The sequence below is a fragment of the Coptis chinensis genome, chromosome 4 (genome assembly GCF_015680905.1).
Source record: "Coptis chinensis isolate HL-2020 chromosome 4, ASM1568090v1, whole genome shotgun sequence".
NCBI classification, from domain to species: Eukaryota; Viridiplantae; Streptophyta; class Magnoliopsida; order Ranunculales; family Ranunculaceae; genus Coptis; species Coptis chinensis.
Window position 1 is genome coordinate 52,446,238 of NC_141459.1, and position 119,011 is coordinate 52,565,248.

Consider the following 119,011-nt stretch of genomic DNA (forward strand, 5'->3'; position numbering starts at 1 on the left):
TTGGTTGTTATAATTATTATAATTTCCCTGACTTTGTCCCTGTCATTGCCTAGGTGGAGCTTGATTATAGTTGTTTGCTTGCCTAACATTTTGGTTATTAAACCCTGGAGGTGAAACTTGTTGATTGTTTCGCCAACTAAAGTTGGGATGTTGTCTCCATGGGGCATTAGGAATAGGATAGCTATTAATGGAGCAAACATTGTCTTGCTCTAATTAATTGTTGTTGTTCATAGGCGAGAGGACAATAGGATTCAGGGTGCCCGGGACTCAAAACGAGACATTACATGGGTTGGAGTTAACATTTCATGACGGGAATAGGCTTTTGTTGCAATGAAATAGCCTCAACCTTTTTAGTTAGAGATTCGATTAAATTTTTAAGTTCTAGATCGGGTTTCATCTCAAACATACCTGCCTTAAGCTGTTGAAGAAGAACTAACAGCGGGGAATATCATCACTACCCCCAATTGTTATTACGTTTAGTTTGATCTTCTAAAAAATTTGTAAGCCTCCGAGGCTCCTTTACTTAGGAAACTACCCCCATTCATTATGTCAAGGACTTCTTTATGGTGATGTTGAAGTCCTTTGAAAAGGCACGAACTAACGTGTCTTTTGCTAGGTTATGGTGTGGACACTCAATAAGCGATCGGTGAAACGATTCCAAGCCTCGAGAAAATGATTCATGAGGATTTTGTCGGAAAAATGAATCTTGGAAAGCATCTCATCCGTCTTTAGGGGTGGGTAAAATGTTCCATAAACAGGTGAACAAGTTTAGCCCACGAGTCCACGAGTTAGGCTTGGGCGTTAACCAAGACGCCTTGCTTTATCGGCTAAGGTGAAGGGAAATACCCTCGGTTTAATCTGTTCGTACCAACCGTAGGGATGATAGAATGTTGTAAGGACTTGTTCAATCCTACGCATGTGTTGATAAGGTTTTCATGGTCTAAACCATGGAAAGCGGGTAACAAATTAAATATGTTTGGGGAATTCAAAAATCCCCACCGGTCCGCTAGAACGATGCAAGATTTAGGGCTATCGCTCAAGGCTTTGTAAAAGTCGGAGAGAGGAGTCTCTCTTTCTTCAGCCATTATGTCCGGTGTGGTTGGTGGAATAGCAGCTTGAGGTGCAGTGATTGGTATACTCGATAGATTTGTTTGTGGACGCTGACGGTTAATTATGTTCGGTGTTTTTCTCCGACCAGACCTTAATCTCATGCAAGTCTAAGTCTAAACACGACAACACTCCAAACAATCTTGATATTTTAGTATAAACCTCTAATGGAGATGCGAGGTACGGAAGAAAGGAATACCTGATAGCGTCCTTGCTTCGCTTATGAATAGCGTCTTGTTTACGCGTGTTCAGTGTAAATAACAAGTTAAAACACTGAAAAACTTAAAAAATCGAAGTTCGAAACAAACCTGTAGAAATCCGGAAAATTTAGCTTAGGGCGCGGTCGCGCTCCAAGTAACTTGAAATTCCAGTGTTTTAGGGCGGGTCGCGCTCAAGATGGGGGCGGGTCGCGCTCAAGGTTCCAGTCTTTTGGGCATAGGTGCGCTCGGTTAGGGCGCGGTCGCGCTCTGTGTATATTTTTGTGGAACTTTTCAACGCTGAAACGGACAACCACAGTATGAATCAAACAAGGGTGGGTGGGTTTAATGGGACTTAAAAATGACTAATTATACTATGAAAACAATGCTAAAGTGAAACTAAGATAGCAGCGGCGCCATTTGATAATTATAAAAATTGAATAGTTTACCTACGAAATGAACGATGAAACTCAAAACGTAAGTAAACTAAAACTTTTCTTACGTGTCTATATTTATCAAAGTTTCTACTCTCAATTCTATCGAAATAGAGTGGAGTAACAAATTCGTTCCACTCCTAGTTCTCTAGCATGGAATGTTTTCTAATCTAATTAATCGGTCTTAAGTCTAATGAGAGCTTTACGAAGGGTGTTATACTACGATACAATATGAAATTGATTATGTTGAATTTAACTACGAATGCTATGGAAATATGATTGTTTTTTAATCTAGATAAAGGATTAGAGGGGACTTGAATCCACCTCGAATCCAACTTAATAACCTAGCATAGATTCTTGTATCTCGATTCTTACGTTTTTACGGCAAGAAATTCGAGTTCTAATCCCTAGTGTTCTTGGCATTTCTACCAAATACTAACTAGCATGTGAGGTCGTCCACCCATTCTCATGGCGAATCACGACCTTCTAGAGTGGAATAGATTCTACAACGCTTCTACACTATACCACTAAGTTTTCATCAAAGCTTCATCAACCCCTCTAATGGTGGTTTTAACCTTGAGTCATCAAACCATCATTTCCCATTGAATTATAATTACACATCATATTAAAATTCTAACTTAACTAAATTAACTAACAATGTTTCAATCTACTTAAACTACGAATTGATAATCGACAAGAATTAAAACTAGGTCTATAAATCAAAATAACAAAATTCGAAATTGACAAAATAACTATTTTATTTATCTAATCAATCAAGAACAATGATTCAAAGACTTAATCTAAAACAAGAATTGAAAATGGAACTTAAACTTAATTACTCTACCTAAAAAACTAGATCTAGAATTCTATATAGTTTTAGGTCTAACTAGCTACCATTAACAAAGAGTTAAGCTTTGGTTTTTATACTTTCAGATCCAAAAATCGTGCATGGGCTTGGAGCCATGTTTTGGGCCAGAGAATCAGGCCCAAAACCCAATTCTTTCAATCCAAAAAGGCCTCTTCAGCTGCAGTTGGCTTCAACAGACTTTTCGTCTACTTTTGCTCCTCTGATTGGATCAAGGCTTAGACCATTGGAAAGCTCTTTCCGAGTTGGTCGTTTTGACATAAGGTAGGCCCCATTCCGAGGTCTGAGTCCAAAGATAAGGCCTTCGGAAGTTCTGCTGACTTGTGTGCTGTTTCTGCCCGCGTCAACTTTTCAGCTTTTGACCGGGCTTTAGAAAGGCTTTGTCTTCTTGAATCTTGGCATTTAATCACGGAACTCCTTAGTAACTGACCTTTGCTCCTTTATCTCGCTAAAGTGGCACATTTCTGCACATAATGGACTTTGAAACCTGAAATGCATAAAAACACATAATCAGTGTTAACTCTTAATTATTACTCACATAATTGGTCTAAAAGTATGACTGTTACAGGGTTAAAACTACAGTTTTGGGCTCTTATCAGTAATCAACACTCTAAGTCCATTTGACTCTAGTTAATCTAGGCTATTAATCTAAATAATCTAGGTTATTAATCTAAAACTAGTTAATTAGATTAGTATAATATTAGTTTTGTTTTAAGTTTGGGCCTTTAAAGGCAAAGTTGTATAAATTGTCAAAAATCCAACTTGTGGGCTTTTTAAGTAGGCCTTTATTGTAACTTAAAGCAAGGTAAACCTCAAAAGGTTGGGCCTGATTCTCAGATCACGCGCCAACCGACGTCGCCTTCTCCTCAAGCAGCGTGTAAGCAAAACTTCAGAGGTAAATTTTAACCCTCCTCGAAGCCCAAGTAAGAGGATACTTGTGTGTTCAAGCATGCTTACGTGACTGTTTGAATTTTACTTTCCGCACTACAATTTACATTCGTGCATAAGGCTGAGCCCGAGCCACATAACAACCATTGGGAAGTCATTACCCAATGTAAGTAAATTGGACGTTGCTTGATTCTTAAATTCCATAGACCAAAAAAATTAATTAAAAATGCTTACGTGACTGTTTGAATTTTACTTTCCGCACTACAATTTACATTCGTGCATAAGGCTGAGCCCGAGCCACATAACAACCATTGGGAAGTCATTACCCAATGTAAGTAAATTGGACGTTGCTTGATTCTTAAATTCCATAGACCAAAAAAATTAATTAAAATCAATCAACTAGAGCCCAAAGTAGTCACGCTCCTCTAGAAAAGGACAACAATATAGCCACGAGGATTTAGAGTAATCAGTTACCAGATTCTGATGGACAAACTACCTTCCTCACTCTCCTCCCCCAGATTTATCATGAGTGAGATTCTTGGTAGCACACCACCTGGTGAAGTGACTGCCTACTATTCTGAGACGTGTAGTAGAGCCATCCTAGTCTCATGCCCAATTATTTCTCTAAACATGGCATAGTAAATTATAAACCCAAGCAAATATTTTCAAAAAAAAAAATGAATTTCTACTGTTTGTGCATCATCATTGATTGAGTATTCATGTCTTATCAATATGCATCGCAACCGTCATGGAATTACAATGCAAACCCAAAACCTTGTTCTTTTTACGGTAGTCCTTACCACTGGTTATCCCATTGTCCATCATATACCGAATTCTAGTCTACTACAGAAAATCCTTACGATTATGAACTTCAATTTTCAAACTTCCCTAGTACCCCATACACTCAAGAGTTTTCTAATCGTGCCGACAATTCATGGAGTTCCACCATAAATAGTCAACCACCATTCATATATCCACCTGGTCAGTCAGAGTACGGTTTTACCCAAAACCCATTACCATTCACATCACCATCCATATCAAATTCATATTCCACTACACCATCCATCACATACCAACTCTACCAGGAAAGGGCCAAGCAAGCAATACTAGCTCAGCAAATAGCAACTACCTTACGTTTTCTCCAATCCAATTCAATTGATGCCACATCTGAGACTAATATTCTTCCCACCAGTCCAAAACCTAACCACCAAGAGAAACAAGGTGTTACTATAACAAAGCCTATTGCTAAAACCCATCCTGATATTAATGACCAATTAAAATCCCATCACCATCCACCTGACTATCGTGTGAATTCAAGATCTTATGACGATGACTATTTCCCTGAAATCACAATTTCTCTCACATGCCTTAATGCATCATTACCCATAAATGAGAAAACTCCGGCAGAAGAAACTCAAGAGCCTGTGTTGGAAATTAACTCGACAAACTTGGACAATGACATTAAGGAAATTTATGAATATCTAGGTAGAGAAGACAAAGAAAATGAAGTGCTTGGAAAAGAGGGAGTAAAATCTATGGTGGAAAGTGGATTTCTATTTAGTTCGGTCGTTAAAGACTTATCGATGGAACAAATTTGTGACATCCTTACTATTTCGAATATGAACTACAATCTTATGGAAACGCCAAACCTAGATGAAGAATTCTCTGAGTCCTCGAGATCATGTGAAGAACCACCACCCAACCATCACCATCCCAATTTAACACCTCTTGAAATTCAACCTATATTCATCAAAAATCCACCAATTTCTGAGGACTGCACCACGAAACCATTTCAAAGAAACCTCAAATTTGCACTTAAGCCAATTGTCTTTGAGATCATTCATAATTTTCTAAATCTTCCCAATAAATAAATTTTGCTCAATATACAGACACAAGAGTCCATCATTTCAGTGGTTGAGAAACCTGGTATGTCCTATTCCCCATCATTTAAGCCTCATGAAGGACGTCTACCACCAACCTTTCACCCTTTTGGATAATTCAACTATGATGGGTTATTGCATAAGTTCCATGATGGGTTACACAAACATTCTCATATCATTCTGCATATTGCATTCCACATGCATCATCTCATTCTGTTTTTAGGTGTATGCTTTAATATATTTTTCTATAAATATCCCTAACTATTTAGATTATTAATATATAGTTAACAACATATCATCCATCTTATGCATTGTCTTGGGGAATCTGACTTAAAAGGACCCCACATATAGTCTTGAATATCTGACTATAAAAGATTCATGTTATGTTTTCTCGATGCATTCCATGGGAATGCATCCTTAAGGTAACCAGACCACTCCACTTGGAGTGTGTGGTTGTAAGTGTCAAAGCCTTAGTCTACGTATATCTCACATATTCTTTGTAAAACACTTTTTACTCGTCGTTTGAGTAAGTGTGAACCTGTGGAGCAAGTATACAATTATTCGTTTCTTTATTTTACATTTCTTTGTCAAAATAGTTATTTTTCTCCATTCTCTTTATAAAAATTTATCGATACATCAATTGTCATGTGATTTTTCAAAACGGGCAATGGATTCCACATAGACCAACCCTTAGAAGTATGCAATCTCCATTCTTCTAAGGGCGGTTTGAGGATCAGTTATGTGTTACTAAGGGTCGCCCATATCACCATGCACTTTCTCTCTCAGCTGAAACCACATAGATACCAATTGTCCCTTGCTCAACAACATATCATCACTTCAACCACCAAATACATTCAGACAAGGACAAGGTACCTACAACAATCAGAACAGAGCATTGGTTCCATCCCATTTTAACCAGAACTACCAAAATCCACCAAAGTGACCTAGTTCCATCATCCTTTAGTGTCTAATCAGCTAAACCCTTCCATTATGTCTTGCGCAGTAAAACCCCCAACACATATAACCGAAGCCACAGTCTGACTGGATTGGGTTCAATAAAGAGCCGACACAAAGTTGCCTGAGATCACCAGTTATGGTTTGTTTTTAAAAACTAACATTAAGAATTACGGCTTTTGAGTACGAGTATCTTAAAAATATCTCTCCATAGTTTTCAAAACTAGAGGATATAAAAATTAAGATTACACGACTTGGAGTAACCAAAATGATACTGGATCAACGTATAATTTTATCTTCTTGTCAAAACCTCTATATGATTATAGATATCTTTAGATTGGGAAAAACATTTACTATTCAAAAAAAATATGGAGAGATGTTTTTAAGATAGTGCAATAATAATCATGCATGCATGTTAGATTTTCTGCATTTCATGTTTTCAAAAATACAAAAACCCAAAAAGATTTCATAGTAGAATAAATATCCCTAGTATAATAAACCATGTATTTTTCGTTCTATATCGAACAACCCATGCCCCAAACTTATTTGGGGGTGGCATTTTTGCTCATGTTTCTATGATAATCTCTTTCCTTATCTCTTCATACTTTAAGGACAAAGCATAGTTCTATTTGGGGGTGGTATAGTAATATTTTGCAAAAACTATGCAGTTTCTATATAGTACATATAATGGTATATTCCTTCCTTTCTAAAAAAAATTTGAAAAAGACTAAAAATATTTTTTTTGTTTAGTCAACAGACAGTCAACGAGTTTAACTAACAGAACTTGGACTAAAGTCTAATTTCCAACTATAAATGAACTAAAGCCTAATATCGCTACTACAAATAGGACCAAAACCTAAATACCCCTTTTTGTTTTGAACAAGTCTTTCAATTCTCTTCACTTTTCTGCATTCATTCTATTTCTCATACTCATCAAATAGGTGGGTTTATTTTATTTTGGGGTTTAATAGATGGGTAAGGAAATTTTAGTGAAAAATGAAAATGGCTAATGAAAGATTTAATGGGGCGACTAACTGTAAAATTTGTATAGATATGTATTTATGGCTATATCGACCCAAAGAAGGCATAAATTCTCTTCTAGAATTCGGATGGTGATCAAGTAAGTAGATGTGTGATTTTTCTACTCGAAATAACTACTCTTTTATGTCATTACTCATAAATCATTCATGTCGAGGCTTTTAGGCTAGATTCTCACTAAATTTGGAATTTAAGTAGTCTAACTGTGTGTCCCAGAAACTTACTATTAAGTATTGTCAATGATACTCATTGCATGAATGTTTATGAAAAGATGTAAAAACTATTACCTACTTATTAACATAAATTTCTAAAAACAAATTTTCATCCTAGTGCTAAGGTGAGATTCTTAGACAATTTTCATCATAGAAAAGGAAACAAGACTTTGTCACTAAATACGTTGAAAAAAAAAAAGAACAAAAAAAAAACTATAAACAACCTAAATATGCTAAATTTTTGCAAAATGGTTCTAACCACCCCCAAATAGAAAGACACTTTGTCCTCAAAGTGTAAGAGAGATAGAAAGAAGATACCTGAGATTCTGAGAAGCTTGATCAAAAATTCAGTTAACAGACTGTAACAAAAAGTTATTCTAACACAATATACAAGTTCCAAAAAGAAATTTAAAAATATAGCACTAATCAAAGAAATCTAACAAATATACACATATACAATCAAATATCACACAACATGAAAGGGAGAGCACGCCAAATACATACATACATATATATACAACCCAAAATGAAAATTAGGGCGCATCCAATCTAGGATCATCAAGTGTGAAATGCCACTCTTTAGCATCACGCCAGTTGATAATGGAGATGGCTTGTCATAGTTCACTCAGTTATGTAGCTCCAGAATCGTCCAAATGGCACATTATTTTATTGTCGTAAGGGTAGCAAGGGTCGTTCTTTAGGTACCTTGAAAAACGTCCACGCCAGACCCGAAACCTTAAAGAGCGAATGATCTTATTGGCCGGACACATGATATTTACTTTAACCCAGTCGGTAAAACTGGCTAAAAAATGTGGGAAGAGAGCCCTCATTAATCGGGAGGCAGTGACGGGTAAAAGTAAATAACTGTGTCAAAGATCCTGAGTTCGTTTCATATTCACAACTAGACAGTGCGTGATGTCGAAGAATATATGTCTTTGAGCGAGTGCATGAAAAACTTTGTAGGTAGAATCATTGGCAGTAGAAAAATGCGTATCTCCCATGATGTTCAGAAAGATAAACAATATTGCATTCCTCACATTCATCGTCATCCTTGCTAAGGGAATGCTTTGGTCAGGCTAGCAGCCAGGTTCATCACCTTCCTCCTTTTGTTTGAGACCATCACCATATGTGCGAAAAATGGGGCATGAGAAGGAGTTGTAACTGTTCTAGGAGATGTAGGGCAGAGTGGTTCTAGGCCCGTGATAAGGGAGGTCCAGATCCATAGCAATTATCGGCTTAGGAAATACATGATGTGTATTGCCTACTCGGACTGTTAATCCGTTAACGAATAAACCATGTGCACTATTGAAGGCAGTTGTGTCTTCCATATGAGCATAAAAATATGCAGCCAAACTTGGAGAATAAGTTTGCTCGGGTTGAAGAACGAGGAAAGACCAACCGTTGTCAGCAATATAGTCATGGAAATGAAGTCCATAAGAGGGAGAATCCAACATAGCTTGGAAAGATTGTTCAGGAATAATTCGTGGAGTGGTCATGCCGAGAAAGGAGATCTCAAAGATAAGAGAAGGAGTTTGATGAACAAATATGAAACAAAAACTGAGTGGAAATATGAAGATTGTTGTTGTTGTAGGATGAGTGAAGAAAGGGATGGAAGGTGAGGGGCTAAGAGGTGTAACTTATAGCAATTAAGCCTGACAGACTATTAATCATTGTCATTAAAAGTCAAAAAGGTAGTTATGTTGGCTTAAACACCGAACAGTCTACTCCTAAAAATACGTAATTATGTTCTCCATTTAAGATGAAAGATGTACTATCCTTGATGCACTTAGTGGCTTGAATAGGAAATGCCATAAATGTGGAATTCATGAAATTCATTAATGAGGGATGAAAGAAGATGGATGATAGGTTGGACCCAAACAAAATTGTAAATAAAGGGTGTAAAATAGTCGAAAAGAACATGACATTATTATCAAACTAATATAATTTATAACAAAAAAACACACAAAACTAAACTATCACTCAAAATCACTCCAAAGAACACACAAATGCAAAATAGTTGGTCTAAGAAAGAAAATCAAGCAAACAATCGAGAAGTGAAAATTTCTATTAACAAGCAGAATGAGAAGAGGGAGGGCCGTGTTGATGATGAGGAAAAGGAGTAGGTGGAAGCAAACTAGTCACAAGATGGTGAAGTTTTTTTTTTTTTAGGAATAAGCTAGGGTTAGGCAGACCCCCACCTGTATTAATTAAGAAAACCTAGCATACATAGTTCCATTAGCATCCTATTCTACTAACAGACATAGTTGCCTACAAAGGATAAAAAGTTAATAGGGCCTAACCCCAAACCAACCAAATAATCAGCTGGTTTATTTGATTCCTTATATACATGATTGAAGGAACAAAAGGCAAAAAGTATGCTAAGTTGCTAGATATGAGTCACTAGGTTCATACAATACCAAGGGGGGGCAGCAATATTTGTTATAACCTGTACCACAAACATAGAATCTGTATCCACTTCCACCATCTGAATGTCCATATTCGCGCATGCACTCAAGCCAATCTATATTGCCTTCAACTCTTGGAAGAGCACCGATTGTTTACCACCTGACCCAGTGAACGCTAGCAAAACCTTCCCATTACCATCTCTTATCACCCCCCCCCCCCCATAACCTATATCTGAACCTTTCAAACTTCCAGTAGTGTTCAATTTTGCTCTTGTTGTAGGTGGACGATTCCAATTGCACCATTTTGTTACTCGAGGTTTGAAAGAAACTTGGATACCCAATGCAAGGCACAAAGACCGTGACTCAACAGTATCAATCAAGGATGGTACCTGAACTTGGATATAAGACTTCAGTTGCCTTATGACTCTAGCAAGGATGACTGCAACTGGCTGAAATCTATTTGAAAATCTTTGTGCATTCCTTTCCTTCCAAATGGCATTCACCGCAGTGCATATGTACACCTTATAAATCTCCCCAATATTTTTCCTTCCTTTACAGATTCACAAAAATGGAGGACCATTCCCTATTTGAGCTTCTTGTATCTGTTACAATCCCCAACAAGCTTTTAATACCCGTTATGATGGCTATAGAGAAAGGGCATTGAAAGAACAAATGGTTGGAATACTCTTAGCTTTGGCTACATAGACAACAAGACGAGTGATTAAGAATCTTTTTATAGACCAGTCTATCCTAGGTTGACAAACTACTGGAAAACAATTGCTAACAAGTGAACGAATGTCGTGGAATAACCAATTTTCCCCACACAAATTGCTACCATCTCACCCTTAATCCTTGTCTACGCAGTGCCACGTAAGCACTGTGATGTGGTTTCCATATCACTCTGTCAGATGGGAGGCGACCATTAATAGTAGTATTGAGGATGTATTCTTTTAGTTCTACACACTCCAGGTTATGGATCACATAACTCCATGTTTCATCTGATAGGGTTATATACTAAAAGCATTACTTTTGTATTAACTCTAATTCTTTATATTTTGAATGAGAATCATATGGGCAAATGTTATACATATTATATATGTTATTAGTTATATGCATGTGTCTAATACTTTATGTTGTAGATGATATGGTGTGTGGTGACACACAGAAGATCATATCATCAGTACCTTATAAAGTATAAGTAAACGTTCACAACCTAAATGGATTTGGACAAACCATTGGTACGGTTGTAGTATAATCTGGTATTAGTCTATCTTGACTATAGGATTACACCAGTACACTTTGTGTGTATTGAACAGGACCAAGTGAGGTTGTTTCTCTTTATACTGACTATATAAGAAAACAAACACCTCTGTTATTATGGATGCTTGTCCTCTTAATCCGGATATAATAACGGGCACTTACATGCATTGTATATTGCTTTAAATCATCAATGAGTGAGATTCATTTGTGAATCAACAAACTCGATAGATTGGGTAATGACATTGTATGTAAGGTGTGTTGTTGATTATAGAAGGAATCTGTGACCCACAGGAAGTCGGGCTAATAATGTCTTCTTGAGGAGCTCATAAGGATTGTCATGTAAACCCTGGAAGTGGATTTAGTCCGACATGACAATGAGGTTGAGTGGTACTACTCAAGGACATAAGAAGTTGATTAATGTAGTTGTCAATAACTTGACTTAATCAATGGGCATTCGATATCTTAAACATGGGAAGATCAACAAGCATATAATATGGAGCCCATAAATGTAACATGTAATTTGGGATTAGGGCAGTAGTGCAACAATGGCCTTTAGTGGAATAAGTCATTTGTTGACAGACTTAGACCGTGTGTTCTGGGCGAACATGGGAAACCCAAGCCCGTCAGGAGGCCCAACCCTAATTTTTCCTCATGGTCCCTGTTGTAGCCTATAAATAGAAACCCTTCTCTCCTGGCTGAATTCACTATTCATTTGATTGGAAAAAGAGAGGCAAGGAAAGAGAGAAAGAAAGGGTTGGTAGATCGTTGCCCACACAACATCCATTCTAAGGATAGAAATACAACAGAAGATCAAGAGGTTGCTAATTTCATAGGGCTTGGATTCTCATAGTTATCTTAGCCGATCTAAAAGGTATGATTTCTATCCAAAACCATGAGAACCCCTTATTCTGCTGCGCGTGGGTTTTCGCGGTTCATAGATAATTTGTTGCAACCATAACGGTTCCTACACCATCTTGTATGAGTTGGTTCACAGTTTCATCCAGGGGAAAGGGGAGCTCAATAACCGCCTGTGATTAGAGAAGAAAAGGATTGTGCTGACACCACAAATCATGCCATATGAGAGTATTTTCACCATTGGCAATAGAGTACAAGATGTGCTCTTTTGCATCAATTCTGCTTTTGAGTATGCTCCTCCAAGACCATGCACAGTCAGAAGGAATATTCATAGTCCAGAAAAAAAAATTCTTGATGTGATTCTTCCATATCCAGTCATCCCAAACACTCTCTTCCTTTCCAGCAACCTTGAAAACAAGTCCACAATAAGCACTTTTATTCCAAACCTTCATATTCATAATACCCAACCCTCTTTCCTCTTTTGATTTGCAAATGGTATGTATACTTGCTTGATGGAGGCATCTTTTCGAATCAGTACCACTCCAGAGAAAATTAGCACAAATCTTTTCAACTTGTTCCAACATACTTATAGGTAGAATATAGGTTCTGGACCAGTAAATATGGAATTGGCTACGCATAAAAGAAATCAACTATAATCTACCTGCATGAGACAAGAACCTAGCTTTCCAATCAACAATACGACTAGAGACTCTCTCAATGAGGGGTTAACATTCTCTAATGCCTAAGCAAGCAGAGCACAGAGGTAGACCCAGATAACGAACAGGGCCTCACTAGATCAATGTTCAAGATATTTGCCAAATCCAATCTAGCCTGTGGACTCAAAGAACCAGTCATGATGGTTATCTTATGAGAATTAATATGAAGCCCAGTAGCATCCCCAAACTCCTTGAGACAATCTTTGAGAGCATAAATTGATTGTGCTTCCCCTTTGCAAAAAATAAGTACATCATCTGCAAAAGCAAGGTGAGTAACTTGTGTTTTCTTGCATTTTGAGTGGTACTTCATCTGTTTAGAACTGATTTTTTTTCTTTGATTATACAACATAAGATCTCCATCACCATGACAAAGATGTACGGGGAGATGGGATCTCCCTATCTAAGTCCTCGATCCCCAGAGAAATAACCCTCGGGTACACCATTCACGAAAACTGAGTATGAAGGTGAAGAGATGCACATATATATATCCATGATATGAATTTAGGTGGGAGCTGAAATCTTTTTAGCATGAATGAGACAGTGTCCTAACTTACCGTATCATAGGCCTTACAAATGTCAAGCTTGACAGAGCATCTAGGAGCCCCTCTCTTTCGATCATAGCCTCTGAAGAGTTCATGTGAGAGTAGAATATTATCCTGGATAGATCGACCAGGGATAAATGTCGACTGATTGGAGAAGATGAGGGAATCTATAAAGATTTTTAATCTGTTGGTGAGCACTTTAGAGACACACTTGTAAATAGTGTTACAAAGTGCAATAGGTCTGAAATCCTCCACTTTAGATGGGTTGCTCACTTTGGGAATGAGACAGAGAAAGGTGGCATTAACTCATCAGGGAATCTTGTTAGTTATGAAGACATTCTGGATAGCTCTTGTAAAGTCTGGGCCCACCATATTCCAACAATGCTTAAAGAAAAATGGATTAAAACCATAAGGACCTGGCACTTTGTTATCCGACATTTTAAGAAGGGCTTGTTCGATTTCCATACCAGTTAGCTTTCCTTCAAGTTAGTGTTGCAGAGAAGGAGGGACAACATCTTTAACTTGAAGTTGCATAAAGAAGTTCTCCTCACTGACAGCTACGGCAGCAAAACCTAACAGTGCTTTATAGTACTCAACCATGAGGCCAGCCACTTCATGTTAACCAAAGACAGTACCGTGGTCAGAGGAGAGAGACCAGATCCCATGCCTAGCCCTCTTTTCTTTAAGAGAATTAAAAAAAAGTAAGTGGTAGCTCTATCCCTATCTTTCATCCAGAGACAATCACTTTTTTGCAACAGATCGATATCTTCCGCTAAGGCAAGGTCTTTGTACTTCTTCAAGGCCACTCTTTCCTATTCACCAATCATCTCATCATTTGGGTTATGTTGTAGAAGCATTTGAATATCCTAGAGCTCCTGCTCGGCATTGATTACTCTTTCATGCAGATTAGAAAAGTGCAGCTTTGCCCAAGGCCTGACTCTTTCCTTACGTAGTTTGAGCTTCTGAATCAACACATACATAGGATTGGAATAGATGGTAGTGTTCCAGACATCCTCTAGCATAACAAGGAATTCTTCTTGGATGGCCCAAAAATTGCATAACCTGAATAGCTTTGCAGAACTGTTGTAGTCTATCAACTTTAGTAACATGGGAGAGTGATCCGAGACTCCTTGCCACAAAAATTCAGCATTAGGATATGGAAAACTTGAATGCCATAAATTGTTAACAAGGCATCTATCAATTTTAGACATAATATTAGCACTACCAATGGATTTGTTTGACCATGTAAAAAAGGACCCATTGTAATGGAGATCAAAGAGACATGCCCCTTGTAAACACAAGTTAAAGTTCAGAGCTTCCCTAGGGTGCATAGGCTCTCCTCCAACTCTTTTGTCTGCAAACAAAATGTTGTTGAAATCCCCTGCTATACACCATAGGCCAGTGATAGAGTTATAAATGAGCCTGATATCTTGCCATAACTGTAGCCTCTCAGAACTAGAGTTACTTGCATACATCACTGTCAAAAAAAAAACTCTTGTTCTCTGGGTGGTAGAGCACCTTGCAATGAATAAAATGTGTTGATTCTCCAACCTACCCAAGGACTTACTATTGAAGCTCACCCTGGTTCTCAAAAATCTCGGTTTGATTCTCCCAAATGAGGGCATGATTTTCCAAGAACTGGGAGTGGGTTTGCATGAACTCTGCTTGCTCCTCGTCTTGCACCGTCTGACGTACTTGTAGTTCTAGTAAAGTTCCATTGATTACATTTTGACATGCATGTAATGCCTTTAATCTTTGGTGAAGAAAATGAATGCCCTCCATAGGATTAACTATGTTGGCTAGGGCATCCTAGCGAAGAAATTCACAGACGAAGGAGATTGGTTGGCCTGTTCATTGTCCTGGTTCATTGCAATAGTTAGAGTCCAAAAACCGTCCAAGCAATTGGAGTGATTTGTTATATTGCTAGCCATTTTAAGAGGGAACTCAGGATTTACAGGTTGAAAATCCCAACGCAACATGATTTGCCTCACTATGGTAGGTGTTGAAGTAGAAATAGGGGGGTTTGAGGTTCACTATAGAATGTTGAAGATGGATGAATGGGAGTTTGATGAAGGGGAAAAGGTAGTTGCTTCTTTAAAGTTCATAACATGATTTGTCTGTAAAAAGGAAATGACTTGTATTGAAATAATGACTTGAATGAAATTAATGAAATGAAACTTGGTTTTGAATGAAAAGCATTGAGTAGAGATTGCAAAAAACATAAAGAACTTGAATGAAAACTTGTATTGAAGAACTTGAATTGAAAACTTTATAAAGAACAGAAGAGAAATAAAGCAAATAAAAACTTGAAAGTAAAGGACTTGAATTAAAAAAAACTACACTACTCCTACATGACCATATATTAAGTCTAGGTGCTCTCTCTCCTCTCACTTTTTTGGTTTATATATTACACCTTTTCTAAGTTACAGATTTGCCCTCCTCCCTTAGATTTAAGCCACCTCATGAGTTTGTTTTATGCTTTCTCTAGATGCAAGACACCTCATGAGTTGCTTTTTACTTTTGGTTTTGGTTTTCTTCTTGAGCAAGCTTTGGTTATGCAAGACTTTTTTTGAGTCGAGGCCATAAGCTTCAGTCTTTTGGGTTTGGGTTCTTGACCGCTGACTGTTGTTTTTGACTTTGACTTTTCAACATTTTCTCCTATAAGCTAGAGTTTTCATAACAAGCGTTAATAGAACTCCTTTTGGCGCTAAAATGGTTCTTTTACAATAAGTGGTCTGAAAGGGCATGTAACCGGCAAATGGCAACAAAAGCTATGAGTTGTATGTTTATAAAGCATAAGAATAACATATTTGAAGCATTGTAAAGGTAATAAAATGCACATTTGGGGTCTGATCAGTAGGCAAAGGGGCTAACTTTCTCCTAGCACGTGTAATCGAATTCCAGATATACTAGATTATGCAAAAATCTTCCATTTTAGTCTGTATCACCTAGAGTAGGTGTAGAAGGGGTTTGGTCTCTTCAGATGTTTTGGAAGTGCCAGCTATATTATGTGCCAACCAGTGGATTGTAGCGAGTTGGTTTCGCTGTAAGGAACGACGTTGATGAACAATATGGAATTTGTGGTGGAATTCGCCATAAAGAACAGTTACAAGCATCAGTTGCCTGACGGTGTCGTATGGTGTTACATGAAGATGCACCTTAGGATTTGTCATGGGAAATTGAACGACCTTGGAGATAATTTCCCGAGTCAATTCCCACTGGCGTCCATTCGCACGAAAGAAGAATTTACCGTTATAGAAATCGCTATGTTCGTAGAATATCAAAACCAATTCTCTCAAGTATGTGGCCTCCGAATGATGTAAAAGAAGTAACCAGCCTCTACGGGTGATTTCAGTGTCAAAAAAGGGATGAAAGAGGCCTTCATTAAAATTTTGTTAAAAAAAAATATCATGCTTTCGGGCCACTAAATTGGTTGTTATTTAAGCTTGGTTTGATCCTGAAAAAATTTATAAGCCTCCGAGGCTCCTTTACTTAAGAAACTACCCCCATTCATTATGTCAAGGACTTCTTTATGGTGATTTTGAAGTCCTTTGAAAAGGCACGAACTAACGTGTCTTTTGCTAAGTTATGGTGTGGACACTCTATAAGAAAATCGGTGAAGCGATTCCAAGCCTTTGACCAAAATGATTCATGAGGATTTTGTCGAAAGAAATGAATCTTGGAAAGCATCTCATCCGTCTTTTAGGGGTGGGTAAAATGTTCCATAAAGTTTTGAACAAGTTTAGCCCACGAGTCCTAAAAATTGGGCTTTGGAGCAGTTAACCAAAGACGCCTTATCGGCTAAGGTGAAAGGGAATAGATTTTAATTTAATTTGTTTCGAACCAATTTTTGGGATGGTGGAATGTTGTTAGGACTTGTTCAATATTGACGCGTCTTTGGTAAGGTTTTTCATGGTCTAAACCATGAAACACGGGTAACAAATTAAAATATTTGGAGGGATTCTGAAATCCCCGGTGGGTCTGCTAGAACGATGCAAGATTTGGGGCTATCGCTCAAGCTTTTGTAGAAGTCTAGATGTTTAGTTATGAGAGGATTTTCTATTTTCTTCCCTAATTATATCGGTGGTGTGTGTGATATAGTAGCTAGAGGTGTAGTTTGTGGTATACTAGATAGACTTGTTTGTTGATGTTGTTGTATTTACGTTAGGTGTTTATGACCATTGGAAGCCGGACCTTAATCTCATGCAAGGCTAAGAAAGCTTAACTAAACATGCAACACTCCAAACAATTTCGATGTACTAGTATAAACCTCTAACGAGGGAGATGCGAGGTGTGGAAGAAAGGAATACCTGATTGGGTCCTTGATTCGCTTTATGAATAGCAAAGATTGTCAATTTGTTTGAACTGTATATAAGAGAATAAAACACTGAAAAACTTGACAACTCGAAGTTGAAGCAAACCGTGGAAATGGCATGAAATTTTAAAGCTTCGTTCGCTGGCGCTCTTTGGGGAAGGGCGATATCTATGTAAATTGAAAGTCCATAACTTAGCGCTGGTGGCTCTCTTTGAAGGGCGCTTCGGTGTATTGATCAAATTCAGTAACAAGGGAAGCGGCGTCTTAACATGATCTCTTTCTTTTTCAATCAAGATGATCCTATGCAACTTTATTTTTTCTCGAATTTTTCCAAAACTGAAATGGCAACCGGGGGTATGAATCAAACAAGGGTGGGTGGGTGAAATGGGACTTAAAAATTACTAATTCTATTATGAAAACAATGCTAAAGTGCAACTAAGATGGCAGCGGCGCCATTTGATAACTCTAAAATGACGTAGTCTACCTACGAAATGAAAATTGAATTCAATCCGTAAGTAAACTAAAACTAGTCTTTTACGTGCTTGAGTTATCAAAGATTTCTACTCTCAATCCTATGAGATATAGTGGAGTAGATAAGTTCGTTCCACTCCTAGTGCTCTAGCATGGATGTTTTCTAATCTAACTAGTCGTTTTTAAGTCTATGAGAGTTTTACAAAGGGAATTATACTACGATGCAACTACCCACAAGATGCAACTAGTCGATTATCTAAATAATTATGGGAAGGCTACGTTGATTCTATGATAAGGAGTTAGAGGGGGATTGATTCCACCTTAACTCAACTTAATCCACTAACGACGAATCGTAAGAATCCAGAATGAAACCGCAGCGAGAACAATTGGTTATTCCTAATCCCTAATTATACATGGCATTTCTACCAATCATAACTAGCATGTGAACAATTAAACCCATTCTCATGGTGAACTAATCATTTCTAGAGTGGAATAGAAAATACGACGACTCTACGATAATCGGACTCAAGCTTTCATCAAGGCTTCACAACCCCTCTAATGGAGGTTTAGCCTTGAATCATTCATAATCATTTCCATTTAGATTAAAACTAAACATAATATAAAGCATTGAAATTTACTTAATTTAACAATAATGAAATCTAATTTAATGACTAAATTGAAATAAGGACATGAATTGAAATTAGATCTAGAATTGGATTTGACAAAAATCGAAATTGATAAGAAATACTACTTTATTGATCTAATTAATTTGAAGAACAAGATCCAAAGGTTTAATCTAATAAGGGATTTGAAACTAATTAAAGAAAACAATTAAATCTAGATCTAGAAGCTATTTTAATGGCTACTTTCTATTCTAAGCTATCTACCCTAATTCTCTACTATTTAATCTACCATTAACAAAGAATTAAGCTTTTGTTTTATACATTCAGATCCAAAAATCGTGCATGGGCTTGGAGCCATGTTTTGTTTTGGAGAATCGGGCCCAAAACCCAATTCTTCGATCCAAAAGGCCTCTTCAGCTGCAGTTGGCTTCCACAGAATTTTCGTCCACTTCTGCTCCTCTGATTGGGTCAAGGCTTGGACCATTGCAAAGCTCTTTCCGAGTCGGTCGTTTTGACATAAGGTAGGCCTCAATCCGAGGTCTGAGTCCAAAGATATGGCATTCGGAAGTTCTGCTGACTTTTGCTCCTTTATCTCGCTAAAGTGGCACATTTCTGCACATAATGGACTTTGAAGCCTGAAATGCATAAAAAACACTTAATCAGTATTAACTCTTACTTATTATTCACATAATTGGTCTAACAGTATGATTATTAAGGGGTTAAAACTACAGTTTTGGGCTCTTATCATTGGCCTAGGTGGAATCCGTTGCTCGTGTTCCTAGTAGGTAACATATAATGTCCTACACGAAATCCTTTTGTGCACAATGATAGCTCAAGATGAATGTAAAAGACACAAGTATATACATGGTAAGTCTTTCAGAGTCAGATTCTCGAGACTAGTCCCATCCTGTGGGAGTAACGACGTGGTGGAGTTGATCTCGCTCTACTAGTGTCATACAAGTGTACACCATGTAAGCAGAAACTTCCTTAAGTGGTTGAAGACCGGGGCAGGTAGGTGTTTGACAACGCATACACTACCCTATACAGCGCACATGTTGTTATGAGCAAAAGAACTACGATCTTGACCTATCCGAGATGGGTGAGACTTACAGCAAATGATGAGTTGAACATCGGTGGGAAGAGAGTAGAAAAGAGTATAGAATGAAAGAGGTGAAAATTTTGGCACCCATCGCGTGCCAGAATTATCATTTGCTTGATTATTAGAAGATATTTATACTCAATTCTTAAATAGAGTTGTTGTGGACTAAGGCTTCGGTGCTTGCAACCACACACTCCAAGATAAGATTGAGAGAAGAAAAGAAAGGAGGGCTCGGGTACCAAAATGGTGCACTCCCTTTAAATTAGAATAGAATGAAGTACACCGAAAGAAAAAGATGAGTCGTTTAAAGTTAGATTCTCGAGACTTTAATCAAATCGTGTGGGTCCTCATAAATTAATAAACAACTTATCATATATCAACAACCAAAAAAATTGTGGGTCTGCCCAACTAACACGTTTTCACCCCCAAAAAGATTCAGACACCAAGATTCATTGCCTCGAGGTTTAGTAGACCGAGAACCTAAATGAGTGAGCACTTTTGTTTTTCTTAAACAGAAAGGTATTTTAGTAGATGACGATGAGAAAAACATTACTTGGAACAAACACTTGGGATGTAGATGTTTTAGTAGAAATGAGAAAGTGGGTTTAGCACTAAACTCTTTGAATGAGTGGGGCTCATCTAATGTTTCACATTTGAAAATGAAGGTGTCCGGTGGTTTTTTCTTGGTTATTACTTCTTTGCCAAACATGTTGAAAAACTCTTAAAGAACAGGTGAGGCGAGAAGGTCAAATGCAAATGTAAAGTTCTGTTGAAAGGGTGGAGGATCAAAAATCGTAGTGATAGAAGGTGGGTGGGTTTCTACAGGTGGTAATTCGTCACATGCTCTCACTTTTATGTTTATCAAATGGCATCGCTGCCATCTTAATTGATTCAAGACGTGAATTCCACTAGTGAATTCAAGAGGACAGCCCATTTTCGCCCACCCACCCTGCTATTTTCTCTCATCTATTTTTAGTTTACGTAAAATTCCCTACCGAATTCATGACTAGACTTTTCTTTACTAGAACAAGTTATGGCATACAAGGTCCTAAAAGAGTTCCAGTGGGTACTGTGAACTGTCTGGAGAAGTTTGGCGTACTACATTTTAAGATGGAGGGCGCACGCCCCCTAGTTGTGCTATATTATAGGGCACACTCCCCCTAAACCAATACTCTGTCTTTCAACTTTTTAAGTCAGTAATCAGTTGGACTTTAGAGTACTACCCAGTACTCATGTGAGCCCAAACATGTTTCTAGAAAGCCCAGCATACAAACCCCACAAGTAGTTGGATTTCAGCCCACCCTAATCTAGATATCCAATACACGAAGCCCATAGGAAGCCAAGCCCAAAGTAATTTTCAAAGTCAAGTCCATTCGAGGAAGCCCAAATCTAGATTCACTGTACGACCTAAGGTCCAACCCATTAGAACCCATTCAAAGCCCACTAGAAAGAACCTGTTTTACCAGTCCATAGTTAAGGGGTGCACGCCCCCTATTTACACTATACCAAAAGGCGCACGCCCTCTGTTTGGTTCTGATTGCTTTGCTTTTTTACAAGTAACACACCTGTCAATTCCAAGATCCGGAAATGCGAAGGTATGGTGCTCCTGTCTTCTACAGGACATTGTCTTTCGTGCTTGAAGGCGCTAGTAAGTATAGCAAGGAGGCATACAAATTCTCCTACTTCCACTCCTCGTTTCTTCTGTTAGAGGAGTTCATTTCTAGTAATAATCAGGCTTGTTTGCATGCGATTATGATCTGGTAAGAAGAAACCTTCTAGCGTAATTTATCATAAATGTAGACACACTAGCCTATCTAGTATACCATAAACAAACCCTGTAGTAATGGATGAAGAAGTGGAGAAACCCCTTTCTGACTTTTATAAATCCCTGAATGATGGGCCCAACTCGTGCATTGTTCTTGTGGACCCAACAGGGGATTTTTGAATTCCCCTGAACATATTTAACTTGTTACCAGTTTTCTATAGTTTAAACCATGAGAAACTTTATCAACACTTGTGTAGGATAGAACAAGTTCTCAATACTTTTCATTATCCTACCGTAGGTTCGAAACAAATTAAGCTTAAGGTGTTTCCTTTCACCCTGGACGACAAAGCAACATCGTGGTTAACAGCCCAAATGCCAAACTCCATGGACACATGGGCAAAACTTGTTCAATTGTTCATGGAACAGTTCTACCCACCACTGAAGACAGATGAAATGCTTCAAAAGATTCATTTCTTCCGCCATAACCCTCATGAATCCTTTTCAGACGCTTAGAATCGTTTCACTAATCTTCTCATTGAATGTATGTATCACAACCTTGCAAAAGACACGCTTGTTCGTGCTTTCTTCAGGGGTCTTTCACACCATCATAACGAGGTTCTTGATATCATGAATGGGGGTAGTTCCCTCAGTAAAGGTGCATTGGAAGCCTACAAATTCTTAGAAGATCAATCTAAGAGAAACAACAATCGGGGGATAACAACTCCTCCCGCTCCACTCTTTCTTCAACAACAGTTAAGGCGGCAGCCAGTATGTTTGAGGTTAAAAATGGTCCTGAGCTTAGAACTCTGATTAAATCCCTCACTAAAAAAGTAGATGCCCTCTCTGTTCAAAAGAAACCAACTCCGGTCATGAACATAAGTATTGCCCCATGTAATTTCTATTTTAGCCTTAAGCATACTGATCCTTATTGCCTTCTTGTCTATGAACAGCCACCAACACCATAACCAGAAGCTATCAACGCCTTCAACAACCCTAACATGCAATAAAACAAAACACTAATTGGAACAACAATTCACCACAACAACCACTTCATGGTTTTCAAAATAGGCAAAACAACTTTAATCAATGACAAGGAAACTTAAGTGACTAGAACAGAGGTTTAGTACCTGTGACCCAGAACTATCAAAATCAAAACATGAGCACTCAACAAGCCTTAGTTCCAGTCACTCCTCTTATTCTCGCTCAACCATCCACACCATCATCAACAAACTTACTAGTACACATGATACAACAATAGCAAAATCTAGTCATCCAAAAATAGTCTAATGTGATGCAATCCTTGTGCCAAAAGGTACTTGACATGTCTCTTAACCAAAATAATAGCAAAACAGGCGTGTTTCCAGGTCAAGCAGTGCCTAATCCTAAGTCAACAAACACGGCTTTCGAAGTGAATAATATTCAATATAATGGTAATATAAACCAAGAAAAACTACAAGCAGTCACTACCTTTCATTCGTGTAAAATAGTTGATAACAAAGTGACTATGCTTGAAGATCACCAGCAAATGGAAGCTGAGAATGAAACCATACCAAATACTATCATAGGAAATGAATCCCCTACAACTCTTGAAGTTCTAGTCCAACCACAACCAAAAGGGTCAACCTTACAAGACACCGTAATAGAAACTGAATATCATACACCTGTAAAGATACCAGTTAAACCATAACCTAAAAGGAAAGTGGCAAAAGATAAAGACAAGGTTAATACTAATGTTAACCAATATGCTAAGTATAAAGATAAACCACCGTATCCCCAGAGACTAGTTGTGCCTAAAAAGGACAAGAATTTTGATGAGATTATGGAAGTTTTTAAGAATTTAACTATCTACCTACTTTTTCTCAATGCTATAAAACTTCTACCTAGACACGCTAAGTTTATGAAAGAGTTATGCACCACTAAAAGGAAAACAAACATGCCCAAAGAAGCCTTCTTAACTAAACAGTTTCTCTCTTTATCTGAACATAACAAAATCGTTAAGTACAAGCATAGTCACAAAATTTGGCAATTTTTTCAAAAAATTGTAATAAATCTTTGAATAGGGCAGTCACTAAATTTGGATACGAATAATCTTATAAACCGGTCGAGTCATTAGGTTTTCTCTTTTTTTCCTGATTTTTAGTGAATTTCCCAATGTTTAGGGATTCCTTGTCAATCTCTCTTTAAAAATTTCCAACTAGAAATGAGAAATCAGGGAATAAGAGGATTCTTTGGGATTTTTAGATTGATTTTTGCAATCAACCAAAATAGTCAAAAAGAAACTACATCAAATCACCTCCATCACTTTCAATTACAAGTTTGCAACTATTACTTGAAAAGTTGAAAGTTGAAACTCTATCACTGGTACGCTAATACAGAAATGACAAAGAGCAAAGATCCCATGTGGAGTCATGTTACTATGGATCAAAGCTAAAGTGCAATTATTTCAAAAAGGTATACAGTTGCACAATTACAAGAATGAAATCTCACTTGGGGAGAATTCCAAACATGGATATAAAGCTATGTAATGTTTCACCTTAATCTGTGATGCAACTTGCCCGATCAGCGGCACAAGAGCTTGGCAAGAAAAGGGGGAAAACAAAAGGCATTAATGATTATATGAGAGCATCTGTTGACAATAGCCAAGTGGAGAAGACTAGTACTAAACAACTGACTTTGAATGCAATGTTAAGGAAAAAGGAGAAAGAGGTCGGAGGCTGATCTTGAAATAGCCAGAATGGTTATTGCTAACAGCTTGTCATTTAATCTTTTAAGATCTCCAGAGTTCATAAATGCAATGGAAGCAGTTGCAAAGCATGGTCCTGGCTATGTACCCCCAAGCATTGAAACTGTTCGAACCAAGTTGTTATCTTAATTGAAACAAGAAGCAGAAGATTTTGTTACTGAAGTGAGAGTCATGGGTGGAGTCAGGATGTACAATAATGTATGATTATTGGATGGATAATAGGCATAGACACCACATCAATTTGCTAGTTGCTTCCTCAATGGGCACTGCGTTTTTATGTTTTGAGTCCACAGAAGGTAAAGTGAAGGAAGCAACATTTATTTATGATTTTAAAAAAAAAAAAAAAAAAAAGTATTGATGAGCATGTGGGTAGAGAAAATGTTGTTCAAATTGTTGCTGATAATGGTTCGAACTATTCTACTGCTGGAGTTCTTTTAAAGATAAAGATCCATGTATTTAAGACAAACTGTGTCGCTCATTGCATAGATCTCATTTTAGAAGACATGGATAAATTGCCAAGTTAGAAGATTATCATCAGTGATGGAAGGTCTCTTGTTAGGTTTTTGTATGGGAAACAACATGTGTTAGCACTCATGAGGAGGCATACAAGTAATAGAGAATTGAAAAGGCTTGTTGCGACATGATTTGCAACAAATTTTTTAATGATCCAGTTTTTTATAAATAAGGAGCAAGCTTTACGATTTATGGTCGAATTACAAGAATGGAGAAACTTAGTTAGACCTGTAGAAGGGGATACTGTTGTAAAGCTTACTAATAGTGATATATTCTAGAGTGACGCAAAAGAAATAGTTACCACTATGGAATCACTTATAAAAGTTTTGAGGATGGCGGATGGAGAAGAAGCAACAGTGGGATATTTATATAAAGCTATGCAAAGGTCAAAAGACTCGATTGCTATGTTTTATAAAAATGAGGAGAGTAGGTACAAAGTATATTGGGATATAATTGATGCTAGGCTGAAAAAAAACAACTTCACAACCCTCTCATGGCAACAGCAGGTTTGTTGAATCCTCACTTGGATTTCGATAAATTGGTCAAGCATGATGACAAAACAGATAAAGGTGTGATGGAAGCTCTTAAGAAGATGGTCCCTCCTTAAGATCATGAAGCATTTAGTGACCAACTTGCAGATTCCATAGCCTTGCAACCCAACATATTTGCACCATTTGCACATAGTCTACTTCATAAAAAACATCCCTGTAAGTGGTTGAATTATGTTGATTTTATTATTTTTATCCTTATGGTGGTAGTTTAATATACGTACTTTAATATACTTTGTTAATGTTATTATATATATATATATATATATATATATATATATATGAATACTCTTTGTTTAAGTGATTGGTGGAAGGTGGTGAGCCCAGCATTTGCTCAACTTAAAAGGGTAGTAGTTAAACTATTAAGTCAGCCTTGTATAGTTCGTCCACTTGCGAGAGAAATTGGAGTGCTTTTGAGGCTGCACATACCAAAAAATGCAATAAGTTGGATCCAAAGACACTAAATGATTTAGTGTTTGCAAGAGTCAATTTGCACTTGAAGAAGATGAGAGAAAAGCTTGGAGGAAAGTCAAAACCACTGTACTTAGAGCAATTTGTTGCATTTCTCGAATTACTTTTGACACCAAATGTTCTTGATACAGATACAGATACAGCTACAGCTACAATCCCAATACCTCTTTGCCAAGGAGTTGTCAATATTAAGGATGATGACATCGACTACGTAGAAAATGATGTAGATAATGTTGATTTGGACTATGATGACATCCAACATGATTATGCAGCTCCACATTTTCTATTTGATTAATGTCTTCAGTAAGAAATAGATTATTAAAAATAAATTTCCTATATGATATTATTGTGGAGACAGTAAGGATTATCATATGATATAATAAAAACTGTCGAAGAGGTTTTAATATTATTTGATCAATTAATAAATTATGGCTTACAGATTTTTCCCGAATTTTCCTAAATTAGCGATTTGACCCCTGGCCGAATTTGTGCATAATCCTGAATTTGTGACTATGAGTATAAGGACCCTGGTTGTCCTACTGTACAATGCATCTTGGGTGATACTTTCACAACAACTGCTCTATTAGACCTGGGGGAGAGTGTTAACTTGCTCCCTTTTTATCTATATAAACAACTCGGTCTACATAATCTTATACCAACTAAAATGACTTTGCAGTTAGTCGATCGTTCTATTAAGTACCCTAAAGGCATCGTAGAAAACATTCTTGTCAAAGTTCAAGATTTTTATCTAGCCGATTTTGTTATTCTTTTATACATAAGTTGCTCATGATTCTGTTCCTACCATCTTAGGGCGTCCTTTTTTGGCAACCGCCAATGCCTAAATCAATTGTCAGGATGCATCAATGACTCTTTCCTTTGGAAACCTTTCTATGGAGGTTAACACTTTACGACTTAAGCATGGACAATTAGGTTTGCCTATTGAAAGAGAAGTGAAGTATATTGAGAGTTTTGTATCCTGATCACATTAGTGCGACTGACGAATTCATCCCCACACTAGTAGATACCCCTCTTATGGAAGAAGACAAAGATCACAATTTTGACTCCCTAGACATAGATGAAATCGAGGAAGATTTCCTTCGATATTTTTTGCAACTCTTCTATATTTGCCACCTCTCAAGTCCCATCCTCTTGACACTCATTCATCCCTTGACGTCATGATGGAAGAATAATTTTTCACCCTCTATCCCAGTAATTCTTCTAACCCACCTATTGAGGAATGTCTTGCATATCTCAAAACTTCTGATGATCTAGAACTGTGAACACTAGCTAAGCACCATTCACCCACCTCACATCATCCTGCTACTCATTCACCTTCCATCACGAATGTTCCCTGCCCTCCAGCTTTTCAAAGGAACCTTGAGTTCACACTTGACCTTTTTGCTTCTCATGTGCTTCATGACTTTCTCAACCCTCTTGATGAGGCCGTAATACCCAAGGACGAGCCACTCGACCCCTTCATTTTCATATGTGAGACATTACAGACCCACACCATTAATGAGTTTTGTGTTAAACCCACTTTCTCATTCTCTTTCCCCTTTCCTTCTAAAACTTATCCACATTCCAAGTATTTTCCACAACCATTCCTTTCCTCACGATCATTCACTTAGGGACCCTTTTGTCCCAAGAAGAAGAAAGAACACGCTCGATTAGGTTCTACGTCAATCAGATCTCATTCTCATTCCACTAAGTTGCGTCATAGAAAATCTTGGTGTTTGATTCTGTTTGGGGGTGACATCCGTGTTCGTTGCTTATGGAAAGACCCACAACTCTTTCGGTTGTTGATGTATGGTAAGCGGCATGTACATATATATTAAATAAAGTCTCGAGTATTTGACTATAAAAAACTCATTTTATTCTTCGGTGTACTCCATTCCAATCTTATTTTATGGGAGTGCACCATTAAAGTAACTAGACCCTTCTTTTGAAGTGTGGTTGTAAATGCCGGATCCTTAGTTCACCTTTCATGTAACTCACACATTCCTCTCTTGCATTTCTTTCTCATTGTTTGAGTAGTGTTTCTCTATGGAGTGAGTTTCATTTTTATTTCTTCCTCATAATTTTGTTTTTCCAAAAATCAAACCTCTAAAAATTAAAAATTTAAACCATAAAAATATATTACTAAGTTTAGGGAATCTGACTTTAAAATACTCAAGTTTTTGTACAATACCACATTTCTGGAGTATGGACCACAAAATTTTCAAACTTAAAAAAGTTTTCAAATTTGTTTGGGGGTGGAGTATTTTGGTCTTTCAACTCAAAACTTTTTTACACCCTTTACCTATCATGTTTACTCCAATAGAGTTTGTGTTCCTTCATACGTAACAGTTTGATTATACTTCATGTTATTATATTATCTTTATAATATTATTGTTACAGGTACTGCCAATTTTTCCCATGTTTCTATAGTAATCTATTTTCTTCTCTCTTTACACTTTGAGAACAAAACATCCATTTGTTTGGGGGTGGGATAGAAATATTTGCAAATATTATACACATTTAGGATGTAAATTATGCAATTTTTTTTATAAAAGGTTTAAAAATCATAAAGATTATTTACATTATGCACTTAGTGATAATGGTATTGTTTTATTTTATGTGATGATATTAGTCTAGAATTTAACTTAGCACTAAAATTATAGTAGTGTTTAGAAACTTAGGTTAATAAATAGGTAATAGTCATTACATATTTTTATAAATGTCTTGCATGAGCATCAGAGAAACCAAGGCGTACATTCAGACCCAAGTAACTGAAATTGCATAATCCATAGAAGCTAGAAACCTCTGCCAATCGCTGGGCATACAAATAAAGTTCAAAGCTACAAAGACGCATAAGTGTAGTTGGATACCACCAGAACAAGGTATGGTAAAGTTGAATGCTGATGGGGCGTTGATAGATAAAGGAGCTGGTCATGGAGGTATAATCAGAAATAGTGATGGAGTGGTGTTGTCTGCTTACTCGGGAAGTGGCGATACGCAGGCTGTGCTTTTTCAGGAGCTAAAAGCTATTGTGATTGGACTCGAGATATGCTATGAGATAAGAGTTCAAAAGATGGAAGTTGAATCTGACTCCCTGACAGCAGTGAAGATAATCAACAAGATAGCAAAACCACCATGGACATGTGTGAACTTGGAAGCCCAGATATCAAAGCTAGTTTCGAAATTTAGTTTTTGCTCTTTCTCGCATGTTTTTAGGGAAGCTAATAAGTCGGCAGACTTACTTGCTAGGCTTAATCCATCTCTTTGTAATGACTTGTCAGTGTTTATTCCTCCTCTAGATAGAGAATTGCAAAAATTAATAGAGGATGATACACGAGGTACTATCTATGCAAGACATGGTTAATTAATACAGGTGAAGGCCTAACCCTAGCTTATCTTCTAAAAAAAATGATTGTACTTGGCAGTAATTTTCTGAGACTTAGGTTAGACTACTTAATTTTACATATCCTGTGAGAATCTAGCCAAAAGTCTCATAAGAGTGAAATATTTGAGTGATGACACAAATGAGAAGAGAAATCACACGTCCACTTGCTTGATCACCACCCCATATCCTAAGCGAGAATTTAAGCCCTCGATCTTTGGATCGATATAGCCAGAAATTCCAACCTAAAGAATATTTTCCGTTAGTCGCCCCACTGAGCCTTTCATTAGATTTTTCATAAACTATAAATCCCTACCCATTTATACAAACAAAATAAAAATAAATAGCATACCCATTTGATAAGTTTGAGAAATAGGATGAAGTGAAGAGAAAGACCTGTGTAGAATAAAAAATTAGTTAGTTGCTTCGAAAAAGAAAAGGAAAAATAGAAAATAAAATAAAAGTTAGAACTCTAAAAAATATAATCAAAATGAGTCAAAAGCCAACAAAAGGGCTAAGTATGGAGCAAAAAGTGTAGAAGCAAAAAAACAAAGGTTTTCTTTAGTTACATGTTTTAAAGACCCTATTTTCTCATACTTGTTATTTTAATATCCATTTCCTTCCTTCTTAAACCATCACCTAAGCCCCGTATCACCTAATAAAGATGTCTAACTAAATTAGAAATAGGTTAGTGTGATAGTAAGTGGTAGTTGTGTTTGATCAACCTCAACTCCTTTGGATTGTCATTAAAATTGTTGGGAAGCGTTTGCCTACTGCACACTGGAGTGACCAAACTCGACTGGAAAAATCAGAGTGATTTGTGTCTTGACACATTACTTGTGAGAACCTACTGAAGGACGCTATTCCATCCAAAAGTTCCAAAAATGGACCTGTCATTGCATTTCATAGCATAGTTCATTGTATGTATGTTTATCTTTAGATGATTTGATTATTATGCACGTATTAGCTTAGGTTTCAAAAAAAATATTCTTTATTCATTACTAGTGAGATGTATAAATATCTGAGATTAAATAATGGAACAAAAGCCTTTGTTTTTTAGTCGTTGTAGTATAAATGAAGTTTGTGAGCATCTTCTCTGGAAAACTCTCACAAGACTATAACTCGTCCACTAGGGAAGTCCTAGTGGTTTAAGACCTTATTGTATATGGTCAATGCAATTGCACTCTACAGAATGAGACTAGTTAGGATTACATTTTTGGCTACTTATATGTTTTAATTTCTCATCTTTGCTTGAGGACAAATAAAATGATGTTTGGGGGTGGTATGATAAGCACCCAAAAATGTAGTTTAAACCCCTTAATAGTATTTCATTAATGTCAATTATATTTATAATAATATAAATTTATCATTGTTTACTTGTTTTTGTGTATTTAAGGTCTTAAAGCTGAATATGTGTATAAAGACATCACTTTTATATGGAAAAAGAGTTAAGATGATTGATTAAGAAGTTCTATAGTTAAAACCCAAGTTTCAATGAGAAAAAACCTTTAAAAGCCTAGTAAAAGCTGGAAAATCAAAGTCAACTCAAGCAGAAAAAGGACAAAAGGTCAACAGAACTTCAACAAAACTTCAACAGGTCATATCTTTGGACGTAAAACTTTGAATGACCGGCTTAGAGAGGGCTTTCCAATGGTCCAAGCTTCGACCAAATCAGAGAAGTAAAAGTGGAAGAAAATGGCAGTGTAGTAAATTCCAGTAGTTTGGACCCTAGCTTTTAGATTTAATTTTTTGGGCTTTAGACTTGATCGATTTAGTGACCCAAAACTCATCTCTCAAGCCTATGCACAAAAATTGTAACCTAAACCTCTAGCATATAAAGAGGATTAAGGCAAAACCCTAAAGATCTTCTTCCCCATTAGTTTAGTTTAATTAGGGTTTAATGTTTTTGCCTCCAACCTCCATTAAAACACCATTCTTTTAATAAAGTTCATTCCCTTCTTCATTAATTTAGTTCAATGTCTTATTTAATTGTTAGTATATTTGTTATTCTAATGAGTTTAGGCTAATCTCCTCATTAGAGAGGATGATCATGAAGCCTAAAAAGCGATTTTCATGTAGATGATAATTATTTCATTGTATAAGGTTAAACAAGTTTAGTTTCAATTCTTAAATATATGTGTTTAGAGATAAACTGTATATTAAATTGAACCAAGGATTGTTAGGGTCAGAACATAGATGTTTAATTGTAATTCTCCTTCATGCTTAGTAGTAATAACTATATAGATGTAGGTTATTGCTAGGGATCAAGAAAGTTCAAATATTTTGTTAGAACTTTGTTGGGAAGACATTAGAATAGAGTTTTACAATGAATGAAGTAATTAGGATTTGCATGAGTTAACTCATTAGGTGGATTATTCATTCACTCTATATCTTCTCCTTCATTAAATCACATATTTTATTGCTTAGGTAAATTAGTTTAAGTTTTAATCAATATCATAATCGTAGTTAATTTATTCTCAACATTTTATTACTCTCACTATTATTTCCTTGTGTTCTATCTTGTTGAATTCATATTCGTCTTATTGCTTCAGTGTGGAACGAAATTCGTACTCTACTATATTGCATAATTATATTTGAGAGTAAGCAAGTGCCGACTAGCAAAGTTGGTAAAACCTTTGGATAATGATAGCAGAGGTCTAGGGATCGAACCTCGCCAGCATCAAAGAGTTACTAATCTCATTTAAACAAGCTTGCCAATCAAAAAATTAATATTTGAGAGTAGGAATTTGATTTAAACACTTGTTGTTTGATTAATTGTTTGTATTTATGCATAGATAATTAATTACACTTTTTGTGTTTATCAATGGGTAACAAGTTCAATCATAATCAAAAGTATAAATCCCCAAATGCATAAAGAAGGTCATAATAAATCCGTAACAAAAAATTAACTCTTACAATTGATGTTAACTAAAATCATCTTTTACATGGGATTCTCCATAAAATAGAAGCAAAGGCGCTGTCCCTCTAAAAGTAACGGGGATGTAGTCGTCTCAGTTTTTGATTGACGAGAGGTACAAGGCGATTCCATATCAATTTCTCCCTCGTTTTCCACCGCGCATAGAGCCTCTCTCAACAACCTGTACTGTATAAACATAGACTATAACTAAGTATCATTCTGTTATGCCAATAACTTCTTCTCCATTGGAATGGAGGATTTTTTACTTCGACATAAACAAAGTGGAAAAAGGGCACAACGTTTTTCTTTTTCTTTTTTTACTATAGAAATTTTTGGGCAATGAAGAATAAAGAAAATGGTTTTTCATTTGTGACAAAAACGAAAATGTCATTTTTGTCCGTCCTTTTTCTTTTATTTGGTTGGTTTTTTAAAAACATATCTGAACGTTAGATCTGGCAAGATCTAATGGTTGGTTGGATATATCAAGATAGTATGTTAGAATAGTATGTCGATGTGTATGAAATTTGAGGGTGTACCGGGTCCCTTTGGCTCAGCCACTAGTTGAGCTTGTCATTGTCTTTCGATCTGAACAATCAGGTCATAATAGGCAGATTTTACTGAAAAGTTGCCATCAGAGCTTGGGGCCCAAATCAACTTTGTCTTCAGTAGTGGGCCTAGCTTGGATTAGACTTAATGTCCTTCAGAACCATATGAGGAAGCCACACTCTCACGATAAAGTCACTAACAAGGGTAAGGTAGTGTTTCAATTTTCGGACCATGATCCAGTAGCGATTCGGCCAAAGCCCAGCCCATTAACAGCCTCCTTCCTTGTTTTGCGTGAAATATCTGCCGTTCTTCATTCCTCTTTCCCTTGAGAAAAGAAAAAGAAGATGCGAGGAGTGAGTTTAAGTATAGAAGGAGAGAAAGTAATACTAGTCCCATACATGAAACAACACGTGCCTAAATACCACGACTGGATGCAAGACCCGGATTTACTCCAAGCCACTGCGTCTGAACCACTAACACTCGACCAAGAGTACCAAATGCATCACTCTTGGACCCAGGACCCCAACAGTAAGTAAAAATAAATTACTCTCTCTCTCTCTTCTAGTATTATTTTATTGTTACTACTAATATTATTATTGTTTTACTGCAGAGTATACTTTTATTATATTGGACAAGCAATTAATAGTTGGAGAGTTTGTACATGGTGAACCTTACATTGAAGGTAATTATTTTCATTTTTTAAAGACCTTTATTATGTATGAAGGAAATTGGAAATGTATTTTAGGAATGACTTGTTGGACAAGTTTTTCGAGTGATTGGCTAGAAAAATTCGGTGGTTCTCTCTACCCGGAATAGTTTGTACAGCTTTTAGGGAGTCATATTCAACATATAATAAGCTTAGGATTTACGTATATGCACTCTTTCATTCCTGCTTCATTGGCCAATAGGCAATAGTTCTTGCAAGAGAATACATTTGGACTTATTTGAGCCTGTGAATGCAAAGCTAACATCAAGTTCTGCATTTCTGAGTAGTCCCCCATACCCTCTTTTATGCGCCTGTACTGAGCCATCAGTAATAGCTAGAGTCTTTCTGGGCTTGGCTTGGACCACTTGTGTTGAATAGGAGCTTTTGTAGATAAATGTATAGAGATACCTACTCCATCCAATTTTGTGTGGTGTGGATGGAATCCTTCTTTGTAGTAAGTCTGGCCTGTATATAGCTGTATAGGTGTGTTTGATTTATAAGAACTTTTACCATGGAAAACTTTCTTTTTAGTAGGTATTTTTGGATCAAACTCTTGATTTTGTTGGAACTTTTCACAACTGATTAAATGTAATTTTGTGGCAAAGCTTTTATAAGTAGGAGGAAGTGGAAGAATTTGGGTGAAATTAGAGGTCTTGAATGGGAACAGTACTAAAATCAACTAACACATAGGATTTCAGCCTAAAATGAGTGTGTTAATAATTCCCACATATCAAACACACCTGTAGTCTTTGGTTTCAGCGACCATTTTGTTAATAACTTCACTCCATGTCTTTTTTACTGGTTAAAATCTTTTTTAATTGCCTTCCGGCCAAACATGGCTACACTATGTGTGCGCCAGAGGAGATTGAAGAAGTGGAGAGGGAAGGGGATGCCGATACTCGATGGAGATGGTCTGAGTTTGGTAGCATGTATAGGAGGAGGTTGGCTAGTGGTTCGATGGGTGAAGGTGGTGTTGGCCAGCTGGAAATCAGTTGATTTCTGCCAGTTTTTCTTCCTTACTCTCTCTACTTTTCTTATTTAGCTTGTTTTTGTATGTATTCTGGTTGTTCTTGTACAGGGTAGAGATTGTGTCCTGGGTGTTTGGGGGTCTTGGATGCTCAAAGCTTGGTCCTGTTAGCTGCTGGCTAATTCTAGGTGTTGACGTAGTTTTGCTTGAGTATATTAGTTTATTAACTTTTAGTTTTTTAGGGACAAAAAGATAAATAAATGTGGTAGTACATTTGAAAATTTCAAGGATTTCAGTCTGGAGCAGTTGACCTGCATTTCTTGAACAGCTGCCACATTCTCTGTCACCAGCAGATGCTTTAGATACAAAGCCGATTTATTGTGGGTGACATGTATTTAAATTTCAGTTTTGTCTTCATATTTGCACTAAACATCCATGGCATCATATTTATATTTCATACTTTTTATGATGATATCTGGGTTTAATTAAGTTTTACTCGTTTCCTGAGGCACCTCTGCATCATTTGTTTTCATCCATAAAAAGAAGTGATTTCATAAACTCATTCTTCTGTTCAGTTATGGCGGGTGATGTGAACATCTATATGAATGATTCGTATGATTCACAAATGGCAGAGATCGAGATTATGATAGCTGAGCACGAAAGGTGACCTGATGCTGTAACATTTGACTATTTGGCTAATGTGTGTAGGAGTTAATCTATTTTGGGTATTGGAAATATTTGCAATTGTTGAAGTTTGTTTTCCAAGGGCATAATGTTTGTGCTGTAAACAGTAACCAAGACAGGTGACTCGATTCAGTAACATTTGATTATTTGGCTATTGGAAAAGTCTCTTCACTCAATTGTTGAAATATGTTTTTTAAAGGGCACGATGTTCTTTCTCTAAACAAAGAAGTCATTTGAATTACTGTTGCGCCCTGCTCCTCACCATTTATATGTTCTTCATTTTTGTAGGAAGAACTTTAAAAGTTTCATTTTCTTGCTAAAAATTGTAATTTCCTGATCTTCTTTTGCATAGCCGGGGGAAAGGACTTGGAAAGGAAGCAACCTTAATGATGATGACTTTTGCAATTCAAAAGCTTGGGATCCAATCATTCCGTGCTAAAATTGGCGAATCAAACACAAAATCTCTGACTCTGTTCAGAAAATTGGTAAGCTTAATCCTGTTATTTATATGTTTATAATATGGTTGGGTCTGAAGATGCATGCATGATGCATGTTATTAGATGTTCAGATGAGTTTTAAATGATATCCTGATTGCTCCTTCTTATGACATGCATACGCAGACACACATTATCTTAAAGTGACCTGCATTTTAATGGTGTTCTAATATGAGGCTTCTGAATGAGGATTGAATACATTCTTTACTCACCTATATATCAAATGTTTTTCTCCGTTTATCTATGCATCTGCATTTGCTTATAGTTTTGACAATTTTTTAAATGTATTTTTGGTCAAATGTAGGGCTTTGAAGAATCTTCTTATAGCAAAGCTTTCAAGGAGGTAATTTTTCTCAATTTTTTTTTATAAAGCCTTGTTTGATGGAACCTCTCTAACTTTTCCTAGGAGTTGCATAGTGTTTCAGAGTTTCCGAGAATGTTTTCTGTTGATTACTTTGTTACATAGGGGCCTATGTTTAGTTTCTGACAGATAAAAGCATTTTTTGATGGGTCCCAGTTAGTTAGCTTAACACAACATTTAATTGCATAAAAGTCGAGGCTAGTCCATAGTAATTAATCATACTTTCCTTACGTATATTTTACAATGAGGCGTGGTAATAGGTGACACCTCAGGCTAAATTTTGTGTGGAGTTTTGTAAATCTGCTGTACTGATAGTTATGTAGTGTGACCCATGGCAAGAGCCACTCCTGACTTTAGGGCGCGTTCACGAACGAGATGCCGTTGCACATTTTGGCATGCCTCCTGCACGCCGAAGGGGTACTATGTTTTTTTTTGGGTCAAAGTTTGGTATGTATGGCATGTCTCATTTGAATGATCTTGTTGAGATATTTAAAATGTCAATCTTATCGGAAACATCTCGTGGAGCAAATTTCATAGCATCTTGAATTTCAAAATCTGAAAAGTACAACACAGTCTCCCACACCACTTATCCTAAAACAACATCTATTTACACCATGTGATTGCCATCCTATAGCCAAAGGCAAGAGGAAGTGCAGAAAAGGGAATCCCAGCTCAAGCAGGGGTATATCTGACCCAACTCCACGACTTGTGATAGAACCGTAGAAGAAGAACAACTTTCTATCTCACCTGTGAGTCTCTTTTCACCCATGTCACCACGAAATCAGAATAGGGACTCAGCACTCTCTTCTTCTACTCCGCTTACTCCAGCATCTAAAGAAGGGGGGCCGTCGCACATAATTGGATTCCAGGGGTATTCTCCAATGGATAATGGAAATCAAGGGGAGGTGTTTCAGTTTGAAGGAGGGAACAACACGCTAATTCTCTCGATTGATATGGGTGCTTTAGCTGGCAGATTATGCAATTGTCATATTATCAATTACCTTAGTGATTGGGTCAAATTTTTGGTTGTCCCTACTGCAAAAAATTGGAATCTCGTCTCAATTGGGTAGCACTGGTCTTGAATTTTCTTTAGGGGATTTAATAAAATAAAATCTCAAAGAATCTGGTCAAGTGGGTGTGGAAGCTACAGCACATACCGGGGGGGTGGTGGGGGGTGGGGGGTTCCAATTAAGGGAGATGGAAGTTGATCATGTCAATTAAACTGGTACCATGTATGTTAGGGGTCTTTGTATTGAAGAAACACGCAATAATGTGCGCCTTCTAATGAGGGAGCACATTCCTACAGGAGACAAGAATGGCCAAACAACCAAGTATTTTGTTAGCGGATTCATTGTGGCATCTGAGGAAGCATTTCTAATGTTCCAGCGATCAAATTATCAGGGGGTATTTTGATTGCTTGGAATTTGAATTTATCGAGATGTTCAACAAATTGCATGAGGCTTATTAGCTCATGAGGAGAAGAGAGTTATTAGCTCCAGATATCAAGGATGAAATTCTTCTCGGAAGGGGAAAACAATGCTAGTTTTTTTTTTTTTTTTTTTTTTTCCATAGGACTACTATTGCTAGGAGTAAAATCAATAGCATCAGTAGTCTCCTCATCGCTGGTACGGAGGTTAGGTACAGAGACCGTATCAGATGCCATATAATAGAGTACTATGACTCTTTACTCATAAGATCCCCGGGTTAGACCTGAACTGGATGGTATGGATTTTAGCATGATCTCAGAGGAACAAGCCTTGGATTTGGATGCAAATATTACTTAAGATGAAGTGGTGTCAACTATTAATGAGTTGGAGGGAGATAGAGCCTCCGGCCCTGATGGATTTCAGATGTGCGTTTTCAAGCGATGTTGGCATTTTTTTCAGAGAGATTTATATGGCGGTAGTGCGTGAATTTCAAGACCACACTTCCTTGGATAGAAGGAACAACTCTACTTTCATTACACTAATTCCTAAGAAGGCCGGGATTTTTCTCTAAAGGACTTCAGGCCAATAAACTTGGTGGGGGCTTATACAAAGTAATTTCAAAAGTTCTTGCTGCAAGAATTCGGTTTGTGCTCCTTCTATCATCTATGTGCAACAGAGTCCATTTGTAGGGGGAAGACAGATATTGGATGGACCAATGATCGCTATTGAATGTATAGATTCTCAGCTGAAGAATAAGGAAAATGGTATACTCTGTAAGGTGGATATTTGGAAAGCATATAATTATGTTAATTGGGCATTTCGGAGTACCTGTTAAAACGTATGAGTTCAGCGAGAGATACAGAACTTGGATTCATTTGTGCATATGTGCAGCATCTTTTTCTGTACATGTGGATGGATCGCTGACAAGATATTTTCGTAGAGAGGGGTTTGCGCCAAGGTCACCCATACCCCCTTTTCTCTTTAATATTGTCATGGAAGCTCTTAGCAAATTGATTGTGAAAGCATTGGATTTGGGTTATATTATAGGCTTTAAACCAGTGCCTAATGGTATTGAAGTGGTCGTGCTTTAGTTCGCTGACGACACCCTATACCTGCTCAAAGCTTCAGTGTCCCAAGTGTTGGTTATTAAAGCCATACTACTCATTTTTGAAGCTGTGTCTGGCCTAACAGTAAATGTGTAAGACATCTCTATTTGCTGTAGGCAAAGTGGATAATATGGAGTCTTTAGCACAAACTACGAGGTATGCAATTGGTTAACTACCTTGCCGATATTTAGGACTCCCCTTTGGGCCCACTTCCAAAAGCAAATCAGTCATGGAAACTGTTCAGAGAAGACTAGGAGATTGAAGAATGAAGCTACTTTCAAAAGGAGCAAGGTTGATCCTCGCAAGTAGTGTTTTATCAAGTATACCTATTTACTTCATGTCTTTGCTCATTATTCCCGTGGGTGTGACTGAAGCTATTGAGCGATTGATTCGAGATTTCATTTGGGGTCTACTGAAGATCACAGGAAATACCATCTTGTTTACTGGGAAAAAGTTTGTTCCTCTAAAGTGGAAGGTGGCCTCAGGATTCGAAGGTTATATAAACCATGAACCAAGCTCTTCAAGGCTGGTGGTATGTAGATATCTAACAGAAGATGACTCATTGTGGCGTGAAGTGATTGTAGCTAAATGTGGTGTGGAGCAACACATTTGGTGGACCAACCTTCCCACTCGATCATATGGCTGCAGTCTGTGGAAAAGCATTCCAAATGTCATGCCTAATTTCAGAAAAGGTGTTAAGTTTAGTGTGAGAAACGGCAACAAATTTCTCTTTTGCCTGGACACTTGTGTCGGTAAAAAGCCTTTGGCTGAACAATTACCTCTAATATTTCAGGCCTCTACTAATACTGGGGTACTTGTTCAGGAGTTTGCACATTGTGATAATGGTCACTTGGCATGGAACTTGTTCCTACAGAGATGTAATAACGATTGGGAGGTGCAACAATATGCTAACTTAGCAATGTTACTCGACAATATGACGCTAACTGACGAAGATAATAGGTGTTTCTGGTGCTTGGACAAAGAACGGGGTGTTCTTAGTAAGCACTTTCTATGAAGCTCTATCACTCCCTGCACAAAACTCAGGCTCAACGTCCATTTCCTTCCTAACCATCTGATTTGGAAAATCCTAGACTTCGAAGGCTGAACAGCTGATACACAGGAGTACTGTTGTCTCTCCAACTTGTTCCATGTGTTATCTATTTGAGGAGAACATTATCCATCTTTTCTTGCATTGCTCCTTTGCTTTGGAGGTCTGGGCACACCTGTTACAGCCAATGGTATTGGCATTTCCATTGCTTGCACAAGCTGCCTCGGTTGAGCTTTTCTTATCAAATTGACGAAGAAGGAGAGGGGCGGGATTTGTAATCAAACTATGGAGGCTATTGCCATACACGACGATATTGATGCTGTGGAAGACGAGAAACAACCACATCCTTTAGGAGCAAGCTGCAAGCCACTCCCTGCTCAAAACACAGTGTTAGAACTTAGAAATGAAAGGGTTGCTTTTGTACTGGATGTCTACTGGTTTTCAAAGTGGTAACTATCAGTTAGAGATCTTGCATTAGATTGTCCTATGTGATTAATGGCGTGTGATGCTTGCTGGTAGGTTCATTGAGTGAGGGAGTTTAGTTTCTTACTGTATAACTGTATTTGTTTTACCTTGTTTCATGTTCTAGTGATCTCACTCACCAGCTGTACTTCTTGTGCTTTGCACACCCTCTCAATAAAGAATACTTACCAAAAAAACCAACATCAACCACTAATGACTAATTCTATAAAAGCCGAACCATTGGATATAGTCTTCACAGCCATTTTGTTACATCTGTGCCATTGGAAATGTGGAAGACAGTCCGACCCCATGTCCATTTCTTTACGTTGTTTTTTCAATTGTAGGATTTTGAGACATTTCTCAACCACATAGGTTAAGTATCATCAATTTCCAATGATCTTAGTTTTTCTGTGTAAGTTGAAAAATGAGTGCCGCATAATATTAGTTTACACGTGGCACCAGTCCAACTCTTTAGGTGGATTGCTTAAATAGATAATGAACCTAGGTACTGGGCTTTTTTTTTTTTTAAACCTTTTCCCACTATTACATCTTAAAATTTCTGTTTACTACCACTTAAGGTCATTAATCCTTCATCAGATTGCATCGAATTGAAACTGTTGGAAATGAGATGAGGTTGTTCTAAAGAACCTATATTCAGTATCTTAAAAATGTAATGAAATTGATAAAGTGTATAAATAGCACACTTTTAGTCAATATATCTATGTATGTTCTCTCAGAAAACTATGGGAGTTAGTGATTTCTGGAGCCTATATCACTATATCAATGATGTAGTTATCTGTCCTCTAAAATGTTGCTTGCAACAGGAACATCTTGTCACAACCCAAATGTATGTCCTTTTATTTCTTTTAGTACACTTAAAAACTTTTGCATGGTGAATTTCTTTTTCCATTTAGGCCACTATATATTTGAGTGAATATGAAATACGAGATTATTTTTGGGTTCAATCAAGAGGAACACTAGCTTGAACTACAAACTGTAGTTGACCACAATTTCGGTCGTTTTTCGACTTATTCCATGGGTTTCTGGTTGTTTACAAATTAAGATCTTCAATATGTACCTTTGTGTTTCAGTGTCTTTCCTACGGTTGATGATTTCCTTTATGAAATATAATTATACTATTTAGGAATATTAAGTTTAACTAACACGTGCGCACGACAACTTAAACATGTCGAACCGAGCACACACACTAGTAATAGGCAATTAGCTCCTCATTAGTTTGTTTGGCATACTGATTGGAATATGTTAGTTTTCGGCATGGGGAAGGTGTCTACAACAACTAGATTCTGTTAAACCATAAGAGATCTCTAAGGTGATTTTTAATTGATCAATTGATAATATTATCAGGAGTTTAGATATTTGTCTGGACCTGAATTTTATCCTTTTCACCAAAAAGAATGTTGTCTGATGTTTGGCGATAGTCTTTGTGGTTCACCAAGTTGTACACTTGGTATCTTGTATGCAGTAGCATAACTTACTAGTACTGTTTATTGTTTTCTTATTTCATAGGTGACACTGGAGCTGCTCGCAAACAGCAATGAATGCATAAAGCTAAGAAATTTGATTGGTGAACTACACATACATAGTTTAGAAACCTCTGTATGATCAGCATATTTACAGTACCTTCAGCTCCCCTAAAGTGCTGTAGTCTGTAGGTTCAATGATTTTTGAACTAGATGCTTGGACATGTAATAGAGGACCCAATTATATTTTTTTGTTTTAAGACAAACCTTAATGCTGTTTCAGAAGATTGTTTAAAGCACAGAGAGCTTCTCAACTAGTTTCTTCATATATTTTTTCATAGCGCTAGTTCAACGCTAAGACAAACCTTTTAGCTGGTCTGGACAATTGATTACTTTACCTTGGGAAAAGATGGTCTGGAGGTACAACTAGTATTTCAGTATTTCGTAAGTGGAACATGTACTAGTGGAACATAACTTATACATTGTAATACAGGTCTTAGGAGACAAATAAAACCTTAGACATTTTCGCCCAGCTTCAGTCCCTTCCCTGACAGAAAATCCAGAGTCCCCATTGACTGAACATGAGGACCTGTTGTCTGATGGATCTGAGGGATGTCATTTGAAACAGAGCTTCCTGTTTGCCAGAGATGATTAACAGTTGTGTCATTAGCTAATGGTCCTATCACAGCAAAGATAATCATCTCGTTATTTGCATATTCTGCTGCAATATATGGTACAGGAAAACTGAGAGCATGTGGTCGCAGTGAAGGGCTGTAACTTCTTATCTGAGTAGGATATGCTATTAAACTTCCATTTGAATTCTGAAACGCAACGAGTGCTTGGGATCCAGGCATGCCATACCCAGTCAGATTTATGGCCCAAGCGATCCATCCAGTGGGAGTTTGGCTTGCTCTATAAGCGAGTTCGATTCGTCCAGTAGATGAAATATAGTTCCAGTGGAGATGAGCATCCAGGTAAGGAAGATCAATGCAAGAATTGAAGACTCGGTTTTTTGAAAAAGTGAAGTTTGAGCAGTTTTGACAAGTGGAAAGGGCAAAAAGAGAAGATAAAATGTAGACAACTGAGAGTGCTCTAGAGGATACAGCCATTTTCTTTTCTGAAATTTCTGTTCGAGAAGAGATACAGTCAGAGTATTTAAGGTTTTGGATCACTAATTGGTTACTTTACTGCTATGACAGGTATGTTTTGAAGAATACAAGATACATGGCTATTGCCGAGAAACAACTATGTGTAGTAAAAGGCTGAAAGTCCAGGGAAAAAAATGTTATTTCGATGAATCTCGTCTGGTGATGGAACTGCAAATTTTGAAAATAACCACAGGTAATAAGGTCTACGTGCCAACTATTCGAAGAACCAAAAATGTGTGTATTTCAAACCTATTATGGGGTATGGGTGTGAGTGTGTGGTCGTGTGGAAGGAAGAAAGAAGGGGCTAGATTATAATAATGGGGTGTGTGTGAAAGTTGTTGACTAGCTTAGCATTTATACTTGCGATTAGGAGGTACTTACTGTGTGAGAGAGAGCTCAGAAGAATAGGTTTGGTGTTGAATACTCATGCAAGTCTTCCTTGTTTGAACTTTCTAAGATTTCTTCTCACACTTTCTAGCCTTCTGTCCAAGTTTTTGGTGATCGTTCATCTTCTCCTACCCACTTACTTGCAAAGTCAAGATGATGAGATGTATTAGAAAAAAACTTGGAAAAACAAATACCGATTGTATGATTTACCTTCTTTTTTGGACGCACAATAATGGATCCCTACTTCATACGCTGATCATTTCTGCATGAATAAGTTTTCTGCAATGGGGGTTCTCGTGTCTTTAAACTTCTCTTGGTTATCTTGTTTAAGTGTAGTTCTCTCACAGCTATCGTAGACATAGTAACATAGTGGATTGTGATGAACTGGACCAATTGGTCAGAGATGAAATCCCGACTAGGGTGGTCTTTACTAAACGTCTGTATAATATAGTTCCCTGGTGAAAAAATATGTTGCCTTTAAATGCCACAGCTACAATACACTATTCCGTCTAGGCATGCTATGATTTGTAACCCCTTGAAGGCAACCACGATCACGAACTGGATCTCCATTGCTCTCACGCACTTGAACATCCACTACTCTTTTTACTGTCTCCTTCTATACTTGGCTTCCAGCATGTAATATCATCCATCCAGCCTTCGCGGTTCATCATTTCTTTACGGGCCACCATTTGCTCGCCATGCATAGATCATACTTCCCATAAGTCCATTATCAAAAACCAATATTTACATTACTATTATTTTTACTAAATCGTTGCTCAAAGTTTCCATCAGTTGACCTACTTTACCTGGCGGACTTTCTTGGCCTCTTTGTCAAAAATTTATCCAGGCTTAAGCTCAACTTTTCACACTCGTATATCCATGGTCAAAATTCAGCTTCTAAAATTCCGTATACAGTGACTATTTCCCCCTCAATGACCATAGAGATATAGCACGTGCTTGGAGGACTAGAGAAAGTGAGAATCTTGGAACTTTACTTTGAAGGAGCCTAGGTTGCTGCCTTGCTGGTTGGGGGCGTTCATGGTCCGGTTCCTGTAGAAACCGCAAACCAAACTATCTTATCGGTTTTCCAATTTTCAAAACCAAAACCTAACCATTATTAAGTAGAACCCGATATAAAACCGAACCAACTTAACAGTTCGGTTGCAGTTCCATTGTTTGATTCGGGCCACCTATTGGACTTGCCATGAAGTTTCATATCCAAAATATTTTAGGCCAATTTGAAACCAGACACAACATATTGAAGGCTAAATCTATGGTGCGCGAGATGTACTGAAAGTTTTGGTGCGCACAATGGGAGGGTAGAACCGGAAGAATACGAGGGTATAGAGCCGGAAGAAAAAGATTTTAAAATATAGCATCATAATTTTGTCGACAATGTAAACGAAAAATGGGTTCCAATTTCTAAAACTGCACCTGAACGAATCAAAAAAACTACTCCAAATTGTTTCTTCTTCTTCTTCTTCACCTTCAAACTGGTTCTTCAATATCTAATGAGGTTTTTGGACTAAAGGGTGGTTCTTATTCTCCTTCAAAGAATAACTCTGTAACTGGGATTTTCGACTCTGTTTTCGCACACCCATCAATGGTACTCTTGAACAAATGATTATTTTTTCTAGGGAGTTTTTGCTAGTTTTTGTCTTTGATCATACATTCTGTTACTGGGTTGTTGATTGATTATGTTATTTGATTGGTTGTTTTGATGAGAAAATGGTAACTTGGACTATATTTTACTTTTTTGGTTATTTCTGTTATTATTTGAGTTGAACTTTACACCATGGAAACTAAAAAGAACTAGAGTTGAATCCCTTTTTTTTTTCCCCTGTTATGTTTCTTTGGGTTTCAGTATTCACGCTCTGAGGTGATTGGGTCATGGAGAAAGCAGGATTCAGGGAATCAGGGGTGGAACAAACAAGATTCAACAGGTTTGTGAATCTTAGGCAGTTAATTGGCCTAGTAATGGCTAGCGGTAAAAAATGGTACTTAATTATATACCTTCATATTTATGAAATATGATTCTTTGACAACATTTAAACAGAAGATCATGTGTATTGATTTTAATTGATGTTAATGTAGCATGAGATTGTAGGTTGACATTGCATGATGTCCTAGCTATTTTTTGTGTTTCTACACGGTGTTATTTTTACTACTCTTGTGCTACCCTTGTTGACTATGGTACTGGCTAGATTTAGATTTGCGCTGCGATTTCAGACTACTTTGAAAAATAATGATTCATGCTTTGTTTGTAGTGTCCAACAGGTCGCATATCTTTCAAACTCTATGATTGGAATCCTGCTGAGTTCCCCAGACGACTGCGGCACCAAGTATTTCTAAAGAATTTTAGTTGCAGTTTAGTATTCACATTAAGACGAGTGTTTCTTTCATTCAACATATTTAACTTGATTTATAAATGATATGGTTGAATTTACAGATATTCCAGTGGTTATCCAGCATGCCAGTTGAGCTGGAGGGGTATATCCGTCCTGGCTGTATCATCTTAACCTTGTTCATTGCAATGCCACATTTTACGGGGAGAAGGTAATGGCTGCCTAATTTAAAACTTACTGTTACAATTGTGACACATTCTACTGAGCTAATAGGGAAGTTGGAGTTAATGCAATGAATAAGAAAACAGGAGTTTTGAGGTTTCTCAGTGGACATACATTAATTGATACTTCTGAGTAGGTATATTAAAAATGTTAATTTAATACTTCTGTTTTCTTAGTGAGAAACCTTGAAATTGTAGGTATGGAGCTAGCTTTTTTTTAAATGAAGTTGGTGTCTCAAAGTGCAGTTTTAGTTAAGCTAGCTCCATATTTAAAACCTCCTTTCTTCTTAAAAAGTTATAAAACCTTGAAACTGGAGATCCATTATAAAAAGATGTCGTTTTTCCTTTTAATTTCCTTTTATTCTTTCTCAAACCCAGTTGAGCTTACAAATGTTTTTATGTTGCTTTAAGCAGTTATCTGAAGACACTGCTTGCCATATACATAACTTTATTAATGCACCTGAAAGTATGCTATTTGGAAGAGGCTCAATAACTGTTTATTTGAATGACATGATACTTCGTGTTACAAAAGGTTAGTCTGAACCTCGATGACATGTGTTTTTATATTTGCATGCACATTGCAGTTGATACATGTCCTTGTTTCTTCTGTGGAAAAGGCAAGTTCTCTTCAGTTAGTTATGTCTTGCAGTTTTGCTTTATTAGTAGGTAATAGGCTATTATTGCTACCTACTGGAAGATTATACTGCATTAACACATGATGTTATGGTCAATGACATCACAAGGCGTTACTTACAGTATTTGGGATAATACATTTCTCACTTATATGGACCTTCAATAGGTTTATAAGAAAGTGAGATCTTTCTTAGATAGAAGGCAATCTTCTAAAAAGCGCTAGGCGCTAGGTGGTTTTCTTTCTTTCTTTCTAATAGATATATTATATATAGTCACACACACCTGCACTACAAGAAATGAAGATATAAATGTTTATATACTTGTCAAAATGTATATGAATGATCCAACCCTACATTTACTATAACTCAAATATTGAACACATGTACATGTATGCATATATTCTAATTTTTCTCTTTGTTTCTTGTCTTTTTAGGATAACTTATCCTACATACCTTTGTTTGTCGCTATTAATGTAATTCTTGACTTTACCGGTAACAAAATATTGTTTAAGAAATATGGATGCATCTCATGGATTTCACATAAACTCACCGGAAATGGACTTAGATTTGATGATCTTATAGTGATGTGTGGAAATTATCCCGAGTTGATGTAATCATCTTGTACATGGGTTCATAGTGTGACTCACTCTGTCACATTATGTTTTCTTGATTTTTAATAAGAAATTTGTTTCCCTGAGCAATAAATAGAATTTTTTTAAAAGTGGATGCATGGATTTTAGACATCTTATTAGAAAGAGAGTTGTCGGATAACCAGATACAGGAAGAGAGGAAACAAAAGGAAGACAACAAAACACAATTGAAAGGTAAGGGTTAACATAAACAGTCCACCCCACAAGTTCCCATCAAAGAGTCCCGTTTTGAAGAAGAATCTATGAGTGTTGCCCCCTCCTAGATCACCACTTTATGGAAAACCTGCTCCTTAATTCATGTAATCGTCTCCGCCAAAGAGAAGGCTTAATCTTTTCAAAGTGCCACCTATTTCCTTCCAACTAAAGAACATGCACAGTCGCAATGTTTACAACCTTGAGGTAATAACGGATGATAATAGACCCTTCACCGATAGGGAGCTGCTTAAACATCACACCTTCCCAGAATAATCAAAATGGGTGAGAGTAAGACCGACTCCCTATCAGGTAAGCATACATGACAAATGATGGTAATTAGCTTCTTCTTCTGCAAATGTTATCTATTAATGAGGATCTTTTCCTGGAATACACACCTCAAGAAAAAGGAAAATAGGATCAATTGTGGAGCTTTAAATGTAGCTACGTGATTTCAACAAGCTTATCACACTTTACAGATTTAAAAATTAATGCAGCTACTTAAAAACGTGTGATAGGGCTACTTAATAATTTTCCGAAAGATGGGAACAAAAGGTAATTAAGGACTTGAAGAACCTCTCATTCTTGACAATAGCCTAATGTCGACAATCTCCACCTAGTCCCATAGGAGGGATATATTCCATATTCCCAAAGATGTAACAACACCCTCTTTGGCAATTTTAATGTTAGTATCAGTAATGAGATAATTGAACCTGTACCAATTGACCGGTTACTTGGGGAACATTATGATTATTTCCAACTTATTTTTTAATGCATTTAAGGATTGAACTCTCACAAGTTGGTAAATGCGTAAGAATGTTGTTTGAGGCATTCAATGTTATACATAGCATGGTGAAGTTCTCTTTAGGATTTTATTTACATAATCTTGTTTGGTGTTTGATTGTTTATATTTCCCTACCATATTTATTTGTTTAGTCTTGATGGATTGTAGTTGGGTTGAGAAAGAAGTCTTGATGAATTGTATTTGGATTCAAGTTAAGTGTTGGGGATGCTAAATGATGTAGAACATTAGTCGAGTCTGTCAGTGTCATAGGCATGCGCCTATGTTCCCTCTACATGTTATGGGTGTGAGCCCCTTAGTTGAGTCCAAGCCCATGGTTCGAGTTCATTAGTTAGTTGGACACATGTCGTGTTCCTATTGGTTTATGCTTTCTAGGTATACTTTAAATACTGTGCTTTGTAGTTAGTTAGGTTTTGATAGTTGTGTTTATGTGTGATTTGTGATTGAGAGATTCAATAAAAGAGTGATTTTTAGGTCGGCTTTTAATTGTTTCAATTAAAGTGTAGATTCAATTAAATTGAAGCTTCTACCAGTAAGATCTACATTATTTGGTATCGGAGCAGATTAATTTTAAGGGTTACTATTCACGGTATTGTTCACCGAAGACACTGTTCACGAAACACTATTTATCGGGCACTATTCACCGCGTCACTGTTTACCCAGGTTACTGTTCACGGCGAATTTTTTTCTTTAAAAGTCAAATTTTTTTTGTGTTATTATGGTGAATAACAAAGCAACTTGAGATCATCCTCCATCTATGGATATTCGCATGTCTTGTTTAGAAGAAAGCATGAAGAACATGACACAGATATTCCAGAACCTGATGGAAGCAAAGTTTCCAGTCCAAAAAGAGGTGCAACAACCACCTCCACCACCACAGAATAATGGTTTAATGGTTAGTACTGATGATGCATCTCAGGTTGATAGTTCAATCCCTCTTCTGAACCATTTTGCGCCTACAGATCTAGAAAACAACGGAGAGAACATAGTTGGCATGAAAGATAACACCAATGGGGAACCTCCTCTCAATGAGGAACGTGAGGGTGTACCCCTCAATGATGGCGCCGTTCAGCTGCCGGCAGGTGTTAAAGCCCCCCTATTGGGCACTCCACCAATTTTTGATAAGTATGAAAATGAGTCTCTTTTTGATAAGTACGAAGATCCGTTTTGGGAAAATTTTGTGACTCACTTTGACGAACGAAGTAATTTGTTTTTCAAAAAAGCACGATTGCAGATTTGGATTTCCTTAAAGAAAGTCACATATGTTGGTGAAGTTACAAGCTTTCAAGTAGAGTTATTGGTACCAAAAAATTGGTGCATCTTCTGGTTATTGTTTTCATAATCTGTGTGCAAGAGCATGTTGTGGGTTACTAATTTTAAACTAGGAAAGCTGCTACAAAGGAAAAATTCATGGTCGGATCAAGCCTGTTATTTAAAGTAAACCTAGAAAGCATAAACCAATAGGAACACGACATGTGTCCAACTAACTAATGGACTCGAACCATGGGCTTGGACTCAACTAAGGGGCTCACGCCCATAACATGTAGAGGGAACATAGGCGCACGCCTATGACACTGACAGACTCGACTAATGTTCTACATCACTAAACTTGAGAGGATGAAAGGTTGTCGCAGTTGGCAATCATGCTAATATTGAGCTGTAGAAAGTGTGTTTACTTTTTTTCGTTAGCTATAGCATTTGCTCGTTATAGTGTCATTTGTTTTATGCCTTAAATAGATCTCGGCTCAACGATAAAATACTATGTCTATTCCTTAAATGGTTTTAGTTCACTTTCTTTGTTGAAAAGTTAGGCGTGCGAGTTTTTGTTGGGGAAAGAAGACAACCTGTCCTATTTAAGAAAGTTTTCCAAAATTTGATATTAACTACTTGTTAAAATTTTACTTAAGTTCGTCACTTTACAATATACAATCTATACTGACATGTGTTCTCTTGTGGGAGAGCTCAGAATTTTTTTTTTTTCGTAGATGAGAAGGATTGTGGTAAGAATTTGGGCAAAGAATAACTCATGTTAGGTCTTCTATCTCAACCTTTATAAAAGAATAACTAGATACGTCATAAACTGATATAGTGATTGTCTAGTTGCTAGAGTACGTGAGGATAGGGAAGGTTTAATGTAATCTCCAATATGAATGTGCATGGGTCGGTTCAGTTCATTTTTGGGGTGAAACCGATATCCGAACCGACCTTATCAGTTTAGGTGTTACGAAAACCAAACCAAACCGTCACCCTGGGGTTAACCGACCCAAAACCAAACCGTCCTATTTCTGCATAGCCAAAAACCAATCCAAACCATTATTTTGTCGGTTAACCGACCTTAACTGTAACCGAACCCCGCCAACATCAAAGAGTTACTGATCTCATTTAAAAACAAGCTTACCAATCAAAAAAGAAAAAATTGTAACCGAACCGAAAATTATTGATGAATAATAGAGTAGGTTATAAGTAAAAAAAATCTACTTTAGTAATATTGGTAATAATATGGTTCGGTCCGGTTATATATAATTTCTTATTCTAAAAACCACTAACCAAACCAACCCTGTTGGTTTTGTATTTTATTAAACCGAACCAAACTGTCACCCTACGATAACCGACCCAACTCACGTGGTTCGTTTCGCTTCGGTCTGTTTGGACGGTTTATATGGTTTTATGCACACCCCTAATCTCTAAGGGCATCACCAATGCAGGCCTTTAAAACCCAAAACCACGTCAGCATTTTGGAGGGCCACGTCAGCGTTTTGGAGGTCAATAAGGAGGACCTAAAACTCTATATCATGGGTGTTCCAACGGAGAAGATGACTGCTCCTTTATAACATGTGAAAGAAGACTGAAAAATCAAAAGTGAAGTCGCGTCTTTGACTTAAGTGAAGTCATGTGCAAAGTTTTGGGCTTCGGTTCTTTATAAACATCTGTAGAAATGAAGACAAATATCCAGGATGGTTAAATTGGAGGTCCATTTAGGGGCTGCGTTGGAAACAGTTTTTTGCTAAAGTCCGTTAAATCTGGAGATAGAGGCCCGTATCCAGGCCCCATTGGTGATGCCCTAAGACTCTAACTCATATATACAATAACCAACAATTCAAAGATTCTCCTTGATACACCATCTAAGTTTACCTTAAATTGTGGTTGGGTTGGAGGCAACTAGGGCAGGGAATCAGGTCAGGTAGACCTGAATTCGAACCCGAACCTGATGAATTTGGGTCGGGTTTGGGTCTATTTTCATATTTGATTTTGTATTCGGGTTGGATACGTATACGGGGTTCAGATAATTTTAGTATTATCCAATCAGTTATCCGCTTCAGATTCGGGTTCGAATTCGGATAGAATTTTTTTGAAACATTTGGATTCGGATTCGATTCGGATTCGATTCGGATACGGATTCAGATATAGCCATATCCGGCCCGTTCCCTGCCCTAGAGGCAACCAATAACAATTTTTTGAGCCTAGATGGTCTACTAGCTCTCCAAATATTACTCAAGCCGTGACACAACTCGGTGTTTAAGAAAGTTGGAGGAATGCCCCTTAACTACAAAAAGCTCAGTTGAAGATTAATTCTTAATTTTGAATAACTGAATCCTTACGCTGCCATAGCACCACATTTTAATAAAAGACATCTTCTTCTCATAGTTGTTCAGTGAATAGACTTCGTCGTTTAGTTCTAGGTATATAGCCTCATAAATATTGCATGATCCTTCACCAATTCATTAGTCATTCTCTCATTTCACTAGCAAATTTGCACTCCCACTAGAGGCTCCATATATTGCTGGCAACAAGGCCATCTAAGCTCAATGCTAATGTGACATCTCCGCCTTTAGCAACTAGGTTTTCATGTTGTCGCTGAGTTTGGATTTCCTTCTTGTAGCAGTAAATTTATGATGGATGTGCTGGTTCCACATTTTGTTCCACCATCGAACTTTATGTTTGAGCTTCCCACATCTTGGACAAATTGTGGCAAGAGTGTTGGTACAAAACTTCGTCTCATAGAGTGGCATCAGTATGAGCAGAGCCTCTACATAAAAAACAAAGTCTTCTAGTATATACTGATGCTTTATCTTCCGTGGTGCTCACAAAACCTTGTGAGATCCAGGCTTGCTTATGGGGTAGTTAATTGAGATGATGTACCAAAGTTTAAAAGTGTTACACATTTAAAAAAGATAACATCGCAATCTTTAAGTACAAATGCGTTTGCGGACCGCGTCTATTTTTTTAATGATATTACTAATATACGTAGGTTATCTCAGTTGATAGTGGAACTGGAACTGGTGGTGTCAATCCAAACATGACTCATTTTACAATACCCATGGATATCATGAGCCATCCAAAACCACATCCCATACTTCTGAAGAAGCCATTGTGCACTACTGTTACATAATGCAAAAGGGTCGGCTAAAATACCGTATGATTCTTATAACAAGAGCATCAGATTATTGGTATGCATTTCATTCATTCATTAGTGGTACTTTATAGCCAGGTCTAAGTTGTGTCTATAATGCCTTTGATAGTAGTATCATACTTTTTCAATATTTTTTCACTATCCTTTTTTTTTACAGTCTACGAATCTCTACTCTATTCTGCATGGCTTCGGCTACCCACTGAAGTCGACTCAGCTGCTAGAAAGGTTCATTGGACAGTTTACTCTCTTTCTTGTGCTCTTTTGGTTATTTGGTCTTAATCTAATGTTCTAGATGTTTATTAAAGAAGTCATAGAACTCGTGGAGCTAAACTCACTGAGGGGAACACTAGTAGGCTCTCAACTCGTGGAGTCAGTGGGCTCTCAATTGAGCAGAGTAAGTGACTTACCATTGCAGTTCAGCTAGTCGCCAATCCCTCTATTACTTTCATGGACGAACCAACCTCTGGACTTGATGCGAGAGCAACTGCTATAGTGATGAGAACAATGAGGAACACAGTGGATACAGGGAAAACTGTGGTGTGTACCATTCACCAGCCTATCATTGACATATTTGAGGCGTTTGACGAGGTATGAGATTCTCAAGAGTTGAGCTAAACTCATTTTCTTGTCCTTTTTCCACTGTAACTTGGCTGATATTTTAGTCTTATATGCATAATTCCAGCTCTTCCTAATGAAGCGGGAGGAGAAGAAATATATGTTGGCCCACTGGGACACAATTCTTGCCATCTAATTAAGTACTTTGAAGTGAGTCCTAACCCAAATCTGATCATGTGACTTTTTCCTCTCACAAATCTGTACTGAAAACTAGATATTGCTATTTCAAGGGTATAAAAGGAGTCCCAAAGATGCGAGAAAAATATAACCCAACGACATGGATGTTGGAGGTGACTACTGAATCCCAGGAAGAGAATCTCGGAATTAGATTTGCTGAAATATATAAGGGTTCAGATCTCTTTCACTGAGTAGAGTAAAGTTTCTTCTTGAGATTAACATCAATTCTTCTGGTTCTAACCTGTCTATAAAATATCTTTTCAGGAGAAACAAGCTCTTGATAAAGGAACTTAGTGTCCCTCCTCCAAGTTCCAAGGATCTCTACTTTAGCACTCAATACTCCCAACCCATACTTACCCAGTGCACGGCTTGCTTGTGGAAACAACACTTGTCCTACTGGCGTGATCCAGCATATACTGCAGTACAAATATTCTTCACAATTGTTGTTGCCTTAATGTTTGGGTCAATATTGTGGAAGCAAGGTTCTCAAACGTTATTTAATCTCTAACTTAAAAACTTTCAAGTCCTTCACCACAACATGTGTATATGTCTATTCTTCTTGGGAAACGTGCAGGTTCAGGAAGCAAGTTCAGTGCAATGGGTTCCATCTTTACAACAGTTCTGTTCATTGGGACTCAAAATGCTTCAACCGTGCAACCAGTTGTGGCTATGTAACAGACTGTCTTTTACAGAGAAAGAGCTGCTGGGATGTATTCTGCTTTACCATATGTGTTTGCACAAGTAAGCATTTTCTGCTAGGATGTATTCACGCCAGGTTTTTGTGGAATTTGACTAGTTTAGCTATCATGTTAACATATAGAAACCACGACAATCTTTTTCTCTGACATGTATGTATATAATTCGACTATTTGTTATTGGTATTTCTTCTTTTTTCCAATTTTTTTTCTCGAGGAGACTCATTTTTTTCGTGGGAAAGTTGGGGTTCCCCCCCCCCCCCAATTTTTTTCCCTCTATATCCGCCTCTGTTACACATGCAATGACAATACAACACTACAAAATTTTGAAAGCCATTGGTGGTATTGGGTATTTGGTATACTAGTGGGGTGGGGGTATTAATTGGATTACTTTGGTGGTGAATTGTTTGACTTAAGAATTTTGATTGGTTAAAAACATAAAACCTAGCACATATGTAGTGTTCTTATTTCTATTACTATACTCGGAGTTGGTTTGGAGTGCTTATTAATTAGTTTTGGTTCTTTTTTATTTTGAGGATTTTGGTTACATAAGAGAATTCACTTATAATGTAGTTTCATGGAAAATAGAGAATTGAGTTGTTCAGATTGGAAAACCAGTTAAAAGTTATGTATGGATGATTGTGGGTTATTATTGCGTCATCAATATTTGAGAATTATGACTTATGAGTGTGTTTCTCGAAATTGTCAATATGTCCATTTCACCATATTAATCTCAATAATTCTCACCTAAATGTTGTCTGAGCTATTTTATTTCTGAAAACAAAATCTAATTTATTGTTAGAGCCAAATACCATATAAATACAAGTAAAGGAGAGTGTAGCTGAACTGGGGAGGATGAAAGCCTTATTTACAAATTTGAACCAATTAAGGTATCCCCTTATAGGTATTTTGAGATTAAACCATATGTTATGATGTCGTTGGTTGTGTTGGTTGAGAATTTGATATGATGGGAGGTTTGAAACTATTTGTGGTGAAGTTTAGGTTGGGTTACGGGGGGGGAGACAATTTGCATGAACATGGACAATGCTTAGCATTAAAGCAGTGACACATCTTATATACTTGTACAACCTAAAATATACGCTGGCCGTGAGTTTTGAATTTTAGTTCTTAAGTTTTTCTTTGTTACCATCCCCGACCATTTGTGGTGTTTCACTGTTTAAGCCACGGCAAGATTACACTGCCTGCTGAGATCAAAATTACATGTTAGTACTTGGTATGGTTGAGTTTGTTGCTAGTGAAATAACTAGTTTGGTCTTTTATTTCTGTTATAGTTATTGCATGAACTTGAATTTTATTAGTGTTAGTTTTAAGAATGTGCCTCCATATATTTGCTACATAACACTTTTACATTTAAATTAGCATTTGCATATATTCGTGTAATATTAGTATGAATGTCTTTAAAATTCTTTTAATGACTTGGATTTTGTGGAGCATGGACATTTTCTACATCTTTAACGTACTAATCTCTCTTTATTAAATTGTGAATTCCAGGACTACTACCTTTAATGAGATGATATAGAAACGCTGAAGTCGCTTAATACATAACTTTTACCTCACATGTTAATGTTAATTAGTTAAATGTGCGAGGATTGTGTTTGTATATGATTTAAATGGAGAAGAAATAAAATGTATCTATTTGGATCGTGCTTTACTATGTGATTCAACATATACTATGTTCTTTGCATCGTGTATATTAAGATTGGAACAGATTGTAACCTATGTATAACCTTTCGTGTAGTTTCTATATGTAATAACGTCTTCTTGGTGAACATTGTTATCTTCTTTGTAAACTATTATGGCTTCTTTGTTGGGTTGATTGGAAAATGGTTGGATTTAGATGAAAGTACATTATGACAGGTTTCCCATTCTTGAAAACGCTAAAAATACTAAGGAGGTTATATCGAAATTTTGAAATGAATGATTTGTTTTGAGATGTTATATTCGTCTAATATGATTTGTTTTGAGATGCTTTTCATTTAGAGTTTATCTCATTCAATTAACTCTTTACTTTCCACTAATTATTCTCTTGTAAAAATCTGAAATTGAGTTAACGAGGAAATAGACTAAGTCATCAATTAACTGGCATTATCCTTTGTTCTTATATAAGGTGTAGAAAGATTCACCTATTAATCCCTTAATCAATAATCAATAAAAGTTTGGAGACTCATGAAGGCGGATCTTGGTTTCTCATTGCATAAAACTTCAATATTCATAATCATCCCCAACCAAGGGAAATTGAGGATCTCTTTAGCCTAATAATAATTATTATGTAGTTGTGCGAGATACATAGGTTTATCGTTACAACTAGTGGTTTTTCGTTCAAATATATGATTATATTAGGATTTATACATTTATTGGTTTCATTATTGCCTATATTTTAACATATCAATTAAATCATATTAGCAATACAATTTGATCAAATTTAAGCATGTTGAAAATTGTCATATGATCTAAGGAAATAGAATAATGGATTGTCCATGTGTTGTCATGCATGTGTATATAGAGGGAGAATAAAATTGATGGGTTGTTTATGCTTGTATAGCTTGAAAAGGGATGAATAATCTGAATATGGTAATGGTGAAGATAGCAACACCAGTTCGGTGTATGTAATGTGGTTTATTGCATTTGACTTAACATTTGTGGCCATTTCTAGATAAATATTGTTTAGCTAACCCCCACCCCCACTAGTTGTTTTTCGTTCAAATATATGATTATATTAGGATTTATACATTTATTGGTTTCATTATTGCCTATATTTTAACATATCAATTGAATCATATTAGCAATACAATTTGATCAAATTTAAGCATGTTGAAAATTGTCATATTATCTAAGGAAATAGAATAATGGATTGTCCGTGTGTTGTCATGCATGTGTATAGAGGGAGAATAAAATTGATGGATTTTTTATGCTTATATAGCTTGAAAAGGGATGAATAATTTGAATATGGTAATGGTGAAGATAGCAACACCAGTTCGGTTAGGGATGTCCAAACGGGTACCCGACCCGGCCCGAACCCGATTTTCCGGGTTTTGAACGGGTATCGGGTTACCCGGGCCCGGCCCTATTCTTTGCGGGTCGGGTTCGGGTTCAGGTATTTGTTGGATACATGTGCCCAAACCCTACCCTAACCCTATATTTCGGGTACCCGTCGGGTTCGGGTTCGGGTTTCGGGTATGGTAAAACCCGAAATATATGAAATAAAAGAATATTAAATCTCTTCATCAGGAATGTCATTTTCAGTTATTAGATCTCAAGTTCTCAAGAAAAACCTTTTTCATCTAATTAATCAAAAGCCATCTTCTTTTATTGGATTTTGATCCGTTTTAACTTTAACATCGTAAAAGCCACCCAATCATCAAAGATTCAAAACACACGAGGATTGCATTTTTTTGAAAAGCAAAAGAAGAGAAAAGTAGACCAAAGCAAAGCAAAGCAATTCCAAGACAATAACTCAATAAGATTGATGGTTTTTGGGAGTTTCGACTTCTTGTGGTGGTGTGAATCGACTGTTGATTTGACAATAAGATTGATGGCTTTTGGGAGTTTCGGTTTCTTGTGGTGGTGTGAATCCGACACGTTGATTTCTTTCGACCTTGGTGACCACATTTAGAAAGAGATATTTGAGGAGGTGCCGCAAATTTTTCGAGTGAATGCAAACTTAAGAAGACCATCAAACCCACCAATCTCTTCATCATGAACGTGTGATTGGGTTGTCTTGTTCTTGGGGAGTTGTTGGAGGGAAGAGAGAGAAGAGTGGTAAGGGTACGGTCAAAGGTAATTTGTCTTGAAGACCAAAAGTAAATAGTAATGAGCAAAAGATTAAAAGTTTGTTGAAGATAAATAGATAATAAATGAAAATATAGTTGTTGGGAATTATGGTCTGGTTCGGGTTCGGGTTTTGGTCGGGCATTTTTACCCTATATAACTGGGTTTTGGGTTCGGGTTCGGTCTGGATATGGTTTCGGGCTTTTTAACCCTTTTAACGGGTTTAGGGCCAAATTATCGGGTCGGGTTCGGGTCGGTCCGGATTTAGATAGTGTGACCAAACCCGACCCTATGTATTTCGGTCTGGGTTCGGGTTCGGGTTTTGTCGGGCTCGGGCAGGGTTCGGTGCAGGGTTTTTTTTCGGGTTTTGGGCGGGTTTCGGGCAGAATAGACATCCCTAAGTTCGGTGTATGTAATGTGGTTTATTGCATTTGACTTAACGTTTGTGGCCATTTCTAGATAAATATTGCTTAGCTAACCCCTCCCCCCCCCCCCCTGTGAGGTTATATTTTTTACACTTTGAGATGGCGTCATGTATTTCAATGCAAACCTAATGTTTTTGTCATGTTTAATCATCTAAAAGCCACGTAATATATATATATATATATATATATGAAGGCGGATCTTGGTTTCTCATTGCATGAAACTTCAATATTCATAATCATCTCCAACCAAGGGAAATTGAGGATCTCCTTAGCCTAATAATAATTATTATGTAGTTGTGCGAGATACATAGGTTTATCATTACAACTAGTGATTTTTCGTTCAAATATATGATTATATTAGGATTTATACATTTATTGGTTTCATTATTGCCTATATTTTAACATATCAATTGAATCATATTAGCAATACAATTTGATCAAATTTAAGCATGTTGAAAATTGTCATATGATCTAAGGAAATAGAATAATGGATTGTCCGTGTGTTGTCATGCATGTGTATATAGAGGGAGAATAAAATTGATGGATTGTTTATGCTTATATAGCTTGAAAAGGGATGAATATCTGAATATGGTAATGGTGAAGATAGCAACACCAGTTCGGTGTATGTAATGTGGTTTATTGCATTTGACTTAACGTTTGTGGCCATTTCTAGATAAATATTGCTTAGCTAACCACCCCCCCACACACACACACACACACACGTTTTACATACTTTATAACTAGGAAATCAAAATTCAAATAAAGCATTCACGCCAAAGTCAATGTGAGGTTATATTTATTACACTTTGAGATGGCGTCATGTATTTTAATACAAACCTAATGTTTTTGTCATGTTTAATCATCTAAAAGCCACGTAATATATATATATATATATATATATATATATATATATATATATATATATATATGTTTTAAATGAGATCAGTAACTCTTTGATGCTGGTGGGGTTCGAGCTCCAGACCTCTGGTATCATCACCCAAAGGTTTTACCGACTTTGCTAGTTGGCACCTGCAAAAAAAATACATAGGCAAACCTGTTTTTAAAAATTTAAGTAACTCAATAGTGTGTAGCGGGGTTTGAACCCCAGTCCTCTGGTATCATCACCCAAATGTTTTACCATCTAAGTTAGAAGGCACTTACGAAAAAATGCATGGGCAAGCCTGTATTTAAAGAGATCGGTAACTCAATAGTGAGGCCTCTAGTATCATCACCCAAAGGTTTTACCAACTAAGCTAGAAGACACTAACAAAATATGTGGGCAAGTATGTTTTTAAAGAGATCAGTAACTCAATAGTGTGTAGCGGGGTTCGAAACCCAGACTTCTAGTATCATCACCCAAAGGTTTTACCAACTAAACTAGAAAGCACGTAATATCATTTTCATATAGACCAAGTTGGCAAAAATGTTGAGATCCGTATCAATTATAATATGGCCATCAAGTCTCTCAAGTCAGCAGACCTTTGACAATCTTGAAGCTATCTTTTGCCAAACTATAATTTATATGTAAAATTCAAGACTTCAAACAAAGTGTGAGTGTGTAGGAATAGTAACCAACACCTTATGGTTAACCGATCTGCAACTAAACCAATGTATTTTACACAACCAAAAATTGACCCGAACTAATAATTTTTTGGTTAACTGTCTTTAAATTTAACCAAACCAACATTATGGAAGAATAATCAAATAGCTTTTAAGTAAAATATATCAACTTTTAGTAATTTTGATAGTAATATGGTTTAGTTTGGTTATTTTCGATTTATAATTCTAAAAGCCATTGACCGAACCAACTCTATTGGTATTCTATTTTTTTAAACCGATCCGAACCAGCCCAACTCATGCGGTTCGGTTCGGTCCGTTTAAATGGTTTTATGACACCCCCTAAAGGCCCTAATTGTTGCCAACTAATTTTTTCCCGCTGGTATCTCGATGAAAAATTTAAGATTGCCGCCCAAATTCCAGTTTCCCACTCAAAATTTAGAGACCGTAATTATGTTTTAGGGCATAGGGTACGGTTAACCTTTACTCTCTTGATCTCTCCACCAAAGATTTCACTCTCTCTCTCTCTCTTCTCAACTCCTTAATTAAATGGCAATAGTGAATTTAACGGAAATGGATCTAACCTTGACACACTAGTACAATGGGTACTCATGAAAAAGGTTGTGTTCGTTGACGACAAGACTTCTTCTAAAGCATCATTCAGCTCTCAACAAGCTCGAACTATCAAGGTATTAGTTGATTAATTTTCATTAATTAATAGAAACATTGTAGGTACTTGAACAAAGGGTGGGTGGAGAGTTTAGAACGAGAGCTTGATGCTGCAAACGGTTGCTGCTTGTGCTCGATCTGACAAACAACAAGCTGAAGCAGCACAAAGAGCTGTTGAATTAAATGCACTTGAAGTAGGACTTTGTTTCAACTTTCAACCTTGACTAATGATATTTATCTTATTTTTTAAGAATTATTATTTCCGTCTATGTATATGTCTTGTACGATCTGATTATAGAAGTTGTTCCTAGAAAAAAGGCGATATGGAAATTTTAATATCAGGCAGACATACTTTAGTAATGTTTGGAGGTAATTTTGTGGTCTCAAGAATGTCAATCTGATCTGATACTGAGTTTATACATAGTTGTCCTGTCAAGGTTCATTGTCAAGATCTGGTGCTATGGTTGTCTTCAGGTCCCACCATATCGGAAATAGTCTAGGATTCAGCTAGCATTTGATCATGATGACTCGCCTATTGAGATTTAGATACTCTGGTATCTTGAACTTCGAAAGTTTGAATATTTAACACACTGAGCTATGTCTTGAGTATATGGGCGAAATACAACCTCAAAAAGACTTGGATATGTCATTTGACACTAGAAGTTGATCCGACGCGATACAATACCCATTTTAAATTATCCAGACCACACTTGCAAATCTGTAGTTTTAGCTGCCAAGTTGGACCTACATGGCTGTATGGCACCTTAATTTTTTGTTGTTAGCTACATAATTAATTATTTTTGGTACCTTAATTTGCGTTTTTTAAAACATATTCTACGTTATGAATGGGTTTTATTCTGGATATCTGATTATGCCTTTCTTCTTTACAGGGATCATATCAAGTAGCTAAATGGAATGGGACTAAGGTTGCTGTTAAAATTCTTGACAAAGACAGCCATTCTGATCCAGATAGCATGTAATGCCTTTTCTATTTTAGTTTCTGATTCATTCAAAATCTTTATATTTTATCTTGAAGTTCCAATACATGCTATATATTGATTTTGCAAATAATGCCCCCCATTTCTTTTTCTTGAACAGAATATATAGCTTTCAAACATGAGTTGGCGTTCTTAGAAAAGGTTTGGCACCCTAATGTAGTCCAATTTGTCGGAGCTGTTACCCAAAATATTCCAATGATGATTGTTTTGGAGTATCATCCAAAAGTAAGCACGCCCGTATGTACATACATATGCACTTTGTTAAATCGGCAGAAGGGAAAAGAAAAGAAAGAACTATTTGACAAAATTTAGAGTGACAAAATTCATAAGAACAATGTTTCTTGAAGCAGAAATGAACTGGTAAATCTTATGTAATAGGACTATCCATGATTTTGTCAACTCCAATTTTCTTTATGATAGGGATTGTCACTTAAGCTGTTACAATTGTGTGTTGTCCCAGTAGTGTCGTAGGAAGCTGAAGGGGAATGCTGGTTTTGTCCAGTTCCTCTGTTCTTTGTACAACCATTACATTTCAACTTTTCAAATTATTTGTGTGTCAAATCTTTTTGGTGAAATTAGAGGGTTTTAGTGTATATTAGTTTGTTGAATGACATTTTCTAACTAATTTTCAGGGTGACCTGGGAAGCTACCTTCAAAAGAAAGGGCGTTTGTCACCCTCCAAAGCTCTAAGATTTGCTCTTGATATCGCTAGGCATGTTTTGTTTTGCTTAAAACTATGAATTCTGTGAGCGTTCAACATTCTGTGTTTCTTATTTTTTCTAATTTATATCCTGTAACATGGATGTTTATATACTATAAAGCTTCTTTTAACTACACGAAATTTTGCTGAACAACTTTTGAGTTATATAGATTTTTTTCTCTGGCTATTTCCTTGTTTGCAGGGGAATGAATTATCTTCATGAGTGCAAACCAGATCCAATTATTCATTGCGATTTAAAGCCAAAGTAAGAAGCCAAATTCAAAAGTTTATTAAATAGGTAGAGTAGTTGTAAATTAGATTTACTTTGTACTCAATGGGATTATTTGTATTCTTTACTATTCGAAGTTTTAGCAAGGTGCCAGAAATATTTTGCTCGATTGTGTGGGGCAGTTGAAGGTAGCTGGATTTGGTTTGGTAAAGTTGTCAAAACTTTCACCTACTAAAGTCAAACTATCACAAGCGGCAAGCATTGACCCTTCAAGTAAGTTGCATTATCCTTTGTTCATTAGTGTTCAACTTATATAACTTATTTCGAGAAAGTGAGTGCGGCACTCCGGATAGGTGTTTGCCACTCCAAAGTTTTGAAATGGAAACTGTTCTATGCTATTTATATAGGACAGTAAAAGTTCTACCTAAAGTGAATAGAATATATTTAAATACCAATAACCGAAGCCATACCTCTATGGTATAATGAGAAAATGGAATAGCGAATGTGTCTACAAAACAGCAACAATAGTTTCTAATCAAAGTTGTAAGTTGCTTGATAGTTTGTAGTTTCTTCAAACCAGACACACTAATTCTATTTGAAATGATAAAAATAGTTAATCGTGTGTGTGTGTGTGTCTGTTTAAGGTGTTTAAATGGTTAAATGTATGAAGACTTTTGAAGGCAAAGAAAATATGTTGTGGAAGTGTTTAATTATGAAGATCTTTATGAAAATAGGTAGCCTCTCTCTTTCTCATCTTTAGGTATATGTTTCTTGCTTTAAGTAACAGTTTGTAACTTTCCTAAACTAAAATGCAAAAATAACTTGATCAGTGTGCTTACATCGCAAACCTAACTACTAAATTTTGATGTTGTTAAATCATTTTGGGACTTCTAAATTTCTATTATATGTGTTACTGTGCTTTTTTGAGTTAATGATGTTGTCTTTGTAGTTGAAGTTTACAAGTGTTCTGTTGTAATTCATGCTAGATTTATACGTGGCTCCGGAGGTTTACAAAGATGAGATATTTGACAGAAGTATTGATGCTTTCTCATTTGGTCTCGTTCTTTATGAGGTAAGTCTATTTGTTTCTATTTTTTTTACGCTTATGTTATGTCTTTGCTTGAAATTTTGTTATAACATACGCACGAAGACAAGGTTAATTACTGTATAAAATTCTTCATCTAATGGAAACACTCTTTGGTTGGGGCTCCATTCTTCCAACGATTACTTCCCAAGCCGTTGACATAATAGTAATTACAGTGAACGTCCCTACTGCTGCTAGACTTGCTTGTGTATGGTCATCTATAAGCTGTCTTCCATCATCTACAAGATGCATAAGATCTCATTAAAGTCGATATTCGATTATTTAAAAGTTAAAAACTAGTATTTTTTACCGAGAATATGCACAGTTTACATTTTTGTTTGACTGGGTTCAGAAGATTGAAGGAGCACAACCTTTCCATCCCAAAACCCCTGAAGAAGTTGCTAAAATGATTTGTATAGAGGGAATGAGACCACCATTCAAGTTGATCAAATCAAAAGGTTATCCTACCGATTTAAAGTGAGAATAATGATTATTTTGAGCATGGTTTTGTAGGGCAATTATGCTTTTGGTTAAGAGCTATGTAAGGTTTGCTTATAATCTTGAAAGATTGGATACAAAGGTAGCCTTATGTAAAGATGTAGCCGCAATAGTACATATTATATATTTAGTTTTTGTGACCAATATATGTGTGCAATGGATGTAGTATCTGTAAATAAATTTGTGTTTTACGTATAAGTCAAAAAACTATATGTTTCTATTTAAACGAGAAACTATCCTGTGAGTTTCGGAAAGTAAGAGGAACTATTGGTCTTGATGTAGGGTTAAATAGTATTGTTGTATGCTTTTGAACTGTTTAAACTAAACGGTGGTCATGTGGTATTATATTTATATGTGATGGCGATCACGCTTGGATTTTGTGGAAATTTAATATTTATTAGTGGTGGTGTTACCACAGGAACCTAGGGGTTCCAAGATACGAAAATTGAAATAGATAAAGCTTATATGGATATTGAACAATGGGTATTGAATGGTATACCATAATGAAGCTTGTATTATTTGATATTGATTATTGGGTATTAAATGATACACCCTATTGGAGCTTGTAGTGATATTGGTTTCACTTTAGTTTTATTTTGATATGATTCATTGGTTTCTTGAGAATAATTGTATGCTAGTGTGTAAATCCCTATTCCCCTACGACTCGTTTGATATGAAAGTCATGTAATGACTGATTTTATTGTATGAAAATTCCTCGGGTGAATCTTCTGGGTGTAGTGAGTGGTAAAATTCTTAGCTTGCTTGATCACCAAGGTGTGCAGGGATTAGGAAATTCCTTGGTTGTATTCCTCGAGGTGTGATTATATATATTAGCTCAAGTGTGGTTGTTAGCCCAAGAGTGGTTGTTGTGATATTTATGATATGATTTAGCGCGCGAATGCATAGATCTAGCTCTCTTAGTGTTCTGTGAGCCTGAGTCAATATCCCGGCTGAGATGGTTGCCTGTTATTGAGAGTGGGAGCTGGTTATGCGAGAAGACATAGATGGATATATATGTCAGTCACAACAATGTGTAGAGGTGACTATCGTGGTTGTGACTATGGATATTTGTGTAATATTATAATGAATTTAGATATGTAGTTAAGTGTGAATTATTATATATGTTAACTAGTTTCACTCGTTTAAAATATGTTTTGCAGAATGGTAATTATACTAACCTTGTAGGGGTGTATTATATAAAGATTTTTGAATGAGGTAAATCTATTTTATTTGCTGATTAGTTTTGAAAAAAAAATGACGCCTCATAGTATAGAGGAACTAACTGTTGTAATGTAAGTTATATAATGTTTTTAGTAGATTTTAGACTCGCTAGAGAAACTAATGCCTTCCGAGGGAAGGAACTAAATTGCCTTGAGGCGTAAGAGTTACTTAACTGTTTTGGCATTTGTTGAGACGGTTAAGTAGTTAGGTTGAGCAATGAAATATATATTGTTATGATTTCCAGGTTATGACAAGATTTAAGTTTATGAAATGTCGAAAATACAGAAAAGATTCTGTCGAAATTTTTGTAGGAATTTTTTGTTTTTGTATAGTTTGGGTTTTGCTTGGTTGTCCCGTATCACGTTCTGAGTTTCGTAATGACTGTAGATGCTATGTTCTTTGGTATTCATGCATTACAAAATTTGGGGCGTGACAGATTCCTGTCTAAGATAGCTTGTAATTTATTGTGATTTTTTTTCTTTCTAGTTCTTTGTTTTTCTGCAACTAACTTCACTCTTTTTTCAACCTATGTTTTTAGAAGACTACATGAGGCATTGAAATACAAAAAGATAAACAAAAATTTGAATGTTGAAATATGAGGGCTAATCAAAAGGGGGGAGGGTGTCTAAATTTAACCCAAAAAATATTGAGCTAAACTTCATATGATATTGTGGTAGTACTTTCTCGGGTTGTTTATTTCAATTATAATTGTAGCGGAAACAGTTGATTATATTGTTAAATGTGTCATACAACAATGGTATGTATGTGACTATTCATAGTTTTTGATAATCTTGAATCATATAAGAAACTTCTTATGTCATTACATAAGACATACTTATGTTTACGACATAATACTTGTTAAATTGTTATATATATATTGATCTGGCATGGGGATTATTTATTGGTTGCAGATATCAAGGCATAATGTTTTTATTGATGAACGTATGTTAACTCTCAGGGCTAGTCGAGTTGTTGGTAGGTTAAATTTCCTAGCCTACATCTTCATCACTAGAAGCTCAAGATCTGATGGTCTTTAGCGTTCTTTTTCTTTGTATATAACACTTTGTAGATTATGTCATTGATTTTTAGTTGATGATTTTAAAAATTAGAGATGCGTTGTTTTTTTTTCATTCTTTTACAATTTAATTTGGTGTGTTTTTCTTTATAGCAGTTTGAGGCATCTAATGTTAGTACTTGTTATGAACACATTTTTATCAATAGCACATTTTGTGTGGTATCTCTAATTACTGTTTTGTTGTGGTGATTAATTTGGTTATTTTAGATCTTTGTGTTTTACTCAACTACTTTTTATTGAATGTGATTACTCTTCTACTTTTGATGATGTTAGTTCAAATACTTGTATAACTATATTCTAAGGATTTTATTTACAAGTTCGTTATGGATTGAAACTGCATATTTTAATAATTATTATGATTGGTATCCAATAGTCATGTTTCTTCATTTGAAAATAATAATAATAATAATCTCATAGCTGTTGGTTCTTACAACTGGGTGGGGGTGGGGGGGGGGTTAACACTAATTGTAATTAGTAATGGGGGTAAGTCTAACTAACTTTTAAAAGAATGTGGATTGGTTATATAGAGTTTCGAAGTTTACTATAGGCTGGGTAATTTATTTGGTTTAATTGTGTATCTCGATGTGGTGGAGGTGGATTTAGCTTTATTTGCAAATGTAATGATTTAACAATTGTGAGTGTTTCAGCAACTGGGTGAGGACAAGTGGCGTATTTCGAGGTTGATTTATTGCAAAAGAAGAGTTGCACCAGATTGATGATAGAAGTAGACTCAACATGCTACAATTACATCTTTCAATGTGTAATTAAGTTTAGATGGGGTAAGAACTAGGAAGCTAATGCCCTTTAAGCTCACGTTTGGAGTGAAGACGATTCCTCTTAATATGTTATTAAATGTGTTATATGGTTGTTATGACAGAATATGTAGCATACATTGATGTAGTTTTTAATCATACATGCCCAAATTATAATGTCATTTCATATGACATATTTAAGTTTATGAGAAAATAACTAGCGTAATTTAAAGTATGATGAATATATTGTCATAAGTTTTGCTATTGCTACATGAGCAACATTATAGCTAAAACCGATGTAGACATGTTAGGTGATATTTATAATCCCAATATTATCAATTGTATTTAGATTGATTTTTTCTTGGTAAAACAATTTATTTATTACGCGTCATATAGCAATAAGGGCAGTTGACATTAGAATATGCTCATTTTTGTTGCATTATACGTTTTTCTTTTTGTTAAAGGAAACTTGATGTGGCATTAAAATAGGAAGGAAAAGCTAGGGTGTTGGAAAAGCTAGGGTGTTGAGAATCAACATCTGAAAAAGTAACACCAAAATAATGTTAGTGTCTTGTTTTTTCAATTTAGTGTCATGAGACCAAACTTGGTATGACATTAACAAAAGTTGTACTTATGTGATTACAAATTGCGTAATACAAGTATGTGCTATTCCAAATGATATATAGATACTTAGCGTTTTTAGGTGGAGGCAAATACATGGGTTTGCCTCTACCAATTCGGAATTTACCAAAATTCCATATCTAGGTAGAGGCAAATCTAGCCTCAAACCATTCTATTTGCATCTGTATTCGCAAATTTGACATTTCGTTTGCAGATACGGCGTCACTTTGGCAATGTTGTGTGGGCATTTTTTTGACTTTTCAACTTATAGGGGCGACTTTGGGACTGTCGCGAGGGTTTTCTTTCAACAAACTATTGTCACTTTTTTGGCCAAAAGAATTTTTAAATAATTAAAAAACTAATTTGGGGCCCATTTTTAATAAAAAATAATTTTAAAATAAAATTGGATCCCACTATTTATTTGATTTGGTTGTTACCACTTAGAGTTGGGGACGGTTTGTGAGTGACTATTCATATTGGTGGAGGCAAATTGTAGGATTTGCCTCCACCACCTAGAAATGCCCTTATGTCATTATAAATTACGTAATATAGGTCTATGTCATACCCAATGATATATGGGTATTTATGTCATTATAACTGCGTAGTATATGTTCATATCATTCCAAATAACATATGGATTCTTATGTCATTTCAAATGATATATTAGTACTAATGTCATTACAAATGACGTAATATATGTATATATCATTCCAAATGATATATAAATTAGATTTGGTGTTGGAGAAAAGCCTACATATGTTACTTTAAGAAGTAAAGTACCAATATGACATTGAGAATGACATACAAAGCATCGCCACTTTTTTGGCCAAATTAATTTTTAAATAATTAAAAAACTAACTTGGGGCTCACTTTTAACAAAAAATAATTTTAAAATAAAAATGAGTCCCACTATTTATTTGATTTGGTTGCTACCACCTAGAGTTGGGGACGGTTTGTGAGTGGCTATTCATATTGGTGGAGGCAAATTGTGGGATTTGCCTCCACCACCTAGAGATGCTCTAATGTCATTACAAATGACGTAATATAGGTCTATGTCATACCGAATGATATATGGGTACTTATGTCATTACAACTGCGTAGTATAGGTCCATATCATTCTAAATAACATATGAGTTCTTATATCATTACAAATAGAGTAATATATATATGTCATTCCAAATGATATATTAGTACTAATATCATTACAAATGACGTAATATATGTATATGTGATTCCAAATGATATATGGGTACTTAACATCTTTAAGTGGAGGCAAATACATGGGTTTGCCTCCACCAATTCGGAATTTACCAAAATTTCATATCTAGATGGAGACAAATCTAGCATCAAACTCCTATATTTGCATCCGTATTCACAAATTTGGTATTTTGTTTGCGGATATGGTGCGACACTACACTGGGAGTGTCGCGCGACTTTTGGGAGTTGCGTGGGTATTCTTTTGACTTTTCAACTTATAAGGGTGATTTTGGGAGTGTCGCGAGGGTTTTTTTTCAACAAACCATTGCCACTTTTTTGGCAAAATTAATTTTTAAATAATTAAAAAACTAATTTGGGGCCCACTTTTAATAAAAAATAATTTTAAAATAAAATTGGGTCTTACTATTTACTTGATTTGGTTGCTACCACCTATAGTTGGAGACGGTTTGTGAGTGACTACACACATTGGTGGAGGCAAACTGTAGGGATTTGCCTCCACCACCTAGAGATGCTCTCAAGTCATTATAAATGACGTAATATAGGTTTATGTCATTCCAAATGATATATGGGTACTTATGTAATTACAATTGCGTAATATAGGTCCATATCATTCCAAATAACATATGGATTCTTATGTCATTACAAATAGAGTAATATATATATATATATATATATATATATATATATATATATATATATATATATATATATTATATATATATATATATATATATATATATATATCATTCCAAATTATATATTAGTACTAATGTCATTACAAATGACGTAATATATGTATATGTCATTCCAAATGATATATAAATTAGACTTGGTGTTGGAGAAAAGCCTACATATGTTACTTTAAGAAGTAAAACACCAATATAACATTGAGAATGACATACAAACCATCGCCACTTTTTTGGACAAATTAATTTTTAAATAAATAAAAAACTAACTTGTGGCTCACTTTTAACAAAAAATAATTTTAAAATAAAATTGGGTCGCACTATTTATTTGATTTGGTTGCTACCACCTAGAGTTGGAGGCGGTTTGAAAGTGACTATTCATATTGGTGGAGGCAAATTGTGGGATTTGCCTCCACTACCTAGAGATGCTCTTATGTCATTACAAATTACGTAATATATGTCTATGTCATACCCAATGATATATGGGTACTTATGTCATTACAACTGCGTAGTATAGGTCCATATCATTCCAAATAACATATGGGTTCTTATGTCAATGTAAATGGAGTAATATATATATGTCATTCCAAATGATATATTAGTACTAATGTCATTACAAATGGCGTAATATATGTATATGTCATTCCAAATGATATATGAGTACTTAGCATCTTTAGGTGGAGGCAAATACATGGGTTTGCCTCCACCAATTCGGAATTTACCAAAATTCCATATCTAGATGGAGGCAAATCTAGCATCAAACCCCCTATATTTGCATCCGTATTCGCAAATTTGGCATTTTGTTTGTGGATATGGCGCGACACTACACTGGGAGTGTTGCGCGACTTTGGCAATGTCGCGTGGGTATTCTTTTGACTTTTCAACTTATAGGGGTGATTTTGGGAGTGTCGCGAGGGTTTTCTTTCAACAAACCATCGCCACTTTTTTTGCCAAATTAATTTTTAAATAATTAAAAAACTAACTTGGGGCCCACTTTTAGCAAAAAATAATTTTAAAATAAAATTGGGTCCCACTATTTACTTGATTTGGTTGCTACTACCTAGAGTTGGGGACGGTTTGTGAGTGACTATTCACATTGGTGGAGGCAAACTGTGGGGATTTGCCTCCACCACCTAGAGATGCTCTTAAGTCATTCCAAATGACGTAATATAGGTCTATGTCATTCCAAATGATATATGAGAACTTATGTCATTGCAACTACATAGTATAGGTCCATATCATTCCAAATAACATATGGATTCTTATGTCATTACAAATGGAGTATATATATATGTCATTCTAAATGATATATTAGTACTAATGTCATTATAAATGGTGTAATATATGTATATGTCATTCCAAATGATATATAAATTAGACTTGGTGCTGGAGAAAAGCCTACATATGTTACTTTAAGAAGTAAAACACCAATATGACATTGAGAATGACATACAAACCATCGCTACTTTTTTGGCCAAATTAAATTTTAAATAATTAAAAAACTAACTTGGGGCCCACTTTTAACAAAAAATAATTTTAAAATAAAATTTGGTCCCACTATTTACTTGATTTGGTTGCTACCACCTAGAGTTGGGGACGATTTGTGAGTGACTATTCACATTGGTGGAGGCAAACTGTAGGGATTTGCCTCCACCACCTAGAGATACTCTGATGTTATTACAAATGACGTAATATAGATCTGTCATTCCAAATGATATATGGGTACTTATGTTATTACAACTGCGTAGTATAGGCCCATATCATTCCAAATAATATATGGGTTCTTATGTCATTACAAAGTGCATTTCAACAATGAATATATATATATATCGCCTTGGCTAGAGTGACGTCCTTATTGTACATCCTATCAAAAAGTGCATTTCAACAATGAATTAGTGGCTGATTTTTTGTAGATATATTCTACCCACCATGGATTATATCTCTACAAAAAATTAGCTCAATTCGATATTTCTAGCCTTGTCAAACTTAAAATTATTTCTAGACCGTTAGATAAAATTGCAAACTTAAAACACTATTTTTGACAAAGTTCCACATATTGGATTGAGCTAATTTTTTGTAGAGATATAATCCATGGTGGGTAGAATATATCTACAAAAAATCAGCCACTAATTCATTGTTGAAATGCACTTTTTGATAGGATGTACAATAAGGATGTAATTATAAGGATGGTATATATATATATCATTCGGAATGATATATTAGTACTAATGTCATTACAAATGGTATAATATATGTATATGTCATTCCAAATGATATAAATTAGACTTCCAAATGATATAAATTAGACTTGGAGCTGGAGAAAAGCCTACGTATGTTACTTTAGAAACTTTGAGAAGTAAAGCGTCAATATGACATTGAGAATGACATACGACATTATGGATATTTTCATTACAAACAATTTAGAGTCATATGAGACCAAACAAGCCATAGATTACTGAAATTTGTGGACGGTTAAGGGCCGTCGTTTAGGGGTCAAAACTTGCTTCCTGCTCCATCCAAAAAATGAGAATTTCTATTACAAACAATTTAGAGTCATATGAGACCAAACAAGCCGTAGATTACTGAAATTTGTGGACGGTTAAGGGCCGTCGTTTAGGGGTCAAAACTTGCTTCTTGCTCCATCCAAAAAATGAGAATTTCTATTATAGACGGTTCATACCAGTAGTGTATTGGAAAGGAAAGTCCACCTGCAGCTTTAATAATATGATTTGATTTGCTAACCAAATAGTTTAAATTTAAACTGCATTGTAATTAAGAAACCATAAGAAACTGAAATAGCAAAACCTCTTTATATTATACCAAAATGTATACAGTAACACTGCAGTACCATAACTAGTTAAGCACTTGAAGTCTGACAAGATACCAAAATATTTGAACTCTTGAATTGTTACAAGACAAGCACTCAACGACTAGGTAGTAAACAGTACCTAAACAGCAAAATATATAACTTGTACTTGGATTTACAAGTTAAGGCACGCCAAGAGAAGATATATTTTTGTCGATTCACAGCATATCTATAAGCTTCATTAGTGAAAAATCACGTAATTTTTTGGCCAAGTGATTATGTCACCAAGCACAATATCTTCAACTCTTCCATCTCCTTCGTATAACGGTGCAAAATCATCAAGTATCTCATCGATTCGGACATTATACGAACTTGGAGGTGTCGTTAAATAGGTGCAGACTTCTCCAAGTACAACCACAGTCTTTGTTATGAAACTCTTCAAATGACAAGTTGTAGATTGAGTCGGATATCGCATGAATCAGCACGAACTGGGGATTGTTATATTTCCTAAATAAATAAGAAAAAACAACGAAATTAATGTAGAGTGAAGAGACTTTAAAATAGCTTATTGAACCCAAAAACCAAAAGCACCCAAGTTTGTTGTTCCTAAAATCATATCCCTCGAACAAATAAAATCAAACACATGTAGCAATACCTAAACAAAAAAAATCAACATAGCTATAGAACGTGGACAGAAAACCTAAAAGAAAGCTAGTACAGAACAACTTTTCAAACAATAGATCTTATAACAATCAATATAAGTCTACTTAAAAAAACTTGGCGAATACTTATTACGAAAGCTATGACGGAGAACCTAGCTAATACTTAGCTTACAAAGCAATACCATATGCATTCTACTAATTGATTATTGGAACAAGGTCTTCTATGAACAACCACTGACATGGTTCACACACTTTCCGGCCATGGAAGTCAATATATGTGAAGGTCTCTATTATTGGAACAAGGTCTTCTGTGACCTTTAGCGCATTCACAGTTATCCTACGTCCTAGCTGCTGTAAGAAGTTAAACGCAATAACAATATATGAAAATTTTAGATTGACAAAAAAAATAGTCTAAGTTGCGCCTAATGCCCTAATTACAGGTGTAAAAACACACATATTGTATATATTATTATATAGGATCAAGCCATGCTTACTGTAGAAACCAAAGTATCACTTGTAATAGGCAATAATATATAACCATTGCACCGATCAGTCAAGGATTTAGATTTTGCAAACCACTATATACAAGAAGAAAAAACCTCAATGAACAAATTTATAAATCAAAGAGGACATAAATGGGAAAAAATGTCTTGTGAGAGCACACGAGATTTTACACAACAACAAGGTAATAGTTATAATAAAATAGAAAAGGAACAAGGAAAAACATTCATAGAGGTCAAGAATTAAGTGCAATGAAAATTCAGCCCCTAAATAACAAGGCACCAAAACGCACCGAAAAAGATTAAAACTAAAGTTTCTTTTCCTTTTCGTTTGAATTGATAAAAGATGTATGAAAAGGCTCTCCCGAGTAAAACGTGAGTACGCAACAAACAGAGAGCATGCAACAAATAGACCTAAGTACACAATCTGTTACCATCCTTGCATCACATTGAAAGAAGAACCTGTTCGATACAGACCCTAACACAGGTCCCTAGTGGCTTACCAAAAGCACTTCTCATCCTAATCTGGAGTCTATCGGCTCCAACACACGAAAAGCATCTTGTAAATCCTCAAAACATGGTAAGGGTGCACTCGACTCTCGGATGAAAAGCATCTTCCCCAAGCATACTTAGTAATATACTAGTTACAAGCAATATGAGCAACCTCAAGAGCCTTAACATAGTTACACATATATTAAGCAATACGAGCACCGTCAAGAGCCTCAAGCAATACTAGTTACACATGTACTTTGTTCATAGTCTTAGTCTAGACATAAATTAACAAATTATTACCTGAGATGCATTTCCAAGCCTTGAAGATTGTCTCTTAAGGTCTACGACTTCATCCTCAAGTATTTTGCGAGCCTTGTCTACTTAATCAAGTCTCGCCATGATCGCCTCATAACCTGACTCACTGCCACGTGCTCTCTTCTCTCTTTGACCAATCTTTTTATATGGAGTTGAAGCATGGTAAAGTCTTTGTGCACCACTACCTAGACTACAAACACGCCCCCTTCCATCATGACCAATAACCTCTTAAGCAAACAAAAGTTTAGCTAGAACTTTGAACAAAACCAAGTAGAAAAACAAAAAACAAGATGGGAACAAGCATCACACCACCAAAGCAACGAGATCACTGTCAAGATCCCTTTCCACTATGTCAGGCTCTATGCTAACTGATACAACGCTCTTTACACACGTTTAATGGCTTTCAGTTACTTATTTTCTTAAGTCCGAGGTCCACAGTCCAAAGTCCGAGGTCCACAGTCCAAGTCCAAAGTCCAAAGTCCAACGTCCGTATAGTCGAACGTTTTAGTCAAGTTACCTTACTCACGTGGGATTGGTAGGATAGGTCAAGTAAGGGATCGTCCAAACCTTAGGGCTCGGATAGGTTCACAACTGGAGTTACAACTTTAAGTGAGAAGGATTTTTAGGTTTCTTTTTAGTTGGTTTTTAATTAAAATAACGGTAATGCAAATAAAATAAATTACTACGGCGATTATATGTAGGTAAACAAAATGTAGAGAAACAGGGAGAGAGTTAATCATGCTCATGCAAGAATCATTTCTTAACAGTTTTTATTACCAAATCACTACATCTCTAATTGCCTCGTTTTGGGAGATCTAACGCCGAGTATTGATCCCTAGTGCATGCCCACATCTCTAGGTCGCATTTCACTAGCATAAGGAGTTTTAATAATACCGCATCTCTAGTATATTATTTCCGCTCCTGGCTCGATTTCACATCAGTTGGACGAATTGGAGAGAGTTGTCGACACGGCAGAGTCGTAGCGGAGACATTTTGGTCGCTACGAGAAGCGTCCTAGAGCATCAACAGTCCAACTTTGTACAATCTCATTCATTTTGGGACCGGATGTTAATTCTATGCCTAATTCCTAAGTAGTGATTCTAGAATATTAACGAGTCAATCCGGATTTTTTACGAAAAAAGATAACCCTCCCCCGGGGATTAGCTCATCATCATAGAAGGAATAATAAAACTTGCGTATACATTAAGTAAATAAATGCGGGACGAAATTAAACTAGAAAAAAAGAAATGATCTTATTAAGGGTAAAATAACTTATTGTATTAAGTCTTTGAAATAAAAATGGCGGAATGTAAGTAATCTTGAAGAAGAAGAAAAACTAAAAGCGTAGCTAAAACATTAATATCTTTGAAGACCTTATAATGAAGGCGACCCCTTCATATATATAGGTGATACAAAGAGTGATCCGTGAATCATTTAATTCAGGTTTTGTTTCAGTAGGCGATTTATTTGTTCAAAACTTTGAGAATCAAAGTTTTGTTTTGATATGTTTAGCTTTTTGTCCTTTTGCTTTTTAAGTTTTTGTTTCAGTAGCTTATTTCAATTCAAACCCACCGGGTTTGAATTAGTGCGATCGTCTTCTTTCTTGCCGGGTGGTATCAATTTGAAACCATCATTTCCACCTGCCTATCGCCGACTCATCATGCCTTCGGCCCGCAGAGTGTGTCCATTTTTAGTGTGTCTAGTGGCGCCGATTTTGGCATTTTTTTACGACTTTTTGTCCTTGCGCTAGAAGTTAAATTCGCCGGTCGCTATATGGCAGCTTCACTAGCCAACGTCGGCACCTAGATTTATCCGATTTGAGCTTCGGAAGTTTCCTGCTTCTTTATATGTGGGCCCGTCTCGCGACCGATTACGTTCTTTTGGAAACTTCGGCTCTAGTCAGGCTTTGTTGGGCTTCACGGGGATTGAGTGGGAATTCCAAATATTCCCGTATTCCTGTACTTAGCAGCTTCACTAGCCAACGTCGGCACCTAGATTTATCCGATTTGAGCTTCGGAAGTTTGCTGCTTCTTCATATGTGGACCCGTTCCGCACTGGTTCTGTTATTTTGGAAACTTTGGCTTCACGGGGTTGAGTGGGAAACTCCAAATATTCCCATATTCCTGTACTTCGATGCATGTTTTATCACTATATTCATTTTAATTGCGGAAACCTGCAAAAGTACGAAAATATAATTATTACATGATTATTAAACACATAATCGACCAAAATGCTATGTCTCTCGGGGTTTAATATTACGGTTTTGGGTGCTTATCACACCACCCCCCCAAACAGCACTTTGCTTGTCCTCAAGCAAAGAAGAGACATTAAAGCGATAAGTGGTCAAAAATGTGTTGTCTAAGCTAAGCTAAATCTCATTTCAAGAGAGTCGCGGTTGCATTGACCATATGCAACAAGGCCTTGAACCACTAGGAATTCCCTAGTGGACGAAGTTATAGCCTCGCGTGAGAGTTTTCGAGAGAAGATACTCACAAACTTCATTTATACTACAACGACTTCGGTAACAAAGGCTTGTTTCCTTAATTAATCTCGGTATCTAGACATCTCACTAGCAAGGGAAACAAAGGATTTTATTCTTTCAAATTCAAGTTAATATACATACAATAATTGAAACATCTACATTATGAGCATGCATGCGATGATGATGAAATGTCTGAAAGGGGGCGTTTCGGATCCTTTGGATAGCGTCCTTAAGTAGGTTCTCCGCGGTATGTGTCAAAACACAATTTCTCTCTTATTTTTCCACTCAAGCTTTGCTATCTCCAGTGTGCAGTGGGCACACGTTTCCTCACATACTCAATGACAGTCAGAGGAGCCGAGGTCGAGAAGTCACAACTACTACTTATTATCATACTATCCTATTCCTAATTGAGCTAGAGGTCTTTATTAGGTGTTATGGGGCTTAGGTGGTAGTGTAAAAGAAACTGGAATGGAAAATTCAAAAATGCTAAGTATGAGAGAATAAGGTCTTCGAGATATTTATACTAGATAAATCCTTTTTTCTTTCCTGCTTCTAGCATGGTTTCCATACTTGGATTTTTCAAGCTTTTGTATTTCCTTTTGATTTGATCTTTGGGGGGAATTCTACCTTGATATTTCTTTTGATTTTTGGAAACATATTTCTATTTTCTTTTTCTTTTCTTCTGAAACAGGTAACTGATTTTGATTTGTGACAAGGTTTTTCTCTTCATTTTTCTGCACTTCATCCTATTTCTCATACTCATCATCTAGGTAGGCTTATTTATTTGTGGTTACTAGATGGGTAATGATTTTTTTGGTGAAGTAGAAAGGATTAATGAAAGGTTCAGTGGGCGACTAGCGGTAATTTTTTTTTTTACAGGTGCGAATTTTTGGCTATATCGATCCAAAGAAGGCCTAAATTCTCGCCTAGGATTTGGGTAGTGATCAAGTAAGTAGACGTGTGAACTTCTCTATTCGGAAGAACTACTCCTCTGTGTCATTACTCATATATCATACATTTGAGGCTTTTGGTTAGATTTGGGTGAGGCCTGCGAAACTTTAAGTGAAGAAGAAAAGAAAAGAAAATGGGGTGGCTGGAGAGAGACAAAAGTATTTTTAGGTGTTTTCTTATTTTACCATTTTTTTCGTGGAGAGAGAGAGAGAGTGAACTGTTTTTGGGTTTTCTAATTTTTTTCGGTTCAAGCCCATAATAAAAAAAGCCCCGCCACAAAATTTGGTTGCGAAATCGAATCTCCTGGCACATAAAAAACCCATGCGCGACACCAATGTCGTCCCAACAGGGGTAAACAAAAGTTTATGCTAATGAAATGAAAAACTTTCGCTCACGGACAACCCCAGATTTACTCTTGATCACTTCTATTGTAGTGACAACAATAGCGTTACCAAAGGTTGATTTTCTTAAAATAAAATATTTATTCATTTTTCTAAAAAAAATAATTAGACCATTTGCCGCACCGTAAGCATTGCAACAATAAATCCAAGTAAGTCCAGCACTAATAGAGAGGCAAACCTCTAGCAACACTGGAAGGCGTGGCAATTGATAACTTTTACCAACAATTTTCGGGCGTTGCAAAAGGGTGCGCTGCAATAGACCCTTTCTGTTGTAGTGATTCTTACAGGATATGGAAACTAAGTTGTCTAACCGTGGGTCCCAGAAACTTATTGCTATGTACATTTAATGATAGTCAGTGCATGAATGCTCATGAAAAGATGTAAAAACTATTGCATATATATTAAATTAAGTTTCTAAGGACAAGTCCTGATTCTGATGCTAGGGGGAGATTTCTAAATATTTTTCATCATAGAAAGGGAAACGAGAATTTGTCACTAAAACACGTTTATTTAGACATTAAGTAAACTATATATACAACTATGCATGCCTAATTTTTGCAAAAGGTTCTCACCACCCCCAAACAGTCGGACACTGTGTCCTCAAAGTGTTAAGAGGAAGAAAGAGTATACCTGAGAGGCTTTGAGCAAAAATAAAGCTGACATCTTCCACAGAAATTTATTGTAACACACTATATATTATACATCATAAAAGTAGAAACACACTGTTAGAGTAGCACACTATTAGGTTATTTATTTATTTCACATCAAAACATAAAACAAATATGTACATGCATCAACTCACATTGCCCCAACCTTGAACTGGGGGATAGTCCCTCCTTGCCTCGTCCCTGTAGAAATGCCATTCCTTCGCATCCCACCAATTTATCATAGCTTTCCAGACTTCACTCCACTTCCTCTTCTTTGCATTGTCTAGATGAGCTATCATTTTATCATCGTTAGGGAAAGAACGAACTTTCTTAAGATACCTTGCAGGGCGTGTCCATGTCCGAAATCACAAAGAACGAATTATCTTGTTTGTTGGACACATAGAGTCGACTTTCACCCGATCTGAAAGGTGGCGCCAACTTCGAGGAAATGCGTCCTCACTATCACGCATCATGGCTGGCGGGGTGATATAGTGTTGCCGAAAAAGACCGAGCCTTCTTAAGATTCTCAATTACTAGTTCAGAATGTCGAAGGTGGTGCGTTCTTTGGGCTAATGCATGGAATGTCTTACACGCTGCCTTTAATGCGTGGAAAAATGCCAATCTCCCATGATGTTTAGAAGAATAAATAACATGGCGGTTCAACATTCATGGTCATCTTGGCTAGTGGAATAGTGAATTACGGCCATCGGCCCGGCCGGCACGTTCTTTGGCGTGGGCAAGGCCATCGCCATAGCGGGCAGCAAAATCTTCCCTAGAGTAGTCATTAAGGTCATTCTCTATCATGTATTGGATGAGGAGATCTGGTGAAGAGGAGGAAGGTCTAGAGCGATATGTTTGTTGGCTCGTAAAAGCGTGTCGGGTGTTACCAATACGTAGTGTAAACCCATTCAAAGGGAAACCACGGACGGTGGTAGATCTTCCATGTTATCATAAAAATAAGTTGCCAAACACGGGAGTATGTCCGCTCGGGTGTAGAATGAGAGAGTTCCATCCAACTTGAGTGATGTAGTCTCACGAAAAGATGTCCATATTGGGAGAATTGACAAAGAATGGAAAGATTGTTCTGGAATCATCTTTGGAGCTTCCATTGTGTGAAAAAAAAATGTGACCTGTTTAGACAAGGATAAACAAATATTAGAGCATGATGAGAATAATTAAGTAAAAACAAATTACCATACGAAAATTAAAAACTAGAAAGTAGATGATAAATAATATAAAATTGCAAAATTTAAATGGTTTTATTGGCCCAAGTAACGTCGAGGATCCTTTTGTGGGAGGGATCTGTTTATAAGATTTTCTATGCCGTCAATCCGTCTGCTTGCACTGTTGCAACATTTTGCTTCTGTAAATGCGGTAAATCTCGGCGTGGTTCTCCATTATGAGAGTGTGATTTGCCAAGAATTGGTTGTGGCTGTGCAAGAATTGTGCTTGTTCCTCTTCATTTATTGTCCGCAGATCCTGAAATTCAAGAAGGCTGGTGATAATAATGTTCTGACGTTTGAATAATGTCATTAGTCCTTGTTGAATTAAGCGAAGCCCTTCCATGGGATTAAATACGTTGCATAATGCATTTTCATGAAAGATGTTGTCGGTGGAACAATCTTCGTTGGTACCTGCACCGACATGGTTCTTTGCAACGTCGGGGTTCCAGAATCCGTTCCTACATACTGAGTGAATGGTAAGAATGTTAGATGTTCGAAGAGGTGTGTGAGGAGAAGTACTCGAAAAACCCCAATGTATCATGATAAGTGTCACAATGGTTGGTAAAGGGGCTGCCTTTTTCCGCACGCGATCGCATTCGGAGAAATTTAATAATGCAAAAATCATTGCAGTTAGTCTGCAACACCCGAGTAAATGGAGGAGTGGTTTGTTTTTCAGAAGTCTTAGATGTGCCTAGGACATTATGAGCTACCCATTGGATCACAGATAATTGGTTCTTTTGTAAAGATCGCCCGATAAACAATACGGTTTTCGGTTGTATTAGCGTGAAGGATAGTTGCAAACATCGGATGCGGATATTATTGAAAGGTGAATCTGAAGGTGTACTCCTTGGTTTGTAATAGGAATTTGAAGTACCTCAGAGATGATTTCCATAGTCAATTCATGCTCGCATCCGTTAGCACGGACAAAGAATTGTCCGTTTTGGAAATAACCGCTTTTATAAAATAACAAGACTAATTCTCTGGAATAAAATGTTTGTTTATGGTGTAAAAGAGGGTACCATCCTCGACGTAATATTTCAGTGTCAAAAAAGGGATGAAAAAGGCCATTTTGAAAATTTTCCATAAAATTTTGCTCGAACCTAAACTTCGAAAGTGAGGGCCATTAGAGATGGAGTGGTGAAAAATTATTTTGGAAAAGGGAAGTTAAATTTTTGAGGTGTCTATCATTGGTATAAATAGGCACCCATCCGAAAAAATGTAAAAGATACGTTTCGAGGTGTCCGCAGGGGTAGTTAGACCACGTGTATCTTCTAAGATATCTTAAAAAGTAGATGAAGTGTGGATGAGAAGAATGGGGCATGTGACAAGTAGTGCCCCCTTTGTTTTTTTTTTTTTTTTTTTTTTTTTTTTTTTTTAAACGTAAGTAGAAGGACAAGGAAAATGTAGATATACTATCACAATAGGATATAAGAACGTACAATGGTATGGAAACACAACATAATAATACGATGACTTAACTACAAACCTAAATATTAGATAGAACTATATGCCACATTAACAACATGACTATAATAAAACAACCGAGCATGAAAACTTGAGTAGCATATTCAAGCTACTGTTGCTCAAACTTTTCTAGTGCATCCATGAATCTTGAGCTTGGAGTGATCTAAAAACGGTTTTTAGAATAAGAAGTGTAGAGGGAAGAATATGAAATGAGTGAATATGGAGGAAGAGTTGAACTTATTTATAGATAGAAAATTGCCGTTTTCTGACCGTTTTCTAGATGTGGTCATGACCGTTTTCTGACCGTTTTTTAGATGTGGTTCATGATCGTTTTCTGACCGTTTTTTGATGCGTTTTCATTATCGGTTTCTGAACGTGTTAGTTACATTAAAATTTGTTGTTTAAGTATGACATGTGAAATATATTTATATATATATGTATATAATTTATTATTACCAATATATGTTCCTACCTATATACTATTAGATATAGCTAATATATCAAGATAAAAATATTTAGGAACCATATACTATTAAGCTAGAAAATGCAAACACGTAAATAAAATATCTGATATAAATATTATACAAGACCAGAAAAAAAAATAAATCTAGCTACTGATGATCCTCACGGTCTTTGTAGCGAGAATCCTCGGGGGCGCGCGGAAGAAGAACCCGGGGAGTCCTGCGACGTCGTGCGATCTGAGCTCTCGTGGAGGCTAACTGCTCTGGATATCACCAAGAGTATCCATCACGAGCTGAAATCGATCTTTGGCTCGCCATGAACATTCGCTGAAACCGGTTACGGCGAGTAAGCATCTTATCTGAAAATGCGATCATGGAGAGGCTCTCATTTCCTGCTGGAATTCACCCATCTTGTCATCATCGACTCATGGCGAGTGGTCATATCTGTCCTTAACTTCGCCCTAAGGTGCGTCTCATCGATACTGGCGAGTGTACATGTCTCGACCACCGGGTTCCTTTGACGTAGGGCCTCTATGGGTTGGGTGATCTTACTCATGGCAGTCTCATCAAAGTATGGTGGGTGAGAGGATCCTACGCTAAGCGTGCTTTCGGCAGCCCTAGGTCTTTGTGGGTTCCCAAAAGGGTCTTGTATGCATTTCTTAAAGACCAACATATTCTCATATTGTGGTATAGGGAGTAAAGGGGGTGTGGCGAGAAATCCCAGATTAATCATGACTTTGCGTTACTAGAGCGGCAAGGGGGGCTGACCTAAGAGTGGCATGTGTGATAATATCAAAAGAAAGGTAACGATCACAGAAGTTACCCTTTCGCTCTGGAGGATCGAGAAGGTGGAGGAAGGTCTTGTTGATGTCGGAAGGCTTTGAGGTGCCAATGGCGTTCAGTCCCAGCCATTGAGTTCTTGCTAGCTTTGGTTTAAATTCGCGCGTCGAAATACGTCCAGCGCATTTCCGTCGATGTTTACTCTCTCCCTCGATAAAGCGTGTCGAGCATTAGGTCGTAAGTCCGTGGGTACACGAACTGCTTCTTGCCGAAGTCGATGACGTGGGTCGACCCGGTGGAATGCCCGTGATCGGGAGAGCAACAACACGGTGTGACCGTGGCGCACACACCCTCGGCGGTGACCCAAAAATGGTCGCCATTAAAGCTTCCATTGTCGTAGAATATCATCACCAAATCCTTAGAATAAAGCCCTCCATTGGCATATAACAAACTCTCCCATCCTCTAGAGTGAATTTCGTGATCAAAGAATGGAGCAAACATCCCGTTTTCAAACAAATTTTCAAAAAAAATTTCCACACAAATCCGTCTATTTCCAGCCATTGCTGATCTAAAAGGGAGGATGGCTATTGATTATTGATGAGGGGGAGAATTGGGATGATCTGACGGAAGGAAATCTTGATCGGAGCTATGCGGGTCTCGCGCGAGACCTGGTTTTAGTGTGGGCTTTGTCGTCGCGAGAGACCGATTCGAGAGGGGCAAGATCCGGTTTTAGGAAGGCGAATCGTGGATTTGTGACGCGTGTGATCGGGTATTTTGGGTTTAAATGGACCGAGAAATCGATATTTGGGTTGGGCCAAAAAATTTCTCGAAGCCCAAATCAAGCCTAAAAAGCCCGATTTAAACCTAAAAATCTAAATGCCTACCCCCGACTTCGTTTGGACTCGAATTGGGCCGAATGAGATATCGAAAAATGATCGGCACGAAAAATTCTATCTAATAATTGTATGAGTCATTTTTTTTTTTTTTTTTTTTTTTTTTTTAAGAGAAGGAAAGTGTAAAGGTTTTATTTACATACAAAGGGAGATATCGTGAAAAACACTTTGGATGTCGGAGAGTCACCATCTTAAATCATAGACAATTGTCATGTCGGCTCTGGAGCAAACCCAATCCGCCCCGGTGTGGCTTCACCTCTATGTATTATGGGGTAGGGCGGGGCGGTACCATCCTAGACCCGTGCGCGCTACGATCTAATAAAATTGCCCCTTTTACATACGGCTATCCTCAAACCGCCCCAAAGGGACTCAAAGTAACCAATTCTAGGGTTGGTGCGGTGGAATCCATTGCCCGTTTGTGTTCCAAGTATGCAACATCGAGGTTTAACACGAATCCCTTGTGAAAAACTTAATGCAAAGGGAAAAGGTAACAAAATAAACATATTTACAAGGTGAGTCTTTTAACGTCAGATCCTCAAGACGAATCGAAGTCTTTTAACGTCGATTCTCAAGGCGAATCCCATCCTGTGGGAGAAGCGGCGGCGGCGAAGATTATCTGCGCGGTGGTGTTAGACAAAAGTATACCTTAAAGCTGGCTAGTATCGGATAGGAAGTCGGGCCTAGGCGAGGAAGGGTGTTGGCAATGCATACACCAGCCCATCCTTCAAGCGCGTTGTTTACGAGCAAAAGAACTACGACCATTTCCTATTAAGTGATGAGTGAGACTTACACCAAAATGATTAGCTGAAGTTAGCGAGGTAGAGAGTAGAAAAGGGAAGAGAAGGAAGGAGGTGAAATTTTAGGTACCCATCGTTTTTACCGAAAAGCACGTTTGCTTTCGTGTTCTGAGAAGACATTTATACTCGGTTCAAAAAGAGTTTTCGTGGACTAAGGTTCGGCTTACAACCACACACTTCAAAGAACTTTGGAGATCATAAGATAGAAGATGGCCCGGCTACCAAAAATGGCATACCCTCTATAGAAACAAGATTGAGTACGCCAAATGAAACATCTAGTCGATTGTAAACCTGGATTACGAAGAAGAGTCCGTTCAACATCGGTGGCGTAATTCGTGGTAATGTTTTAGGCGTTGTCAATTGACTTGAAATTATTTGTTATCTTTTGGATTAAGCAAAGAGATTGCCCCATAATGTTTCACGGTGACAATGATGAAAGGACCGGACCATCGTGTTTTCAATTTACGGGGAAAGATGTGTAATCACGGGTTATCTGATAAAACTTTTTGGCCAATTTTGAAATCCTTACATAAAATGTGCTTGTCGTGCACTCTTTTCATATTAGCTTTGTAGGATTTGAGAGATCATAAGCATCACTCGAATCTCCTCCATTTCATTTTAATTGCAGTTTTAAGCTTCGCCTGCCCCTCGATGATATTGTAATTGAGGCTTTTGATGGCCCAAGAGGCACGGTGCTCAAGTTATTTGGCGGATGACAAGGTTTTCCAAAAACAATGCGGTAAGGAGACATCCCTATAGGTGTAAAAATCTTTTCGGTATGCCCACAAGGCATCCGAGAAGCGGAGAGACGATCCTTTCTTGATGGGTTGGCGGTTTTTCTCCAAAATAGACTTTATCTCTGTTGGAGACTTCCACTTGGCTTTCGTTTGTGGGTGGTATGGAGTAGCAACCTTGTGAGTAACTCCATATTTCTTCATTAAAACCCAAAAATTTTGTTACAAAAATGTGTACCCCTATCAGCGATGATAGCTTTGGGAACACCAAAGCGAGAAAATGTTTTTTTTACAAATCTCCACGGCAGTCTTATGGTCATTTGAGCGACATCGCGAAAGTGCCTCAATCCATTTGGACACATAGTCTGGCGACTAAAATGTATAGAAAAACCTTGAGAAATAGGGAAGGGTCCCATAAAATCAATGCCCCAAACATAAAAATTTTCCACAATCAAGATAGGATTTAGGGGCATCATATTTCGTTTGGTAATTCGACCTAGGTGTTGACAACGAATGCAAGCTACGCAATGTTAGGTGTGCATCGCGAAAAAGGGTAGGCCAGTAAAACCACATTGTAACACCTTGGCGCAGTTTTTCTTTCCACTGAAATGACCTCCAAGATTGTTCATGGCAAAAGGATAATCGTCGGTGTGTTCCCAATCGGGAATGCAGCGGCGACGAATGAGTTGGTCGGAACAATACTTAAAGTGGTAGGGTTCATCGAAATAATATTTTTCTGAGTGGATAAGAACTTTTATGATTAGGGCGTGACCAAAAGGAGGGACTTCCTCGGTAACTAGGTAGTTAACGATATCCGCGTACCATGGAGATGAAAAAATAGAGTACAAAGTATTAGATGCGGGAAGGAATCACCCGATACCCCGAGAATCACTATCGATGTCACCAACCGGCCTTGATAAATGGTCGGCTCACGACATTTTCGGTTCCTTTCTTGTCTTTGATTTCGGGGGTGAATTCTTGTAAGAGAAGGATCAGTGGAACAATCGTTGTTTTCGTCCTTTTCGCGAAGTAAGTACCGAAATGCGGCATGGTCGATATATATACTATGGTCGATGTTCCAACTAGGTAGGCGAAACTTATCAAAGCATAGACAACAAGCTAGGAACTCTTTTCGGTTGTGGTATAATTACGTTGGCGTCGTTAAGAGTTTTACTAAGCGTAGTAAATGACAACGGGTTTTGTCGTCCGCGTCGTTGGCCTATACGGCACCAATAGCAAAGTCGCTAGCGTCACACATTAGTTCGAATGGTTGAGACCAATCGGGGGTTGAATGATAAGGCGGTAGTCGAGGCGGTTTTAGAGTATCAAAAGCTTGTTTGCAATTGAAATTGAAGTCGAATCTGCATCCTTAAGCGGGAGATTGGTTAAAGGTCGAGCAACTTTAGAAAAATCATGAATGAATCTCTGTAAAACCAGTGGCCTAAAAAGGCGCGGATATCGGCTATGCGTGGGAAAGGTAGCGAAGAAATTTTAACAATTTTAGCTTTATCAACCTCTATCCGTCTTTTGAAACAATATGACCTAGAACAAGTCATTTGGTAACCATGAAATGACACTTCTCCCAATTGAGTACCATTTTTTTCTCTTACGCAGCGTTAATACTTTAGAAAGGTTGGATAAGCGATTCGTCAAAGGAATTTCCGTAAATGGAAAAGTCGTCCATGAAAACTTCCATATAACGTTCCACCATATCACTAAAAATGTGAAGCATGCGGCGTTGGAAAGTGCACGGGGCATTACAAGGACCAAAAGGCATTCGATGCGTATGCAAAAGGTTCAAAGGGACACGTGAAAGTTGTCTTTTCTTGATCGGTGGGATCAATGACAATTTGGAAGTATCATCCGGAATAGCCATCAAAAAACAGTAGTAGGCATGACCGGCTAAGCGTTCTAGCATCCGGTCAATGAATGGGAGAGGAAGTGATCTTTATGGGTTACGGCATTAAGTTTTGCGATAGTCAATGCAAATTTTCCATTTCAAAGGAATGCGAGTGGAGATGCACTCACCACTTTCATTTTACACAACTTGAATTTGGACTTTTTGGGAACAAGCGTGGACGGGACTAACCGATCACTATCGAGATAGGGTATATGATACCGCATCAAGTAAAAGTAGAACTTCCTCTCTCACTACTTCCTTCATGGCGGGATTAAAGGCGTTGTGGTTCTCGTGATGTCTTTGTGCCGTCATCAAGATGTATCACGATCGTGCATATGCTAGGGTCTATTCCTTTGATATCATCTAAGGACCATCCGATAAGCGGGCGGTGTTCCACGAATGACATGAATCAAAGCGTGTCTCTTCGCCGTGCGTAGTCAAGTGAGTAGAAATTATTATAGGGTGACTACCATCGGGATCGAGATATGCGTACTTCAAATCGGGGGTAGAGGTTTTAAATCCGGAGTTGGAGGATTGGGGATCAAGGATTCGTGAGGGATCATCTCTTCAATGGAAAAAGCGAATCGGTTCTTACGAATTAGTTTGTACCGAAGCATTAGGGTCAAATAGTGGTGCGACTCTAATAATGCATGGACATCCCTTATGTATGAGTCATCGTCAAACTCGGATTATCAAAAGAAAGAAATTGGTGTATCGATGCGGGGAAAAGAGTTTGTGAAATAATCATGTTCGGACTATCAACCAAGCTAATCTCGCCCTCCATTATAGGATCGGGAAACTGTTTCATTAATTTGAACACGTTGAGTTAAATGAGAAAAGGTTCGAAAGACAATGTCATTGAACCGTCCGACAATTTATGAGGCGTTGGCGGTTGCAGAGGAAAGGGCGTCCCAAGATGATAGGGATGGAGTCACGGGCTACCGATTATCTAGAATGACAAAATCAAGCTGGATAGTAAAATCTTGGACCTTTACTATAGCGTTCTCTACTATGCCTTTTGGGTACTTAATGGAAGCGATCCGCGAGTTGCGAGAGTCATATTGGTAGGTTTCAATTCATGAAGACCTAAGCTGCTTAAATAAGTAGTAGGGAAGTAGGTTAACAACGGCACCTAGGTCTAAAAGCGCGATGGCGGTATACTTGTCATGGCGTGCGCATGGTACGGTTAATCGACACGGGTCCTGTACTTTACCACACCATTGGTAGTGGTAATCGAGGGAAACTGCTAAGTGAGGGCGGCTTGTTGAGGAGGTACATTCATACGTCGTTTGGTGGTGCACATGTCCTTCAAAAACTTGGCATGCTTGGGCAAATGCTTTAAGCATCTAGGAAAGGTAAGTTTATGGTCAAATTTTTGAAGGTTTCGCGGATCTCATCAAAATGTTAAGTCATGTTTGTTCTTTACCAAGCGGGCAGGGAATGGAGTTTTTGGACGGAATCGTACAAGGATCAATATTATCTTTTCCTAGGGGCGTAGGTGTAGATTTTGATGGTACAACTTCGTCCGTTATAGGTTTGCGAGGTAGGAGTTGGAAGGGCGTTAGTCGTGGCTTCCGTCGATTCCTCGTCGGCATCATATATATATTATTGTCGATGGTTCGGCGGAAGCGAAGAGTGGTAATGGCATTTACCTCACCACGACTTGGATTACTAGGTCTGGTGCATTGTTGAGTTCAAAGGCAGTGTTTGTAGGCTTAGGGTTTGGAACTGCTTGGCTAGGGAACACGCCCTTTTGACTTTTATCCTGAGCTAACAGCTGAAGAGACTGTTGGATAGAAGCTAGGATTTGATTCTGTTGATTCATGTATGTTAGGAAAGTTTCAGCCGTTTTATCGGCTGTGGATTATACCAAAGGGAGCGGCAGGAACTAGTTCACGGTTATTATTCACGGGTTGATTTTGGTAGCCATATCCTTGGTTAGCGGGAACAAGGTTGTGGTTGTTTTGGTATCCCATATATTTGCGTTATTGGGAAAATTACTTTGCCCCTTGCTGAAATTGTGGAGGATTTCCTTGGCGATAGGAATTGTAGTTCGCGGGGTGGTCGTCTGAGGACGCGTTGTTGCCACTGAAGGAGCTTGTTGTTGGACGGGGGTGCCCAAGCTAAATTCGGATGTTGTCGCCAAAGGTGCATTAGGGATGTTGAAAGCACAAGCCTCTTGAAGGTTGGGGAGGACACTTTCGTATACCAAAAGGACAATAAGAATCGGGTGCTTTCGGGACTTAAACAAAAGGGCATGGGGAAGCGTTGGCGGCCATGACTGTTTGGGTTTTGTTCATTTACTTGTACCGAAAGAGCATCAACCTTTTTGTTTAGGGACTTCGATTAAAGTTTTAATTCGGATCGGGTTTGACCTCAAACATAGGCGTAACTTTGGTAGGAGTGTGTTTAGAAGATCTAGAAGAATCGGTGTTTCCCCGATGGGTGCCATTGAGGCTGTTTCTCTCAAGAAAAGTGTATGCTTGATGGCGCCCTTGTCCATGAAACAACCGCCGTTCATGATATCTAATGTTTCCTTTTGATGGTCGGAGAGACCATTAAAGAATGAAACGGACTAATCTGGCGGTGTCGAGTTGATGATGGGGACATTAGAAGTAGATCGATAAATCTGCTCCACGCTTCGAAAAGGATTCACAGGGGTCTTTGGCGAAAGAATTGAATCTTTTGAAGCATTTCTGTAGTTTTCTTCGAGTATAGAACTTTATCATGAATGCTTGAACAAGTTTGGCCCATGTGTCAATGGATTGCGGGCGCTTGTCCGGCGAGCCAAGCGGAAGCTTTATCGGCTAAGGTGAAGGGAAACAACCTAAGCAAGACTTGTTCGTTGGTAGCGGTCGGATGGCGGAAAGTGGTGACTACTTGTTGCATCCGGCGAAGATGATTATACGTTTTTCATGGTCTAAACCATGGTAAGCAGGTAACAAACCGAAAATGTTTGGCGGAATACGAAAATCACCTACAATCGCGATCGAGTTTAATGCGGGAAGCGAGTCCTTCCTATAGGCGATATAGAAATCGAAAGGGGTTTCTCATTGTGAGATTTTCCTCGACCATAATTAAAGGAGATAATGGAAAGCGGAGATGTTTGACGAGGTTGATTCACGGAGGAGGAACTATGCCTAGGAGATAACATAAAGCAGTTGTTTCTTGTATTTTCGGCGATGATATGTAACTTTTAATTCCTTATGTTTACCGGACCGTAGTCTCATACAAATATGAATTTTAATTTAGTGCTCATAAAGGAGCGAATAATGGTGAAGGTTTTAGAAGTTAGGAAGGAGGGAGTTGAAACCGCGTCTTCTGAAGCTGTTGCTAACTTCGGCGGGGAAGCTAGGATAGCGATGTGAATATTCTAAAGACCAGGTTACGAGAGAGAATTGAGGGAGGTTGTTCGTGCTTTAGCACGTTTTTTAATTTTTTTTTTTTTTTTTTTTTTCAAGTTTCCTAGGCAGCGATGGAATAGGATGATTTATGATGGTGTATTATGCGGGGTGTTATTAAGATGATTTAGATGAAATTTTTTTTTAATTACTATGATTTTTTTTTTTTTATTTTTTATTTTTTTATTATTTTAATTTTACGTAATTAGTGTATTATGGAGGCGTGATTACGAAATATGCAATTAAAAGCGATAGATGCCAAAATAGAAACTAACTAACATATACTAGTTTCGCTTGAAAATCTACCCATGCAAATCTATATTACCTATACGTGCAACTATGTGTAAGTTATCGTGAGCTAGGGGAATGTCGAGAACGAACTCATGCAATTGAATACAGCGTCGTGAATTGATGTAACATACACATACAAAAATATTCTAAGTAGGTGGTTTTTGGCTGCCACGCATATATCAAAATATATTGAATCATATTAATTGTGTTACGTGAATATGTGATGACAAACCACCTTTACATGCACGAGTTCTCATGCCAACATACAAATATCACGAGGTAAAACAGGTTATAGCAAATAATATCCTCGACAAAGTTTGAGGAGTTTAAGAGTTTGAAACACGGTGTCCGCGCGATTCCTCATATAGCGATCGACTACTCCCAAGCTTATGCTTACTAGAAAAGCAGGACCAAAGAGCCCAAAAGAGTTGAAAAGGAAAGTGGCACATGACCTGAAAACCGAGTGTTGATACTCTCGAGGTTAGTTTGGCGTGCTTACTAATTGAGTCTCGTCGAGACTCTTTTGTCTGCATTTTAGTACTTCAAATTCCTATGAAGTACTTAGGCTGTGCTAATGAAAATAAACAAAACTTGGCTCACAAATATTTGTTAGTAGAAAAAATTACGGAAAAAAGTTAGTATTAGTATTGTAACATGAAATGAAAATTAAAAGATGAGGGAGGTAGGGAGGGGTTTTATGGATGTATTCCGGTTATTACGTTAAGTCGAGTCCTTCGTGCAATGGCGCCATTTGATAGAACGCTCTTTACACACGTTTATTGGCTTTTCGGTTACTTATTTTCTTAAGTCCGAGGTCCACGGTCAAAGTCCGAGGTCCCAGTCCAAGTCAAAGTCAAAGTCCAACGTCCGTTATAGTAAATGCGTTTTAGTCAAGTTACCTTACTCGCGTGGGATTGGTAGGATAGGTCGAGTAAAGGGATCGTCAAACCTTAGGGCTCGGATAGGTTCACAACCTGGAGTTACAACTTTAAGTGAGAAGGATTTTTAGGTTTTTTTTAGTTGGTTTTAATTAAAATAATGGTAATGCAAATAAAATAAATTACTACGGCGATTATATGTAGGTAAACAAAATGTAGAGAAACAGGGGAGAGTTAATCATGCTCATGCAAGAATCATTTCTTAACAGTTTTTTATTACCAAATCACTACATCTCTAATTGCGTCTCGTTTAGGATCTAAGCGTCGAAAGTATTGATCCCTAGTGCATGCCCACATCTCTAGGTTCGCATTTCACTAGCATAAGGAGTTTTAATAATACCGCATCTACGGTATATTATTTCCGCTCTTGGCTCGATTTCACATCGGTTGGACGAATTGGAGAGTATCGACGACGAAAAGAGTAGCGAGACATTTTTGGGTCACGCAGCGAAGATCGTCTCTGGAGCATCAGCTGATCCAACTTTGTACGGATCTCGATCATTTTGTTACGGATGTTAATTTTATGCCTAATTCCTAAGTAGTGATTCTAGAATATTAACGAGTCAATCCGATTTTTACACGAAGCAAACATAACCCTCCCCCACGGGGATTAGCTCATCATCATAGAAGGAATAATAAAACTTGCTTTGTATACATTAAGTAAATAAATGCGGGACAAAATTAAACTAGAAAAGAAATTTATTAAGGGTAAAATAACTTACCGTATTAATTTCTTTGAAATAAAAATGGGCGAAGGAATGTAAGTCTTGAAGAAGAAGAAAAACTAAAGCGTAGCTAAAGCATTAATATGTTGAAGACCTTATAATGAAGGCTGACCCCTTCATATATATATAGGCCGATACAAGAGTGATCCGTGAATCATTTAATTCAGTTTTGTTTCAGTAGGCTGATTTATTTGTTCAAAACTTTGAGAATCAAAGTTTTGTTTTGATATGTTTAGCTTTTTGTCCTTTTGCTTTTTAAGTTTTTGTTTCAGTAGCTTATTTCAATTCAAACCACCGGTTTGAATTGGTGCGATAATCTTCTTTTCTTGGGGTGGTATCAATTTGAAACCATCATTTTTGCCACTGCTTATATGCTGATTCATCATGCCTTACGGGCTCGCAGAGTGTGTCCATTTAGTGTGTCTAGTGGTGCGCCGATTTTGGCTTTTTCACGACTTTTTTTGTCCTCTTGCAGAGTTAAATTAAGCCGTCGCTATGGCAGCCTTCACTAGCCAACGCGTCGGCACCTAGATTTATCCGATTTGAGCCGGAAGTTTCCGCTTCTTTATATGTGGGCCCGCTTACGACTGGTTACGTTTCTTTTGGAAACTTCAACTCTAGTCGGGCTTTGTTGGGCTTCGGGGATTGAGTGGGAATTCCAAATATTCCCAGTATTCAGTACTTAGCGGCTTCACTAGCCAACGTCGGCACCTAGATTTATCGATTTGAGCTTCGAGGAAGTTTCTTCGCTTCTTCATATGTGGACCCGTTCCGCGACCGGTTCTCATTATTTTGGAAACTTGGCTTCGCGGGGTTGAGAGTGGGAAACTCCAAATATTCCCGTATTCACGTGCCCGATGCATGTTTTATCACTATATTCATTTTAATTGCGGAAACCTGCAAAAGTACGAAAATATAATTATTACATGATTATTAAACACATAATCGACTAAAATGCTATGTCTCTCGGGGTTTAATATTACAGTTTTGGGTGCTTATCACTAACAAGCCTGTTAATTTCCTCTTACAAAAGAAATCAAAGGCACCATTTCTTAAGTACGTAATACCTGGTCCTTGTCATACAAACATAAGCAATAGCTATACAAATATGTCTCGTTGTCTCTTACAAGAGATTGCCTCGTTTCAGCGTTGATGCAACTGCCATCTCTCCTCGTATGGGTGGCCACATATCCTTGTGTCCATGAAACTTTACCAGTCGGGATATCTTTTTTCTGTAACATATTAAACAAATATGTAGATAAAGACTAATAGTTGAGTGCACATGATAATTTTAAGGTATTAAATAGATGTTTACCAACTTGAAAACCTGGTAATGGTTTCAGAGAAAGTGGTACTCAAATTCCTTTCAGCCTTCTTACACACTTAACACCCTAACTAACGTCCCGAGTCCTTTATCCCAGTTAGACACTAAAACACAAAGACTAGCTTGGAACACCAAAGTAAATATCTAGGCATCTCAACTAACGCCAGATCTACCAAGTACCAAGTTATAGTGAATGAAATCATCATAATAAACTAAGATAAAAATAAAAATTCCAAGTCCCATAGATCTCGAAGGATCACTAGTTATATCTTTAACAAGTGGCACATATCTCATAATTTTCCAATATATATATTGTATGAACACAAGTTCTAGCCTATAATGTCCTATGTCCTAATCGTATCACCTCTCCTCTTTCTTTCTTTTTTCCTCCCTTTTTCTTCTACTCATACTGTTCCTACTTATATCCCTCCTCCTATTTTCTCATCCGTTGATCGCCCTCTTATCCTTTGGTCCACACTGGGGCACCTATCCTCTTAGGGTTCCGCGGCTTTGCTGCTGTACCCCTGTCTCTTCTATACTAACTTGCCTCCTCTTTGACTCTGACCGTCCTTTTTCTTCTGCTCCTGTACGGCCTGTCCCCTTTTAGGATGCCGCGGACATGATCTGGTGCTTCGCGCCTCCGCTCTTTTATCTTCCTTTCGGCCTGCGAGCATGCCACCTCGACCGTCCTAAAATAGGCTAATACAGATGCCCCCTCTCGGCCCTCGGATCCGTTTGGGTCCGTGGGTCGAAACTCGCCAGCTAACTACTTGAGGTGTTGTCCCATCCAAGGTCCTGTCGTTCACCTCTGAGGAATCATTGCATCTGACATCCCTGTTTCCATGCTTGCTTCGAACCATGTGTCACCGAACACGTGTCTCATAGCACGTGCCTCTCCTTGCACACGCCACCGCCTTTGGCCCCTCGAGCTTCGTGCGAACACGTGTCTCACCCGGTGTGGTTCCCTTTTTTCCCTGTCTTTTCTTTTCCACTTCTACCCCTGTCTCTTCGAATCCCGCCTAAAACAAAACTCTTTGCTCCCCCTTTGTCTTCCTCACTTCCCATCTTTTCCTTTCCACTCCTTGCGACTGCCTCACCTGTTCTCTAGCCCCTAAGCCATCCACCTCCCTCTTTCCTTTTCTTCCGGCGAGCTGTACGTCCTTCTTGCTCTTGTTCCACCGTATAGCATCATCAGGTTCAACTTCTCCTTCATCAGGTTTGTGTTTTCACCTTCTCTCTTTTTGTTTGTAAGTGCTCTCTTTCTTTTTTCTTTTACTACACGCGTTTATTTTCCCCCTCCTCTTCCTTCACCCTTGTGCGCTCTTTGTAATCCCAAACCCAACTCACCATTACCCACTGGTCACCGCCATGTCGGACTCTCATTCTGGGGGTTCCTCCGCTACCAGATCCGGCGGCTCTAGGGCTTCTCCCTCCAAATCCGCTGACTCCCCCACCCAATCTGAACCATCTGTATCCACCGTGAACCGGTCAGAGTCCCCTACTCTCTCCTCCGCAGCCCCCTCTACCTCGGGGAGACCCTCAACGCTACCTCCCCCGCCTTCTCATTACCGGAGGCCTAACTTGGCCGCCGTCCAAGCCGCATATGGCATTCCGGGAGACGTGGTGTTAGACCACGTACCAGGCGTCACCCACTTTCCCCACCTTGTTTCGCCGCGGCCCGGATGCTTAGTGGCTACTGTGGGGCAAATCGCCGCCGGGCTCCGCTTCCCCCTATCCTTACTGGACGTTGAAGTTTGCAATCACTTCAACATCCCACCATGCCAAGGCATTGGCAACTTCTGGCGCATCATGTACGCCGCCAACTATTACAACAGGATGAATACTCCTCGGATTGGCGTGCATGATATCACGGCTCATTACTTCATAAAAAAGAGCACTAAACTGGGGAGTGTAAAATATCAATCGTTCTGCGTGCGTCCGCAGAAGAAGTCCTTTGTTATCCGGGTCACCACCTCGGACAAGGTGTGGCACCACTACCCCCTGTATGTATGTGTCCGGGAATTTCCTTTCCGCAGATCTCCCTCCTGAGCTGTCCCTTAGACACTCCCATTTCATTGATCACGGTGAGTTTAGTTAGCTACTGAGTTTGCCCTTAATGTGATACCCTTCTTACCCAGTTTGTTCCTCTGTGTTTCAGGTTGGTCCCCGAACTCACAATCCCATGTGTACGCTGGTGTTAACTCCGAAATTCTCAACAGACTCCGTGGCTTAGGCGAGGCCCAGTGTAACGTCCTCGGCATCGACCAAGACAAGGGCAGCCCACTTCTGCTAGATCCTTCCCTTAAAGATATCAGGAAATACCGCGGTCCTTTGTACCTTCTTCCGCCACCCAAGGAGAGGAAACCCAAACTCTCTCCCCCTAAAAGCCGGCGACGCAAGCGCCCGGTCCATCGGTCTTTTGGGTTCACCACCAAAATCTCCCACAGTCAAGCCCTTGCCCAAAAGGCCGTGGCTGCCAAGACTCGGAAGGCCCCTACTGGTTCCTCAGTGCCCATTCCTGCCCCGGTTCCCCGCTCCTACTCTTCCATAGCCGATTGGGAGGACGACTTTGCTCCTACTGCCAACATGGATGTCTCCAAACTGAAGCTCTGGGAGAGTGACTCCGAGGGCGAGGCTCCCTCTAACACCACGGCCAAAGGTCCTCCTGCTAAGAAGGCCAAGACAACCGCTTCCACCTCGAAGCCTGCTACTTCTCGGTCTGAGTCCCCGTGGCCAGTAGCTCCCCTCCTCCATCTTGGGAAAGAGACTGCTCCCATAGGTCCCCTGCCTCCGGGGCCAGTCGAACTCTGGCACCCTCAATTCAAGGCTAGGGACCGCGACATCACAACAAGGGACTCCGTGCTAGACAATCCTGCGGTAGCCGCCTCTCTATTCTTCAGCTCCCATCTCCCGCAGGACCAGGCTTACGGGGACTCCAGCTCCTTTGCCTCCCACCGAGCTGTGATTTATACTGGCTGGGAGAGGGTATGCTTCTTCCCCTCCCCGCCCCCGTTCCCCGTTTTCTCCTTTATTACTACTTAAGCTCTTCCTAATTTCGTCCCCTTTTTCAGATGAGCCTTGATGTGGGCTATGTTATCCGCGGTCTTACCAACACCTTGGATGCCTTTGAGATGGCGAAGGCGGAAATCCACGGGCCCGAGGGATGGAAGGCCAAATATGCTAAAATGGAAGCCGAGAGAGATGATGCCCGCCTTTCAGCCATCAAACACCACAAGGAGCTCCAGCGTGCAGAACAGGCGCATCAAGACTATGCGGCCAGCATCACTTCCTAGTTGGAGCGACAGAGGGAGTCGGATAGGGCCGCGGCTAAGAGGAACCTGGAACAATCATTGAAGGATGCCGCCGAACATTTTAAAACCTTGGCCTCCAAAAAGATCTCTAGGGAGCTGAGGTAGCAGCTAGAAGCCCTCACCACGCTGGGCGTCTGCTTCCTGACCAACCACCTGCTACTGCCCCTCCGAATCCGTGGTCGCCTCTCCTGCTTCAGACCCTGAGGCAGCTGTCCAGCCTGGCGTGTCATCCTCCCCTATAGATGTGGATGAAGTCACTGAGGCAGCGGAGGAGGATCGACTGCCGGTGGATGCCTCGGAGGACCCTAAGTGATGCTTGCCTATATTCAGCTTTTAAATGTTTGTTTGTCTGGTCATGTACTTCTATGAACTCGATTTCTTTGTTGTTGCAACTTGCGGGCTTGGATTTTTGGGTAGTCCCAGCAAGCCGCGGATGAATGCGCCTCTAGCACAACACTTTGCCCCCAATTAACTGGGTGATAGACATGTCTCTTTTTGCGTACTGAACGCCTTTATTTCCGCACTTGTTGACTCCTTTGCGTTGTATTGTAGCTTGCCTGACCTAGCCTTTTATCCAACGTTCCCCCTAGGCGTTGTAGCTTACCAAATCTAAATGGTTTACTCAAGATAGGAACAATAAATGCAAATAGCATTTACATTTTTCGGTAGTCTTTTCTAAGATCAAATATAGTGTACGAATATGTGCTATTTGAGAATCTTTTCTGAGCAATTGTGTGTGCAACTCTCGTCTCAGTGTCTCACTATACCAAGAATATGTGTCTGAAATTTTCAGACTACGAGTTCACCATACCAAGAATATTGAGGAAATTGTCTAATGGGCTCCTTCTTTGTCATGGGTTGGGATTATCACCCCTAGTAGGCAAATGAAAGTTTATATGGAGGCATTGAGCTGTGTACATGGACAGATGGTGATGGACCTGGTTACTGCTCTTACATCACCACCTCAATTACACAAAAGAAAAGGTAAAAGAAGGAGGACAAGTTAACATCCCCATATCAATTAATCTTCTCCCTTAACCCATAATTGAATCAAAGACAAAGTCGCTGAATGGGACCAAATTTTATATGGACTAAGGACCCATTTGTTTAAAAAGACGACAAAGTCTACACTTCTCTCCTCACGATACTTCTTATATATCGTTTCTTTCTCTTTGACCTGGAAAACACCAACTCAAATAGTGTTAACAAGCATGGAAAAATTGAACAGAATATGTGAGGAATGTGAGAAAACTAATTCTACAAACAAACTTCATAACTCTAGTCCCGAAAGCTTACATAGTTAACCTTTGTATAAATGTAAAATCTTTTAAGTGCACAAGGACCATATTTCATTCACCAACACAGATTATACAAAATGAAACTATTCCACATAGCCTTTGTATATGCAGACAGAGATCACCCAAAATGAGAACATTTACGTATGTCTGTTACTGATTATACAAAAAAGAAACTACTCCATCCTATTTCTTACTTAGTGTTCATTCACATCTACTTAACCTGACTACGAACAACTTATGTTCGTCTGTCACTCATTATACAATAAAGAAACTTTTCTATCCTACATTTCTCTATGAGTGAAATTCTACAAAGTGAACTTTTATTATTGATTATACAAAAGAGAAATTCTATCCTATTTCTTACGAGTGTTCATTCACATCATTCATACCTGCTTAACCCGACTGCAAACAATTTATGTCTGTCTGTCACTCATTATACAAAAAAGAAACTTTTCTATCATACATTTCTATGAGTGATATTCAACAAAATAAACTTTTGGAATGCACATAAACACTAACAAAGCCACAAAACACTAACAAAGCCATTAATCTGAATTTAGGTGAATGCAAACATCCCTATGACCTACAAAACGTACACATTCTAACTCAATAGTCCAAGTCTAGATAAAAAAGTATACATGTACACTTCACACACTCTCTCTCTATATATAGAGCAAATACACATATAAATACAACATGCACATATGCTGACATATTATTGGTGCTACACAACTAACTTTATACATTTGAGCATAAAGGCATATTTCCTGAAATTGAATACATCAAAGCAATTCAACATGCACATATGCTGTGACATATTATTGGTGCTACACGACTAACTTTAGACATTTGAACATAAAGGCATATTTCCTGAAATTGAATATATCAGAGCAAACACGATCAGTTGTGCTTTAATGAGTTAAAATGAAGAGGTTAGCTACCTTCTTATCGAATTCTGCTCTGTCCACAGCTCTATGATCAACATGCAATGCAAATTCTTCTACCTGAGTGAGGGGTTCCGTTCCTTTTCAGGAACTGGTAGTGGATCACTGCACCAAGACCGGAGAAAAGCACAATTAAGAATATGTTTCTTCAACAATAACAACAGCTTACACTACTAGAATAGTTTATAAAGATACAACGTCATGTCAAAGCTTACTCTTTCAAGATTGGTTGCGCCTTAAATTTTCTCATTTGAGCCTCTTCTTTTTCCATTCTCTGCCTTTCTTCCATTTCTCTCTGCATTTCCTCTTCATGTCTCACTAAACTCTCCAATTGGAAAGGCTCTGGCTTGGTGCATTGCTTTGGCTTTGGTTTTGGTGGTATCTGCATGGAAATGAAATTAGAAAAGTACTTCTCAACCAATCTTAGTAAATAGAAGCAATGTCAAACTAGCACTCCATTCTTTGCCACTGGGTAATCAGTCGTATACGGATGAGTCTGCCAAAATGGTAAGGTGTTGCGTACTTCAAAGCATTTTCCATCCATATTGATAAGAGCCCAAAACTGTAGTTTTAACCCCTTAACAATAATACTTTTAGACCAATTATGCGAGTAATAAATAAGAGTTAATGCTGATTACGTGCTTTTATGTATTTCAGGCATTGGAGTAGAATATGTGCAGAAATGCGCCCCTTTTGCGAGATAAAGGAGCAAGGGTTGGTTGTTAAGAAGTTATATGATAAAAGGCCAAGATTCAAGGAGAAAAAGCCTTTTTAAAGCCCGATCAAAGCTGAAAAGTCAAAGTCAACGCGGGCAGTAACAGTGCACAAAAGTCAACAAAACTTCTGAAGGCCGTATCTTTGGACTAAGACCTCAAAATTGGGCCTCCCTTATGTTAAAATGACCGGTTCGGAAAGAGCTTTCCAATGGTCCAAGACTTGACTCAATCAGAGGAGCAGAAGTGGGCGAAAAGTCCATGGAAGTCAAATCTAGCTGAAAAGGCCTCTGTGGACTGAAGAAATTAGATTTTGGACTCGATTTTCCGATCCAAAACATGGCTCCTCAGCCCATGCACGAAAAAGTGGATCTGGTCTCCTCCATTTGTATAGAGAAAACTTAACTCTTAAGAGAACCTAGATCTAGATTAGAAAATTAGGTTAGACTCCATTAATTAGTTAGAATAGCTTGTTTTAGATCTAGTTTTTACCTTCAATTAATTAGTGTTAGAACAAAGTAGATTATTATTTAGAATCACTATTAGTTTTATAATAAAATATTAGTTTTCATTTCAATTTAGTTATTGATTAAATTCTTATTTAGTTTTAGTTGTTTTAAATTCATAAATTAGGTTATCTTCATTTTGATTCTTAGACTTGTTAAAATTAGATTTATAAAGTTTAAATTAGTTATTAAATTATAACTTGTTATTATTGTTCTTGTATTGGAAATGATAGTATAATGATATTAGGTGGATTAATTACTCTTCTCTATAACTTTCTCTTCCATCAAAACCCTATTTTTATTAGTTTAGTTAATTTAGATTTATTTGAATCCATCGTATAATCGTAGAATAGAAATTTCACATCTCATTACTCTCACAATTGTTCCTTGTGTTTGATTAATTGAATTCTATTTAGTCATGATAGATTAAGAGTGGAACGATTCCGTACTCTATATATTGCATGAATATATATGTGAGAATAGAAAATAAATAATTGATACCGTAAGAATGAAGTTAGAGTAATCTAGTTGAGTTTTTACAGGTTATCACATATGAAGGAATACTGTGACCATTTATATAACATTCTTTTTCTTTACTTGGGGCATATACAGATGGAGGAAGAGAAGGCACTGAAACAGTTGAGGAAGACATTGGTGCCCCATGCAAGTCCTGTGCCAAACTTTGATAGCCCCTTCCTTCCGCAGAAGTAAGTATTCTAGCTGGGATTTATGAATTCATATTTGGGCCATGTCCCTGACGTATAGTTTGGACGATTGACGGCTAACTGATTATGTGCTGCAGGTCATTGAAGGAAACCACAAAGGCAAAATCACCTAAACTGCGAGTGCTAGTGTGCTACAATGTAAACAAAGGAGAACAAGTGTTGCTGCTTCTCACATGAGATGACAATGTGGCATATTGATTGATCGTGACTATCGAATTCTTGTTACTATTTTGAGCAAGGGACAAAGAAGCTGAAATGCACATGGTTAGTCACAAGGCCCAACATTAGTATCATTACACTATGCATATAAAGCTTATGGTGTCGACACACCAATTTTCCATGTTCCAAATATATGTGAGATTTATTATAGTAATAAGACAATCCCAATGCAATCACTAATGCATGACATAAAGAGCCTTATCGAAAAAATTATAAAAAATCATGATATAAAGAGGGCATCAGAAAACTCTTATATAACATAAAAACTCGTGAAGGGAGAAACCATCACCATGCCACACAGTCAGAAACAGCAAGGAGCAAGTAATAAACACAAGAATCATTGTTATACATGATGAAATATCAAAATCCAGCTTGATAATGAACCATTAATTATCACCTCCTAAAGCTAGTTCATCTCAATGGAGACAATATAAACAAATGAATACAGCACCAAATAATATATTCCAAGTTACATCTACTTCTATCATCACTTAATAACATTTTGTTCAAGTACCACATAAAAAAGTAACAACCTTTACCAAATCATCATCATCTATTATAAATAAAGTATAAATAAAGTTAAACCTTTTATACCTTGCCTTGGAGAAGCAGTGAGAAAGATTCACCCTTTCCTTGAAGAAAAATTCCAACGGGGGAAGAACCTATTAAATCAAACATCTCACAAACTTGTTAAACTATAAAAATAAAGAAAAAGTTTGAAGTTTTGGAAACTCAAAAAGTGAAGACAAACTAGTAAACCCCATAACAAAATACACCTTGATTTAACTGAGAGTGTATTAAATTTCGTATACCCCTTCAACCCTGAACCTTAAATTCCTAGATTAAACGAATTTTCAGTATCAATTTCAGTGAACAAAAATAAATAAAAACCTAAGAGAGAGAAAGTAGTGACGTACCTTTGCAAAAACAAAGAAGTGAGAAAAAATAGCGTGATGAGATAATAGTATTTGGGTAAGCTGTGAAATTTGAGGGGGAAACACAAAATTGGTCAATTTTTTGGTGGGAAATGGTTTCTAGGCGCTCAGAGATGAAGGGGGTGGTCTTGACAATGTGTTAAAGGAGGAAGTAGACAGATGAAGACCGACGAATATGAAGCGACTTGTAATAGCTGTCTAATACAAGAAATTAGCCGTGGTTTATATTTAGACAGCTAGAAGCCATCCTATTATGGGCGTCATGCCTGTCATAAATCCTCTATTTTGACGTAGTGCCACTAGAATGACATCCAATTACCGTAGTGCAACTTTTGTATTATAATACCAAGTTCAAATTTTTCTTTCACTCGAGTACGTAGGCTTACTTATAAGTAGTTGGAATAACCAATATGCATGTTCATTCACATATCTAGTAACTAAAACTAATAGAACTATACAATAATTGTACAATGATAGAGTGAAAAGATTCAACAACCTTATCTACTTCTAGTCTTGTATGTCCTTAGCCATTCAATCATTTTACCACTTGCAATCACTAATAGAAGAAACAAGACAGTGGTAAAAAAAATTCTACCAATTCCACATAAGACCAAAGATTCTTGCAAGCAGCCACCAAAGTACCAACGAAACCACAATCATTTACAATGCCAAATAATACCTTTTATTTTTATTCCGATAACAATACCAAATAATACAATATCTATATAAGCATTTTTTTTTAGCATGGTTCATATCTAAAACAAAAAGAAATGCCCCACTCAAGCAATAGAAAAATTATTTATACCCAACGGAAGAAAAAATAAATTAAGCAAAGCAAAATTCCATACCTCCGTGTGTTACAGGTACACACACAAATCCCAGTCTTTGGAACTCTCTTCTGGCACCAAAATCAGACTTGTTTAGTAAAATGCAATTAGGTATATTGTACTTGTCACAACTTGATCCATCAAACAATAAGAGTTCCACCCACATAAAAAACATCCATATTCACCAATATATTCAGAACTAATTTCGCCAAGATAACTAAAATCTTTAGTAAAACTTCTAGACTTACTAGTATGCTGGGATGCCTAGAATCTCGAAAACTTTGAGGTGATACAGCACGTACCACTAGTTCACTACTACAAACCTTCCCACTAAGTCCTCTAAATTGGGCATTTCAAATTAACAAAAGAAAAACCCTACACTGATTTTCAGTGATTAATGAAGAAAAAAAATAACCCCAATAATCTTCTAACCTTTTACTTTAATGAATGAAAATCTATGTTTTTTCAGACATCCAAAATCTGAAATCATGCAAAAATTTCAACTTGGTTAAATTACATATAAACATCTATTAAATTAGCAAAATAAAACCACCACCAATTTAATTTCTCTTCAAGAAAAAGGTAACAAATTCGACGATTGATGAGAAGGGGGATAGAGAACGGACCTTGGAAAAGAAATAAATAGTAAAGTCACTAAAATTGTTATCAATTACAAGAAAAAAAAATAAATGCCAAGCAAGAGAAATTGTAAATCAAAACATCTACGGGAGTGATGGTCTTTGGGTGGGAATTGTGGTTAGGTTTAGGACTAGCTAGTATAGAAACTAACATTTTAATGAGGTAGATTGTCCAACACTTAATAACCAAAAACGGTATGGTCTGGTGAGAACTTGAGCCACTTGATATATAAACAAACCCCAAGAATGAACTAACAAATAGGTCACTAAAATAGAGCACGGAAGTAGACAAAAAACTGGTCATATCTTTGTGCACTTTAAAGTGGCTAAATGCAATCTGTGGCATCCTTTATGCCTGCATAAATGATCCTTATAATAGCAATACCGACAACAATAAATAAAAAACAAACGTATAACTAACTACATTGTAGGTGCAGACTAGCAAAGTCGGTAAAACATTTGGGTGATGATACCAGAGGTCTAGCCCTCGAACCCCACCAAGAGTTACTGATCTCATTTAAAACGGGCTTACCAATCAAAAAATATATATAACACACTACACTAGAGCTTATAGAAAAACAAGAAAAAAAAATATATAAACTGCAAAATATTTTAATCCCCACTGAGATATATACCAACAGAAATAGTCTCATTCGGCTTCAAACCAGACTAACTAACAAAGGGGGTCAAGGGTGCCTAAAATGCTAAATGCACCTGAGGGAGCAAGTTTTGCAACAACAAGATTCCAATTGGCCTTGGTCTTATGTACCTTTCGGAAAAAAAAAACATGATAGAACAGTAAGAGTTGCACTCCCCCTAGATAGGTTCACAAGTAACTAGTAAAAAAACCTTAGGTCACATCATAAATCACAAGGATCATCTACCAAAAAAAAAAAAAAATCACAAGGATGTAACACACGCATGATTCTTCTTTTTTCTTTGTTACTTTACCATATATCTAACCTTAGTTCACTTCATTAACAACAACCAAATGAATTAGTTTGCTTCTACATTTATATAATTGGCTGGACTAGAGGAGAAAATTTCTGTAGAAGTAAGACAAGTACTACGAAAATTGGACATTTCTGTAGAAGTAAGACAAGTACTACATAAATACCCATGCTATTCAATATAGCCAAAGGAACTTGAGAATCAATTTCTAACTAACTATGATGACTCAGGGAAAGTTGGCAAACAAGATTCTTTGCAACTATAAATATCTCATAATTTCATATTGGAGTGGCAGATTCTAATGGATTCAATGTTCAAAGAAATGTACCACATAATTAACGGAAGAAAAGTGAGTCAGCGTAACATACCACATAATCCGAGTAAATGCCTTGGAGGATCTTCACTATCAAAACCAAGGGCAAAATCACCAACATTGGCATATCGATCCCCTTTGCATGCACAACACATCATGGAATTTTTTCAGATAAAAATCTAGAATGAGAACTATGCTAAATTGAACCAACTAATATTCCCTTTTTAGTAAAAGAAACTAATGTTATTAAATAGAGAGAGAGGGGGTGGGTGTGGGTGTGGGTGTGGGTGTGGAGGAATTAGACCTCCTGGTCCTTAGCAAGATGCTAAGGTAGGATTGCATAAGCCCATTACTAACCAAATCAATTCAAAGGCCTGCAACAACCGTGGGCACAAAAATTATCACTACTTTCCTTTACATGATGTAACTTAACGAACACTCCAGAGTGAGCTTTTAAGAACAATGCGTAACCAATAATCTGTATTGATTAAGGAAGATAAGTATTAAGTAAAACACAATTTAGTATTAAATAGATCTAGAATATAAGAAACTTTAACAAGTTTCAATCGTGCAACGCCTACACAGAATGGACCCCTGCTAAGTTTGCCCCTACATATGAATTTCTAATTGAATTATTTAGCAACCAAGGAAGCAATAAGCTCAAGTGCAAGACAAGTATATGTGGATATATACCATGTCAGGTCATGATACATTGTAAATAATAAACAAACGCATCTCTGACCAATTGAACCCCAAACAATAAGTGAGCTTCGAAAACACTAGGCTTCATGGAGCAAAAGACAGTGAGGACTTAGAAGTTGTTATAGAAACTCAAGTGCACTTGGCTTGTCTCGAGCTGAATTAGAAAGCAAAGAATTCACCATTTTGACTCGACACGTGGCACTCTTTCAGCCTTTAAACTTTCAAGATCCTGTGGTTGTCCGGATGAGTGATTTTGTATGTCAAACATATATGTCCCTAGAACCCGTTAAAGTGTAAAAAATCCTCGGTAAATAGATATAACTTTGAGTTATCAATTAATCAAAAGTTTTGTATGCATGTAATATTTCTAACAAGCAAACATACCTAGCATGCAGAGTTTGGTAAAAAATATAAATAAAAATGAAAAATGAAAGGGCAAAAGGGATTGCAAATGATGCAACTTTCATCTGAACCATGCATATGGTAATAACTAAACTAGTGCACAGGGAAGCTCATGAACAGGAAATGAGAATCTCTAGTAGCATTGCCGAATCAGATAACAATTTAACAATTCTTTTCAGACTTCCTAAAACATATCAATTGTCTTCTATGACAATAACTTGGGCAGTAAAATGCTGAATGCAAAACAGACATTGGTTATACCTTTTGGGAAGCTTTGTGGCTTATTCACATTTAAGTAACTCTGCATACAAGCCATCGATGGCTAACAATTCCTCATGGGTACCCATTTCAACAAGCTGTCCTACCTCCATCACGGCTATATAGTCAGCATTTCTTATTAGGCTAAGACGTCGAGCTATGATAATAGTTGATCGCCCCAACCTGAGAATATCTAGAGCCTCCTGAACAACCCCTTCTACTTCAAAGTCAAGGCCACCAGTCACCTCATCAAGAAGAAGAATAGATGTATTTGAAAGCACTGCTCTGGCAACAGAAAGTTTAATCTTTTGTTATTCCGTTAATGCCAACCCATCTCTGCCCACCTAAAATGCATAAAAATAGAGGAATATCAACAAAAGAATAATTCTTCCATTAATAACTTAATACCAAGCATTAAGATACATGACTTTGCTATGATAATAGTCATTGTTTAAGAGCTCCCCACTCAGAGGTTCTGGGGGTGTTCTTTGCAAGAGTTTTCGAGTTATTTGGATTGCACTCTTAACGAGACGGGAATATCTATAATTCTAGGACTTCACAAGTTGATACTTTGTATATTGTCAAGATGGAAAATGAGTCGTGGGTTGCATCTTTACTTTTCAAATATAGTTATACAAGAATTCAATGAATGCCTTTACTTATATAATTTTCATCAAGGTTGAAAAAGTTTTGAACAGAAGAAAATATCACATATATTCTACTTGTGTTTCATAGCCCTTCTCAAGGGAGCTGATAAATGTATGTGCATACGTTGTTTTAGCAGCTTCCTCGATCTAATCGGGTGTGGCAGATCGTCCGTTCGCAATGTTATCTCTAATGCTCAAACTAAGTAAAGCAGGCTCCTGTGTGACCAGTCCTAGCCTATTTGGCTTCTTAACCATTCTAGTTTAAGACTCTTAATATTCTCACCATCCAACAGGACTTCTCCTGAAAGCATGCCAAAATGCATTCAATATCAAGTCTGACAGATGATATAGATGAAACATAACTAAAAATTAATAATAATAAAAATTAAATAAAAAAATATTAAATCAATAAAAAAAAAACATGCCAATAGTGTATGAGAAAATGTTCATCCAAATATACCTAATATAGGATCATAAAACCTCTCCATGAGAGGAATTATACTGCTTTTTCCTAAACCATTGTGACCAACAAGTGCCACAATTTTTTTAGCAGGCACAATCAAGTAAAACCCATTTAAGATGGGAATTTCAGGACGAGAGAGGTATAAAAACTCAAGTGTAGATGAGAACATTATAAGTAACAGGCCAGCGAGACTTCCAACTCACTCGACATATCTTTTAATATTATTTGCACAAGACATCTTCTGACCACTCATTCTCAACTAGATTTGCACACATTTATAGACAAAAAAAAAAAGGACACCTAAAATGGAAAATAAAAGGTCAGATCATATGAAATGTTTATAAGAAAATAAGGAAAATTTCATAGCTACTCCATCAAGATATAATAACAATGTACTAAAGAGTCACTCATGCAGATGAATAATTTTCTTTTACTCATAAGGATTTCTAAATGCTTGAGGAGATATTTTATATTATATTTTTCTTGTTATTTTTAACTTTGTCATTATTTTTTTGACTTTTAATTTTCTTGATAACACAGAGACAAACATGCAACCAACTTGAAGTATATGAATGACTAATTCTAGTAAATATGGTCTTGACATTCAAAAGGTAGAAGTTAAGGTTGAGAGAGAATCGTTGATGTGCTTCTGTGTTACCCTTTTCCCCCTATGTGAGAAACTTATTCACCCGTACATGTTATTAAACATGAGTGGCTGAGAATCCTATGCACCGATACACCCCGCGCACCATAGCTTTTCTATTAGTATATAATAGAAGACTTTGTTTTGAATGAAAAGACTCTACTAGTACTAAAGCTATTATATGAGACGAAGTTTTAAAGTTATACACTACTAACATTTGTCTATAAAATGCAGAGAGCTCATAGCTAAAGTTGGAGTGTGGAACAAAGTGTGGAACCATCATATTCATCACAAATATACTTTTACTACCCAGAAGTATAAAAATCAGACAGAACATGCAAACCTTGCTGCTAAAAGCATAAGTGTCATTGTGTCAAAATAGCATTGAGTTGAGATGTCCTTGTTGCCAGCAAGATATGGAGCCTCTTATGGGAATGTAAATTTGCTAATAAAATATGGGATGGCTATTGAAATGGTTCAAGAATCTGGCAATACTTCACCAATTTCAACGAGGCTATATATCCCGAACTAAACAAATGAGTCTATTCACTTAACAACTATGAAAAGCAGTTGTCTTCCATTCAATGGTGGTGCTATGGAAACGTAAGAATTCAATTATTTTTTTAGTAAGAAATTAAATGTTCAGTTGAGTTTTGCGAGAGAATGATTTAATCTCTGCTAATGAGTAGAGTTTTCCTAGTTAAGGGGCATTCCTACAACTTGCTTATACACCGAGTTATAAGTCAAAGCTTGAGTGATATTAGGACAACTAGTAGAGCACCTATGCTCACAAATACTATCGGTGACCTCCAATCCAATGATAGGTTAAGTTTAAACTATGACGGCGTATTGAGAAAAATTATTGAATTATTGGTTAAGGTATATATCAGTTTAAGATTATAATGTAATTTCATATTGGTTATCCAAACAAAAATTAAAGAGATAGTAAACTCGTTCAAGCATCTTAATCATTCAAAGAAGATGATCCTTGTAATATAACCTATTACAAATCCATACTTAAAACAACAGAAACCACTAACAGGCATTTCGAATGCGGTTTCTCTACATCAGTGCAAAGCACATTAAATAAGCTTGATCAATAATAATTACAAATCAACTCACTCAACATATCCTCTATTCTATTATATTCATTTTTTTCGGTGTGTATACACACATTTGTTAAAGCTTTTCCAAATATTCATTATTTTTATTTAACTATGCATCAAATAGTCGCATTCTAAATAGTCAAAGTTTCAAATAATTAATCAAATTAACACTGAGTAGCCACACCAATTCAAAAAAAAAGATGAAATCAACTAACCTGAAGAAACACTAAATCACTAAATACTCCATAGTTCTTCCAATCATCCAATAGTTCTACCATCTAAAAAAGAAGAGGAAGAAGAAATTTCTGCATTACTTTACCAGATGCGAATCGAAGAGGAAATTCCCACTATAACTTTGTTATTCTCCTTGTATGATTTTCTGAAGTCATTCTGCGTTAAGAAAGGGCAAAGTTTTAGAAGTGGGACGTGGGAGTATATCTAATTCTTTTTTTTTTTTTTAATTAATTTGGAGTGATATACCTTTTTTACCCCTTCAATGAACACCTAAACAACCGGTTGTAAGTGGTAAAATGAGTGGCCCAAAAACGTGCGTAGCAAAACATCTCGTGCACTGAAGAAGCCCTCATAATAAAAATTAAATAAATAAAATATTAAACCATTAAAAAAACATGCCAACAGTGTATAAGAAAATGTTCATCCCAATATACCTAATGTAGGATCATAAAACCTCTCCATGAGAGGAACTACACTGCTTTTTCCTGAACCATTTTGACTAACAAGTGCCACAATTTTTTTAGCAGGCACAGTCAAGTAAAACCCACTTCAGATGGGAATTTCAGGAGGAGAGAGGTATATAAACTCAAGTGTAGATGAGAACATTAAAAGCAACAAGCTAGCGAGACTTCCAACTCACTCAACATATCTTTTAATATTATTTGCACCAAACATCTTCTGACCACTCATTCTCAACTAGATCTTGCACACATTTATAGATAAAAAAAAAATGACACCTAAAATGGAAAATAAAAGGTCAGATCATATGAAATGTTTATAAGAAAATAAGGAAAATTTCACAACTACTCAATCAAGATATAATAACAATGTACTAAAGAGTCACTCATGCAAATGAGTAATTTTCTTTTACTCATAAGGATTTCTAAATGTTTGAGGAGAGATTTTATATTATATTTTTCTTGTTATTTTTAACTTTGTCATTATTTTTTTATCAACTTTTAATTTTCTTGATAACACAGAGACAAACATGCAACCAACTTGAAGTATATGAATGACTAATTCTAGTAAATATGGTCTTGACATTCAAGAGGCAGAAGTTAAGGTTGAGAGAGAAAATCACTGCTGTGCTTCTGTGTTACCCTTTCCCCCCTATGTGAGAAACTTATTCACCCGTTCATGATATTAAACATGAGTGGTTGAGAATCCTATGCACCGATACACCCCACACACCATAGCTTTTCTATTGGTATATAATAGAAGACTTTGTTTTGAATGAAGAGACTCTACTGGTACTGAAGCTATTCTATGAGACGAGTTTTAAAGTAATACACTACTAACATTTGTCTATAAAATGCATAGAGCTCAGAGGTAAAGTTGGAGTGTGGAACCACCATATTCATCACAAATATGCTTTTACTTCCCAGAAGTATAAAAATCGGTAAGAGCATGCAAGCCTTGCTGCTAAAAGCATAGTGTTATTGTGTCAAAATAGCATTAAGCTGAGATGTCCTTGTTGCCAACAAGATATGAAGCCTCTTATGGGAATGTAAATTTGCTAATAAAATATGGGGTGGCTATTGAAATGGTTCAAGAATTTGGCAATACTTCACCAATTTCAATGAGGCTATATATCCTGAACTAAACAAATGAGTCTATTCACTTAACAACTATGAAAAGCAGTTGTCTTCTATTCAATAGTGGTGCTATGGAAATGTAAGAATTCAATTATTTTTTCAGTAAGAAATTAAACGTTCAATTGAGTTTTGCCAGAGAATGATTTAATCTCTGCTAATGAGTAGAGTTTTCCTAGTTAAGGGGAATTCCTACAACTTGCTTATACACTGAGTTATAAGTTAAAGCTTGAGTAATATTAGGACAACTAGTAGAGCACCTACGCTCACAAATACTATCGGTGACCTTCAATACAATGATAGGTTAAGTTTAAACTTTGATGACGTACTGAGAAAAATTATTGAATTATTGGTTAAGGTATATATCAGTTTAAGATTATAACGTAATTTTGTATTGGTTATCCAAATAACAATTAAAGAGATAGTAAACTCGTTCAAGCATCTTAAACATTCAAAGAAGATGATCCTTGTAATATAACCTATTACAAATCCATACTTAAAACAATAGAAACCATCTAAAGAATGGAACATGAAACTACCTAAAGAATGGAATGCTTAAAAGTACCTCAACAAGTAGGAATTGGAAAACTAAAAGGTTGTAGATTTGCAGTAGCTCCGTCCGTCCTGGCATGAAGGGCTTCCCAGCAAGCAACTCACCCAAAATGCATCCAGCACTCCAGAGGTCAATGCCAACATCATAAAAAGTGGCGCCCAATAGGAGCTCAGGGGGGTGGTAGTGTGGTACCATTGGGTGACAACTCTAGTAGTCATGGGATACCTCTGGTCAGGATCATAAAAGGAAACCAATCCCAAGTCAGCTATTTTAAGTACTCCTTCATTGTCAATAACAAGATTTGAACCCTTGATGTCACAATGCAGAACACCTTGGCTGTGACAATGCTCAATCCCTGAAAGTAATTGCTTCATATAACACTTGACCTGCAACAGGGAATTAAGGATGACCAACATTCATTCCCATTTCAAGAAAAAGGACAGTGTCTTCAAATTTATATGAAAGGTGTCATATATAGACTTTTAGAAGATACCAAGGCAACTTGCGAATTAAAAGCTATGGCATCCTGAGATAAGGATAGTACAATAGTTTCACTCTTCACCACATGTAGATCATCTTTCTACTCCACAGGCATGCGAGTAACTTTTTAGTTCCCTTTCCTATAATAATTTTGGCAACCCTTTTGCTTTTCTTTAAGCGTACTTACGTTTGAACGTTATTGCATTGAATGAGAGACTGAACCCCACAAAACAAAGTTTTATAATAATATGTTTTCAATTAAACCCTCTCTACCTTTACCACTCAACAAAGTTTTATTCAGCCCCATATGGTTTCGTTTTCTTTGCGATTTATAAAAGCCTAAACTTTTATGAAAGGGAGGGTGTTACCTACTTTGTGAAAAAGTGAAATTTCAGCAAGCCATTTGTGTTGAAACATTTAGGGTTAACCACTATACAACGACGATAAGGTCATGTGAAGAAAGATTTGATTATTGATCCTATTTGGATTCTTATTAGCATCAAATGGATTAGACATAGAAAACTTTTAATTACACCAAGAAATCTGTAGGGAGTTGTCGCCAATCCGTTTGAACGTAGAATCATTCTCACCTAGAGAAGTACCCTTTTTTCTCGTTGAAACCAACATAGGAACAAAGACCTAGAGGGCTACTTGTGAGAACCCCAAACAACTCTAACCAGGCATAAAGAAGTCACACCACCACCAAGAAAGTCAAACTAATTAAGCAAACCAAGAATACGAAAAATATCAACACCTTCTTCTAAAAGACCAGACAATGGCACAATCCAAATCATGGAACCTATTAAAGTCGTAAATGTCCCAAATCAGCTAACAAAGAACATTATCAGCAATTCATGGAAGACATAAACTCCCCATAATACTGTTCTTAGCCCTAAAATGGTGGTGCAGAAATCTAGTTTTGGAGTCACAATAACTACTGCAAAAACCGTTAAAAGGCTTGGAATCTTCACTTCAGAAGGCTTGGAAATAGACCAACTACCTCTGGGTGACTAGCTTGAAATTCCCACATTGGTGATCACCTTTTTCGTTCGACTGAAGGAAGTCATTTCTTGCCAAAAATCTAAGTATCCGCAAATGGATATTGCACCCCCACTATATAGAGATCCCCTCCACCCAACAGAAATCCAACCACCAGATCACTTGTCTTGCTCCCCACTATTTTTGTTGTCCATCTAGTTTCAGATAATTGTTACGTCCCATAGGTAAAAACATCTATGTCAAACTAGACTCAGTGTGGTAGGTGAGTGTACGAAATGAATTAAAAATATGTGTCAATGAGTATTCGTATCATCATATACTTATGAAATTTATGGATAACATGTTCCAAATTCGAAATAAAGTGTGTTTGCTTTTCTACTGATAAATAATTGCCTCACCACTGAGAACTGGTAAATGGCCTTTGCATTTTAATATACTACAAAAGTCAAATAAAATAAGTAAATCAAGTAGTCCGAAAACGAAAACAAAATGTTAACACTCAATGGAGCAAAAAAATACCTGCGCCTCAGTAAATTTGATCTCAGAAGAAGCAACAAGTCCAGCAATATCATGTTCCATATATTCAAAAACCAAGATCAAGTTCTTCCAACTATCCAATAGTTCTACCATCTAAAGAAGAACAGGAAGAAGAAATTTCTGTATTACTTTACCATCTAAAGACACAAGCGAATCGAAGAGAAAATTCCCACTATAACTTTCTTATTCTCTGGATGCCCTTCCTCGTATGATTTTATGAAGTGGGACGTGGGAGTATATCTAATTTCTTTTTTTTTCCGCTAATAATCCAGAGTGATATACCTTTTTTACCCCCCTTTAATGCCACCTAAACAACCGGTTGTAAGTTGTAAAATGAGTGGCCCAAAAAACGTGCATAGCAATACAGCTCGCGCACTGAACCATAAACTAATTTAAAATTGAAGTAAACAGTAATAAAAATTTTAATTATACAAATTCATATTTTCAAATAAAAGAGATGTGTCTATAATCCATTAAACTAGAAAGTAGACCTGTGCATATGCACCGGCAATTTTAAAAATTTGCTCAACAATCAAAACAAATCATGATTTATGTTTTCGTCGCTAACCTATTTTAATTTCCTAACAAATTGTTTTAATCAAGTCTTAAAAATCAGTTTTAATTTCTTAACAAATTGCTTTAATTAAGTTTTAAAAACCCGTGTTTTTTAATTGAGGGAGGAATCCCATTTTAATTTAGAAATAAAAAGTTTTTATACTACTATTTGAGTTTTGGTTTTAAAAGGAAAGGAGATTCCCGTTTGAAGTTGGATTCTAAAAGAAAAAGAGTTTTCCGTTTTAAGTTAACTATTAAGTTGATGATGTGGAATTTTAATAAAGCTCGAAAAATACTCTTGTGGGAGCTTTAATATTAAGACTAGCCTGTAGGCCCGTGCATATGCATCGGCTCTTTTGAAAACATTTAGATTTTTTTTAGAAAATTAAGACTACCATTTTAGTCGTTAACTCATTTTAAGTTTATAATAAATTGTTTTAAATGAAGTTTTAATTAAATTTTAAAAACCCATTTTTTCAATTGGGAGAGAGATCTTGTTTTAATAGGAGAATAATTTCCGTTTTAATTAGATATGCTAGATTTTCTCTTTTCAATAGGGGAGGAATTCCCATTTTAATTGGAGAATGATTTCCGCTTTAATTGGAAGTGTTAGAATTTGTTTTAATAGGAGAGGAATTCCCATTATAATAGGAGATGAATTCCCGTTGTAAAAAAAAAAGATTCTTGTTTTTTCACTCACCGACTCTTTTGAAAACATGTTCAACAATCATAACTATATATATATATATATATATATATATATATATATATATATATATATATATATATATATATATATATATATATTTTCGAACAAATCGTGATTCCCATTTTAGTCGCTAACTTATTGTAATTTCATAACAAATCGTTTTAATTAAGTTTTATAAACCCATTTTTTAACCCCGTTTTAATAGTTGACTTAATTTAGAAATATGATTTTCGTTTTAATAGGAGAATGATTTTCGTTTTAATTAGATATGCTATATTTTATCTTTTCAATAGGGAAGGAATTTCCGTTTTAATAGAAAAAAGATTTCCATTTTAATTAGAAGTGTTAGAATTTCTTTTTTCTAATAGAAAATGAATTTCTGTTTTAATAGGAAATTGATTCCCGTTTTAATTGGATGTGTCTAATAAATAGGAAAGGAATTCCCGTTTCAATAGGAGATGATGATGTGAAATATTAATAGAGCTCGAAAAATACCCTTTGTGGGAGCTTTAATATTAAGACTAGTTTGTAGGCCCGTGCATACGCACCGGCTATTTTGAAAACATTTAGATTTTTTTTAGAAAATTAAGACTATCGTTTTAGTCGTTAACTCGTTTTAAGTTTATAATAAATTATTTTAAATGAAGTTTTAATTAAATTTTAAAAATCCGTTTTTTCAATTGGGAGAGAGATCCTGTTTTAATAGGAGAATAATTTCCGTTTTAATTAGATATGCTAGATTTTCTCTTTTCCAATAAGGGAGGAATTCTCATTTTAATAGGAGATTGATTCCCGCTTTAATTAGAAGTGTTAGAATTTGTTTTAATAGGAGATGGATTCTCGTTATAATAGGAGATGAATTTCTATTGTAGAAAAAAAATTATCGTTTTTCAAATAGGAGAAAAATTATCGTTTTAATAGGAGATGACGTGAAATTTTAATATAGCTCGAAAAATGACTCTCGTGGGAATTTTAATATTAATATTAAGATACAGATATAGATATCTTAACTAGATTTTGGACCCGGGCATACGCTCGGGATCTATTAAATATTTTGTGTGCTTAAAAGGCTTTACAAAATGTCACATACAAATTTTCGAATCAGAATATATTTTTATTGAAAATAAACCAAAATACGTTAATGAGCAGCGATTATGGTGCATAAGTACTTGGGAACTAAGAGATCAAATTGAGATAGCCTCTTCACTTTGTGGTTTAGGATATTAATCCATAATTTTCAAAGAAAATTATCTCAAACTTGATCTAGCTTGTATAATAGTTTTCTTAGATTTATAGTAATTTAGTGGCAAATTTTCGAATCAGAATAGATTTTTATTAAAAATAAACGAAATACGTTAATGAGCAGCGATTATGGTGCATAAGTACTTGGAAACTAAGGGATTGAATTGAGATAGCCTTTTCACTTTGTGGTTTAGGATATTAATCCGTAATTTTCAAATAGAATTATCTTAAACTCGATCTAACTTGTATAATAGTTTTCTTAGATTTATGGTGAGTTAGCGGCAAATTTTCGAATCAGGGTATATTTTTATTGAAAATAAGCCGAAATATGTAAATGAGCAGCGATTATGGTGTATAAGTACTTGGAAACTAAGGGATCAAATTGAGATAGCCTCTTCACTTTGTGGTTTAGGATATTAATCCGTAATTTTCAGATGAAATTATCTTAAACTCGATTTAGCTTGTATAATAGTTTTATTAGATTTATGGTGATTTAGCGGTAAATCATCACTGCTCGGCTTACGTATTAATGTGTACAAATCTCTAAAACAGATTGATTGTTTCCATATCCTCAAAGAATACACTACTCCCACTTGAAAATATTTATCACATGAACGTGTCCTACGAACGGGTGTCGTTATATTAAATTATTCTAAAAATTATATTAATTACTCATTTAAATTTCTTGCACCACTTTCTATAAAAAAGAATCATCAAACCTTGATAAAATTCATCGACTTTTTTTTTATTGCTAGGTTTAACAATAGAAGTTTTGTGAGAATATCCATTGTGGCGAAGATAATATTGAAGCTACTTGAATAGCAAGACATTCCCAATCACAATAAAAGAATTAAGATAAACACTACTTAAAATGCAAAACTATATTTGTCGAGACATTTATTTCCCCTACATATAATATAAATATGTTTTAGGGTTATTAGTTCAATACATTTGCATCAAGTTTTTTATTTTTCATTAATTATTCTTTGAGGTTAGTTTAATGTAATACGTTGCATCCAGTTTTCAATTTCTCATTAATTATTCTTTGAAGTTAATTCAATGCAGTTGCATCAAGTTTTCGATTTCCCGTTAATTATTATTTGAGGTTAGTTCAGTACAATTGCATCCACTTTATAATTTTTCGTTAGTTATTCATTAAAGTTAATTCAGTACAGTTGCATCCAGTTTTCAATGTTTCGTTAATTAGTATTTGAGATTAGTTCATTGCATTTGCATCCAGGTTCTAATCTCCCGTTAATTACTCTTTAAGGTTAGTTCAATACATCTGCATCCAGTTTCTGATTTCTTGTCAATTATTTTTCTAGGTTAGTTCGATAGTTTACAATTTCTATACAGTTTGCATACATGTAAGAGTCTGTTTTTATAAACTCACATTCATTTTGGGTTCCTAATTACTCGTATTTATGCTTTGAGGTCAGTGCGATGCAGTTACATCCGACTTCTGATTTCCAGTTAACTATTTTTTGAGGTTATTTCAATGCATTTGCATCCAATTTTTGATTTCCCATTAGTTAATCTCTGATTTTAGTTTAATGCAGTTGCATTCAATTTTTGGTTTTCCGTTAATTATTTTTTGAGGTTAGTTCAATGCAATTTCATCCAATTTCTGATTTTTTGTTAATTGTACTTTGAGGTTAGTTCAATGTATTTACATCAAGTTTTTGATTTCCCGTTAATTATTTTTTGTGGTTAGTTCAATGCAGTTACATGAAATTTATAATTTCTTGTTAATTATTCATTTAGGTTAGTTCAATGCAGTTTCATCCATTTTTCAATGTTTTGTTAATTAGTCTTTGAGATTAATTAGTTCATTACATTTGGGTCCATTTTCTGATTTCCCATTAATAACTCATTAAGGTTAGTTTAATACATATGCATCTAGTTTCTGATTATTTATGATTTGAGGTTAGTTTGATGCAATTATATTTGGTTTCTGATTTCTCGCTAATTATTCTTTGAGATTATTTCAATGCATTTGCATTTAGTTTCCGATTTCCCACCAATTATTCTATGAGGTTAGTTCAATGCAATTGCATTCGGTTTTTGATGTTATGTTAATTATTTTTTGAGTTTAGTTCAATGCATTTGCATCTAGCTTTCGATTTCTCATTAGTTATTATATGAGGTTTGTTTGATGTATTTGCATACCGTTTCCGATTTCCCGTTAGTTATCTGACGTTAGTTTAATACAATTGCATCAAGTTTCTGATTTTTAGTTAATTATTTTTTGAGTTTAGTTTATTGCATTTGCATAAAGTTTTCGATTTTCCGTTAATTACTCTTTGAGCTCAGTTATGTATTTGAATCTAGATTCCAATTTCATTTTAATTATCCAATGTGGTGTGTAATACCAACTTCTACTGATCTATCTGTGGTGCACAAACATGATATAAAAAGTAAATTATGCTTGATTTACTATGTGAGATCATCGAAGATTATCCAGTTCCCGATTTCCCATTAATTATTATTTAAATTATGCATAACTTACTATGTGAAATCTTCAAAGATTATCTACGAACGGGTGTTGTTATATTAATTATTCTAAAAAAATATTTGCAAATATGCATAACTATTATATATTAATATTATATTGATCACTATACCAAATTTCTTATAACGTGAAAACCTCACTCTCCATTAAAAAAAAAAGAACACACTTTTGATAAACCTTTCAACTTCATTTTGTTGTTTATAATTAATAAAATAAATTTGATTGAAGTTTTCTGAGATTGCCTAATAAGGTGAAATTTATATATATTGAAGCTACTTGAATAGCAAGGAGTTCTCAATCATACGGAAAGAGATAAGATAAACACCATTTTAAATGCAAAACTATACTTATTGAAACATTCCCACAACATATAACCCAACTATGTTTTGAGGTTAGTTCAATGCATTTGCATCCAGTTTATTTTTTGAGATTAGTTCAAGGTCTTGTTGCATCCGGTTTCGATTTCCTATTAATTATTTTTTAAGATTAGTCCCACGCATTTGTATCATATTTCCAATTTATAATTAATTATTC

The 119,011-nt window shown here is 36.8% G+C and overlaps 4 protein-coding genes, 1 long non-coding RNA gene and 1 pseudogene across 38 annotated transcripts; 3 read left to right on the top strand and 3 right to left on the bottom strand.

Annotated features, from left to right (window-relative positions):
• The first annotated feature begins 28,782 nt into the window (after positions 1-28,782).
• LOC147503917 (uncharacterized) lies at positions 28,783-30,732 on the top strand. The gene is made up of 2 exons (XM_086605012.1): positions 28,783-29,236; positions 30,677-30,732. Exons 1-2 carry the CDS (start codon positions 28,783-28,785, stop codon positions 30,730-30,732), a joined length of 510 nt encoding a protein of 169 aa, XP_086461138.1.
• A 2,312-nt stretch (positions 30,733-33,044) lies between these two features.
• LOC147503918 (Acyl-CoA N-acyltransferases (NAT) superfamily protein) lies at positions 33,045-55,546 on the top strand. Of its 32 annotated transcripts, none has more exons than XM_086557060.1 (17): positions 33,045-33,271; positions 33,354-33,425; positions 34,992-35,079; positions 35,453-35,585; positions 35,899-35,937; positions 41,526-44,620; positions 44,879-44,957; positions 45,282-45,381; positions 45,464-45,570; positions 45,995-46,112; positions 52,116-52,304; positions 52,425-52,855; positions 52,950-53,032; positions 53,113-53,230; positions 53,324-53,541; positions 53,634-53,800; positions 55,267-55,546. In XM_086557060.1, the coding sequence occupies exons 1-6, from the start codon at positions 33,088-33,090 to the stop codon at positions 41,619-41,621; spliced, it is 612 nt and encodes a 203-aa protein (XP_086413186.1). In that variant the 5' UTR covers positions 33,045-33,087; the 3' UTR covers positions 41,622-44,620; positions 44,879-44,957; positions 45,282-45,381; positions 45,464-45,570; positions 45,995-46,112; positions 52,116-52,304; positions 52,425-52,855; positions 52,950-53,032; positions 53,113-53,230; positions 53,324-53,541; positions 53,634-53,800; positions 55,267-55,546. The 32 variants fall into 32 exon arrangements, with proteins under 32 accessions (XP_086413186.1, XP_086413192.1, XP_086413204.1 ...); XM_086557066.1 differs by lacking the exon at positions 52,116-52,304 and having other exon boundaries at positions 52,425-52,492; positions 52,573-52,855; XM_086557078.1 differs by lacking the exon at positions 52,116-52,304 and having other exon boundaries at positions 52,425-52,492; positions 52,573-52,855; positions 53,113-53,172.
• Positions 41,995-42,588, bottom strand: LOC147503919 (cytochrome b561 and DOMON domain-containing protein At5g47530 pseudogene; annotated as a pseudogene).
• A 3,383-nt stretch (positions 55,547-58,929) lies between the features above and the next one.
• LOC147503920 (integrin-linked protein kinase 1-like) lies at positions 58,930-66,986 on the top strand. Of its 3 annotated transcripts, XM_086557081.1 has the most exons (8): positions 58,930-60,388; positions 61,085-61,166; positions 61,293-61,417; positions 61,825-61,904; positions 62,095-62,157; positions 62,276-62,394; positions 63,108-63,193; positions 63,558-63,957. In XM_086557081.1, the coding sequence occupies exons 1-8, from the start codon at positions 60,302-60,304 to the stop codon at positions 63,684-63,686; spliced, it is 771 nt and encodes a 256-aa protein (XP_086413207.1). In that variant the 5' UTR covers positions 58,930-60,301; the 3' UTR covers positions 63,687-63,957. The 3 variants fall into 3 exon arrangements, 1 of the variants encoding a protein (XP_086413207.1); XR_015192871.1 differs by lacking the exons at positions 58,930-60,388; positions 61,085-61,166; positions 61,293-61,417; positions 63,558-63,957 and adding exons at positions 61,423-61,552; positions 66,647-66,986 and having other exon boundaries at positions 62,259-62,394; XR_015192872.1 differs by lacking the exons at positions 58,930-60,388; positions 61,085-61,166; positions 61,293-61,417; positions 63,558-63,957 and adding exons at positions 61,424-61,552; positions 66,647-66,986 and having other exon boundaries at positions 62,265-62,394.
• A 5,081-nt stretch (positions 66,987-72,067) lies between these two features.
• On the bottom strand, positions 72,068-74,155 carry LOC147503921 (uncharacterized). Its single transcript, XR_015220297.1, has 2 exons — positions 74,037-74,155; positions 72,068-72,589 (listed from the first exon to the last, which is right to left on the bottom strand). It is a non-coding gene; the product is annotated as an uncharacterized LOC147503921 (long non-coding RNA).
• A 24,858-nt stretch (positions 74,156-99,013) lies between these two features.
• On the bottom strand, positions 99,014-104,998 carry LOC147503922 (protein TPX2-like). Its single transcript, XM_086605013.1, has 4 exons — positions 104,899-104,998; positions 101,774-101,841; positions 99,232-99,398; positions 99,014-99,121 (listed from the first exon to the last, which is right to left on the bottom strand). Exons 1-4 carry the CDS (start codon positions 104,996-104,998, stop codon positions 99,073-99,075), a joined length of 384 nt encoding a protein of 127 aa, XP_086461139.1. The 3' UTR covers positions 99,014-99,072.
• Between the last annotated feature and the right edge of the window lie 14,013 nt (positions 104,999-119,011).

What these genes read in the sequence shown, in the direction of transcription:
- LOC147503917 (XM_086605012.1), top strand. Translation starts at nt 28,783, where the DNA reads ATGGTAAAGTTGAATGCTGATGGGGCGTTGATAGATAAAGGAGCTGGT. An exon ending in AATAGAGGATGATACACGAG is followed by an intron (nt 29,237 to 30,676) that starts GTACTATCTATG and finishes TGTGTATTTAAG; the next exon opens with GTCTTAAAGCTGAATATGTG.
- LOC147503918 (XM_086557060.1), top strand. Translation starts at nt 33,088, where the DNA reads ATGCGAGGAGTGAGTTTAAGTATAGAAGGAGAGAAAGTAATACTAGTC. An exon ending in ATGATAGCTGAGCACGAAAG is followed by an intron (nt 35,080 to 35,452) that starts GTGACCTGATGC and finishes TCTTTTGCATAG; the next exon opens with CCGGGGGAAAGGACTTGGAA. An exon ending in TGACTCTGTTCAGAAAATTG is followed by an intron (nt 35,586 to 35,898) that starts GTAAGCTTAATC and finishes GGTCAAATGTAG; the next exon opens with GGCTTTGAAGAATCTTCTTA.
- LOC147503920 (XM_086557081.1), top strand. Translation starts at nt 60,302, where the DNA reads ATGCTGCAAACGGTTGCTGCTTGTGCTCGATCTGACAAACAACAAGCT. An exon ending in CAGCCATTCTGATCCAGATA is followed by an intron (nt 61,167 to 61,292) that starts GCATGTAATGCC and finishes TTTCTTGAACAG; the next exon opens with AATATATAGCTTTCAAACAT. An exon ending in TTTTGGAGTATCATCCAAAA is followed by an intron (nt 61,418 to 61,824) that starts GTAAGCACGCCC and finishes ACTAATTTTCAG; the next exon opens with GGTGACCTGGGAAGCTACCT.
- LOC147503922 (XM_086605013.1), bottom strand. Translation starts at nt 104,998, where the DNA reads ATGTGTTGTGCATGCAAAGGGGATCGATATGCCAATGTTGGTGATTTT. An exon ending in GCATTTACTCGGATTATGTG is followed by an intron (nt 101,842 to 104,898) that starts GTATGTTACGCT and finishes TTGATTTAATAG; the next exon opens with GTTCTTCCCCCGTTGGAATT. An exon ending in CACTGCTTCTCCAAGGCAAG is followed by an intron (nt 99,399 to 101,773) that starts GTATAAAAGGTT and finishes ATTTCCATGCAG; the next exon opens with ATACCACCAAAACCAAAGCC.